Here is a 112,537-nt window from a genome sequence, read left to right on the forward strand (position 1 = left end):
TTATTTTGAAACAGGGCCTTGCTAAGTTGCTGAGCCTGGCTGTGAACTTGTGATCCTCCCATTTCAGCCTCCCATGTACTGGGACTACAAGCATGTGCCACCACACCTGGCTCAATTTTTTATTTTTATTTTTAATTTTTACATTTTATTTATTTATTTATTTATTTATTTATTTATTTTTGTGGTACTGTGGGTGGAACCCAGAGGCTTTCTACTTCCGGGCTATACTCCCAGACCCATTTTATATTTTATTTGGAAACAGGGTCTCACTAAATTGCTAAAAGCCTCACTAAGTAGCTGAAGCTGGCTTCGAACCTGCGCGATCCTCCTGTCTCAGCCTCCCAAGCACGGGGATTACAAGCGTGCGCCACCATGCCCGGCTCATCTATCTATCTATCTATCTATCTATCTATCTATCTATCTATCTATCTATGTATCTATCTACTTACTTACCTCCTTACTCGCTTATTTTTGAGGTACTGGAGATAGATCCCAGGGGCATTCTACCTCCGAGCTACACCCCTAGCCCTATTTTTAGTCTTTTTTTTGCGGCTCTGGAGATGGAACCCAGTGGCATTTGACCTCCAAGCTACACCCCACTGCCCAATTTTTAATTATTTTGAAACAGGTCTTACTGAGTTGCGGAGGGCCTAAGTAGCTGAGGCAGTCTGTGAACCAAGCAAGCGCCACCACGCCCGGCTATTTTTATATTTTTTTGCTACTGGGCTACACTTCAAATCCTATTTTATTTTGAAACAGGATCTTGCTAGGTTGCTGAGAGCCTTGCTAGGTTGCTGAGGCTGACCATAAACTTGAGATCTTTCTGTCTCATCCTCCCCCAAACTGGAATTACAGGTGTGCACCACCACACCTGGCAGCTTTCAATTTTTTTGAATATATACCCAGAAGTAGAATATTTGGATCATATGACAATTGTATTTTTTTTTTCCGTATTGGGGATGGAACCCAGGGGCATTCTACCTCTGAGCGACACCCTCAACCCTAGTTTTATTCTTTCTTTCTTTCTTTCTTTCTTTCTTTCTTTCTTTCTTTCTTTCTTTCTTTCTTTCTTTTGCGGGTCTGGGGATGGAACCCAGAGGCATTTGACCTTCGAACTACATCCCTTGTCCTATTTTTTATTCTTTATTTTGAAACAGGGTCTCACTAAGTTGCAGAGAGCCTTATTAAGTAGCTGAATCTGTTCGCGAACCGCGATCCTTCAGTCTCAGCCTCCCGAATGCTGGGATTACAAGCATGAGCCACCATGCCTGGTTTATTCTTTATTTTGAAACAGGGTCTCACTGAGATGCAAAGAGCCTCACTAAGTAGCTGAGGCTGTCTGTGAACTGCCATCCTCCCGTCTAAGCCTCTCAGTTGCTGGGATTACAAGTGTGCGCCACCACGCCCAGCTGTGTTTTAAAAATTTTGAGGAACGCCTTTTCTTTTTTATTTTTGTGGTACTGGGTATTGAACCCCAGGGACTTCTACCTCTGAACTATACCCTCCAACACTATTTATCATGTGCTGTTGGCCTCAAATGTGTGATCCTCCTGTCTCAGCCTCCCAAGGACTGGGATTATAGGTGTATGCTACCCTACCATTTTCCTTCTTGTGTGTGTGTGTGTGTGTGTGTGTGTGTGTGTGTGTGTGTGTGGTAGGTTCGTGTGTGTGTGTGTGTGTGTGTGTGTGTGTGTGTGTGTGTGTGTGGTACTGGGGATACAACCCGGGGACATTCTACCTCTGAGCTACATCCTCAGCCCTATTTATTTATTTATTTATTTATTTATTTATTTATATAGTGGGTCGGGTGGAACCCAGAGGCATTTGACCTCCGAGCTACAGCCCCTGCCCAATTTTTTATTCTTTATTTTGAAACAGGGTCTCACTGAGTTGCGGAGGGCCTAAGTAGCTGAGGCTGTCCACAAACTGCGATCCTCCATTCTCAGCCTCCCAAATGCTGGGATTACAAGCGTGTGCCACCACGCCTGACAACCCTATTTTATTTTTAAAATTTAAACAGAATCTTGCTAAGTTGTGGAGGGCCTGGCTAAGTTGCTTTGGCTAGCCACAAACTGTGATCCTCCTGGGATTAGGGGCATGTGCCTTCACACCCAGCTCCAACGGTAATCTTTTTTTTTTTTTTTTTTTTTTTGTGGGTCTGGGATGGAGCCCAGGGGCATTCGACCTCCCAGCTACAACCCCTGCCCTATTTTTTTTACTCTTTATTTTGAAACAGTCTCACGAAGTTGCTCAGGGACTCACTAAGTAGCCGAGGCTGTCCACAAACTACAATCCTCCAGTCTCAGCCTCCCAAATGCTGGGATTACGAGCGTGCGCACCACGCCTGGCGAAGTATCCTTTTCAATACTTTTTTGGCAGCTGTGTGTCTTTATTCCTCTGTGGTTGTCTTGGTCGATTCTTTGCCAGTGGCCATTTTCAGTCCTTCCTTTACTGGACCCTCTAGTGGCCACTGCTACTGGTGCCAGTTATAGAATTTTTCACTTGAAATGATTTCCGTTGGAATTCTGCAGATAATGTGTCTTTTAGAACCCCCGGTTGCTATTGAAAAGCCCGATGCTATGCTGACTGCTGATCCTTAGTATGTGACCTGTTCTCTTCTATCTGAAAGTGTTTCGGATCTTCTCTTAACCCCTAATGTTTTGAAATTTCATCATATGCTTTCCCTGGGTCTCTGCATTCATCCTACGAGGTACCTTTTAATCTAGGGACTTGAGTGTTTCAGTTGTGGGACATTTTCTGGGGTGTGTGTGTGTGTGTGTGCGTGTGTGTGTGAATATAATTGACTTTCTTCATTCTCCCTTTCTGAACTACTTTCATTTGATATCTAGATGTTCCAGATTGATCTTCCTAGTCTCTCTTCATTCTAGCTCTTTTACTTTTCTTGATTTCAGTTTATTACTCTTCTACTGGATTTTTACTTTCAGCGCTCATAGGTTTAACTTCCCAGGGCTTTCTCTCCTTTTTCTGATTGCTTTTTTGTGGTCTCCACAGAAGACTGCCAGGTGAGGAGGACCAGGGCCATCTAAGAGTGGCCCGGGCTCCTCACTGTACCCTTCCCCTCCCCTGAGGGCGGCCTCTGAGCTCCCTCATGGCTCCTTTAGTTTGGACTCTGGTGCTGCTGCTGGGGGCCGCCTGGGGCCAGGGCCGCGTGCCTGCTCCTGTCTGGTAAGCCGGGCTGGGGGCGGTGGTGGTGACCTGGGGTGGTGGTGGGTGGCTCTAGGAAAACAGGAGGGGACAGGACAAGAAGGAGGAGACTGGGAGCCTGATGAGATGGGAGGGGTTGACCCACAAACAGGGATGGGGAGGACCACATAGCCCCAGAGCCTGGAGTTGAGAAGAAACAGAGGAAGTGTGGTCTGAGGCTGAGAGAGAAGGATAGACAGGTGTACCGAAAATGGACAAAATCCAGGCGAGGTCCAGCTGATAGATGAGCCTTCAGGTAGGAGGCAGCAAGAAACAGGATGGCTTGGTGTCCTGGGCGTGAGCAAGTTGTACTTGAACAAAGAAAACAAAGGGCCCTTGTAGCCAGCCCAGACTGCCTAGGGAGGGGCAGTGGTTTTCGGTGAAATTTGTACAAAGAGCCGGGCGTGATGGCGCACGCTTGTAATCCCTGCGCTTGGATGCTGAAGACAGGAGGATCACACAGATTCGAAGCCAGCCTCGGCTACTTAGTGAGGCTCTCGGCAACTTAGTGAGAACCTGTTTCCAAATAAAGTAAAAAATAGGTATATAAATATAAATATAAAATAAATAGTATAAAAGAGGTAGAAAGCCTCTGGGTGGTTCCACCCCCAGTACCACAAAAAGAAGAAGAAGGAGGAGGAGGGGGGGGAGGAGGAGGAGGAGGAGGAGGAGGAGGAGGAGGAGGAGGAGGAGAGGAGAAAAAGAAAAGAAAAGAAATGAAATTTGTACAATGAAGAGGAATTTGTACAAGGAAGGTCTGAGATGACCATCTTTGTGTGTGTGTGTGTGTGTGTGTGTGTGTGTGTGTGTGTGTGTGTGTGTGTGGTACTGGGGATGAAACCCTGGGGATTCTACCTTCAAACTATATCCCCAGCCCTATTTTTTAAGACAGGGTCTCACTGAGTTGCAAAGGGCCTCACTAAGTTGTTGAGGCTGTCCTTGAACCGTGATCCTTGAGAAGACCATCTTCATTGCCTTGCATATGTCCAGTTGGGTGCAGCTGGGGAGATATCACCTAACTTCCCACCTGGCAACCTGGGTCATACAGTCCCTTCTCTATGGGCAAAAAACGTGGGCAACATTAGGAAAAAGAAGAAGAAAAAAAGAACTCAAGAGCCAGGTGTGGGACAGCACATCTGTAATTCCAGTACTTGGGAGGCTAAGACAGAAGGAACCCAGCTTTGAGGCCAACCTCAGCAACATAGTGAGACTCTGTTCCAAATAAAAAATAAAAAAGGGCTTGTGATGTAACTCGGTGCCATCCCCAGGACCAAAACAAAACATGACCCCCCTGAACCTGAAGGAAAGAGACCCAAAGGTAAGAATTCTCATACCCAGGGAACCAGGTGGCCTCGTATGAGACATCTGGGGTGGAGGGTACCAGTGGCAGTGGGAGAAGATGTACGATGACCCTTTTTAGGATATTGGCAAGAACTTTTGGTGAGGAGACTATGGGTGTCCTTTCCAAAATCATTTTTTTTTTTTTTTTTTGGTGGTACTGGGGATGGAACCCAGGGGCCTTCTACCTCCGGGTTACACTCCCAGACCAATTTTTAAATATTTTATTTGGAAAAAGGGTCTCTTAAACCAGCTGAGGCTGGCTTTGAACTTGCACGATCCTCCTGTCTCAGCCTCCCAAGCCCAGGGATTAAGAGTGTATGCCACCACACCCGGCTTCTTTCCAAAATCTTAAAGCAGACAATGTACATTTACTGCATAAACATTGACACAGTACAGGGAAAAAGAAAGGAAAAAATCATCCATCAATGACTACTCTCAGAGCTCACAATAATAGTCTTTTTTTTTTTTTTTTTTTTTTTTTTTGCGGTACTGGAGATGGAACCCAGGGGCATTCTACCTCCAAGCTATACCCCCAGCCCTATATTTTATTCTTTATTTTGAAACAGGATCTCACTGAGTTGCAAAGGGCCTCACTAAGTACCTGAGGCTGGCTGTGAACCGTGATCCTTCTGTCCCAGCCTCCCAAATGCTGGGATTACTAGCGTGCACCACCACACCCGGCCCCCAGATCTTTTTAATTCTTATTTTGAAGCAGGGTCCTCCTCAGTTGCTGAGGGCCTCACTAAATTGATGAAGTTGGCTATGAACCTGAGATCATTCTGTCTCGCTTCTCAAGTACTGGGATTACTGGTATGTGCCACCATGCCTGGTTGAACCTATTTATACGCATTCAACCTCTGAGGTATACCAACAGCTCTTTTCATTTTATTTATTTATTTATTTATTTATTTGTTTATTTATTTATTTTTGTGGTACTGGGGATGGAACCCAGGGGCATTTTGCCTCCGACCCATAACCTCAGCCCTATTTCTTATTCTCTTTATTTTAAAACAGGGTCTCATTGAGTTGCAGAGGGTCTCACTAAGTAGTAACTGAGGCTGTCCGCTCAAACGGGGATTCTCCTAGCTCAGCCTCCCAAATGCTGGGATTACAAGTGTGCACCACCACTCCCGGCTCTCTTCTAACTCTTTTTTTTTTCTTTTTTTTTTCTTTTCGGTACTAGGGAAGGAACCCAGGGGCATTCTATCTCCGAACTACACCCCTGGCCCTATTTTTTATCCTTTAATTTGAAACAGGGTCTCACTGAGTTGCAAAGGGCCTCCTCACTAAGTAGCTGAGGCTGTTCTTGAACCTCGATCCTTCCATCTCAGCCTCCCAAGTGTTGAGGTTACAAGTGTGCACCACCACTCCTGGCTCTCTTCTAATTCTTAATAATGACAAAAGTGACTTTTTTTTTTTTTCTTTCTCCAAACCAACCCCAAGGACACAGCAACCTCTGGACTGGAAACCGGTTGCTCGGAGCTCAAGGGACAACTGTGAGTTGGAAGCAGGATGCTCAGGCCTCCATTCTTGCCTCAGGACCCATGTTCTGGCACCAAACACCAGTCCCAAGCCCAGGGGTGGCCACCCCAGGTGTCCTCAGGGCAGGGAAACGCCCTCAACATGGAATGAATGTGCAAAGGGCAGCTTGAGGACAGGGAAGGCAGAGGGAACTGTGGAGAGCAGAGTCCAGGGCTGCCTGAGAGATTCCCCCTCGAATTGCAAACAACAGGACCCACGCTGCCCAGACAACCCTGTTTGTCCAGCCAAATCCCCCTCGCCGTCTCATGACCCTCGACCTTGTCCCTCCGCCCACACTACTCCTCAGCCCTAGATTTTTCCTACCAGATTCTGTCTCTTGAACCTCTGCCCTCAGTCTTGGTGGCCACCTTCTCTAAGTGCTGACCAGTGTCCCGGTGTGGCTGTGAGCCTGCCCTCTGCTGTCCCTGAGGTCTCACAGTAGCTCCTTACTTCCTAGCCATTCTCACTCAGTGTGATTTTGAGGATGACTCCAAGCCCCTCTGCGACTGGTCCCAAGTGTCTGCAGATGACGGGGACTGGATCCGAGCGAGTGGGCCTTCCCCGACTGGCACCACTGGGCCCCCTGGGGGCTACCCCAACGGAGGTGAGGGGCCCTTGACAAGCCTCAGGTTGGAGGGTGATAGAAGGTGGGCAGGGGTAGGTTTGAATGAAAGGAGAAAGAACTGCTGGAATGGCTGCTCGGGCTCTGAGCAGGGCTGGGCCGGGCAGCCCTTGGAGCGGGCTCAGCATCCTGGACTCTGCCTCTTCTAGAGGGCTACTACCTGCACATGGTGTCCAGGACCTTCCACCCGGGCGGAGTGGCCCGCCTGCGCAGCCCTGACCTCTGGGAGCAAGGGCCGTTCTGTGTGCACTTTGCTTACTACATGTTTGGGCTGTCCTGGGGTGCCCAGCTCAGACTGCTGCTGTACACGGGCACAGAAGACCACCACCCCACCGTGCTCTGGAAACACATGAACGCCCAAAGCCCTTCTTGGATGCCTACCACTATCACTGTGCCCGTGGAGCTCACTCTGCCCTCCTGGGTGAGGCCAAGGGCAGACCCAAGGGCTGCCCAAGGGGTTCCATGAGTGTCGGGAGGCTCAGGAGGGCTGTGGCAGGGAGGGGGCATAAAGATCAGGACATCTGAATTCAGGAGAGAAATTGGGAGCCAGAGACAGAGGGACAGGAGGCCTGGCCAAGGGGCTCAAAGTGTTGGGGGTTTCTTCGTTCTCCATCCCACAGCTGATGTTTGAGGGAGTGAGAGGCAGCACTGCCTACCTGGACATCTCTCTGGACAACCTTTCTATCTGTCGGGGCACCTGCAATCGGAGTGAGTCCTGTCCCTCTTCCTCTCACGCGCCTTCCATCTGCAGAACTGTGGAGTGGAGGAGGCAGCTCGGCACCCAGGCCCCTACCTTGGTTTCTCATGAGTTGAGGCTACTGGCTTCCTTCTGCCTCACCCCACACCTGTGACTTTTTTTTTTTTTTTTTTTTGTAGTCCTGGGGATGGAACCCAGGAGCCTCTACCTCTGGGCTACACCCCTGACCTATTTTATATTTTATTTGAAAACAGGGTCTCACTAAGTTGCTGAGAACCTCACTAAGTAGCCGAGGCTGGCTTCGAACCTGTGCGATCCTCCTGTCTCAGCCTCCCAGGTACTGGGATTACAAGTGTGCGCCACCACACCTGGCCACCTGTGACTCTTGAAGCATCCACAGCCCAAGAAAAGTCCTTTCTCAACACGGAGTTGTGCTGATCTTGGATTAGATTGGCCAACCCACCTGACTGCATCTAGGCTGTTCTCATCTTAGCACTGAAAGTCCCGTACCTCAGGAAGACCCCTTTTCCAGGAACACCTGACCAGGAGGTTATCCTCCCTGTTACCTTCCCACCCCCCACACCATGATACATCCAGAATTATTGCCCTGAGCTGACAAAGTTAGAGATTCCAGGGGAGAAAGTTTAAGGGAAAGTTCTAGAAGCTGAGTAAAAGGACTAGCTCATCACTGAGCTAGATGATTCACATACATAACCTAATATACAACTCCAGGAGGTGGGCGGGCACTGTTGTTTCCAGCTTATAGGTAAGGAAACAGCGTGGGCAGGTGGTTGGTGTCAGGCACATACCTGTAGGCAGCCTGGCCGTGCCTGGCTCACCACAGGACCGAGACTGGAACTTGGACTTCTGACTCCAGGCTGAGACATCCTTTTCTGAGCGGCAGCCACCTTTCAGAAAAACTCGAATCATCCCTTCATTTCTTTCCCTTCAGTCTGCATGATGCAAATGTGCAATTTTGACACTCCAAATGATCTCTGTGGCTGGAGCTGGATCCCGACTTCTTCTGGGGCCAAGTGGATCCAGAATAAGGGGTCTTCAGGGAAGCCTGGCGTGGGGCCTGAGGATGACTTCTCCAGCCCTGGGAGTGAGTACTGGCCGTGCCTCTCTCCTTTGACTTTCTAGGTTCTAGTGATCTCTGCATGTCCTATAATAGCTGCCTTGGGACAGTTGAACCCCAGAAGCCATGAGCCTCTATCAGCTCGGATTTCATGGCAGAAACTAGGCTCCAAGCACCCCTCAGGTTCCCCCACTGCTACCCATAAACTCTGCTTGGCAGACTTGACAAAGTTCTCTCCTCACCACCTTTCTCTGGCACCATTCATTCATTCATTCATTCATTCATTCAATACTCACAGAACACCTACAGTGTGCATCTAGTGAGTGGATGAGGCCCTTGAGAATCGTGTACAAAACATTCAAGGAAGCTGGGCCTGGTGGCACATGCCTGTCACCCTCAGTACTTGGGAGGCTGAGACAGGATGAACACAGGTTTGAGGACAGCCTTAGCAACTTACTGGGGCCCTGTTTCAAAAGGGTGTAGCTCAAAGATAGAATGCCCAGGGGTTCAGTCCTCAGGAAAGAAGGAAAGAAAGAAAGAAAGAAAGAAAGAAAGAAAGAAAGAAAGAAAGAAAGAAAGAAAGAAAGAAAGAAAGACTGGGATATAGCTTGGAGGAAGAATTGCCCCTGGGTTTAATTCCCAGTAATACACACACACACACACACCAAAAAACAGACAAGGAGTGATGATGAGGGGTTGGGGAGACAGTTACCAAAACAAAACAAAAACTCCCACAATTATGAGTTGAGCAGTGCTATGGGAAAATAAAAAGTCAAAAAAAGGAAGGGGATTGGATGTGCAGGAGTGGGAGGGTTCCAAATTGTATTTTATTTGGTTCTAGGGATTGTACTCAGGAGCATTCTACTTTCAAGATACACCCTCAGCCTATTTATTTGTTTACTGGTACTGAGGATTGAATGCAGGGTCATTCTATGAGTGATTTTTTAAAATTCTTTCTTTTTGGTACTGGGGGTGGAACCCAGAGGCTTTTCTAACTCTGGGCTATACTCCCAAACCTATTTTATACTTTATTTGGAAACAGAGTCTCACTAAGTTGCTGAGAGCCTAAGTAGTTGAGGCTGGCTTTGAACCTGTGCAACCCTCCTGTTTCAGCCTCCCAAGCGCTGGGATTACAAGTGTGCACCACCACTCCTGGCCAATTTTTTAATTTTTTAAATTTTGAAACAGAGCATTTTAGCTTTAAGATACAGATCCCCAGCCCTATTATTTATTTATTTATTTATTACTGGTACTGAGGTTTTTAACAATTTCTTGCTAAATTGTTAAAGCTGGCCTCAAACCCACAACCCTCCTGTCTCAGCCTCCCAAGTATAATAGGGATTACAGGCATGTGCCCCCACTTCTGGCTGGGTTGTGAATTTTAAATATGGTGGTCAGAATAGGTCTCATTCATATCACAGTAAAAAAAAAAAAAAAAAAAAAAAAAAAAAAAAAAAAACCATGAAAGAGGTGAGGGAAGGAGGCATGAAAATACTGGGAGTGAGAAAGAACATTCTGGGCAGAGAGGCTGGCCGTGCTAAGGCCTTATGGTTCGGGCCTGTGGAAGAGGGAGGGGTTTGCGGTACAGCCACATGGCTAGGAGAGAGAGGATGAACACAGATGTGTCATAGGAGAAACATATCACATGCGACCTTGAAGGTCATTGTTAGAACCGCTATGGCTTTTATTCTGTGTAAACAGGGAGCCTTTGCAGAATTTTAAGCAGAGAGGTGACTTGATCTGATTTATTTCTGTGGTGCTAGGGATGGAACCGAGGGCCTCAGGCATGCTAGGCAAGCGCTTTACCACTGAGCTACATCCTCAGTCTCCTGGCTTACACTAAAAGGACCACTTGGTTTTTATGCTGAGAAGCCACTGAAGGGACTGGGCAGAGGTACCAGAGGAGACCTTCGCAGTTATCCAGGCAATACTTACTGCTATCCCTCACTTTTTTCTCACCATCTCCCTGCCCTCTTGGCCGGACTGCTCCTTCCTCTTTCTGCCACCGACTCCTTGCTTTTCTCTCCCACACAGTGCTCACCTCCCCTCTCAGCCTTTTCCACACGGCCCACGCCTCCCGCCTTCTCTGAACGCAGCTCTGGAGCTCAAACAGAGAGACCGTGCTGCCCAGTTTCCTTTCCAAGTTTATACCTCTTCTTTCTTCTTGTCCCCTTTGTATTTCTCTATTCTCATCCCTTTTTCCTTCTTTCTACCTCATCATTTCCACATTTCCTTTTCTTCTCCATCTTTCCCTTGTCCTACTCCATGAGGGTCCACTCCAACTCCAGGCCCTCCTTGCTCTGATCTTTCTGCTGCCTTCTAGAAAGGCCTTGAGAACTCCTCACCCTCATCCCAAAGCCCCTGGAGGGTCCTCCAGCCATCCCATCTCTGTATCCCTCAGCATATCATGTCATGCTCCGTGCCCAACAGTTTTAGTACTATTTTGCTAGCTTTCTTGTATAATTTTCTTCTTCTTCCTCTGCCTCCTCCTCTTCCCCCTTTTCTTTCTCCTCTTTTCTTCTTCTCCTCCTCCTCCCTCCTCCTCTTCCTCTTCTTCTTTTATTGGAATATAACATTTGCATATCTTTATTAGGCATAGTATGATAATCTGAAACATGCCTACAATGTGTGATGATCAAATTATGGTAATAAGCACTTCTATCTCCTTAAATATTTTTATGGATTGGGAACTTTTGCAGGTTTGAAGCCAGCCTCAGCAATTTAGCAAAAGAATCTTTCAAAATTTAAAAAATTAAGCCTGGCGCAGTGGTGCATGCTTGTAATAGTATTTGAAAGGCTGAAACAGGATGCTCTCAGGTTCAAAGCTAGCCTTGGCAACTTAGAAAGACTGTTTCCAAATAAAATTGGGGTAGGGGTATAACTTAGAGGTAGAATGCCTGTGGGTTCAATCTCCAGTATAACACACACACACATAACATTTTTAATTAAAAATTTAAAAAATGGCTTGGGAGCCGGGCATGGTGGTGCATGCTTGTAATTCTAGTAGTTGAGAGTCTAAGACAGGAGGATTGCACAGGTTCGAAGCCAGCCTCAGCTACTAGTGAGGCTCTCAGCAACTTAGTGAGACCCTGTTTCCAAATAAAATATAAAATAGGTCGGGGTTGTACTCGAAGGTAGAGGCCCCTGTGTTCCATCCCCAGGGCCACACACACACACACACACACACACACACACACACACACACACACACAATGGCTTGGGGGTGTGGCTCAGAGGTAGAACGTCTCTGGAGTCAACCCTCAGTACCAGTAATAAATAAATAAATAAATAAATAAATAAATAAATAAATAAATAAATAATAGGGCTGGGGATCTGTATCTTAAAGCTAAAATGCTCCTACTTGGGAGGCTAAGACGGGAGGCTGCAGGTTTGAGGCTAGCCTCAGTAACTAAGCAAGACCCTGTTTCAAAATAAAAATGAGCTGGGTGTTGGAATATGCTTGTAATCCCAGCATTTGGGAGGCTGAGACTTGAGGATTGCGGTTCGTGGCCAGCCTTGGCTACTTAGTGAGGCCCTTTGCAACTCAGTGAGACCCTGTTTCAAAATAAAGAATAAAATATAGGGCCGGGGGTGTAGCTTGGAGGTAGAATGCCTCTGGGTTCCATCCCCAGTACTGAAAAAAGAAAGAAAAGAAAAAGAAAAAAGAAAAAAAATGGAGCTGGGTGTGGTGGCGCACATTTGTAATCCCAGTACTTGGGAGGCTGAGAAAGGAGGATCTCAGATTGGCAGCCAGTTTCAGCTACTTAATGAAGGCTTCTGCAACTTAGTGAGATCCTGTTTCAAAAATAAAAAAATAACACGGGAGTGGTGGTGCACGCTTGTAATCCCCGCACTTGGGAGGCAGAGACAGGAGGATTGTGCAGGTTCCAAGCCAGCCTCGCTGGCTTAAGAGACCCTGTTTCCAAATTAAAAAATATAAAAATGGGTCTGGGAGTGTAGCCCGGAGGTAGAAGGGTTTCCAGGAACCCCAGTACCACTAAATTAATTAATTAATTAATTAAATTGGGCTGAGGGTATAGCTCAGAGGTAGAATGCCCCTGAGTTCAATCCTCAATATTGAAAAAAAAAAAAAAGGAAGAAGAAAAGAAAAAGTGATGGGGGTATAGCCCAGAGGTAAAATCCCAGGGTTCAATCCCCAGCAAGACACACAAAGATTTTTTTTTCTTAATAAAAAAGGAGCTGGGCATGGTGACACACGATTGTAATTCCAGTACTTGAGAGGCTGAGACAAGGAGGATCTCGGTTCATGGATAGCCTCAGCTACTTAGTGAGGTCCTTTGCAATTCAATTGAGACCCTGTTTCAAAATAAAGAATAAAAAATAGGGCTGGGGGTGTAGCTCGGAGATAGAATGCCCCTGGGTTCCATCCACAATACTGCAAAAAAAAAAAAAAAAAGGACTGGGGGTGAAACTTGGAGGGTTATATCCCCAGTACCAAAAAAAAAAAGTAATAAATAAGAAAAAAGTAAGCACAAACTGGGTGTGGTGGAACACTCCTAGTACTTGTACTTGGGAGGCTGAGACAGGAGGATCCGGGTTCTTGGCCAGCCTCATCTACTTAGTGAGGCCCTCCGCAGGGAGGCCTCCCAAACTTAGTGAGACCCTGTTTCAAAATAAAGAATAAAATCAGGCTAGGGATGTAGCTCAGAGGTAATATGCCCCTACTGCAGATTGAATGCAGAGGTATTCTACCTCTGAGCTACACCCACAGTTCTATTTTCTTGTTTGTTTTTCTGGAAACAGAGTCTCACTAAACTGTGAGACTAAATTGTGAGGGGCCTCACTAAACTGTTGAAGCTGGCCGGGAACCTGTGGTTGGTTCTCCAAAAGTGTGCTTCACCCCTCTGCCCCCGCCCCCCTTCTTCTTTTTCTCTTCCATTTCTCATGTCTCTGCTTTCTCGAGTGTGTGTGTGTGTGTGTGTGTGTGTGTGTGTGTGTGTGTGTGTTTTACTGGGGATTGAACCCAGAAGCATTGTACCTCCAAGCTACGCCCCCAGCCCTTTTTATTTTCTATTTTGAAACAGGGTAGCTGCTGAGGGTCGCTCAGTAAATTGCTGCGGCTGGCTTTGATCCTGTGATCCTCCTGTCTCAGCCTCTGGGATTGCAGATTTAAACCACCAAGTCCAGCTTCTTCTTGCTTTTTCTTTCACCATTTTCTCATTTTCTTTCCTTGCCCCTCCTTCTTCCTTCCCAATTGTTTCTTTTCTCTGCTTTACCGCTGCAGCCGGTTCCCTCCACTTCAGTCCTCCTCTGCCTCTCCCAAGCCCACTGTCCAGGCTGTACCTGGTGTCTGTGCCCTCGCTGGTAGGGACCCAGTGTGAGTCCAGCACCAGCAAACACGCATGCGCGCTCCGCGTCTAGATTGCTTCCTTCTCCCCCTGGCTACTAGTTGCGTCACTGAAACAAGGTCCAGGCTGATTGGTTTCCTGAGTTGGCGGCAAAGGCGGTGTCAAGTGGGGAGCTGCTTGCTCTCCAGTGTCTGACTGGCTCTCTCTCACTAATTCTGTGAATCTTCAATGCTCAGTAGGTCAAGAAAAGAAAGAGGCTATGACTCTAAGGGACCTGCAGAGTAAGCATCCAAAGGACAGGATTTTGGCTGCTGCTTCTGCTTGGATGCCCGGGTTTTCTATGATGGCGCTTTCTTACAGTCCAGGCACTCCTGGGAGGGATGAAGGCCTCAACCAATTGAGACACAGGTGTAACCACATCGGCACTGCCGGTTCTAGGCAGCTGATGGGGCTCCCCAAGGCCAGGTCCTCATACTACGTAGGGGGCGCGGGGGAGGGGGCATTCCTGCAGTCTTCCCTCAATTCCAACCATCTTTACCCCTTACCTGCCTTTTCTTTTGCAGATGGCTTCTACATGCTCCTGGACCCCAAGAATGCAAAACCGGGACAGAAATCTGTCCTCCTGAGCCCCCTGAGCCAGTCCACCGGCTGTCTGACCCTATCCTTCCACTATACCCTACAGGGCCAATCTCCCGGCGCAGCCCTCCTGGTCTCCGCTACGGTCTTGGGTTAGATAAGACAATTCACCGGATTTGCACTAACCTGGGAGCATCTCCGAGGGTTGGGTTGTTGGGGAAATTTGGGATGTGCCTCAGGGTCAAGGGAAATCTGGGATATATATGAGCTTATTCCATGAAGTGGAAATGGGGAAGGCACTGGATACTAGAAAAATAAATGAAGGTGCCAGCAGAGGGAGAGGGGATTGCTTGCATATGGGGGGGGGTGTATGGGTTTGGAGCAATTTCCCGGACCCCTTAAGCTCACATCTCTCTCTCTCTCTCTCTCCCTCCCCATTTTTTGTTTTTCCATTTATAGGCAGCATCCGAAAACACACACTCTTTTCAGGACAATCTGGAGCCAAATGGCAGCCTGTTTCTGTCAATTACACAGGACAGGGACAGATACAGGTATAGAGGAGCAAGGGGTCAGGTCCTTGCACATGGTAGGTACTCCCAATGTTGGAATGGATGGAGGGTTTTGGGCACCAGGAGCGGGGTCCATGCTGAGGGTTGGAGGATTGTGGGTTCACTCTGTGTGCTCACTTCAGTCCCACTCTCCCTCCCTATTCAGTTCATGGTGGTGGGCGTGTTTGGAAAGATCCCAGAGCCAGCAGTAGCAGTGGACGCAATCAGCATCGCTCCCTGTGGGGGTGAGAGCAGAGCCCTGGGAAGGACCCCAGGAGAGGGGGTGCGATTTCCCATGGCATGGCCCAAGTTTCTCATACCTCCCTCTGGATCCACTCACTAGAGAGCTTTCCTCAGTGTGACTTTGAAGACAGTGCCTATCCCTTCTGTGACTGGATCCACGAATTGGGGGATGGTGGACGTTGGACCTGGGCGAGTAAAAGTATACCCATCCCCATCACAAGCTCCGCAGGAAATTCTCTTTATGGAGGTGAGGAGACTGGGACCCATCCCTTCAGCCAATGAATCACTAAATCTTCTCCCATCGAGGGGGCTGGCAGGTGTGATTGATGGAGGATATTGTTGGAGGTGGTGCAGATCAGCCAGTAGGTGTTTATTGGGAAAGCACCAGAGGCCAAAACTGAGATGACAGAGTATACTCAAACATGCTCACGGCTGTGAGATCACTGGCATCCCTGCCCTGAAAAATTGAGACCTCCCATTTCACTGAGCCCATGCTTCAAAATCTTTTTTTCAGCCAAGAGATTTAGGGGTGCTGCCAACTGTGGAATCTGCAGGTTTGTTTATCCCTTTCTTTCCTGCCTTCTTCAGTTAGAAGTCCAGAACAAGCAGAAAAAGATGCTACCTTGAAGGGCACTAGGTTGCTGGCCACTTGCCCAGATACCCTCTTGGAAAGCCAGACATGATTATAGCAGCAAGTAGCCATGGTCTGTGCGGGTGTCTTATCTTGCTGGTTCTCCTCTTTTGCCCAGGGGATCACTATATCTACTTTGAGGCAGACAAGTTCTCTCAGCCAGGACAGTCTGTCAGACTGATGAGCCGACCCTTCTGTGCCCCCGGAGACATCTGTGTGGAGTTTACTTACCACATGTATGGCCTTGGGAAAGGCGCTACGCTCAAGATCCTGCTGGGAAGTCCTGCAGGCAGTTCCCCCATTTCTCTGTGGAACCGTGTTGGGTCTCAGAGCACTGATTGGCTGAACACCTCCATCACAATCCCTTCGGGACATCAACAACCTATGCAGGTGAGGGATGGAGATTGGGCCCTGTATGTGTCAGTGTGGGGCGTGGGGAGAGGACCTATGGCTGGGTGTGAGGCTGAGAAGGTAGAAAGGGAATAGAAAAGAGGTGAACTTAGGGTTTCGGGCAAGGGTGGGCTGGAGTCTTGAGGTTCCAACAAGGTAATATTTTGGCAGATGACAAGCCTGGCAGGGTTGCTGAGTTGCCAGGGATTCATTTTCATCTGTCTCTTCCTTCTCTCTTCAGCTGATTCTTGAGGCCGTCCGGGGAAGTAACACTGCCTTTGTTATTGCTGTGGGTTTCATCTTGATCAGTCATGGCGCCTGTCGAAGTAAGACAAAACCCAAGGCCTCAAGAATGGTACTCACCACCTTGGGTCTCTCTCTCTCTCTCTCTCTCTCTCTCTCTCTCTCTCTCTCTCTCTCTCTCTCTCCCTCCCTCCCTCCCTCCCTCTCAGTTCTGGGGCTTGAACCCAGGGACATTCTACCTCCAAGCTACACCTCCAGCCCTTTTTGTTTCTTGTTTTGAAACAGGGTCTTGCTAGGTTGCTAGGAGTCTACCTAACTTGCTAAGACTGGCTGTGAACCCTAGATCCTTCTGTCTCAGCATCTCAAATACTAGGATTACAGGTATGCTCCACCGTGTGCCTGGCTTATCCTATTTATTTTTGTGAATGAATACCTGGCATTATATAGGACATATGCTGGAGCACTGTTGATTGAATGTTTGTTAATGAGGGAAGGTTGGGGGCTGGGAGTAGGAGACCTGGACTATCTACTGTAATGAGATGTGAATGACCAGGGTGGTTGATGGCGATGGTGTGATTTTGACTAAACTCCGGGGATTTGTTTTTCTTTGCAGCTCCAGTGCCAACAGTGCTTCCTATCAGATCTCCAGTTCCAACCACTGCTCCTTCTAAAACCAGTGTACTTCTCACAAAAAAACCCACTGTCCTCACTAAAGGAACCACAGTCCCCACAGGAAAACCCACTGTTTCCACAGAAAAACACACTGTTGCCACTGAAGAACCCATTGTTCCCACTAAAAAGACCACCGTTCCCAGGGAAAAACCCACTCTTGCCCCTAAAGGACCCACTGTCTCCACAGAAATACATGTTGGCCCTGAGGAACCCACTGTCTCCCCTAAAGAACCCACTGTCTCCATAGAAAAACCCACTCTTGCCCCTGAAAAATCCACAGTCCCCACAGAAAAACCCACTCTTGCTCCTGAAGAACCTACTGTCCCCACAGAAAAACCCCCTGTCCCCACAGAAAAACCCACTCTTGCTCCTGAAGAACCCACTGTCCCCACAGAAAAACCCACTGTCCCAACAGAAAAACCCATTGTTACACCTGAAGAACCCACTGTCCCCACAGAAAAACCCACTCTTGCCCCTGAAGAACCCACTGTCCCCACAGAAAAACCCACTGTCCCAACAAAAAAACCCATTGTTACACCTGAAGAACCCACTGTCCCCACAGAAAAACCCACTCTTGCCCCTGAAGAACCCACTGTCCCCACAGAAAAACCCATTGTTGTCCCCGAAGAACCCACTGTCCCCACAGAAAAACCCACTTTGGCTCCTGAAGAACCCACTGTCCCCACAGAAAAACCCACTCTTGCTCCTGAAGAGCCCACTGTCCCCACAGAAAAACCCACTCCTGCCCCCGAAGAACCCACTGTCCCCACAGAAAAACCCACTTTGGCTCCTGAAGAACCCACTGTCCCCACAGAAAAACCCACTCTTGCTCCTGAAGAACCCACTATCCCCACAGAAAAACCCACTCTTGCCCCTGAAGAACCCACTGTCCCCACAGAAAAACCCACTGTCCCCACAGAAAAACCCACTCTTGCTCCTGAAGAACCCACTGTCCCCACAGAAAAACCCACTCTTGCCCCTGAAGAACCCACTGTCCCCACAGAAAAACCCATTGTTGCCCCCGAAGAACCCACTGTCCCCACAGAAAAACCCACTCTTGCTCCTGAAGAGCCCACTGTCCCAACAGAAAAACCCACTCCTGCCCCCGAAGAACCCACTGTCCCCACAGAAAAACCCACTTTGGCTCCTGAAGAACCCACTGTCCCCACAGAAAAACCCACTCTTGCTCCTGAAGAACCCACTATCCCCACAGAAAAACCCACTCCTGCCCCCGAAGAACCCACTGTCCCTACAGAAAAACCCACTTTGGCTCCTGAAGAACCCACTGTCCCCACAGAAAAACCCACTCTTGCTCCTGAAGAACCTACTATCCCCACAGAAAAACCCACTGTCCCAACAGAAAAACCCATTGTTGCCCCTGAAGAACCCACTGTCCCCACAGAAAAACCCGCTGTCGCCACAGAAAAGCCCACTGTTGCCCCTGAAAAACTCACTGTCCCCACAGAAAAACCTACTGTCTCCACAGAAAAACCCACTGTTTCCACAGAAAAACCCACTATCTCCACAGAAAAACCCACTGTTTCCACAGAAAAACCCACTATCTCCACAGAAAAAAACACTGTCTCCACAGAAAAAACCACTATCTCCACAGAAAAACCCACTATCTCCACAGAAAAACCCATTGTTGCCCCTGAAGAACCCACTGTCCCCACAGAAAAACCCGCTGTCACCACAGAAAAGCCCACTGTTGCCCCTGAAAAACTCACTGTCCCCACAGAAAAACCTACTGTCTCCACAGAAAAACCCACTGTTTCCACAGAAAAACCCACTATCTCCACAGAAAAACCCACTGTTTCCACAGAAAAACACACTATCTCCACAGAAAAAAACACTGTCTCCACAGAAAAAACCACTATCTCCACAGAAAAACCCACTATCTCCACAGAAAAACCCATTGTTGCCCCTGAAGAACCCACTGTCACCACAGAAAAACCCACTGTCACCCCTAAAGAACCTGCCATCCCCACCACAGAGACCTCCATCCCCACAGGGAAACCCACTGTCCCCACAGAAAAGCCCATAGGCTGCACAACCACCTGCTCCAGGCCAACACACTCGCCCACGAAGATGACAGCCTCCATGCCCAGCCTCGCCACTACCACCACCACAACCCCTAAAACCACCGCAGGTACGGGGTGGCGGAGCACTGGCCAAAGAGCTGGCAGGAAGAGACACTGAGCAGGAAAGAGTAGGGACAAGGGATTATCCTGGTAGAAAAACTACAACCTAAGCCAGATGTGGTGGTGCACATCTGTAATCTGTAACTCCAGTACTTGGATGATGGAGACAGAATGATCATAGGTTTGAGGCCAGGCTCAAAGAAATGAAAGAGAGAGGAAGGAAGAGAGGAAGAAAGGCTGGTCAGCTTAGCAGAACGATGAGCCAATTTGTGGCAATTTTGGTAGAATGGTGAAGATTGCCCAGAGCTGGAAGGACAGATCAGGAGTGGGTGGAAGTAGTTGGGAACCAAAGACTAAGCTTCCTTCTTGGTCGTCTTATGTGTTATTGAGATAGATAGTTCATATATGTATACAGTTCACCCCATTCTGGGGGAGAGGGAATGCAGCCTCACACATACTAAGTTTACATTGTACCACTGAGAGATATCCCCAGCTTTTCATCCTTTTAAAATGTGTAATTTAGGCTAGTTATGGTGGTACACACCTGCAATTTCAGTACTTGGGAGCCTGAGACAGGAGGATTGCAAGTCCAACGGCAGCCCCAGCAACCTAATAAGACCCTGTTTCAAAATAAAAAACAAAATAGGGCTGAAGATGTAGCTCAGAGGTAGAATAGCCCTGGGTTCAATCCCCAGTAAAACACAAACACACACACACACACACACACACACACACACACACACACACACACACACGACACTTTAGTGGTTTTAAGTGTATTCATAAGCTTTAAAATCAGCACTTTTTTATGTGTGGTACTGGGGGTAGAACTCAGGGGCTTTTCTACCTCTGGGCTATACTCCAAGACCTAGTTTATATTTTATTTGGAAACAGGGTCTCACTAAGTTGCTGAGAGCCTTATTAAGTAGCTGAGGCTGGCTTTGAACCTGTGCAATCCTCTTGTCTCAGCCTCCCAAGCGCTGGGATTACAAGTGTGCACCACCACACCCAGCTAGCGCACTTTTTAATTAGAGATTTTCATCACCATACCCTTTAGCAGTCCCATTTCCCCTTCCACCCAGTCTCTGGTGGTGTTAATCCTTTTTTTTTCTGTATGTGTACTGGGGATTGAGCTCAGGGGCCTTCTACCTCCAAACTATACCCCAGATCTTTTTTTTTTTTTTTTTTTTTGTACTGGGAATTGAACTCAGGGGCATTCTACCTCTGAGCTTCACCCGCAGTCCTATTTTTTATTCTTTATTTTGAAACAAGTTCTCACTAAGTTACAGAGGACCTCACTAAGTAGCTGAGGCTGGCTGGAAACCTGCAGTCCTCCTGTCTCAGCCTCCCAAGTACTGAGATTACAAGCGTGCGCCCCTACACCTGGCTCCCAGATCTTTTTTTTTTTTTTTTTCGATACTGGGGATGGAACCCAGAAGAATTTTACCTCCAAGCTACACCCTCAGCCCTATTTTTTATTCTTTATTTGGAAACAGGGTCTCACTGAGTTGCAAAGGGCCTCACTAAGTAGCTGAGGTTGTCTACAAACCACAATCCTACTGTCTCAGCCTTCCAAATGCTGGGATTACAAGCGTGCACCACCACGCCTGGCCCCCAGATCTTTTAAATTCTTATTTTGAAGCAGGGTCCTCAGTTGCTGAGGGCCTCGCTAAACTGATGAGGATGATCACAAACCTGAGATCCTTCTGTCTCGCTTCTCAAATACAGGGATTACTGGCATGTGCCACCATGCCTGGCTGACACTAATCTTTTTATGTTTATAGATTTGTCTGTCTTGGATATTTCACACAACCAGAGCCATATAATATGTCGGCCTTTGTGCCTGGCTTTTCTCACTGAGCATGTCTTCAAGATTCATTGTATTGTAGCATCATGTGTCAGAGCTGCAACTGAAGGTTGAACCCATAGGCATTCAACCTCTGAGCTATGCCAGGAGCCCTTTTGATTTTATTTATTTATTTATGTATTTATGTATTTATTTATTGTGGTACTGGGGATGGAACTCAGGGGCATTGTTCCTGTGAGCTACACCCCCAGCCCTAGTCTTTTGAAAATATTTTTTGAAACAGGGTCTCAAGGAGTTGCGAAGGGCCTCACTAAGTAGCTGAGGCTGTCCTTGAACTGTAATCCTCTGTTCTCAGCCTCCCCAATGCTGGGATTACAGGCATGCGCCACCATGCCCAGCTAGCCCTTTTTATTTTGAAATAGGATCTTACTAAATTGCTGAGGCTGGCCTTGAACCTGCAATCTTCCTGTCTCAGCTTCCACAGTACTGAGATCACAGGCATTTGACACCACACCTGGCTCTGCATTCTTTTTTTATGTGAGCCTATTTCTTAGAGGAGAACTTGAGTTTGGGGGAGAGGGTAGAGGAGAGACAGAGAAGCTCCTGAGAATAGCTGCAGAGGGAAGGCTTGATGGAAGTTGTGTTTTCCCTTAGTGAGCTGTCCTCCAAATGCCCACTATGAATCCTGCGCCTGCCCTTCCTCCTGCGAGAGCCCCAAGCCCAGCTGTGGGCAGCTATGTCAGCCGGGCTGTGTCTGCAATCCTGGCTTTTTGTTCAGTAACAACCAGTGCATCAATGCCTCTTCCTGCAACTGCTTCTATAGCAACAGCTACTATAAGGTAAGACCACAGGGATGCCAGCTCCCCTGAGGGAGACTGGTGGCAGAATGCCTGGGTCCTGGCAGCATCTGTTCCCCAGGTGAGAGGAACTTGGATAGCTCAAGGGTCAAAGCAGTGGATACACAATGGTAGAATTATTCGTTCAGTAATTTTTTTGTTGTTATGGTTTTTTTGTTTGTTTTTTGCGGTGCTGAGAATGGAATTTGGGGTCTCATGCTAATCAAGTGCTTTACCACTGAGCTGCATCCTCACCCCCCTCAGAATGTGGCTTTATATATTTATTTATTTGTGTGTGCAGTACTGGGGATGGAACCCAGGGACACTCTACCTCCGAGCTATACCCCCAGTCCTGTTTTATTTTTTAGTTTTGAAACAGGAGCTCACTAAATTGTGGAGGGCTTCAGTAAGTTGCTGAGGCTGACTGAGAATCTGCAATCCTCCTGTCTCAGCCTTCCAAGTACTGGGGTTTTAGGCATGTGCCACCATGCCCAACTAGAATGTAGTTTTTGATGATCCTCTCTGTTCATACCATAAATCTCAGTTAAGAACACACATTGGTCCACTGTGATGGTTGACTTTACCGAAGAGCCCGTCATCCAGGGTCCTGTGCTAAGTGTTTCTTCCAGTCTCAGTATGTCCATAAGTCAGGGCTGCAGGTATAACACAGTGGTAGAGCGCTTGCTTAGCACGTTTTAAACCCTGGGCTTGATTCCCAGCACTAAAAAAAAAAAAAAAGAGTGTGAGGGATTTCTATAATCTCTCAAGTTTCTGTCAAAGAAACTTGCATATTCTGAAATCCTGATAGGTTCAAAAGAGGAGCTACTGCCGGGCGTGGTGGCGCACGCTTGTAATCCCCGTGCTTGGGAGGCGGAGACAGGAGGATCGTGCAGGTTCGAAGCCAGCCGTGCTGGCTTAAGAGACCCTGTTTCCAAATAAAAAAATATAAAAAATAGGTGTCTGGGAGTGTAGCCTGGAGGTAGAAGGGTTTCCAGGAACCCCAGTACCATTAAAAAAAAAAAAAAAAAGAGGAGCTACTGTTCTTCCCTCTCTGGATTGATGGTCTGCTGGGGAGACTGGACAGAGCAGAGGCTCTGGAGGGAACACGCTATGGACCCTCTTCTGATAGGAGTGACATGTGAGCCACACACTCATTTATGTTGCCTAATGGCCTTAGTAAAAAAGCACCAGGGAGCCAGGTGTGGTGGTGCAGGCCTGTAATCCCAGTACTAGGGAGGCTGAGACCGCAGGCTGAAGGTTCAAGAAGTTTCAGCAGCCGGGCGTGGTGGTGCATGCTTGTAATTGGGAGGCTGAGACAGGGGGATCGCGGTTCGCAGACAGCCTCGGCTACTTAGTGAGGCCCTCCACAACTTAGTGAGAACCTGTTTCAAAATAAAGAATAAAAAATAGGACTGAGGGTGTAGCTTGGAGGTCGAATGCCCCGGGGTTCCATTCCCAGATCTGCAAAAAAAAAAAAAAAAAAAAAGAACAGTTTCAGCAAGTAATGAGATTCTCAGCAACCTAGTGAGACCTTGTTTCCAAATAAAAATAAAATAGGGCTAGGCTAGGTGCGTAGCTTGGAGGTAGAATGCCCCTGGGTTCTATCCCCAGTACCCCCCCCCAATAACATAAAAGCACATGGGGCTGAGTTGGTGGTGTAGCTCAATGGCAGCACATACAAGGCCCTAAGTTCAAGCCCCAGTCACCAAGGGGAAAAGAGAGAGAGAGAGAGAGAGAGAGAGAGAGAGAGAGAGAGAGAGAGAGAGAGAGAGAGAGAGAGAGAAAATAAAAAGGAAAAAAAAGCACAAGAAAGCCAGAGGTAGTGGTGCATGCCTATAATCTCAGTATTTGAAAACAGATCACAGGTTTGAGGCCTGCTCAGCAATATAGCAAGATCCTGTCTCAAAATAAAAATTAAAAAGGGCTGGGGAGGCGGGTATGGTGGTGCACACTTGTAATCCCAGCATTTGGGAGGCAGAGACCAGAGGATCTTGGTTCGTGAACAGCCTCAGCTGCTACTTAGTGAGTTACTTTGCAACTTACTTAGCAGTTACTTTGCAACTCAGTGAGATCTTGTTTCAAAATAAAGAATAAAAAATCAGGCTGAGGGTGTAGCTCAGAGGTAGAATGCCCCTGGGTTCCATCCCCAGCACCACAAAACAAAACAAAAAAAAAAGGGTTGGGGGTGTCGATCAGATGTAGAACCCCTGGGTTTAATCCCCAGTAAAATACAGACACTACAAAGAAAAATTTTTCTTAAAAATTTTTAAAAAGGCCCAGCGTGGTGGCACACACTTGTAATCCCCGCGCTTGGGAGGTGGAGACAGGAGGATCGCACAGGTTCGAAGCCAGTCTCGCTGGTTTAAGAGACCTTGTTTCCAAATAAAAATATAAAAATGGGTTTGGGAGTGTAGCCCGGAGATAGAAGGGTTTTCAGGAACCCCAGTACTACCAAAACAAACAAACAAAAAACCAAAACCCCAAAAAACCAAAAAACAAAAACAAAAATAATTTAAAAAGGAAAAGGAAAAAAAAGCACAAAGAAATAGGTTAATTTATTTTAATAATCAAGCTGGGCATGGTGGCACACGCTTGTAATCCCAGTATTTGGGAGGCTGAAATGGGAGAATCCAGGTTCTTGGCCACCCTCAGCTACTTAGTGAGGCCCTCAGGAACTTAGTGAGATCCTGTTGCAAAATAAAGAATAAGAAATAGGACTGGGGGTATAGCTCGGAGGTAGAATGCCCCTGGGTTCCATCCCCAGCACCACAAGAAAAATTATTTCAATAATCTATTGTTGCCCTTTGGTGTCCACAGGAGATTGGTTCTAGGGTCACCTCCCCCCAATACAAAATTTGCCATTGCCAAGTTTCTTATATCAATGGCATCGCGCCAGGCATGGGGGTGCATGCTTGTAATCCCAGTATTTGGGAGGCTGAGATGGGAGGATCGCGGTTGGCGGCCAGCCTTGGCCACTTAGTGAGGCCCCTTGCAACTCTGTGAGACCCTGTTTCAAAATAAAGAAGAAAAAATAGGGCTGGGGGTGTAGCTCAGAGGTAGAGTGCCCCTGGGTTCGATCCCCAGTACTGTAAAAAAAAAATGGCATAGCATGGAATCTATGTACATCCTTCTGCATATTTTGAATCATCTCTGGGTTATTTATAATACCTAATACAATGTAAATATTATATAAATAATTATTGTATTATATTTTTAGGCAATAACAATAAGAAAAATGTCTGTAAATACAATACAGACGCAATGTGTGTGTGTGTGTGTGTGTGTGTGTGTGTGTGTGTGTAAGACTCAGGACTGAACCAAGGGACATTCAACATCTGAGCTACACCCTGGTCCTGTTTTATTTATTTATATATTTATTTTGGAAACAGGATCTTCTATTTCCAGAAACTAAATTGCTGTCAACCTCACTAAGTTGCTGAGGCTGGCTCAAATCTACAATCTTCTTGTTTCAGCCTCCCAAGTACTGGGAATAAAGGCATGCACCACCGTACCTGGCTCAGATGTAATTTTTAAAACTATATTTTTCAGCCTCTAGTAGTTTAATTTTCAGATGCAAAAACCTCTGGATATGGGGAGTGGACTGTACTCAATACTAAATATTTTTTTTTTATGGTACTAGGGATGGAATCCAGGGGCCTTCTACCTCTGGGCCATACCCCCAGACCTATTTTATAGTTTTTATTTGGAAACAGGGTCTCACTAAGTTGCTGAGAGCCTCGCCAAGTAGCTGAAGCTGGCTTGGAACCTGCGCGATCCTTCTGTCTCAGCCTCCCAAGTACTGGGATTACAGTACAAGCATGTGCCACCACGCCTGGCTTTAAATATTTTTGTTTCAATGTTTAGTCAATAAAGAAGTATACTGGGTGCAGTCCAGTGGTAGGGTTTGTACTTACATGCTCAAGGTCCTGTCTACAGAATAACAACACACCCCAGAACAGCTGAGCGTGGTGTCACACACTTGAAATCCCAGTATTTGAGAGACTGAGACAGAAGAATTGCGGGTTTGCAGCTAGCCTCAGAAACTTAGTTGAGTCCCTTTGTTTACTCAGTGAGACCCTATTTCAAAATAAAGAGTAAAATAGGGCTGGAGGTGTAGTTCAGAGGTAGAATGCCCCTGAGTTTAATCCCCAGCAGCAGCAACAACAAAAACCTAACATATATATTATTTATATATTTACATGAGATTGTTTACGTTAGTTTCTTTCCCATACTAAATCTTCAAAATCCACTGTGTAATTACACATACAGCACATGTCCATTCAGACTGGCCACATTTCCAGAGCTTAGTTGCCACTTTTGGCTGGTGGCCAGAGTCATGGACAGGTCTTGAGTCAGGTCCACCATAGCTTTAGCATTGGATGACCTTGGGCACTGGGTGACCTTGGGCAAGTTTGTTTGTTTGTTTGTTTATGCTACTGGGGATTGGACTCAGGGACATTCTACCTCCGAGCTAAACCCCCAGTTCTATTTTTTCCTTTTTATTTTGAAACAGGGACTCTCTAAGTTGCAGAGGGCCTCACAAGTTGCTCACAGACCTCCAATCCTCCTGTCTCAGCCTCACAAGCGTGTGCCACCAAGTCTGGCTAAGTTTAGCTATTTGTTTGTTTGTTTGTTTGTTTAGTGGTACTGGGGGTGGAACCCAGGGCTTTTCTACCTCCAGGCTATACTCCCAAACCTATTTTTATACTTTATTTGGAAACAGGGTCTCATTAAGTTGCTGAGAGCTAAGTAGCTGAGGCTGGCTTCGAACCTGTGAGATCCTCCTGTCTCAGCCTCCCAAGCGATAGGATTACAAGCGTGCGCCACCATGCTGGCTAGTTTAGCTCTTTAAATCTGTTTCTGGCCGGGCGTGGTGGCGCACGCTTGTAATACCCGCGCTTGGGAGGCTGAGACAGGAGGATCGCACAGGTTCGAAGCCAGCCTCAGCTACTTAGTGAGGCTCTCTGCAACTTAGTGAGACCCTGTTTCCAAATAAAATATAAAATAGGTCTGGGAGTATAGCCTGGAGATAGAAAGCCCCTGGGTTCCACCCCCAGTACCACCAAAAAAAAAAAAAAAATCTGTTTCTGTATCCATAAAAGGGTGCACAATGCAACTTTCTGCCTCATACAAGATTGTAGTAAGGATGAAGTTAGATCCTGACACATGGCCATTACTTAAGAAATGTTTATTATTATTATTATTGTTGTTGTTGTTGTTGTTATTGTTAATAACTTATGCAACCTATTAATAGAAGTGCCAAAACTCTTCACCAGTGCCTCCTCTCAGCTCCAGGTGTTCTTCCCACTGGTGTAAGAGCTCCTACTTGGCTCCTGAGACTCTGAGCCAGGGGTAGGATTAGCTTTAGCAGCAGCCCAGGCAGAAGGTTCCAGAACCATCAGTATCAAGGATTTCTTCCCTCTGCCCTGGGAATCATAGGTCACATGTTATATTTCACTGATGCAGTCAACTAAAATTCATTACTTAGTACTTTCTACTTTCTTGGAATCGAGATCACTGCAAATAGGGCATGCCCCTTGTCCTCGTTATTCTCTCAGATTCAGAGGGGCATGTGACTTTTACTCAGCAAGTATCTATTGAATTAGAGCTCTGTTGTGACATGTCAGGGCCTAGATGGTGAATAAAGATATAGTTCCTACCTGGGGCACTTAAAATTGCACAATCACAAAAAAATATATATAAAAGTAGTATACTGAGGCTGGTGCACATAACTGCAACCTCAACTACTCAGGAGGTTGAGGCAGGAGGGTTGCAAGTTGGAGGCCAGCCCAGGCAACTTACTGAGATCTGGTATCAAAATAAAAATAGCTGGGTGTGGTGGCGCACGCTTGTAATCCCAGTACTTTTGAGAGGCTGAGACAGGAAGATTGCAGGTTTAAGGCCAGCCTCAGCAATTATCAAGACTCTGTTTTTAAAAGAAATTTAGGGCTGCAGGTATAGCTCAGAGGTAGACTGCCTCTGGTTCAACCCCTGGTACCACAAAATATAAAAATAAGTAAGTAAATAAATAAAAATAAAAAGGCACATAGTGCAGTGGTACACACATGTCATCCCAGTACTTGAGAGACTGAGATAGGAGGATTGCAGGTTTAAGGCCAGCCTCAGCAACTTAGCAAGACCCTGTTTCAAAATAAAAATAAATAAATAAAGCTGAGCATGGTGGCACATGCCTGTAGTCCCAGTACTTGGAAGGCTAAGACAGGCATATCAAAGGTTCCAGGCTCAGTGAGACCCTCGCAACTTAGACCTTGTTTCAAAATAAAAAATGAAAAGGTCTGAGGGTGTAACTTGGAGGTAGAATGCTCCTAAGTTTAATACCAAGTACCAAAAAAAAAGTAAAGAAAATAATATTACAAGCCAGGCACGGTGGTGCATGTTTATAATTCTAGTACTTGGGAGGCTGGGACAGGAAGATCGCGGGTTCATAGCCAACTTCCACAGCTTAGCAAGGCTCATAGCAACTTAGTGAGACCTTGTTTCAAAATAAAAGATAAAATGGGGCTGGAGGTGTATCTCAGAGGTAGAATGCTCCTGGGTTCAATCTCCAGTAATAAATAAATAAATAAATAAATAAATAAATAAATAAATAAATAAATAAAATGGTGCTGGAGGTGTAGCTCAAAGATAGAATCCCCCTGGGTTTAATCCCTAGCACCACAAAAAAATTGAAAGTTCTAGAAAGAGAGAAAGAAAGAAAGAAAGAAAGAAAGAAAGAAAGAAAGAAAGAAAGAAAGTTTGAGGTGTAGTTTGGAGGTAGATGCCCCTGGGTTCAATCCCTGGTACCAAAAATAAACAAAGAAAATGAAAATAAAAAGGACCTGGAGTGTAGCTCAGGGGTAGAGCACCTCTGGGTATAGTCCTTGGTCTATTTCTATCTCTCTCTACCTAGGTAAGTCCTCAGAAGGATGGTCCCTGGAGCTCTGAGGACAACTTAATCAGTGAGGTCTTTGGGAAGTCTTGAGAGAGCTGCCTTTGAGCTGAACTCTGCTGGCTGTGGGGGAATGATTGAGGGAGCTGAGCATGGTGGCACACTCCTGTAATCCCAGCACTTGGGAGGCTGAGTCAGGAAGATTGCAGGTTTGAGACTAGCCTCAGCAATTTAGCAAGACCCTGTTTCAAAATAAAATATAAAGCCGGGCGTGGTGGCGCACGCTTGTAATCCCTGTGCTTGGGAGGCAGAGACAGGAGGATCGCGCAGGTTCGAAGCCTGCCGCGCTGGCTTAAGATAACCTGTTTCCAAATATATAAAATAGGTCTGGGAGTGTAGCCCGGAGGTAGAAGGGCTTCCAGGAACCCCAGTACCACCAAAAATGAATAAATAAATAAATTAATTAATTAATAAAATAAAATATAAAAAGGGCTGGGAGTGTAGCTCAGAGGGAGAATGCCCCTGACTTCAATCCCCAGTACAAAAAAAAAAAAAAAAAAATTTTAAAAGAAAAAAGACAGAGAGGGAAGAGCATTCTGGGATGAGAGAAGAACGGTTGCAGAAGTCCTGTAGCAGTGGGTGGGCACATCAGATCAGTGGTGGGAAGGGGGTGTGTGAGCAAGTTTAGTTAGGTCTGAGCCGGGCACGCTTGTAGTCCCCGCACTTGGGAGGCTGAGACAGGAGGATCGCACAGGTTCGAAGCCAGCCTCAGCTACTTAGTGAGGCTCTCAGCAACTTAGTGAGACCCTGTTTCCAAACAAAATATAAAATAGGTAGCCGGGTGTGGTGGTGCATGTTTGTAATCCCAGCATTCAGGAGGCTGAGACTGAAGGATCACGGTTCACAGACAGCCTCAGCTACTTAGTGAGGCCCTTTGCAACTCAGTGAGACCTTGTTTCAAAGTAAAGAATAAAAAAAATAGGGCTGGGGAATAGCTTGGAGGTAAAATGCCCCTGAGTTTCATCCCCAGTAAGGCAAAAAATAATAAATAAATAAATAAATAAATAAATAAATAAATAAATAGGTCTGGAGCCAGGCGTGATGGCACACGTTTGTAATCCCAGCATTTGGGAGGCTGAGACAGGAGGATCACAGTTCTTGGACAGCCTCAGCTATTTAGTGAGGCCCTTTGCAACTCAGTGAGACCTTGGTTTAAAATAAAGAATAAAAAACAGAACTGGCCGGGCGGGTGGCGCACGCTTGTAATCCCCGCGCTTGGGAGGCAGAGACAGGAGGATCGTGCAGGTTCGAAGCCAGCCTTGCTGGCTTAAGATAACCTGTTTCCAAATTAAAAGTATAAAATAGGTCTGGGAGTATAGCCCGGAGGTAGAAGGGTTTCCAGGAACTCCAGTACCACCAAAAAAAAAAAAAAAAAAAAAAAAAAAACCACGGAACAGAGGGCGGGTGTAGCTTGGATGTAGAAAGCCCCTGGGTTCCATCCTGGGTGCAGTGGAGGAGGAGCGAGAGGGCCTAGGAGCTATGGCTCGGTGACTCTGAATCTCTTGCTCCCAGCCTGGGGAAGAGTGGTTCAGCCCCAACTGCACAGAGCGCTGCCGATGCTGGCCTGGCAGCTGGATGGAGTGCCAGCTCTCTCAGTGCGGGACACACACGGTGTGCCAGCTGAAGAATGGCCATTACGAATGCCATCCCTATGGTGAGCTCCTCCCTGCATACTGTTGGAATGGGCATGAGAAGCTGTGGGGTGTCACCAGGCAGGAGAGCTGGGGCGTGGGGTCCAGCCTGGTGGGGCGGTGGAAGCAGCTTCTCCTCTTCCCCGGCAGGCACCGCTACCTGCTTAGCTTATGGAGGCCTTCACTATGTCACCTTTGATGAGAGGCACATTGCCTTTACGGGAAAGTGCACCTACATTTTGGTCCAAGCCTGCAACCACTCCACAGGTAGGGTCTGGAGACACCAGCATGGCCTGAGGTGGGGTCTGAGAACAGAGCTGTGGGGCATAGGGATACTGTGGCCGCCCAGACAGAGTCAGGAACAGATGAAGGAAAGAGGCCATACTGGAGGAAGGACCAGTAAGGTGTGAGTCGAGACGTCCACCCCAGAGGCGGGAGTCTTCAGCCCTGACCACTGGGACAAGGAAGCTTAAGATATCAGTTGTGAGTCAGGCTCAGTGGTACATGCCTGTAATCCCAGTACCTGGGAAGCTAAGACATGAGTGAGGATCGCAGGTTTGAAGCCAGCCTCGGCCACTTAGTGAGCTCCTCCCCAACTGAATGAAATCCTGTTTAAAATAAAAAATAATAAAATAAGGCCAGGGGTGTAGCTCAGGGGTCGAGCTCCCCTAGGTTCAACCCCCCAGTATACACACACACACACACACACACACACACACACACACACATCAGCTGTGTCCTTGGCCAGCTGTTATGTTATGTAGGGCCTGCCTAGCATTGTGGCAATCACTCTTTAAGGGACTAGAGAAGTCGGGAGTGGTGGTGCATGCCTGTAATCCCATTTTGGGAGGCTGAGGCAGAAGGACCATAGGTTCAAGGCCAGCTTCAGCAATTGAGCAAGATCCTCTTTCAAAATGAAAAGAACTAAAATAGGGTTGAGAGTGCAGGTCAGAGGTAGAATGCCCCTGGGTTCCATCTTCCATAAAGCACACTTCCTCTGGTGTGGGCCCTGCCTCCCCCACTGAACCGCAGGGCCTGTGCTGTTCCACAGTGCCAGGTTTGGGGCCTGCAATAAGCACTTAGAAATGCTTGCCAAATGGGCCCCTGGGCCCTCTTCCTCCCTCTCCCCACCCAGAGTCATTCTTCAGGGTGTCAGCAAAGAATGAGCAATGGGGACCTGGAGGCACGTCCTGCCTGAGCAAAGTCTTCGTGACCCTGCCTGAGCTCACCATCACCCTGCTCAAGGGTAGACGCACCCTGGTGAGCCCTGTGCCCTGCCCACCCCTGCTGGGGCCACTACCTGCCTGTGACCTGCTCCTGGGCAGCCTGGCCTGGGACAGGCTGAAATTAAACGGTGGTGGTGGAGCCCCCAACCACTCCAGCTGCAAGAGGTTGTCAGGATGCTGTGAAAGACGTCACGCCTTGCAGCCATGGGTGTAGGAGGCGTGGGGTCCTCTTTGCTCCCCCATCAGTGTTCTGTCTCCTTCCTCTTCCAGGTCGGGGGTCGGCGAGTCACCCTCCCAGTCATGTTTTCTCAAGGCGTCTCCCTGGGTCCGAGCGGGAGATTCATAGAGCTAAAGACAGGATTTGGTTTGCAAGTGAGATGGGATGGTGACCAGCAGCTATTTGTAACTATGTCCAGGTAAGGGGGTGACTTACTTTTTCTGCCAGGACCCTCCCATCTTCTCCCTCCTCCTTCTATCCCAGGCATGAATCTTTTCGTTTTCTTTCCCTTTTCCTCCTTCCCTCCCTCCTTTCTGCCTTCCTTTTCTTTTTTTGGCATGGGGATTGAACCCAGGAGCATTCTACTTTTGAGCTACACTCCCAGTCCTTTTCATTTTTTACTGAAACACGGTCTCACTAAATTGCTTCAGTCACTGAGTGACTGAAGCTAGCCTCAAAACTGCGATCCTCTTGTCTGTCTTCCAAGTACTGGGATTATAGGCATGTACCACCATGCTCGGCTACTAATGTTCAATTATTGTGTGTGTGTGTGTTTTACTGAGGATTGAACCCAGGGGCATTCTACCTACAAGATACACCCCTAGTCCTGTTCTATTTTTATTTTGAAACAGGGTCTCAATGGGTTGATGAGAGTCCCATTACTTGCTGAGGTCCTCAAACCTGCAGTCCTGTCTCAGCCCCCCAAGTACTGGGATTATGGATGTGCATCACCACACCCAGCTCTAATGCTTATTTGTATCTGTTTCCCCCGAGGGGTAGGATGCACCTAGCTCGAGCCTCTCTTTGGATGGGGAGACAGGAGGAAATGGGTTCAGGGCAGTGGGACAATGGCAGGATGTACACACAATGCCTTGGGAATGTGCTAGAAGGAGTTGCTTATGGGCTCTGGGGGCCTTAAAAGATCTGTCAGTGAATCCCATTCTCCAAGGAAGAGTGGTTCCCCATATGGACAGACAAGGGAAAGACAAATTTGCTAAAAATAGTGACCAGCTCATGTAAAAATAAGCTGGAATGAGCCAGGCATGGTGGTGCATGCCTGTAATCCCAGCACTTGGGAGGTTCAAGGTCAACCTCAACAATTTAGGGAGACTCTTAGCAATGAGCAAGGTCCTGTTTCCAAATAAAAATAGAATAAGGCTAGGGGCATAGATCAGAGGTAGAATGTCTCTATGTTTGATCCCCAAAATAAAATAAAATAAAATAAAATAAAGCTGGACTGGTACACAACCAGCGAGGGGTGTTTTCTGGCTGGAAAATGGGATGGTTGAGCAGAAGGGTGGAGGGGAAACTGCACAGTGGCTCTGGGTGCCTGGCATACAGCTCATACCAGGAATAGGCACCTCTTAATCCCCATGGAGCCTCCTGCCTCAGCACCCACAGCTCAGTGTCCCTTTGCCACGGTGCCTCGGATGCCTGAGTCTCCCATTTGTGCCGCCCCCTCTCCCGGACCCCCCAGCACCTACGCAGGCAAGGTCTGTGGCCTCTGTGGGAACTATGACGGGGACAGCAGCAATGACAACCTAAAAATGGACGGCAAGCCAGCACAAGATGAGGAGCTGGGAGACAGCTGGCAAACGGCCCAGGACGAGGACAAGGAGTGAGTGTGGAGCCCCTCTGGGGGCCAGGAGTATCTTGCTCACCCCCCCCCCACCTTTGGGCCCTGTTGTGAACAACTAGAGCCAGGAGTGGTGGTGCATTCCTCTAATCCCAGTATTTGGGAGGCTGAGATAGGAGAATTGCAGGTTCAAGGCCAGCCTCAGAAACTTAGTGAGGTCTTCAGCAACTTAGTGGGACCTGGTTTCAAGATAAAAAATGACGGAGACAGGAGGATTGAAGATTTAGGACAGCCTCAGCAAGTAGTGAGACCTTTATCAACCTAGCAAGACTCTGTTTTAAAAATAAAGAATAAAAGAGGGTTGGGGGTATAGCTCAGAGGTAGAATGCCCCTGGGTTCAATCCCCAGTACAAAAAACAAAAACAAAAATAAAAGACCAAATAGAGCCGGGCACGGTGGTACATGCCTGTAGTCCCAGCTACCTGGGAGGCTGCGGTGGGAGGCTAGTTTGGGCCCTGGAGTTCAAGGCCAGCCTTGGTAGCACCATGAGACCCTGTCTCAATCAATCAGTCAATCAATCAATGACTAGCACTTTCTTTTTTTTCTTTTTTTGCGGGTTTGGGGATGGAACCCAGGGGGGCATTTGACCTCCAAGCTACACCCCCTGCCCTATTTTTTATTCTTTATTTTGAAACCAGGTCTCACTGAGTTGCAGAGGGTCTCACTAAGTAGCTGAGGCTGTCTACGAACCACGATCCTCCGGTCTCAGCCTCCCGAATGCTGGGATTACAAGCATGCGCCAGCATGCCCGGCTAGCACTTTCCCTTTTCTCTTTTTCTGCCTGGATACTCCAGGCCTCCCCTTCCTTTGGGTTCTCTCTCAGCCTTGCTGACTGCTGGCTCAGGGTCCCAGCTGGAAAGATCCTTGGCCTTTAGCCTTGGGGCTGGGTCTCTTCTAGGTGCCAGAAGAAACAGACAAGACCAGCAACTTGTGACTCCACCTTACAGAGAATTCTGTCCGGGCCTTCACATTGTGGCCGGCTTTTGGACACCCGTGGACCATTTGAGTATGCAGCAGGACACCCCGGGATCTTCCCAGATGGGGGCAGGAGGCCCCACTCCTCCTTGCCTCTGACTTGCCTTTCTCCTCAGGGCATGCCTGCTTCACCTGAAGGCCTCTGCCTTCTTTGACAACTGCATGTTTGACATGTGCAACTTTGAGGGGTTCCAGCCGATGATGTGTGCCCATCTGTCAGCCATGACCACGGTCTGCCAGCTCGCTGGTTACCCTGTGAAGCCTTGGAGGGAATCCCAGTTCTGCCGTGAGTTGTGCCCAGAAGTGAGGGAGACTATGCAGGATCCCTTCTTTCGAGTGCAAGCCAGGGTATCCACCTCTCACTTCCTTCCACAAGTAGTCAGGGCAGTGGGCAGAGTCGGACACATCCCTGAGAGGTTTCGAGCCTTGCAAACTTGAAAAGCTTCTTAGCTACCTACTGCTGCACAGGGCACGCTTAGGTATGTGATGTGCATGGCCAGGTCCTCTGATTGATGCAGGCCAGAGGCAGGGGGACGGTAGGCTGCCTCGTAGCTCCTAGTATGGCCCGCTCTCTGGGAAGCTGCTTTAGGTCTGGCCCATCCCTGTGGACCAGGCTGCTTCCTGCTCGGCTGCCCCCACCCTGCTTGCTCACCTTGGGCATGTCTACAGGACAGCGCGGCTAAGGCTGTTCTTTTGTGACTCACACAGCTTCTGTGGAGGTTCTATGGTAGCTTTTAAGCAACAGCATCCTGGCATAGGCAGTTGGCTCAGCCTCCAGTAGCCAACCCTGCAGTCCCCAGGGGCCAGCCAGGCTCCCGGGTTCAGCTTTTTATTTTTATACTGAATGTGGGACCCAGGGACCTCTGAGCTACACCCTCAGTACTTTTTATTTTTTAAATTTAAAACAGTCACACTGGGCGTGGTGGCACGCTTGTAATCCCCGTGCTGGGAGGTGGAGACAGGAGGATCGCGCAGGTTCGAAGCCAGCAGCACTGGCTTAGGAAACCCTGTTTCCAAATAAAAATATAAAATAGGTCTGGGAGTGTAGCCCGGAGGTAGAAGCGTTTCCAGGAACCCCAGTACCACCTAAATAAATAAATAAATAAATAAATTTAAAACAGCCTCGCTAAGTTCTTGAGAGTCTCACTAAATTGCTAAGGCTGGCCTTGAACCTACGATCCTCTTGTCTCAGCCTCCCAAGTACTGGGATTACAGGCATGTGTCATCGGACGCAGAGGGTCCAGTTTGTGAAGCACCTGTAGCTGGGACCTTTCCTTTTCTCCCCCAGTCTCACCTGTCTTTTCACCTGGGCGCCTTCCTCCACAGCCCTGACCTGCCCCCGCAATAGCAGATATTCCATGTGTGCCAAGCTGTGCCCAGACACCTGCCATTCAAAATTGTCTGCCCGGGCCTGCCCAGACCAGTGTGTGGAGGGCTGTGAGTGCAACCCAGGCTTCGTCCTCAGTGGCCTCGAGTGCATCCCCCGATCCCAGTGTGGGTGCACTGACCCCTTTGGAAACTACTTCAAGGTGAGTGACTCGAGTGGGCCTCTGGGCCCTGTAGCCGGAAGGGACTTACTTCTGGACCAGGGTGAGAGGCGGGGTGGGGGCGGGGTTGCGGCTGGGATTAGAGAGTCTGGCCAGGATCTAACTTCCTTTCTTGTTGTTGTTGTTGTTGTTGTTGTTGTTGTTGTTGTTGTTGTTGTCGTCGTCGTCGTTGTTGAGGTGCTGGGATGGAACTCAGGGCCGTGGACTTGCCGGGCAAGGGCTCTGCCATTGAGCTGTCCCCACAGCTGATGTGCTGACCTTTTCCCTAGCCCCTCTCTTGTGCCCTCCTCTGCCTCCCAACCACCTCTGGTGAGGGATTCCACTCCCATCGGAATCCACCTCCCTGAGGTCCTTAGAAATGCTCCCTCCTCCTTGAAGCCTGCTGGTAAAGTTGGAGAGCGAGCAGGCATGACGGTGCATGCCTGTAATCTCAGTACTTGGAAGGCCGAGACAGGAGGATTGCAGGCTGGAGGACAGCCTCAACAATGTAGTGAGAGTCTCAGCACCCTAACTAGGCCCTGTTTCAAAGCAAAAAAACAAACAAAAGAAAGGAGGCTGAGGTGTAGGTAGAATGCCCCTGGGTTCAATCCCCAGTAGAAAGAAAAGGAAGGAAGAAAGAAAGAAAGAAAAAAAGAAAGAAAGAAAGAAAGAAAGAGAGGAAGAAAGAGAGAAGGAACGAGACCACCTCTTGAAGCTCTAGCAGCAGGTGCTCATCACTGGTGCCGTGGTGGGCAGCTGTCCCAGGCCCTGCTTAGCTGTTTGATTGGGTGTCCACCACCCTGAAGATGGATCCGTATTTATTAGGAGTTGACTTATTCTCCTTGCACCCCCAGCCCCTGCTTGTGAGTTCTGTTAGGATGGGGACGTCTTTCATCTAGTTCCTTATCAAATGCCTAACACCTTGCACCATACAGGCAGATAAATATCAGCCAGAGCTGGGCATGGTAGACACACCTGTAATCTCAATACTGGGGAGGCTGAGATAGGAGGATAGTAAGTTCAAAACTAGCCTCTGCAATTTTTTTTTTTTTTTTTTTTTTTTTTTGCAGTACTAGGGATGGAACCTAGGGGCATTCTACCTCTGAGCTACACCCCCGGCCCAGTCTTTTATTATTTATTTATTTTGTGGTCGGAGATGGAACCCAGAGGCTTTCTACCTTCAAGCGACACTCCCAGACCTATTTTCTATTTTTTACTTGGAAACAGGGTCTCACTAAGTTGCTGAGAGCCTCACTAAGTAGCTGAGGCTGGCTTTGAACCTGCGCACTCTTCCTGTCCCAGCCTCCCAAGTACTGGGATTACAAGCGTGCGCCACCACGCTCAGCTTTAGCCTCTGCAATTTTGCAAGGCCTTCAACAACTTACGTGAGATCCTGTTTTCCAATTAAAAAATAATAATAATTAAATCCAGGTGTGGTGGTGCACGCTTGTAATCTCAGCATTTGGGAGGCTGAGACAGGAGGACTGCGGTTCGTGGACAGCCTCAGCTACTTAGTGAGGCTCTTTGCAACTCAGTGAGACCTTGTTTCAAAATAAAGAATAAAAATAGGGCTAGGGCTGTATCTTGAAGTTAGAAAGCCCCTGGGTTCCATCCCCAAGACCACAAAAAACAACAACAAAAAAAATAGGGCTGGGGGTATAGCTTGGAGGTAGAATGTCCCTGGGTTAAATCCCAGCAACACACACACACACACACACACACACACCCCAGGTGGAATAATGAATGAACAAATAAATGACCAAGTGACTGAACTGGGTAGCCAGTGCCAGACTTCTGCAGTGAAGCCTGATGCTTTGAGAAGTTAGAATGCCCCCAAGAGCAGGCTGATGATTGGAACAGCAGTAGGCTCTGATTTCAGACCTGGAAAAACTGCTTTTCCTTCTTTACTCCAGATAAAGGAACAGTGGTACAAGCCAGGCTGCAAAGAACTTTGTATGTGTGAAGGCAACAACAAAATTTTCTGCGAGTCCTGGGAGTGTGGGGCTCTGGAGTCCTGTGGTCTGAAGGATGACATCTATGGCTGCCACTCCGTAGGTGAGCGGTCAGGGTGGAGGTAAGCAAGGAACCTCAAGCAAGAGGAAGGCTCTGCCCAAAGCAGCTTCCTCAGAGAGCTGGGGCTGCACCAGGGTCTGTGTATTAGTCAGCTTTCTGTTACTGCAACAAATACTGGAGATAAATTAACTTATCAAGAGAAAATGTTTATTTTGGCTCACAGGGAGATTTCAGTCCGTGGTTGGTTGGTACAGTTGCTTTGGACCTGTGGCAAGGCGGGGTATCACAGTGGGAGTGTGTGGCAGGACGAAAAACTGCTCACTTCCTGGCTGGGACATGAAAGGGAAAAAAAAGGAAGAGACCAGGGTCCCATAATCCTGTTTAAGGACGCATCTCCGATGATCTAAAACCTCCCAGCAGGCCCCACCTTTTAAAGTTTCATCATCTCCCCTTAGCACCAAACTGGGAACCGAGCCTCTAACACAGGGTCTTTGGGGGACACGCTGGACCCTAATTCTTGCAGGCTGTGAGGGAGTTGCACAGAGCACTTGCACCATCTTTGAGGGTTCAGAGAATAGAGTTGGGAGTGAAAGTCTCCTTCCATGACATCCCTGAGCCAAGCCAATCACACTTCCTAGAGAAACACCAAGGTCCAGGATGGGCTATAGGTACCCTCTTGACACAGGCCCACCAAGATGGCAGCCCTGGGCCAGTCCTTCCAGAGTGTGGGGCAATGAGTCTCGGAACCCTGTCCTCTCTTCCCCAGGTACTGCCACCTGCACTGCCTCAGGTGACCCCCACTACCTGACCTTCGATGGAGCCCTGCACCACTTCATGGGCACCTGCACCTACATCCTGAGCCGGCCTTGCTTTGCCAGGGCCCAAGATAGATTTCTCGTGAGCACCACCAACGAGATCCGCGGTGAGAACCTGGAGGTCTCCTACGTCAAAGCCGTTCACGTAAAGGTTTTTGACCTTAGAATCTCACTGATCAAAGGCCGCAAGGTCAAGGTGCGTCCCCCACCTCCCTGACCCCACAGCACCTGGTCCATGTGGCCCCTTTTCTGCAGGCCTTCTCATCCACACGCGCACCTATTGGTTTCTACAGCCCCGGGGGGTCTCCTTCATTCCTCTCTTCTTGGACTCCCTCCCCACACCGTGAAGCACCTGCCACCCCTTCCTGCTCCCAAGCTTTGACTCTCATTTTATCTTTGTCCCAAGTTCCCCCCTGACTCCTCCCCTGCATCTCCCCACCCCTGCAGCTGAACAGCCGTCGGGTGGTCCTGCCTGTGTGGCCTGCCCAAGGCCGGGTGACCATTAGGATTAGTGGCTCCTTTATCCTGCTCTACACGAACTTTGGACTTCAGGTTCGCTATGATGGGGACCACCTGGTGGAGGTGACGGTGCCCTCCTCCTATGCCAGACGGCTCTGCGGGCTTTGCGGTGAGCTCCCCAGACACCTGCAGGGAAAGCCCAGACCAGGGGCGAGGGCCACCTCTCACACAGCTCTGTTAGGGGCCCGAGTGTGTGTTAGTTGATGAATTAATTGAGAACACTGGGCACAAGGGCAGATGTTCAGCACAACTGGAGATGTAGAAGATAGAGTTCAAAGCCACGTGCGGTGGCATGCACTGCATCCCAATCCTTGAGAGGCTGAGACAGAAGGATTGAAGATTTGAGGCCAGCGCTTGCCAACTTAGGAATACCTTCTTTCAAAATAAAAAATAAAATAGGACTGAGGGGGGGTGTGAGAGAGAGAGAGAGAGAGAGAGAGAGAGAGAGAGAGAGAGAGAGAGAGAGAGAGAAAGGGAGAGAAATGGTTCTCAAGGCACAATAAAGTTCAGGCATCAACTGAAGGCCCCTTTCTGGTCAGGAAGGCGGTGGCCCCAGAGCTGGGTGTGCTGGTGCCTCTGTTAACTACCTGCTCCTTCAGGGAACTACAACAACAACAGCTTGGATGACAATCTGCGCCCAGATATGAAGCCTGCCAGCAGCTCCCTGGAGCTGGGGACGGCCTGGAGGGTGTCTGATGACTCTGATATTGGGTAAGCAGGACCCAGGAAGCTGGGCAGGAAGAGCTGGGCCTGAGGAAGAGCCTCAGGGAACATCCTGGTGGTCTCTGCCTCCTGTGTTGTCCCCACTCCCATCTCTGCTGCCCTCCCCACTGCCAGGAAGCCAGCAAAGTTTCTCCTCTTCAGTCTTTCTCAAGTTGAAGCTTTATTTAATTTTTTTTTTTCAATACTAGAGATGGAACCCAGGGGCACTCTACCTCTGAGCTACACCCCCAGCCCTATTTTTTCTATTCTTTAAAAACATTTTTTTGAAACAGGGTCTCACTGAGTTGCAAAGGGCCTAAGTACCTGAGGCTGGCCGTGAACCTTCGATCCTCTTGTCTCAGCCTCCCAAGTGCTGGGATCACAATGTATGCCACCACGCCTGGCATAGGTCAAAGCTTTAAAAAAGTTGTTCTGAATGCCGGGCGTGGTGGCGCACGCTTGTAATCCCCGCGCTTGGGAGGCAGAGACAGGAGGATCGCGCAGGTTCGAAGCCAGGCGCGTGCGCTGGCTTAAGAGACCCTGTTTCCAAATAAAAATACAAAAAATAGGTGTCTGGGAGTGGAGCCCGGAGGTAGAAGGGCTTCCAGGAACCCCAGTACCACCAAAAAAAAAAAAAAAAAGTTGTTCTGAGCTAGGCATGGTGCTGCACACCTGTAATCCCAGTAGTTGCAAGGCTGAGGCAGGAGGATCACAGGTTGGAGGCCAGCCTTAGCAACTTAGCAAGACCCTCAGAAACTTAGTGAGATCCTCTTTCAAAATAAAAAAATAAGCCGGGCGTGGTGGCGCACGCTTGTAATCCCCGCGCTTCGGAGACAGAGACAGGAGGATCACGCAGGTTCGAAGCCAGCCTTGCTGGCTTAAGAGACCCTGTTTCCAAATAAAAAGTATAAAAATAGGTGTCTGGGAGTGTAACCCAGAGGTAAAAGGGTTTCCAGGAACCCCAGTACCACCAAAATAAATAAATAAATAAATAAATAAATAAATAAATAAATAAAATAAGGTTAGTGGTGTAGCTCAGAAGTAGAATGCCCCTGGGTTCAATATCCCTAATATAAAAATAAAAAGTTGTTCTGACTTCCCATGCCATGCCAGCTGGTCTCTTCCATACTGAATGACCCCTTTGGGAGCCCACTCAGGCAATCTCTCTGACATCGAGCCTTATTCCTTCCTGCTGCATCCCCTGACTTTCCTACTTGAGGGTGCCATTCCAGTCTTTTCTCTACCCCTTCCTGTCTCCCTATTGACACTTGCTTCAGGTTGGGGGGCGCGTTTCCTCAGCCCTAAATTTCTATCCTTTCCTCCCCTCCTCACCCAGCTGTTTTCCGATGGGGGGTAAACCCTATAGCTGCCAAGAAAATGACATGACAGACACCTGGAATAAGAACTGTGAGATCCTGATGAGCCCTCGGGGTGAGGCACATCCCCTGTCGGTCGTTTGTCCTCCCCGGGAGAGAGGAAATCAAGGAGGGAGACTGTGCAGGGAGGGGGAGAGCAAGACTGGGAACAGACGGAGAGTCGGGGAGCCGAGGGAGCCAGGCAGCAGGCGGTGGGGGTCTCCTCCTCGGGAGCTGTGACTGGCTGGTCCTCTTTGGCATCCCGGGTTGATAAATTCAGGTTTTGCTGAAAGTGATGTCAAATTAGCCCACAGAAGCTGCAGCGTCCTGCTGGCTTCCCTGGGCTCAGCCTCCCCCTGCCTTGTCTCATCTTCCAGGGCCCTTCTCCCAGTGTCACAAGGTGGTGCCCCCAGAGGCCAGCTTCGCCAGTTGTGTGCATGGCCAGTGTGGGAGCAAGGGCGATGGCCTGGCCCTGTGCCACTCGCTGCAGGCCTACGCAGCCCTGTGTGCCCGGGCTGGCTGGGCCCCCGCCTGGCGCAACAGCACCTTCTGTCGTGAGTGACCGACCACCCGCTCCCGTGACCCCGACCTTGAGGAAGCCCCAGAACCCCCCCCCAAAAAAAAAACCCTGCTCTTCTGCCTGCTTAGCACACACCAGCACACAGGGGGCTTCCTCTGCTCTCATCTCCCTTCTTCTCTGCATATCTCCTGGCACCAAGAGTCTCCTCTGTCTGACGCTCATCTCATCAAAAATTTCTGAGCCGGGCATGGTGGCGCATGCTTGCAATCTCAGCATTTGGGAGGCTGAGACTGGAGGATCTTGGATTGCGGCCAGCCTCAGCAACTTAGTGAGGCCTTTTGCAACTCAGTGAGACCCTGCTTCAAAATAAAGAATAAAAAATAGGGCTGGGGATGTAGCTAGAAGGTAGAATGCCTCTGGGTTCCATTCTCAGCACCACAAAAACAACAAACAAACAAAAAACTTACCCTACCTAGCTGGGTTTGGCGGTGCACATCTGTGGTTCTAGTCCTTAGGAGGCTGAGACAGGAGGATTGCAGGTTTGAGGCCAGCTTCAGCAATGCAGCGAAATGCACAAAAACCCAGTGAGACTGTTTCAAACAAAAAAATAAAATAGGACTGGGGTTGTAGCAGAAAGATAGAATGTCTCTGGGTTCAATCTCCAGTTCTACAAAACAAACAAAAATTCTGCCCTAGCTGGACACCATAGTGCCTATCTGTAATTCCAGTACTTGGGAGGCTGAGACAGGAGTATTGCAGATTTGAAGCCGGCCTCAGCAATTTAGCAAGACCCTCAGCGACTTAGTGAGACTCTGCTTCAAAATAAAAGATAAAACGGGGCTGGGGGTGTAGAATGCCCCTGAGTAATCGATTTGCATGTGCATGCGCGTGCGCACACACACACGCGCGCACACACACACATGCACACACACTTTTATCTGGTGGTTACTAACTCTTTCCCCTATTATCTCTGTCCCTTTTTCCTCCCTCTTTTTTATTCTTTTTTTTTTTTTTTTCCAGTGCTGGGGGAATCCGGGGCCTTTCACACGCTGGGCAGGTGCTCTACAACTAAGCTCCATCCGCAGCCCTGGTTTAGCTGTTTTTTAAGTGTGAAGCTCAGTGGCATGAAGGGCATTCACGTCATTCTGAAGCCATCCCTACCACCCACCTGCAAACCTTTTTCTTCCCCAACTAAAACTCTGAGCCCACTAAACAACTCCTCATTCCTCCCTCACCCCTGGAAACCACCCTTCTACTTCCTGTCTCTAGGAATTTAGCCCCTTTTAGGAGCTTTGTACAGAAGGAATCACACAATATATGTACTTAGTGACGGGCTTGTTTTGCTCAGCATCATGTCCTCTGGGTTTATTCATGAGCACGACGCTGCAGCTTGTGTCAGGACAGCCTTTTTTTTTTTTAAGTAGTACTAGGGATTTGACCCCGGACCATTCCACCTCTGAACTACACCCCAGCCCTTTATATTCTTTAGTTTGAAACAGGGCCCCACTAAGCTGCAGAGTCTTGCTACGCTGCCGAGGCTGGCCTCCAACCTGCGATCCTCTTGTCTCAGCTTTCAAGTACTGGCATCACAGGCGTGCGCCGCGGTGCCCAGCTACATCCTCCCTTTTTTATTTTTATTTTTATTTTTTGGTGGTCCTGGGGTTCCTGGAAGCCTTTCTACCTCCGGGCTACACTCCCAGATCTATTTTATACTTTTTTATATTTGGAAACAGGGTCTCTTAAGCCAGCGTGGCTGGCTTCGAACCTGCACAATCCTCCTGTCTCCGCCTCCCAAGCGCGGGGATTACAAGTGTGCACCACCGCACCCAGTTTACATCCTCCCTTTTTTAAGCTGAATAGCATTCTACCGTACGGATGGGCCATAGTTGGGTTTGTCTGTTCATCCATCAGTGGACTCCCCATGCTCCAAGGTCAGGGTAGAAATGCCACTGCGTTCTTCCTAACATCCGTGTCCTCCATAGCTCTGAGGTGTCCTCCCGGTAGCAGATACAACCACTGTGCCAAGCCCTGCCCAGCCACCTGCTTCGACCTGGACATCGGGAAGGACTGCCCAGAGGAGCTGCCCTGCACCGAGGGCTGTGAGTGCCAGGAAGGCCATCTTCTGAGCGGAACCTCCTGTGTGCCCCTCAGCCAGTGTGGCTGCACCGACTCAGAGGGCTCCTACCACCCGGTGAGAGGCCAGACCTGCCTGTCCCCATTCTATAGGTCGGGATGGGGTGGGAAAGCTCAGGCCAGGCAGCAAGAGGGCTCCAAACCTGAGATGGGTTAGGACGGGCCAGGGCCAGTGGGGACAGCTCAGGCCAGATGCTGAGAGGCTGAGAAAGGTTAGCAGTGAAGGCATATGACCAAATGCCCCGGGGGCCTGCGGAGGGGGGGGGGCTCGGCCATCTCCAGCCTCCAAGTTCCTGTCGGCTCTGCTAATCCCCGTGGCCCACAGGTTGGGGAGAGCTGGTACACGGAGCACACCTGCAGCACCCAGTGTACCTGCTCCATCTACAACAACATCACCTGCCGCCAGGCCACCTGCAAGTCTAAGCAGATGTGCTTGGCACTGGACGGGCTGCTTCGCTGCCGGGCCTCAGGTAGGAGGGCCACTGTGCTGGGGGGCACAGCCACTAGGAGCAGCTCTCCAACTCCCCCCGTACCATCCCTGCCCATCCTCCAGGCTTTAGGTTGGGGTTCATGATCCAGCTGTTCTGAAGAGCTTTTGGCAGGATAGACCAGCCTCCCACTGCCTGGAAGGGCAACTCAGGGGTCTCACTGCCTTTGCCCGTTTTCTGTTGCTAGAGTAGAACCTGAGACTGAACCAGGCACCGTGGTGCACACCTGTAATCCCAGTACTTGTGAAGTAGAGACAAGATCACAGGTTTGAGCCAGGCGTGGCGGCACACGTTTGTAATCCCAGTTTTCAGGAGGCTGAGAACAGAGGATCGGGGTTCACAGCCAGCCTCAGCTACTTAGCGAGGCCCTTTGCAACTCAGTGAGACCCTGTTTTCAAAATTAAAAAGGACTAGCCAGGCGTGGTGGCTCTCGCTTGTAATCCCAGCACTTGGGAGGCTGAGACAGGAGGATTGCACAGGTTTGAAGCCAGCCTCAGCTACTTAGTGAGGCTCTCAGCAATTTAGTGAGACCCAGTTTCCAAATAATGTATAAAATAGGTCTGGGAGTATAGCCTGGAGGTAGAAAGGCCCCCGGGTTCCACCCCTAGTATCACAAAATAAATAAATACATAAATAGGACTAAAAAATAGAGCTGGGTGTGTAACTCCAGCTGAGGCTGGCTTCAAACCTCCCGTCTCAGCCTCCCAAGCACTGGGATTACAAGCGTGCTCCACCACGCCCGGCTGTATTCTTTATTTTGAAACAGGGTCTCTCATTAAGTTGCAGAGGGCTTCACTAAGTAGCTGAAGCTGTCTGCGAACCGCGATCCCCCAGTCTCAGCCTCCTGAATGCTGTGATTACAAGTGTGCACCACCACACCTGGAGCTGGGTGATTTGTAAAGAAAGGAAATCCTTCTTTCCTTCCTTCCTTCCCCCAGGGTCTCATGCATCCTAGGCAAGTGTTCTACCGCCTGGCTGCACCCCTAGCCCATAGAATCTATTTTAGTAGTTCTGGAGGCCGGGAAGTCCCAGGTTGAGTGGCCACATCGGGAGAGGGCCTCTTGTCTGGGGTGCCTCTACAGTGCCCCAAAGCAGGACGGGACACCATCACATGGCCAGGGGGCATCTCACAAGAGATGGCCAACCCATTAACCCATGAATAGATTTATCTAATAGTGAGGGCGGGACCCCATGACCAGTCACCCCTCAAAATACTGTTAACATATGACTTTGGGGGTTAAGTTTCCAACACACAAATTCCAGGAGGCAAACATTCTGATCCAGCAACCTATCTTTCTCCTACAGTAGCCATGAAGTTAAATGAGACATTATAAATCCTTTCTTGGCAGAATCACACCCCCTCTGCCCCCAAGCCTCACACCAGCCTAGCTCTTGGGCCTTCCTTCCTTCTTTCTTTCCTTCCTTCCTCCTTCCTTCCTTTCTTCTTTCGGTACTGGGGATTGAATCCCAGGACATCCTACCTCTGAGCTATACCACCCCCCACAACCCTTTTTATTTTCAACTTTGAAACAGGGTCTCACTAAGTTGCCAAGGCTGGCCTCAAACGTTCAATCCTCCTGTACTCCCAAGTACTGGGATTATAGGTGTGCGCCACCCGTGTCCAGCTCTTGACTTTTTTTTAAAAACATGATCCTCCTTTCCTGGGCTCCTGGCCTGATGGTTGCATGTGATCCTGCCTTGCCACTGTTCTTTCCAGAGGTGGCACGATCCCTCAGCTGCTTCTCTTTCCCCCCAGGCACGGGAGTGTGCAAGGTCTCAAGGGACTCCCAGTACCTGAGCTTCGATGATATTGGCCACCCCCTCCAGGACTCTTGCACTTACGTGTTAGTGAAAGTGTGCCACCCCACCTCGAACCTGCCTTTCTTCAAGATCAGTGCCGAGAATGAGAAGAGCAGCAAAGGTGGAACCAGCGCTTTCTACCTCCACCAGGTCTACATTGAAATCTTCGGTTCTCAGATCACCATGCAGAAGGGCCGGGGAGTGCTGGTGAGCCAGGAGGGAGGAGAGCGCGCGCTGGGGAGAGGACGCGGGTCCTTCCTGCAGCTCAAGAGCACCGCCCTCCTCTTCAGGTCAATGGCACACAGGTCACCCTTCCTACCTTACCTGAGATGCCCGGGGTCCGCTTTCATACCAGCCCTGCTTACGACATGGTCAGCTTTCCGACCGGAGTCAATATCAAATTCGACGGCAGTCACTACTTAGAGATCGAAGTCTCCTCGGCCTATTCTGGGAAGGCAAGGAGAATGCCTGGCGCTCTCGGTGGGTGAGGCAGCCCTGCGAGGGGGTGCAGAGCCGCATCCCCATCCCACCACACCAGAGAGGTCGCTCCCCAGAGCTATGGAGCTTGCCCCTCCGTGCAGGATGGATAAGGGAAACCCAACGAAAAATACCCTCCCCCAGCACTGAAAAGCCTTCTGCCCACCCAGGTGTGCGGCGTATGCGGGAACTTCAACAGCGAGGAGGAGGATGAGCTAATGATGCCTAATGACCAGCCAGCCCTCAATGACCAGGAATTCCTGAACAGTTGGAAAGACAGGGGCATCGAACCAAAGTAATTGTCCCCTACGATGCTGTCTTTTCATAACAGAACGAAGTAGGAAGCCAAACTGCAGGGCAAACCTGGGACAGGGAGACAAGACTGTTCCTTCCCGCGTGTAATTTGAGTGTGTGTGTGTGTGTGTGTGAGTGGTTCCTGGGTCTCAGGGCTGCTGAGACCTACTTGGAGAAATGTGAAAGTGTTCTGTTCTTAGAAACCTGGGGAGAGGAGAGCTGGGTGTGGTGATACACACCTGTAATCCCAGTACTTGGGAGACCGAGGCAGGAAGATGGCAGGCTCGAGGCGGGCGAGCAGTAACTTAGCGAGATCCTGTTTCAAAATAAAAAATTAAAAGAGCCGGGCGTGGTGGCGCACGCTTGTAATCTCAGCGCTTGGGAGGCTGAGACAGGAGGATCACGCAGGTTTGAAGCTAGCCTCAGCTACTTAGTGAGGCTTAGTGAGACCCCGTTTCCAAATAAAATATAAAATTGGTCTGGGAGTATAGCCCAGAGGTAGAAAACCCCTGGGTTCCATGACCAGTACCACCAAAAAAATAATAAATAAATAAATAAATAAATAAATAAATAAATAAATAAATAGGGCTGGGGATGTAGCTCAAAAGTAGAATGCCTCTGGGATCAACACCCAGTACCAAAACAAGAAGAAAAAATAAAGAAAAGGAAAAATGAAAACTTGGGAGGAAATTGAGGTTGGCCCCAGCTCAGACCAGCTTCCTCCTGAAGACAAGAGGGGTCAGGAGTCCCCAAGAGTTCTCTCAGGGCCATTTTGAGCGCCTCACATGATCACCCTACATGAGGCAGTGGCTGTTTCTAGCTGATCCCTCTCTTTTTCCTTCCCAGTTGCCAGATAAGAGATGAGATCATAAAAAGAAATTGCAGCTGGGGCGATGAGCAGAGAGCCGGGGAAAGCTGCAGGGCTGCCCTGCAGGCTCCTGCCTGGGCCCAGTGCGCCTCCCGCGTGAACTCCGAGCCCTTCCTGAGGGTCTGTATTAAAGACCTCTGTGAGTCTGGAGACATCAACACTTCCCTCTGCAAGGCTCTGGAGGCCTTTGGGGCTGCCTGCCAAAACCGGAATCTTGAGCCCCCATTCTGGAGAAAGGACATCCTCTGCCGTGAGTGTCCCCTCCAGTCACCCCACCCCCAGACTGCCCCCAAGCCCGAGTTTTCCCGTGTGTCCCTCAAAGCTCCCTTTTTTTCTTTCCAGTTGCTTCTGACTGATTTATCTATCTGTGGTACAGGGATTGAATCCAAGGGTGTTCTGCCACTGAGCTACACTCCCAGTCCTTTTTAGTTGTTTATTCTGAAACAGGATCTAAGTTGCCGCACACTGGCCTCCAATCTGTGGTCCTCCTGTCTCAGCCTCCCAAGTACTAGGACTACAGCCATGTGTCATGACACCCAGTTTATTATCCCTTCTTAACTGCTGTCCCCTTGGGGCAGGACAGCCCCTTGCTTCTTCTGATCTGCTTCTTCACAGATGCTGTTTTTTCCAAAGGAAATATAATTACTCTCCTGTGGCTCTTACCTGAAAGGTTAAGTCCAAGCTCAGCACAGTGATGTTCGAGACCCTGTAACCTGTCCTGGCATGGCCAGCCACGGCTCTCCTTTCTCCTTTGCACATCAGCTGCTATCAAATGACCCCATCCCCACACAGCTTTAGTTTTCACACACCATCCTGTGCCTGGGAAGTTCTGTGTTCTCCCATCCTGGAAGACCACTGGCCAGCTGCTGCTGCTGCTGCTGCTGCTCCTCCTCCTCCTCTTCCTCTTCCTCCTCTCCCTCCTCCCCCTCCTCCTCCTCTTTCTCCTTCTCTTCCTTTTTTCTTCTTCTTTGCACAGGGGATCAAACCTAGAGGCATTCTATCTCTGAGCTACATGCCCAGCCCATTTTTATTTCGTAACAGACACTTGCTAAGTTGCTGAGATTGGCCTCAAACTTGGGATTCTTATAGTATGGGAGCTTAGAGATAGGAAGTCCCTGGGTTTAATCTCCAATGCCATAAAAACAAACAAAAAAGATACCCAGTGAGAAGTCCTCCCCCCAGCCCTACCATCCTGCCCCCAGGGCAGGCCCAGTTTACATTTTAAAATATTTCCAAAGATCCTTTATTAATAACCCATAGTTATCAATAATGAATATGCAAACAAATTCAAGTTATAATAACATAAATGCAAACAAATTCAAGTTGGTATTCCTCATCAGCTCCTTTTTTCTCATAAATGTACCATGCTCAATGCAATATTTTGTACCTTGTTTTTCATTTGCTCATCTAGCTTTCCATGTCAGATATGTGAAGTTTCCTTATTTTCTTTTGCAGCTACATAATATTCCATTTTTATATCATTTTTTTTTTTTTTTTTTTTTTTTTTTTTTACTATTTGCAGTGCTGGGGATTGAAGCCGGCACCTCGCACTTGCTAGGCAAGCCCTCTACTGCCGAGTCACATTCCCAGCCCTGTGATAATTTGTTTATCACAACTTAGTTAACTGGTCTCCTTTGATGGATTTTCTGATTACTTCCGATTTCTTTGCTATTGCAGTTAATGGTGCATATATGAATAACTTATGTGTATATGATTATCTGTGTGTGTGACTGTAAGATAAACTAGAAATGAAGTTGTTGGCTGGGTGTGGTGTCCATGCCTGTAATCCCAGCATTAAGATGGTTGAGGACAGCTGAACATGGTGGTAAATGCCTGTGATCCCAGTACTTGGAGCCTGAGGTAGGAGGATTGAAAGTTAAAGACTGATCCAAGCAACTTAATGCGACTCTGTCTCAAAATAAAAAAATTCTGGGGAAATAGCTCAGTGGTAGTACCCCTGGGTTCAATCTCCAGTACTGTAAAAAATAATAATAATAATTGGATTAAAAATTGTGTGCCGCGCCGGGCGTGGTGGCGCATGCTTGTAATCCCTGCGCTTGGGAGGCAGAGACAGGAGGATCGCGTAGGTTCAAAGCCAGCCGCACTGGCGTAAGAGACCCTGTTTCCAAAAATAAAATAGGTCTGGGAGTGTAGCCCGGAGGTAGAAGGGCTTCCAGGAACCCCAGTACCACCAAAACAAACAAACAAACAAACAAACAACAGCAACAACAAAACTGTGTGCCCTTGTACTTTTGAGAGATGTTGTTAAATAACCTTCCAGAGAGGTTGGAGATTTTACATTCCCACTAGCAACCTATGAGAGTACCGATTCTCTCCCCACCCCACGCCTCCCCACTCAGTGCACTATCAAACTTTTGGATTTTTGCCAATCCAATAAGTGAAAAGTACTGTCTTAGCTTGCATTTTTCTTATTATTAGTGAGATTATACATTTATTTATATGTTTAAAAGCCAACTGAAGCCAAATGTGATGACTCAGCCCTATAATTCCAGTACTTGGGTGACTGAGACAGGAGGATTGAAGGTTCCAGGCCAGCCTCAGCAACTTAACAACTCTGTTTCAAAATAAAAAAAAGTAGGAGCCAAGCCGGGTGTGGTGGTGCATGCTTGTAATCCCAGCATTCGGGAGGCCAAGACGTGAGGATTACGGTTCGCGGACAGCCTCAGGTACTCATAGGGAGTAGGAAACTCAGTGAGACCCTGTTTAAAACAAAACAAAACAAAAAAACAAATAAAACAAAAAAAAAACACACAAAAAAAAAACAGGACTGGGGGTGTAGCTCAAAGGTAGAATACCCCTGGGTTCCATCCCCAGTAGCACAAATAAATAAATAAATAAATACAAATATAGGGTTGGGGTGTAGTTTGGAGGTAGAATGCCCCTAGGTTTAATCCCTAGTAACACACACACACACACACACACACACACAGCCAATTGAATTTCCCTTCCTGTGAACTATCTATCTGCTTGTGTGTATTTTCCATATTTTCCATTTTCTACTGGGTCATTGATCTTTATCAAACTATTTTATCAAACTTATGGTGATTTTTCACCTATTATGGAAAGTAGCTATTTTTTTATTTTTGTGGCACTGGAGATTGAACTCAGAAGGGTTCTACTCTGAGCTACGTCCCTAGATCTATTTTATTTTTCATTATGAAACAGGGTCTTTCTGAGTTGCTGAGAGCCTTGTTAAGTTGTTGCGGTTGGCTTTGCACCTGTGATCCTCCTATTTTGCCTCCCAATTGTAGATTATAGATTTGTGTCTGCTCCCAGCTCTCCTTTTTTTCTCCTTTTTTTCTCCTTTTTTTTTTTCTTTTTTTTTTTTCTTCGGGTCTGGGGAATAAACCCAGGGGCATTCAACCTCCGAGCTACACCCCTGCTCCATTTTTTAATTCTTTATTTTGAAATAGGGTCTCACTAAGTTGCGGAGGGCCTCACTAAGTAGCTGAGGCTGTTTGTAAACCGTGATCCTCTGGTCTCAGCCTCCCAAATACTGGGATTACAAGTGTGCGCCACCACACCCGTGTGTGTGTGTGTGTGTGTGTGTGTGTGTGTGTGTGTGTGAAACTGAGGATTGAATTCAGGAACATTCTACCTCCAAGCTACAGCCTCAGCCCTATTTTTTTTTTTTTTTTTTCCCAGTTCTGGGAATGGAACCCAGGGGCATTCTACCTCCAAGTTACACCCCCAGACCAAATTTTTATCCCTTACTTTGAAACAGGGTCTCACTGAGTTGCAAAGGGCCTCACTAATTAGCCGAGTCTGGCCACAAACCTCGATCCTTTTGTCTCAGCCTCCCGAATGCTGGGATTACAAGTGTGCGCCACCACACCCGTGTGTGTGTGTGTGTGTGTGTGTGTGTGTGTGTGTGTGTGTGTGTGTGTGAAACTGAGGATTGAATTCAGGAACATTCTACCTCCAAGCTACAGCCTCAGCCCTATTTTTTTTTTTTTTTTCCCAGTTCTGGGAATGGAACCCAGGGGCATTCTACCTCCAAGTTACACCCCCAGACCAAATTTTTATCCCTTACTTTGAAACAGGGTCTCACTGAGTTGCAAAGGGCCTCACTAATTAGCCGAGTCTGGCCACAAACCTCGATCCTTTTGTCTCAGCCTCCCGAATGCTGGGATTACAAGCATGTGCCACTACACCTGGATCCTCATCATATATTTTATTCTTTAAATTGAAACAGAGTCTAAGTTGTGAAGGGCCTCATTAAGTAGCTGAAGGTGGCTGTGAACCTTCAATCCTCTGGTCTCAGCCTCCCATGTACTGGGATTACAAGGGTGCGCCACCATGCTCAGCCCAGTTCTTTTTTTAATCTTAAAAAAATATTTTTCCATGTAGGAAAAAATATATTCTTACTGTGCTAAATATATTCATCTATCCATGCACAGTGATAGATGCCTGTAATCTCACTACTTGGGAGGTTGAGACAGGAGGATTACAGATTTGAGGCCAGCCTGGACAATTTAGCTAGAAACCTGTTTTTATTATTTATTTTATTTTATTTTGTGGGACTGGGGATGGAACCCAGGGACATTTGACCTCCGAGCTACACCCCCTGCCCTATTTTTATTCTTTATTTTGAAACCGGGTCTCACTGAGTTGCAAAGGGCCTCACTAAGTAGCTGAGGCTGTCGGCGAACCGCGATCCTCCAGGTCTCCGCCTCCCAAATGCTGGGATTACAAGCGTGTGCCACCACACCCGGCTAGAAACCTGTTCTTAAAAAAATAAAAAATAAGGCCGGGCGTGGTGACACATGCTTGTAATCCTTGTGCTTGGGAGGCGGAGACAGGAGGATAGCGTAGGTTTGAAGCCAGCCTCACTGGCTTTAAGAGAACCTGTTTCCAAAAAAAAAGTATAAAATAGGTCTGGGAGTGTAGCCCGAAGGTAGAGGGGCTTCCAGGAACCCCAGTACCACAAAAATAAATAAATATAAAAAATAAAAATACCAGGTGTGGTGGTGCATGCCTATTAATCCCAGTATTTGGAAGATTGAGACCAGAGGATTGCAGGTTCACAGTCAGCTTCAGCTACTTAATGAGGCCCTCCACAACTTAGTGAAACTCTGTTTCAAAATAAAGAATAAAAAATAAGACTAGGCGTGCAGCTCAGAGGTAGAATGCCTCTGGATTTAATTGCCAGTACCACCAAAAAAAAAAAAAAAAATCAAAAAGGACTGGGATTAAGCCAGCGTGGTGGCACATGCTTGTAATCCCAGCATTTGGGAGGCTGAGACAGACAGGATTGCTGTTCACTGACAGCCTCACTACTTAGTGAGGCCCTTTGCAACTCAGTGAGACCCTGTTTCAAAATAAAGAATAAAAAATAGGGCTGATGGCATGGCTCGGAGGTAAAATGCCCCTGGGTTCCATCCCCAGTTTCATCCCCAAAAGGCTGGGATGTAGCTCAGTGGTAGAATACCTCTGGCACTCGATTCCAAATACCACAAATATATATGTTTGAGAGGCTAAGACAGAGGATCCTATGATCTAAGCCAGCCTCAGCAACTTAAAGAGACCCTGTTTCAAAAATAAAATATAAAAAGGGCCTGAGATATAGCTTGAAGGTAAATGTCCCTGGAAACAATCCCTAGTACAAAAAAAAAAAATTTTTTTTTTTTTTGGTGGTACTGAGGTTCCTGAAAATCCTTCTACCTCTGGGCTACACTCCCAGGCCCATTTTATATTTTTATTTGAAAACAGGGTCTCATAAGCCCGCGAAGCTGGCTTTGAACCTGCACAATCCTCCTGTTTCCACCTCCCAAGCGTGGGGATTATAAGCCTGCGCCACCACGCCCAGCTCAAAAACAAATTTTTATTTTATTGTATTAAAACATATACATACACAAAACCCACACATACGCAAAAACCTGTTGATCTATTTTATTTGGGTCATATTAAATGTATAAATTACCTGAACATCAGCATGTTACTGACTCTTTGTTCATGAACATGGTATGCATTTCCATTTGTTCACAACTACTTTCTCTTAAAAGCCTTTCTTAGATACCCCCAACACCTTTGTGCTTTGTACCTCCATTATGCCTGATACACACCACCTGCCTGTAAATACTTACCATGTATATTAAGGTTATGCTATTATTGCTGCCTGACTTCAATTTCCCACATTGACTGGGGAGAGCTATTCTCTCTCTCTCTCTCTTTCTCTCTCTCTCTCTCTCTCTCTCTCTCTCTCTCTCTCTCTCTCTTCTTTTGTGGTGTTGGGCATAGAACTCAGGGCAGGCAATCTTACTGATCCCCACCCAGGAGAGCTATTTGTATCCTTTTCTTGGGAAAAATACAGCTCACACTCAGTAAACGTTTGCTGAATGAATAAGAAAAGTCCCTAAGCCTTGTTGGCCATTTCTCCCTAGCTGGTTTCTATAGTCCCTGCCCTCCTGGGCCCCTTCTGGTCCTCTCCATTTACTCCACTCTCCCTTCTACCCTCCCAGCTCAGGACTGCCAGGCCCACAGCAGCTACACCAACTGCCTTCCCACCTGCTTACCTTCCTGCTCAAACCTGGATGACCGCTGCCAGGGTGCCAAAGTCACTTCCACCTGCATTTCGGGCTGCATTTGTAAGCCTGGCTATGTGCTAAATGAGGACAAGTGTGTGCCCAGAAGTGAATGCACCTGCAAGGATGCCCGGGGTGGCACCATCCCTGTGAGTGGGCAGGGGAGTGGGATGAGGGACCGCACACTTTGAAGATGTCATTTCTCTTCTTTCCTCAGTCTATCTCAGCTGGCCCTGGGGTGTGAAGGCTGGTAGTACATAGTTTGGCTTGTGATAGGAGGAGTTCACACAACTGGGACGGGGCAGGGTGTAGTGGAAAGAGCAGGACCTTGGTGCAGAATGGCCTGCGCTTGAATCCAGACTGAACCATGAATGAATCAGTTGAACTCTGTTACCTCGGTTTTCCCATCTGTAAAATAAGTCCAATATCACCTCCTGAACAGCACAAGTAAGACACCAAACACAATGCCTTTGGGGGGGAGATACAGGGATTATATTGGTATCCATGAGGAAGATTGGGTCCGGGGCCCCCAAAGACAGCAAAACCTGAGGTTGCTTCAATCCCTTATAGAAAATGACACAGTATTTGCACAGAACCTACTCATATCTTCTTGTATTCTTTAATTCATCCCCATATGACTTGTAATAGCTAGTATAAATACTATGTAAATAGTTGTCATGCTATTGTTTAGGGGATAATGACAAGTTCAGTTCAGTTACAGATGCAATGTCTCCCCCCAACCCCCGCCAAACATTTCCATCTGAGGTTGGTTGAATCCGTGGATGTGGAACCTACAGATACAGAGGCTGAATATAAGCCCTTCAGATAGTGGGCTTCGGCTGAAGGGGTGAGACGCAGGAGAATCCACTCTTTCTTTCCCCCTCTCTTTCTCTTCCTCTGACTTCCACAGCTGGGCAAGACCTGGCTCTCCAGCGGCTGTACCCAGAGCTGCTCCTGCACAGAAGGACACATCCAGTGCCAGGACTTCCTCTGCCCCAGCAGGTCCCACTGCCAGCACGACGAGAAAGGCAGCAGCCACTGCGCCCCTGACAGTAGGGAGCTGGAGGGACAGTGGGGAGGGGCACACGTGGGGCTGGGAGGACTACCAGGCAAGTGGCTACTTAACGTGGAAGGGATTGAGTACTGGCAGGCACGAGGTAGGCGCCTGGGGTCAGGAGGCCTGGCTTCAAATTGGGTCTCTTCCCAACTCTGGCAGTGTGCAAGATACTGGTCCTCTCCAGGACCTCCTACCTTAAGAGCAAAAATAAGCCAGGCGTGGTGGCTCACTCTTGTAATCCCAGCATTCGGGAGGCTGAGACAGGAGGATCGCGGTTTGCGGACAGCCTCGGCTACTTAGTGAGGCGCTTCTCAACTCAGTGAGACCCTATTTCAAAGCAAAGAATAAAAAATAGAGGACTGGGGGTATAGCTTGGAGGTAGAATGCCCCTTGGATTCCATCCCCCCGACCCACAAACAACAAAAAGCAAAAATAGAGGGCAGGATGAGAAGATCCAGATTAAGGTTTTAATGGGGCCTAGAGAGGGAGAAAGTTAAAAAAATCAAGGATCTAGGGAGCCCAGGCCTTAGAGGAAATTTACAGAGGCACCACGGAGGGGAGGGATTCCAGCAACTCATATCTGGGCAGGCAGGGTCCCTTCTCAGTGTTTGCCCTTCTTGGCAGAGACGGCACAGTGCACCGTCCTGGGGGACCCCTATTATCGCACGTTCGACAACTTCCACTTCCGCTTCTCCGGCCGCATGACATACGTTCTGGTAAAGACTGTGGACACGCTCCCTGCTGGGGTGGAGCGCCTGGTTGTGGAGGGACGGAACAAGTTAACGAAGCCTGAGAGCTCAGTCTTGCATGAAGTGACCATCCTCATCTATGATTACAAAATCCAGCTTCAAGAGAATCTGGTCCTCCTGGTTAGTAAAAGGCAGGCTGGGGCCTGGGGGGTCTGGGGAGGCCAGCTGCGGCATGAGAGGTATCTGCAGGTTCCACTCCCACATCCGGGAGGACACTCGGAGCTGGCGAAGCCAGGGCATGCCGTGTTCCAGGAAGTACCCAGCGGGCACAGGCTAGTCATAGAAGTCCAGATCAGCATCACTTCATGGGGAAAGGTGGAAGGAAGGCAGTGGGACTAAGCAAAAGGCTGTGAGAGTGGGCACGATGACACAGGCCTAAATCCCAGTACGTGGGAGGCTGAGACAGGAGAAGTACAGGCTGAAGGTCAGCCTTGGTGACCTAGCGAAACTGTGTTTCAAAATGAAAAATAAATTGGGCTTGGTGGTGCACACCTGTAATCCTAGTACTTGGGAGGCTGAGACTGGATGATCGCAGGTTTGAGGCCAGACTTAGCAACCTGGTTTTTTTTTTTTTTTTTTTTTCCCAGTACTGAGGATGGAACCCAGGGGTATTCTACCTCTGAGCTACACCCCCAGCCCTATTTTTTATTCTTTATTTTGAAACAGGGGCTCACTAAGTTGCAGAGGGGCTCACTAAGTAGCTGAGGCTGGCTTTGAACCTTCATAATCCTTCTGTCTCAGCCTCCCAAATGCTGGGATTACAAGCATGCACCACCACTCCCAGCTGCAACCTGTTAAAAAAAAAAAAACAGCGGGGCTGGTGCCACACACTTATAATCCCAGCATTTGGGAGGCTGAGACTGGAAGATCACGGTTCGCAGATAGCCTCAGCTACTTAGTGAGGCCCTCTGCAACTCAGTGAGACCCTGTTTCAAAATAAAGAATAAAAAAAAAAATCAGGCAGGGGGTGTAGCTCGGAGGTCAAATGCCTCTGGGTTCCATCTCCAGAATGCAAAATAAATAAATAAATAAATATTTAAAACAGAGAGTTTGGGTGTATTCATTCGAGTCACCCCTCCATGCCAGTCTGGTATGGAGCTGTATTTCTATTTTCTGTATTTCTATCTTTCTAATAAACTTCTTTAAATCTTCAAAAAAAAAAAAAAAAAAGAGAGAGAGATTTTTTAAAAGGGACTTGAGGATATAGCTTGGAGGTTAAATGCCTCTGGGTTCAACCCCCAGTATCAAAAGAAAACAGAACAAAACAAAAATGGCTATCTGGGAAGAGAGAGAAGGACGGCATGTGTGTGAAGGTGGAGCCTGGGCAGAGGAAGGACCAGGGACAACCACTTTGCAAGGACAGGCCTGGGGCTGCAAAAGCAGTGGACCTCTGGGAGGCCTCTGCCGGGAGACATAGAGAAAGTCCCTGAGGCTTTCTCTGAATGATGGCTCAGAAGGGTAGAGAGAATGTGGGCAAACCCAGGCATGAGCAGGAGTCACAGAGGGTCAGGTTGATCAGCATGCCCCACGGCACCTGTCCTCCCTCCAGGTCAACAACCAGAAGATGGCCATCCCCTACAGCCCCAATGAGCACGTGACAATCTCCATGCAGTCGCAGCAGCTGAATCTGGTCACTGACTTTGAGATGGTCGTCAGCTTCGGTGGGAATAACTATGGAGGTACCCAAGAAAAGGAGGCAGAGAGCAGAAGGCACATTTCTAGGCTGGGGGAAGGAGGTTCACAGCTCAGACAGGCAGATGGTGGGGAGAAGAGCCCTGCCTGGGAATGGAGGAGCGGGTGAGGGGGCGCAAACAGGCACGGCTCACTCCAGGTGCCTCTTCCTCCCGCAGCGATCACCCTGCCCAGCATGTACCAGGAGCTGGTGCTCGGCCTCTGTGGGAATTACGACAATAACAAGAGGAACGATTTAATACTGCCGGATGGCATGCCCACCACGAGCCTCCTCGTCTTTGTCAATAGTTGGGAGGTGAACAGGGAGGACTCCCTGTTCCGCTCCCGGAGGTGGGTGCTGAGGCTCAGGGACACAGGAGTGGTATCTGAACCCAGCTGCTACCCATCGGTATCTGCGTCGTATCTGAACCTGCTGAGGATGCCTGGTTTCCTCACCTTTTGTAACCTCTCCCCCTCTGTCATTTCCTCTCATCCAGACCAGGACCATGGAGCACCTGCTGGATGGAAATCCCAGTTGGTGCCCTTCCCCTTCTCTCTCTCCCCAAGTTCACCATCCTCCAGGGCTTCACCCGGCCTTTGGCATCTTTGTTCCAGGGCCCTACCAGAGAAGGAAGAGAGGAAAGAGGAGGCGTCAGGCTCCTTTGAGCCACAGTGCAGCCCCGAGAGGTTGGCGCAGATCAATAGCACTCAGGCCTGTAGTGTGCTGCTAGACCCCCAGGGTCCCTTCGCCTCCTGCCACCAGACTATGGCTCCAGAGCCCTTCCAGGAGTGAGTTAAGGGCCCAGGACTGGTGGGACGGGCCCGGGTACCCGCTCCGGCCTTTCCCTGTGTCCTTCTCCTGACCCCACTGAGCTCTGCTCTCTCTTCCTGTCTGATGTCTGGCATTCAGGGTTCCAGGCCTTCTTTTGCAGGGCTGGGTCTCCTTGCCTTCTCCTCTCTGACATTGTCCTCTCCCCCAACACCCTCCCACCCCAGATACTGTCTGTCAGATCTGTGCATTGGGGACCCTGAAGAAGAGGAGGAACTGCGCTGCCGAGTCCTCAGCGGGTACGCCACCATTTGTCAGGAGGCGGGTGCCAGCCTGGCCAACTGGAGGGACCACGCCGGCTGTGGTGAGGCACTGTCCCAGCTCAGCAGCTGGCCCTGACCCCGCCTCCATTCTATCCCCTGCACAGCTTCTTTCCCACCACTATCCTCCCCTTCGCCTTCCTGTTTCGGTTCTGCTATCCCTCAGTGCTCTCCAAGATGGATGTAGCACATCTGCCCAGCCTGACAGCTTCTCTGCCCCCTCCTGAGCACCTCCTCCCCATCACCCCATCTCGCCCCTCCCCTCTAACCCCGTCTTTGTTCATCCGGCTCCTTCACACACCATCATGTCCCAGATAAAAGCCCTCAGATGAAGCTTGGCTTGGTGGTATACACCTGTAATCCCAGTGCTTGGGAGGCTGAGACAGGAGGATGGCAGGTTGGAGGCCAGCCTCAGCAAAGTAGTGAGGCCTTCAGTGACTTAGCAAGACCCTGCTTAAAAAAAAAATAGGTCTGAGGTATTGCTCAGAGGTAGAATCCCCCTGGGTTCAATCCCCAATATCTCCCCCCCACCACATACCCCTCAGACAAAGCTGGTCCAGTCTACCTGGCTTCCCCACCTACAGGCAGTTCTGCTCTGTGTTGAGGGGCCTTGCACCCCCCTCTTCCGCCTTTGGCCTCATTTTCCCACAGTCCCTATATACCTGTCTGGCTGGCCTCAGCTCCCAACTCTCTCTCGGTTCCTTCAGCCATGGTGTGTCCACCCAATACCGTGTATCAGAGCTGCATGACGCGCTGCCCTGCATCCTGTGCCAACCCAACGGCCCCCGAGGAGTGCAAGGGCCCCTGCGTGGAAGGCTGCGCCAGCCTCCCAGGCTACATCTACAGTGATACCCAGAGCCTCCCTCTGGCTGAATGCGGCTGCACCGCACATGGTGTCTACTACCAGGTCGGGGGACGGGGGCTGGCGGCGGGAGGCCTCGGGAAGCCAGGCGCACACAGAGCCAGACCCGGGATGGCACCAGAAGTTCTCGGCCCCCGCCCCACTTCGGCCTTTTGCTTTCCAGCTGGGTGACAGCTTTGTGACTGAGGAGTGCTCACAGCGCTGCACCTGTTCCCATTCGGGGATCCTGCTGTGTGAGCCCTTCGGCTGTAAGGCTGGGGAGACCTGCACCCTGGGCAACTTCACCCGAGGCTGCTTCCGAGGTGGGCCTGGCCTCCCTCAGCTCCAGGCTGTCCCGTCCCCGGGGGTGAGGGGTGTGTCTGGATCGAGGCTCCCTCTCCATCCTCTGCATGGAACCTTTGCATTAAAGTCAGGAAGTCTGTAGCTCTCTTTTTAGGAAGGGCCCTTACCTATGGCACATACTGTCAAATGCAGTACCAACCCCTTTTTATGGGCAACAGAAACAGAGTTCAGAGAGTTTACACAATATCTCCAGATTGGTGTCCTGAGCTCATCTGGGCTCTGGTAGCCACTGTTTTCCTCCCTGGGGCCCAGCCTCCAGCCAGGTGCCATGTATGTCCTCCCAGGAGCCCCTGACAACTCCTGTATCCTTGCAGAAAGCCCGTGTCTCCAGAACCCCTGTCAGAATGATGGTCGCTGCCACGAGCAGGGGACCAGCTTCACCTGCGACTGTGACTTTGGATACGGGGGAGACATCTGCACAGAGCCTCTGGATGTCTCGCCCCCTAAAAAGCCAGGTGAGCACCACATCCCAGGCCTGTACCCCACTGACAACTGCCACAGACTCATTCTACATGTATAAACTTATTATGGTATCTCTTATGTAGCCAGGCATGGTGGCGCATGCTTATAATCTCAGTACTTGGGAGGCTGAGACAAGAGGATTGCTGGTTTGAGGGCATTCTGGGAGGTAGAATGCCATTGGGTTCAATTTCCAGAACCACAATAAATAAATAAAATAAATAAAATAAATAAAATTTCTATTGTATATTATATATACTATAGATGTGATAGCTATTACACACACACACACACACACACACACACACACACACACACACACATACGCAGTAAACTAGGTGTGGTGGTACACACCTGTAATCCCAGTACTTAGGAGGTTAAGATAGCAGGATTGTAAGTTCAAGACCTTCCTCAGCAATTTAGTGAGACCTTATTTCAAGTTGAAAAATAAAATAGGGATGGAGAGTCTAGCTTAGAGGTAGAATGCCCCAGGTTTAATTTTTAGTGCCACACATACAAGAAAGAAACAGCCAGGTGTCATGATACGCATTTGTAATCCCAGTACTTGGGAGGCTGAGACAGGAGGAACACAGGTTCAAGGACAGCCTCAGCAAGTAGTGAGACCCTCATCAATGTAGGAAGACCCTGTTTCAAAATCAAAATAAAAAGAGGTAGAATGCCTTCAGCTTCAATCTCCAGTACCACAAAACAAAAAGATACAATAGAAATTATATTAAAATATTATTCTAGTGAGAGCAACAAAGCACCAATAAAAGCATATAAAAATAAGATAAAATAAATAAAACAAAAATATTATCCTATAGCCGGGCATGGTGGTGCACATTTGTAATTCGTCCCTAGAAATTCCAGTACTAGGGAGGCTGGAGCGGGAGGACCGCGGATCCGAAACCAGCCTTAGCAATTTAGAAAGGATCTCAGCAACTTAGCGAGAACCTGTTTCCAAATAAAAAATAAAATAGGTCTGGGGGTGTAGCTCAGAGGTAGAATGCCCCTGCATTCAATCCCCAGCACCACAGATATATATTATTCTAATACATAATATGTAGGTACAATAGGTATGGATCATAATCTGGTTCCCTAGAGATTAGCAGAGTAAGGATCCTCAGTCTGTCCCTGTGTCTCGCTCCTATTCACATATTCTGGAAGCTTCTCTCTGAACCCTAGCTCTCCACTTCCCACCCCTCACCCCTATATGCCTCACCTGTCATTATCCCCCACACCCACACCTATCTGTGCATTTCTAGAACCTTTTACTATTTTTTTTTCTATCCCAAACTTGAATTTCGTTGTGCCTCTGGGTTAGAGGTTTTCCAAGTTTATCCTGCCTAAAACTGGGGAGGGAGGGAAGTAGCTTATTTAACAAGTACATTCCAAGGCTCACCCCCAGAGATCTGGGTTCAGTAAATCTAAAGTGGGTCCAGAAATCTGCTTTTCTGATCAGTACCCAGGTGCTGACTGGTAGAAGTGGTTCTGAGACTAGTGTTTGAGAAAAGCTGGCCCGAAGCTTTGGAGGTCAGCTGGATGAACATTCCGTCTAAAGGCAGTGACACATACCTGTAATCCCAGTACCTGGGAGGCTGAGACAGGAGGATTGCAGGTTCGAGGACAACCTCAGCAAGTACTGAAACTCTCATCAACCTAGTGAGACCGTGTTGCAAAATAAAGAATTAAAAATAGGGCTTGGAAGCCAGACATGGTGGCACACGCTTGTAATCCTAGTACTTGGGAGGCAGAGACAGGAGGATCGCGCAGGGTCAAAGCCAGCCTCAGCTACTTAGTGAGGCTCTCAGCAACTTAGAGAGACCCTGTTTCCAAATAAAATATAAAATAATTCTGGGAGTATAGCCCAGAGGTAGAAGGCCCCTGGGTTCCATCCCCAGGACCACCAAAAAAAAAAAAAAAAAGAGGACTGGAAGCATAGCTTGGAGGTAGATGGCCTTGGATTCAATCCCCAGCACCACAAATACAAACAAAACAAACAAGCAAAAAAAAAAAACACAACCAAACAATAAAAGAAAAGTCCAAGTTTATGGGGGTTGTGTCTGGAAACAAAGGACTGCTGGGGGATGGGACACTAAAGCCCAGGAGACCTGGGTGACAGCCTTCTGGAGCAAAGAACAGCCACACCCAGAGATTTAGGGGAATGAGGTCCTTGAGAGAGGCGGCTGAGGATCAGCAGGGGCTGCCTCCTCCTCATCCTTACCTTTCTTACTCTTCCTTACCTTTCCCTATCCCACAATCCCTATTTCTCTTCCTGCTCCCAAAGCATCCTATGTTGCGGCCAGCCTGCTAGGGATGCTGGTGGCCCTGGTGGTCCTTCTGCCGGCGGTGACCAGAGAGTGTTTTTACTGGCTGAGGTGGAACAGGAAGAGGTGAGTCCTGAGCACAGGTGAGGGGTGAGTGGGGCGTGGCCGCGTCTCTTGGCGCCCACTGAGTCTGCTCCCCACTGCCCCCTAGGCAGAGAGTGCAGCGCCAGAGCCAGGACCCGCAGGAGACCCAGGTGAGAGTCAGCCTGGGGCCAGGACCACCCTGGCAGCGGGAGCGGAGTCCGCCTCTGATGCAGGTATTCTCCATTTCTCCTCAGACATAGTTCCTGAACCTGCCTTCAAAGCCACTCAGTTCTGTGTTCCTCAAACAAGGAGATAAAATAATTTATTTTTTGAGATGTGAATTTCTCTGTGATTATAGCGGAGACAGTGCGACTGTGATGCAGGTCCTGGGGGGAGAAAAAGGAGGGCGAAAGGTGGGCACCAGCCGAGGCCTGGGTGTGGTGTTGGGCTGGGTATGTGGCTTAGCAGTAAAGGGCTTCTCGGGACTCTGGGTGCCATCCACAGAATTGGCGGGGGGGTTGACTTGTCCTTAGAGAAAGACACTGGGTACCTTTCAGCCCTGGGAGAGACCATGGACAGGAGAGGCAGAGGTGGGTGCTGGGAGGGAGGTGGGATGAAGGGTGGGACAAAGCCCCAGTCTTCTGGGGTACAGAAGACAGGCTTCTGTGTCTGTGTTTACCCCAGGAATGCTGGTTCTAAGGGGACATTGCCTCTGAGCTCCCTACCAAGGGGTCTGAAGGGTCATTCTGAGAAGCTTCACTAATGACAAGAAGTTTCTAATGATTAGACTAATTGCTGGGTAGAGGCTAAGGACGGGGATTGTGGCTTTTTGTTTATTTTATTTTATTTTATTTTGCGGGTTTGGGGATGGAACCCAGGGGCATTTGACCTCCAAGCTACACCCCCTGCCCTATTTTTTAATTCTTTTTTTTTTTTATTTTGAAACAGGGTCTCACTAAGTTGCCAAGGGCCTCACTAAGCACTAAGCTGAGGCTGTCCGTGAACCGCGATCCTCCCGTGTCAGTCTCCCAAATGCTGGGATTACAAGCGTGCGCCACCACGCCCGGTTTGTGGCTTTTTCCAAAGAGTGGCCCTCTAGAGAGGCCCCTACCCTCCCTGTTTCTCCATTTCCCCAAAGGGTCTGGAGGTTCTATGGGAACTGAGGGTGGGGTTGGCATAGGCTTTTGGAGTTCTGACCACCATCCCAACAACCCGCTAGAGACCCACTCAAAGGAGACTGACACCAGGGGCTCCTTCCTCCCACCAGGTAGCTTGGGGAAGAGGCTGGCCGCCCTTCCTGGACACTAAGAAAGAATCCTTCCCTGTAGGAAGTGAAACCTGCGGGAGGGACTAGGAAAGGAGGCGTGCCCTTTCCTGCCTGGCCTGAGGGAGACCCTCACCCTGGGAGCCTCTGGAACTGGGCTGCCCTCATGGCTCCGCTTGCCGCCGGCCCCCGACCCCAGCCCAGCTCCCGCACCTGGTCTTCATCTTTGTCTCTCCGTGTCTGCCCTGTTCCCTCAGCCTTTATTCCGCCCTGCGCAGGCTCTGGAAGGTCACCTTATCTAGCCCGGATGTCTGCTTGGTGAGAAAGGCGGTTGGCTGGGCCGGTCGGCTCCGCATCGACCCCTCCCTCATCAGGACTCAGTTCCTCCCGCCCTTTCTCAGGGGTACAAAACATGGGTGTCCTGTCACCAAGGGAGATGCGGGACAGAGGATTCCAGAAGAGGGGTATGGAGGTAGGAAACCCGGGAGCTGTTCACTGCCCAGGGCTCCCTGCGTCGGAAGGTCCTGCACGACCCCAAGATGACAACAGGGGGCAACCGAGAGGCAGAGAGGGAAAGCGGCTCGGCGAGGCCAGGCGGGCCTGCCCCGGCAGGTGTCTAGTGGGGCATTAGACCTGAGAGCAAAGGAAACTCAGAAGATGGCAAGAGGAGGAAAATGGGGCGGTGTGGTGGGGATGTTGACCCCAGCCTCTCCTCTTTCTGCCTGGGGCAGGGGTGGAGGGCAGACACACTTGGGTGCTTCCTCCTCTGCTTCCCAGGAGGAGGCCTAGGCCGGGAGAACCTGCCCGGGCGGCATATTGAATGGGGGAATTGTCCTGCGCTGAGCCCGCCGCCATAAGCACCCAGGAGGGCCCCCTTCAGCCACTCCCACCCCTCCCCTCCCCCACTGCAGCTAAACCAGCCCCAGCTGTCAACATCTGGCCCACATCTGTCTGGCCCCAGCGTCTGCCCCTCCTCCCTTTCAGGGGGCTGCAAGCAGGACTAGGCTAGGCGCTCAAGACCTCCCCCCCTCGCACCGCCCCCTGCCAGGGCTAAAGCAACCAGGGGAGGGCCAGGAGGGCGCAGCCCCACCCCGGAGATGCCCCAGGCTCTTGGCAGAGCCAGCCCGAGCAGTTAGAAGCAGCTGCCAATGACTCATCTCCCACGGCCCCAACCCCAACCCTGCCACCTCAAACACACCCAGGGGCTGGGAACCAGGCACCCAGCACCCGGCAGCGCCCCAACCCACCCAGACCCCACTCTCAGTGGAACTTAGGTCCATCGTGTCTCACAATCACCCCTAGAACTGGGACACGTCCCATTTTCTTTTATTTATACAAAAAAGTTTCTTTTTAAATATAATTTAAGAACCCCTCCAAGCACCGGTGTCTGTCTCTGATTTCCGCCATCTCACCCCCCTCCCTCGCACTCCCTCATGGACACAGCTTGGGGGTACTTGGTGGGGGCAGGGAACCATCCCGGTTTGTGCTGTGACCAAGGTGCTGTCCTGGAAACAGATACTTTGATGGATCCCCTGCTTCGACTTGGGCAAAGGAGGAGATGGCAAAAACCGGTGCCCTTCAACACACAAAAAAATTAGGAAGAGGGTGGTAGAAAAAAAATAACAAAAATAAGGGGGGAGGGGGGAGAAATAAGACCAAAAACAAAAATAAAACTCAAGAACCTTCAATATGAAGGCAGCAGATGGGGGAGGGGCATTTACAAGGGTGATTGAGTTGGGGGGTGAGAGCAGCAAGTCAGAACACCAAGATCCAGTGATCGTGTCACCGGGCCATGACACCCCTTCCTGCCTCCCGGGCCAGCGCTCCACTCTGGAGCTGGCACGCCGGTCACCCCCTCTTTGGTCTGCAGGGACATGCCCGTCGATGTGGGGGGGAGCACCTGGCGGCTCCCTGGGGAGGCTAGGAGATTTCGGGTGCTTCCTTTTCAAACTCTGTTCACGCCCAGTCCTGGGGGGAGGCGCCCTCAGCCTGGGCTTGGGGTTTCCCTCCTGGAGGGGACAGATGTGATGATATGACACAACCTCCAAAATCAGTCTCTCCAAATTGCCAGCTCCCCACCCCCACGGGTTCAAAGTGCAATCCAGTGGGGCGCAGGGATGGGGACTCTGTGAACCCCCACCCAACTCTGTGAACCCCCACCAACCCAGGAAGAAGGGGAAGCCGTGTCCCTGGGGTAGGGAATTCCTGGAGGTCAGTACTGCGGGGCTGGTCCTCCTGTTCCGCCAGGGGCTGCTGGCTTGGCCTGGGACTTCATATGCTGGACACTGGCCAAGATTTTCTTCTGGTGTCCCGCTAGAGTAACTCCAATTCGGAGCAGGTCCCTGTGGAAGAACAGGCACTCAGTAAACCACAGGGCTCCCAGGGCTGCTCCAGACACTGGCCCTGGCTTCAAGACTGCCACAGCCAGGAAGGCCAACGGGCAGGAAGCCGCTGTGTGTGAAGATTGCTGTGTCAGTAGTTGTGGGGCAGTTTCTAAAGGATTTAGGCGTAGGGGCCTTTCTGGGGTGGGACTTCGAGAGCAGGAAGGAAGGAGTGGAGAAAGAAAAGAGAGAAGCTGGGGGAAAGAGGCTGCACAGATTGCTTTAGAGGTGAGAGGCCAGAAGGAAGCTGGGTGTGGTGCACGCACGCACGCCTGAAACCCCAGTACCTGGGAGACTGCGACAGGAGGATCACAGGTTCAAGACCAGCCCCCGCAATAACAAGACTCTCAGCAGCCTATTGAGACCCTGTTTCAAAACAAACAACACGGAGGCGTGGCGGCGCACGCTCGTAATCCCCACGCTTGGGAGGCAGAGACAGGAGGATCGCGCAGGTTCGAAGCCAGCTGCGCTGGCTTACGAGACCCTGTTTCCAAATAAAAAAGTATAAAAATAGGTCTGGGAGTGTAGCCTGGAGGTAGAAGGGCTTCCAGGAACCCCAGTACCACCAAAAAAAAAAAAAACCCCACAAAAAAAGGGGGGGTAGGGGTGTGGCTCAGAGGTAGGATGCTCCTGGGTTTGACCCTTCAGACTACAAGGGGTAAAAAATGTGAGAAGGAAAAGGCCAGAGAGAGAAACAGAGGAAGAACTGGGTGGGGAGGAAGGGGAGGTTCCTGGTTCCTGGAGACTGAGATAAGGGAAAGAAGAAGAGGTGCAAATGCAGAGGCAGAATCTGGCGTGAGAGAGCCCGGGAGCCAGGCATGGTGGTATAGGCTTGTAATCCCAGTACTCGGGATCCCAGGTTTGAAGCCAGCCTCTGTGACTTGGCAAGGCTTTGAACAACTTAGTTAGACCCTGTTTCCAAATAATAAAATAGGACCGGGCGCGGTGGCACACACTTGTAAATCCAGCATTTCCTGAATGCTGAGATCCTCCTGGCTGAGAGGAGGATCACAGTTCGTGGACAGCCTCAGCTACTTAGTGAGGCCCTTTGCAACTCAGTGAGACCCTGTTTCAAAATAAAAACTAGGGCAAGGAGTACAGCTCAGAGATAGAATGCCCCTGGGTTCCATCCTCAGTACTGCAATAAGCAAGTAAGTAAGTAAATAAGTAAATAAATAAATAAATGGGACACGGGTTGTAGCTCAGAGATAGAATGCCCCTGGGTTCGGTCCTGAGTACCACACACACATACACAAAAAGGTTGGGACAAGATAGGGAGGAGAGCCCCGGGCCCAGTAGGGCAGATGGGCTAAGGACCTGCCTTGCCAAGGACCCTCTGGTTCCAGATTTCTTTTTCTTCTTTTGATGTTGTTCAGACCTGTGGTAAGTTGAGGCCTTGGGAGACAAATGGAAGGCAGGAAGGAGGAGTCCCAGAGAATGGCCAACCCAGGGAGAATAGTTACTTGAGAGGCAATGGAATCTTAAAGCCATTTAATATTAAAGCTTGGAAGTATCTCCAAAACCTAGTCCAGTCTTCTCCTTTTATGGGTGGGAAAGAGAGCCAGAGTTGACACGTTAATGTGAGAGCCGGGTCTGGAATGTAGATAGATGCACAAAGATAGATCCAGACTGAGAGTAGAAAAGGAGATGACCCAGGGCAGAGAAGGCTCCAGGAGCCGAGGCGGGGACCGCTGGCCCAGAAGGATCTCTGCTTCTAGGCCCCAGAAGCTACTGCTGCTTGTGGGGGCTGCTCTGTGCAGGGCTTCAAGCAACCTCCTTGGTGCTGAGCCACTGAGAAGTTAGCCCTGGAGGTTGACCGCAAAGACCCCTGCTGAGCCTGAGGGCCCAATTCTAGTCTGCGCTTACTGTCCCCGCCATCGCCCCTTCCACTTACTCGGCAGAGATCTGGCTGACCAGCTCAAAGGAACCAAACCCAGCTGCTGCAAAACTCTCTTCGTATCTTCCCATCTTGATGGCTCGAAGCCACTCGCCCACGGAGCCAAAAGCTGAGTAGTGGGGTTGCCGCTGGTCCAGGAGTGGATGTGAGGCCCTGGGGTCAAGGATGGGGGTGGATTGCTGAATCTCGGACCTGGGCAGGAGGAAGCTGAGCCCAGTCTTGGAGAGGCCAACAGACCATTCCACATCCCACCAAAGGGACGGAACTTCTGGGCCAGAAGGGAGGGGCTCTCGGATGGTGACAAAGTGAGGGGAAGAGGGCTTTTCCTCTGGGGTCCTCACCCGCCGTTCTCCCTGGTCACGATTTTGAGGCTGGCAGGGTTCCGGATCATCTTGTCCAGGGCGCTCACCACCTGGGGGAAGCGGGGCCGGGCGTTCCGGTCCTTCTGCCAGCAGTCCAGCATGAGCTGGTGGAGGGAGGTGGGGCAGTGTGGGGGCGGGGGCAGCCGATAGTCCTGTTCAATGGCGTTGATCACCTGAAATGATGGTTAGAAGCTCAGGTGAGGCTGTCCTGGGAGAATGAAGGTGCTAAAGGGCCCCGAGAAAGTGGCAACTTAGCCAATACCAGGAAGGGAGGTACAGCCCCCAGAATGGCAGATTGGAGTCCTTCTGGCTGGGCTGTGGCTGGGTCTCCCAGAAGCTCTTGGGCTATGATCTGGACATATAACCTCCCAATCCTGCCCTGCGTCCTTCTGTGACCCAAATATGTTGTATCAGACTCTTTGATGCAAAGACCACCTCTTCTTTGTGCCACCCCTAGCATCCCCATAAGCGGGCAATGATGAGTCTGGGAGCCCTACCCGCTCCCCATACTCCAGGTGCAAGAACACCCAGGAAAGCCTGGTACGATCCCGGGACACTTACATCCTGATTACTCATGTCCCAGTATGGGCGCTCTCCAAAGGACATCACCTCCCACATCACAATTCCGTAGCTCCAGGCATCGCTGGCAGATGTAAACTTGCGGAAGGCAATGGCCTCAGGTGCTGTCCATCGGATGGGAATCTTTCCTCCCTGTTGAAGGAGGAAAAGATGGACCCCAGGATCCAGGCATGCTGCTCCCCTCCCTCGGCTTTGCTTCCTTCTCCCTAGCTCTGGCCACCTTTCTTTCTTGACCCAAGCCCCCACCTCCCCAACTGTGTTCTTTTCCTAAGCACTGGGAAGTTGGTTCCCCTTTAGCCTGCGCCTGTATCTTCTCCTTAGACCAGAGCTGTCAATCCCTCAGTCTCCCACTGTTCCCACCCGCCCTCTCCTCGTGGCCCTGAGAACCGGGCTCATCCCCTGATCCCCCGTCTCACCAGAGAGCTTGTATAGGTGGGGTCAGAAGAGTTCTCCTCCAGGAACCGGGAAAGGCCAAAGTCCGAGACCTTGCAGACGAGGTTGCTGTTAACCAGGATGTTGCGGGCAGCCAGGTCTCGGTGGACGTAGCTCATCTCAGCGAGGTACCGCATGCCCGAGGCGATGCCCCGCAACATGCCCACCAGCTGGATGACGGTGAACTGCCCGTCGTTCAGCTGGAGAACAGACGAGAGAGGAACTTGGTCAGGGCAGCTCACCACGGTTCCCTCCCTTCCACTTCCTAACCCATATCCGCCGTACGATGGAGTCCTCTCAACTCACCTGTAGGGAAGCCCATGAACTTCCCCAGGTGAGCTGTGAACCTCCTTTCTCTTACCCCAAGTTCTCCCAGCTCTTATACTGTAACACCATAACACAATGCTTAGCACTGTTCCTGTTTCAAAGACCTGCAGTCTCTCTCAATTAAACTATAAAGAGATGATTTGATTCTTTTCTTTCATTTACCTAATATAGAGCTTTAAGTTAAAACATACTCAACCACTGTGTGTGTGTGTGTGTGTGTGTGTGTGTGTGTGTGTGTGTGTTATACTGAGGACTGAACCTAGGGCCATTTTACCTCTAAATTACACCCTCCACTGTGTTTTATTTTTTATTTTGAAACAGGGTCTTGCTAAGTTGCCTAGGCTGACCTCAAATCTCTGATCCTCCTGCTTCAAAACCTACCAAGTACTGGGTACCACTATATCCAGCTCAACTAGCCAGAGTCTGGTTGGTATGGGTGTGCTCTGAGCTACCTGTCTACAGGTGAAAATATCTTTGTATTGATCCAAAGCCCTCTTGACTATGTGTGGTTTTGCCAAAGGACAGTGGGAAACGGGGCGGGAAGTACCAAAGCCAAGGTCTATAGCCCAACCTTGACTTTTTCAGGGAGTTTTCTCTCACTAGGGAAATCAACCAGGCACGCAGAGTTAACTGATCGTATCTTCGAGGTTCGGCTGAGGTACAGGGGACCCTCTGCAGCCCACAGGGTCAGAGACACAGTCCAAAAACCAAACTCAGAATCTATCCTCCAAACTCGCACCTGCCTTGGCCTCCCATCTCAGTTCGCGAGAACCCTACTTGGCAGAGGTCAGGTGGGGACCTCCGCATCTCCTGTGACTCCTCCCCATCGCCTGCCATTTGCAATCCACCATCAGCTCTGCTGGCTCTGCTTCCCAATGCGTCCCAGATCCAACCACTTCTCCCCACCCTGTGGCTTGAGTGACTGCAGCAGCCACTTTGTTGGTTCCCAGTAATTACACTGGCTCCTTAGCACCCAGCCAAAGGGGCCTCCCTCCACCGTCCACACGCCAGCCGACATCACTCCAAGGGCTCCCCACCCCCCCAACAACTGCCCCACGCTCTCCTGGCCTGTTCCTTTTTTTTGGTCTTTTTTGTTTTGTTGGGAATTGAAGGGGGGAGGATGTCCTACCCCTAGGCTACATCCCCAGCCCTATCTAATTTTTATTTTAGAAACAGGGTCTTCCTAAATTGCTGAGACTGGTCTCAAACCTGAAATCTTGCTGTGTCAACCTCCCAAATACTGGGATTACAGGTGTGTGCCATCATGCCTGGCTGCCTAATCGGTTTTGTTGTTGTTGTTGTTGTTGTTTGTTTGTTTGTTTGTTTTTTGCCGTACTGGGGATGGAACCCAGGTGCATTCTACCTCTGAGCTACACCCCCAGCCCTATTTCTTATTCTTTATTCTGAAACCGCATCTCACTGAGTTGCAAAGGGCCTCACGAAGTAGCTGAGGCTGTCCTTGAACAGTGATCCTCCGGTCTCAGCCTCCCAAATGCTGGGATTACAAGCGTGCGCCACATGCCTGGCTCTGCCTATCAGTTTCTTAAACTTGCTGAAGTCCTGCTGACTCTGGGTCTCTACTCGTGGCCCCAGACCACCTCTGTTCCCTTTCCCTCCTCATCTTCTGACTGGTTTATTCATCTCTCCTCCTATCTATCTCCTCTGCCTCCTGCAATAGGGGCTCTGTGTGGTCTCAACATTATAACATAGATTTCCAAGGCCACAGGGGAAGGGTCAGGCTGTCCTCGCCACACTCCAATGTCTAGCTCAGTACCACTTATGGCAGGATACAGAATGGATGTATCCTGATAGGACCCATGTGAAGGACACAGTGCCCTCATGTAGCCCAGACACAATTAATTTCCAACCTAGAGCATCAGAAAAAGCCTGGCTTAGCCAGGCGTGGTGACGCACACTTGTAATCCCCGCACTTGGGAGGCCAAGACAGGAGGATCGCACAGGTTCAAAGCCAGCCTCAGCTACTGAGTGAGGCTCTCAGCAACTTAGTGAGACGCTGTTTCCAAATAAAATAGAAAATAGGTCTGGGAGTATAGACCGAAGGTAGAAAGCCCCTGGGTTCCATCCCCTGCACCACAAAAAAAAAAAAAAAAAAAAAGAAAAGAAAAGAAAAAGAAAAAAAGAAAAAGCCTGGCTTATAGGAAAGAAAGAAACAAGCCAAATGATCCCTCAAGGAAGAAGTCATAAATCCAGAATGTGGAGACATCCAGGGGACAAGGGGCCCAGCTCTTCAGCTTATTTTTTATTTTGAAACAGGATCTCACAAAATTGCTGAGAGCCTAGCTAAATTGCGGAGGCTGGCCTGAAACCTGTGATCCTCCTGTCTCGGCCTCCCAAGCGCGGGGATTCCAGGAGTGTGCCACCACGCCCAGGTCTGTTGAGTTAGAGAAGCTCGAGTGCCAGGGCAACGTGTGGTCCCAAACCGGATCCTGGTTTGGATAAACCAGCAGTAGAGGACACTTTGGGAACAACTGGGGAGATGCGAATGTACTAGGAATTAAACCCTGGGGCATTCGACCCCCTGCCCTGTTTTTTATTCTTTATTTTGAAACAGGGTCTCACTAAGTTGCGGAGGGCCTCCCTAAGTAGCTGAGGCTGGCCGCAGACCTGCGAATCCTCCTGTCTCAGCCTCCCAAGTACTGAGATTACAAGCGTATGCCACCATGCTCGGCCGCAGGAAAAATGTTTTGATTCCTTTAAAATAGATGCCTAGTGAACTTTAGAAGTTCAGTAAAACCTGTTAAAATGACAAAAGTAAAATAAGCACCTCTCACTTCATCTCCAGCCACTGTTCCACAATCCCATTTGATTTTTTTCCTCACACATGCAATGGTTTGTTTACTTTTTTTTAAAGCCTCTTGTTTGTTTACTTGTTAATTGCCATGAGACTGTTTGCTCCCAAGAGGAGAAAACCCATCTGCTGTGTTCATGGCATTGTTCCCAGAGCCTGTGAGAGAGGCTGGTGCTCAGTAGGTGCATGGTAAATATTCATCAAAAGGAGTGACCAAGCTGGGTGTGGTGGCGCACGCTTATAATCCCAGTACTTGGGAGGCTGAGATGGGAGGATACGAGTTCTTAGCCAGCCTCAGCTACTCTGCACTTAGTGAGACCCTGTTTCAAAATAGAGATTTAAAAAGTGGGCTGGGGGTATAGCTTTGAAGTAAAGGCCCCTGGGTTCAATCCCCAGCACCACAAAAAAAAATTTTTAAAAGGAGTGACCACTCCTCAGCTGGACAGGTCCGCTGGCCTCACAGAGGCGGAAAGAAAGGCTAGTCTCAGGAATCAGACCTTTTTCAAAGAGACAACCAAGGGCAGAGGGACAAAGGGCAGCCCCAGGGGAAAAGCCCGGCAGCAGATCCTGGGTCCTGAGGCCAGCCTGCCCTGCTTCTTGGCTGCCTGGGGGACAGGAGGTGGGTGGTGACACACAGGGCGGCTCACCCGCAAGAAGGAGTCCAGCGCGCCGTTCTCCATGAACTCGGTGAGGATCATGACAGGCACGCTGTTGGTGACCACGCCCTCCAAGCGGATGATGTTGGGGTGCTCGAACTGGCCCATGATGGACGCCTCGCTGAGGAACTCACGCCGCTGCCGCTCCGTGTAGCCACCCTTCAGGGTCTTGATGGCCACGCAGCTCTCCTTCTTCCCTGGGGCCTTTAGTCGTCCCCGGCACACCTCCCCGAACTCGCCTTCAACCAGGATGCCAAGGGTCAGCTCTCCTCACTCCCTGGCACGGCCCTACCTTCCCCCCTGCCCCACCTGTCTCACTCCCAGGTGCCCAATTATTTCCTCTTACCTGCACCAATCACCTCTTCAATCTTCACATAGGAGACATCGATCTCTTTGGCAAATTCTCTCACAGCCTCATTGGGGTCTTCGTAAGTGAAGGGGTCAATGTAGACCTTCGTACCTGAGGCATCCCACGGGCCCATTAGCTAAGAAGTGACTTCCACCGGACTCAGATGCCCCGAGTCTTGGTTCATAGCTTTCCTAGGCCCCAATATTTCTTTCTCTGTCTCTCTCTCTGTTTTTGTTTTTTGTAGTACTGGTGATTGAACCCAGGGGCACCCAGTCTGACTTTTTATTTTTATTTATTTATTTATTTTGCAGTACTGGGGATGGAACCCAGGGGCATTATTCTACCTCTGAGCTACACACCCAGCCCTATTTTTTTTTATTCTTTATTTTGAAACAGGGTCTCACTGAGTTGCAAAGGGCCTAAGTAGCTGAGGCTGTCCTGAAACCTGTGATCCTCCTGTAATCCTCCAAATGCTGGGATTACAAGTATGTGCCACTACACTTGGCTATTTATTTTTATTTTGAAACAGGGGCTCGGTAGGTTGATGAGAATCTCAGTACTTGCTGAGGCTGTCCTCGAACCTGTGATCCACCTGTCTCAGCCTCCCAAGTTCTGGGATTACAAGTGTGCACCACCAACCCGGTCGCAGCCCCCCATTTCTTTTGAGATAGGTCCACCTACCATGCCCAATGAGATACTGTCCGTGTTTGTCCGAGTATTCTGCATCCCTCCCGTTGTTCTGCTTCCTGTAGCCAATCAGAAAGAAGCAAAAGGTAAACTGAGTCACGCATCTCTATGTCTCCATAGAAGAACATACAGAAGGAAGAAGCAAGATCAGAGAAGGTGCCAAATGTTAACAGGCCGGAGGGGCAGACAGAATGTTGGCCCTGGCCCCGGGGACAAGTGGCCTCCACAGGGGGTTTTCGGGGATCTTCAGGTGCCCAGAGCCCTTACCTGAGGCAGAGGACAGCAATGACCACAACCACCAGGACCAGCACCACGCCTACGACGGCAGTGCCTGCAATCAGGGCCAGCTGCTCCCTCCAGCTGTCACTCTCTGGGGGAGGAGAGGCCGCAGATTAGAACCCAGGGCCCCGCAGCCCCAGCTCCACCAGTGAGCTGGAGTCTTCTAAGGGCAGGCTCCAGCCGCACACGACAGGTCTAAGCGCTCCTGGAAGTCCCTCAGGACCAGAACATTTCCCAATTTTGTTACTGCCAGGGCAATTTTGATTTTATGATAAGAATTGGTGTCCTCGAAAGTCTCATTTGAATGAAGGATTCTAAAGGTGAGAAATCAAAAGATTTCTAATCCAAAAGTGGAAACATAGAACCTCCAGACCCTTTGGGGAAATGGAGAAACAGGGAGGGTAGGGGCCTCTCCAGAGGGCCACTCTTTGGAAAAAGCCACAAGCCGGGTGTGGTGGCGCACACTTGTAATCCCAGCATTCGGGAGGCTAAGACTGGAGGATCCTGGTTTGCAGACATCCTCAGCTACTTAATGAGGCCCTCTGCAACTTAGTGAGACACTGTTTCAAAGTAAAGAATAAAAAAGAGGGTGTAGCTTGGAGGTAGAATGCTCCTGGGTTCAATCCCTAGTACTACAAAAAAAAAAAAAAAAAAAAAAAAAAGATAATGAAACATCTGGGTGTGATGGTGGTGCAGGTCTGTCATCCAGCTGTCATCCACTGGAAGGCTGTGGCAAGAGGATCCCAAGTTCCAGACCAGCCTGGGCAATGGAGTCAGACCCTGTTCCAAAATAAAAATATAAAGGGCTGGGGGTGTAGCTAAGAGGTAGAGATGTTTAAAAAATAAAACTGAAACACTACAACATGGATGAAGCTTGCAGACATTATTTCAGGGAAAAACGAGACCTGTCACAAAAGGCTACACAATGGTACGAAATATCCAGAAGAGGCAAATCAAATCCATAAGGACATAAAGTAGATTAGTATTTGCCAAGGTCTAGTGGCTATGGGAGGATTTGGGGGTGATGGCTAAGGAGTATAGGGTCTCTTTTTGGTTTGGTGTCTTAAGATGAATTTTGGGAATGGTTGCATAAACTGTGAGTATATTATAAGCCACTGAATTATACATTTTTAGTGGATAGATTATATGGCATGAGAATTAGATATCTCAATAATGCCATTAAAAATTACAAAGTTTAGCCGGGTGTGGTGGCACATACTTCTAATCCCAGCATTTGGGAGGCTGAGACAGAAGGATCTCGGCTCGAGGACAGCCTCAGCTACTTAGTGAGGCTCTTTGCATCTCATTGAGACCCTGTTTCAAAATAAAGAATAAAAAATAGGGCTGGGGTTGTAGCTCGGAGGTAGAATGCCCTTGAGTTCCATCCCTAGTACCGAAAAAAAAAATTATAAAGTTTAGAAAAACCCTAGTCCAGCCGGGCGTGGTGGCGCACGCTTGTAATCCCCGCGCTTGGGAGGCAGAGACAGGAGGATCGCGCAGGTTCGAAGCTAGCCGCGCGCGCTGGCTTAGGAGACCCTGTTTCCAAATAAAAATGTAAAAAGAGGTCTGGGAGTGTAGCCCGGAGATAGAAGGGCTTCCAGGAACCCCAGTACCACCCAAAAAAAAAAAAAAAAAAAAAAAAAGAAAAACCCTAGTCCAGCACATTAAAACCAGTATGTAGAGCCAGGCACGGTGGTGCGTGCTTGTAATCCCATCTTTCAGGAGGCTGAGACAAGAGGATTGCGGTTGGCAGACAGCCTCATCCAGTTAGTGAGGCCTTTTGCAACTCAGTGAGACCCTGTTTCAAAATAAAGAATAAAAAACAGGGCTAGGGGTGCAGAGGTAGAATGCCCCTGGGGTTCCATCACAAGTACCACAAAAAAAAAAAAAACAGTATGTATTTGGGTATGGTGATGCCCGTCTGTAATCTCAATACTTCAGAAGCTGAGATAGGAGAATGCAGGTTCAAGGGTAGCCTCAGCAAATTAGCAAGACCTTGTTTCAAAACAAAAAAATTCGGGGGCTTCAGCCCCCGAAGCTCTTCTCGGTTTTCTGGCATCTTGAGGAACTGTATGCTGCTGGGGCCCTCTGCGCCCTGTCAGGTGTGATGGTGCATGCTTGTAATCCTAATACTTGGGAGGCTGAGAGAGGAGGACAGAAGGTTCATAGCCAGCCTTGACAACTTAGCAAGGCCCTCAGTAACTTAGTGAGATACTATCTCAAAATTAAAAAAAAAAAAAAAAAATAGGGCTGGGGATGCAGCTCAGAGGTAGAATGCCCTGGGTTCAATCTCCAGCACCAAGAAAAAAGCCAACAAACAAACAAAAATGTGTTATGTCATTTAATCCTGAAAGCCCATATAATAAAGGCTTCATGATTTGGCCATTTTACTAGATGAGGAAACAAGGGGGGTGAGGCTCAAGGGTCAGGCTGCAGCCAGAGACCACTCATAAGCCACTAAACTGACTTCGTGCTCAGTTGTTGGTTTTGGTTTCTACTCCCTACACTAGGCCATGTCTCCTGATTAGAAGAGGAAAACCCCAATGTGACTTTGGGGCTCCTTGTGGGGCAGAGGCAAAGCCTCCCGCCTAGAGGTGGCAGCACCCTCACCCCCGCCTGGCTCCCCAGGCTCACCATCCAGCTGGGTCTGACTGTGATGCTCCTGGCCGAAGGGCCCATAGCCGGCTTCAGAGCGCGCCCGCACCTGGACCAGGTAGCTGGCTCCCCGCTTCAGCCCCCGAAGCTCTGCTCGGTTTTCTGGCGTCTTGAGGAACTGTACGCTGCTGGGGCCCTCTGCGCCCTGTCAGGAGGAGGAAAGAATGGGTCAGAAGATAGAACCCCCATTGCTACTTCTCTTCCTGTCTCCGGCCCCTCTGCCCCCCAGCCACACCCGTCACTTAGTCCTATGGTGTGGCAGGCAAGGCCTCTGAGCTCCCTTAGGCTGGCCCTGGCCGTATGTTCTGCTCTCATTACAACCTTTCATCCTTGCAGCAATTCCAAGTGATTGGTACTGTGGTAACTACGATGTGGATACTGAGGCTCAGGGGGACCAAGGTGCAGATCACACAGCTAATACGAGGCAGCCCTGGAATTCAAATGCCCAGTAGATGCCTGCAGTTCAGGTGTCCCCAGCCCTGGATGCCAGACCACAACCCATCGCATCTCCAGGGTCTAGCCCGGCCTTACCTTCTCATGGTACTTGACCTCGTAGTCCAACACAGCCCCACTGGGAGCTCGGGGAACGGCCCAGGCCAGGCTCAAGCTGCTGGGTGACGACCGTGTCACACGGATGTCGGACACTGCAGGGGGCACTGTGAGAGACAGAAACCCACGGGGCACTGCTGTGAAGCAGATCTACCTCTTATTTTTTTCAACTCTCAGCTCTGCTGGCTACACCTGGTTCTATCCTCTAGCTGTTTCAAGAATTCATTTTGACTTTTTTTTTGCCATACCAGGGATGGAACCCAGGGTTATTCTACCTCTGAACTACACCCCAGGCCTATTTTTTTTATCCTTTACTTTGAAACAGGGTCTCATTAAATTGCGGAGGGCCTCACTAAGTAGCTGAGGCTGGCTGCAAATCTGCAATCCTCCTGTCTCAGCCTCCCAAGTACTGTGATTACCAGGGTGCGCCACCACGCCCAGCCTTCGTTTTGACTCTGGCTGTCTAGAGCCCAATGCATCAACTCTCTAGCCTGCCTCATTTTCACTCTCCTCCTGTCCCATATGCCTTGACTCTACATACTGCCTAGACACTCTACTCCCCAGCTCCTGCCTCTCGCCCCCCCCAAGTCTCACCCTCACGGTCGGTGGTGACATTGACAGGTTCGAATGGGACGGGCCCGGTGGCTAAGGAAGACACGCCGTTCAGGGCGGTGACCTCAAAGGTATAGGTGAAGTCAGGACGCAGCCCTCGAATTTTCACCCAGGGCTCAACCAGGTCCCGAGGGCCGGGGTCGAAGGTCAGGTCTCCCCCACAGGGCGTGCAGGAGCCCCCAGGGCGGCACTCTTTGCAGCGGACCGCGTAAGTGAGGTCATCCCGGCCGCCAGACTCGAGGGGTGCGCTCCATTCCAAGCGCAGGGTGGAGCCGTTCAGATGGGACACTACGCTTCGTGGAGCAGAGGGAGGTGCTGCGGAAGATCAGGGAGTCAGGCGGAGGCTGGGTAGCAAGGGGCAGCTGGGGGACACGCTGACCGCTTGCCTTGGAGACCGCGCGGGTGAAGAGGCGGAAGCAGGGAGGGCTGGGAGCTACGGCAGGCATCCGCCTGAGGCGTCTACACTCCCGCCCTGTGAACTGACCCCAGCTGCTGGTCACTTACTGGTGCAGGGCGCACCCCGGGGGTCTGTGCGGGCCCGGTAGTACCCAATGCGGCACTGGCAGACAGACGATCCGATGGTGTTGGAGTGGCTGTTGGCTGGGCATGGCTGGCAAGACCCCTCCCCTGACTGGGGCTTGAAGGTGCCCTGGCCACAGGCTGGGGGAGAGAGAGAGAGTGTCCATCAAAGCATGTCCCCCCCTAAATATCCACCTGCTTCTAAGGCTGCATACAGGGCTAAGGTGGAGTGGAAGAAGGATGTCAGAAACCTCACCTCTAAGAGAAGAAAAGGGGCCCTCCTTTCAGAGGAGGGGTCTTGGCTTTTTTTCACCCTGACCTTGGCAGTCTAGTGAAGCCCTCAGACCCCTGCTCAGAATAATGATTTTAAATGCATATCACAAAATACTTAGGATTAGAATGCAGTAATAGAAATAATGCTATGAATGTTTACAAAACTGCCAATTCCAATCTCAAAGACTTGCAGGGTGAGGGTGGGGGTTCCTGGTGGGGAGGCAACAAGAATGTGTGCATGTATTTTTCTAACACTCTGTACCCCAAAATGATGTGAAATTACAATGTACCCAATTAAAAGAAAGAAAAAAAACCCCAAAACATAGGATTACCAAGGAAATCAAGTAGGCTGAAGCACTATGACCAGAGCATTAAAAAGACAAGTTTGTGATGTAGCACTATGTAAGCTTCTTTGTTAACAAGTCCCAGCATTCGGGAGGCTGAGACCAGAGGATCGCAGTTCGCGGCCAGCCTCAGCTACTTAGTGAGGCCTTCTGCAACTCAGTGAGACCCGGTTTCAAAATAAAGAATAAAAAATAGGGAAAGGGTGTAGCTCAGAGGTCGAATGCCCCTGGGTTCCACCCTCAGACCCACACACACACACACAAAATAGTAACAATGGCAAATCTCATAACCTCTGCAATACCAAGTTTTTTTTTTTTTTTTTTTTTGTGGTACTTGGGGTAGAACCCAGGGGCTTACAACCTCGAGGCTACACTCCCAGACATATTTTATACTTTATTTGGAAACAAGGTCTCACTAAGTTGCTGAGAGCCTCACTAAGTAGCTGAGGCTGGCTTCAAACCTGTGCAATCTTCCTGTCTCAGCCTCCCAAGCGCGGGGATTACAAGCGTGCGCCACCACACCCAACAGCAATACCAAGTCTTTATGAGCAAAAACATATTTTCAAGATTTTTGCAGCACCTGGAATAGGCTGTAAATACCAATGGTGTAGAGGGCGTGTCGGCCTCAGGTCCTGCTACAAATGCTGGGCTCCTGCTGACATTCCATAAGGAATGTGTGGCCAATTTTAAGTAAAGAATCATGAAAATAAAGTAATTTTTCCCCCTTCCACCACAGTTAACAGATGTCCTACGTTCTATCTACAAAGCCCAGGTTAAGAAGTCCTGCTCAGCCAGGCATGGTGGTGCACACTTGTAATCCCAGTACTTGGAAGACCGAGACAGGAGTTCGCAGGTTTAAGACCAGCCTCGGCAACTTAGTGAGATCCTGTTTCAAAGTAAAAAGAATAAAATAGGGCTGGCAGTGCAGCTCAGAGGCAGAATGCCCTTGAGTTCAATCCCTAGCCCCCAAACTAAATAAATCAATTAATTAATAATTAATTAATAAAATAAATAGCTGGGGGTGCAGCTCAGAGGTAGAAAGTCCCTGGGTTTAATTTCCAGTACCACAAGAAAAAAGCAAAGAAAAGAAATAAGAAAGAGAAAAGGAAGTCCTGCTCTAGCTGGGCACAGTGGCATGTGCCTGTAGACCCAGCAAACGTAGGAGGTTGAGGCAGGAGGTTTGCTTATACCCAGGAATTTAGGGCCAGCCTGGGCAACACATGAGACCCCATCTCTGAAAAACAAAAAGAAGCCCTGCTCTAGCAAGTGAGAACTTGGTATCAGTCAATCAAAGGAAACCTACAATGAACTAGAGTGGAGACCGTAAATAAGGTCCTTTACCCAACAAAGTGCCCCCACCCCAGGGATAGTCCTGCCTCCCAGGCCAGCCTCCAGAAAGTACCCAGAAAGAAGAAGAGTTGGAAGGCCTGGGGGAAGAGTCATGAGGTGAGGGTGAGATCAAGAACTCAGCAGGGGGCTGCGAAAACTGAGTAGCCAGAGAGTAAAGACTGTTCAAAGTGGAAAAACTTAAGCGGGGCATGGCGGCGCATGTTTGTAATCCCAGCACTCGGAAGGCTGAGACAGGAGGATCGCGGTTCACAGACAGCCTCAGCTACTACTTAGTGAGGCCCTTTGCAACCTAGTGAGACCCTGTTCCAAAATAAAGAATAAAATGTATGGCTTGGGGGTATACTTAGAGGTAGAATGCCCCTGGGTTCCATCCCCAGTACGACACACACACACACAAAAAAAAAAAACGTGGAAAAAGTTAGTTCAAGCCAGGCGCGGTGTTGCACACCTGTAACCTCAGCACTTGGGAGGCTGAAACAGAAGGATCACAGGTTCAAAGACAGCCTCAGTAATTTCAGTGAGATTCTCAGCAACCTAGTGAGACTGTGTTTCAAAACAAAAAAATAAGATGGGCTGGGGGTATAGCTAGGAGGTTCAAACCTAGTACCATTAAAAAAAAAAAAAGTGAGCCCAAGAGCAGGGTACAGGCCTCGACCCCCACCCCCAAGGACAGTCAAGCTTCCTGGAGAGGTTCCGGTTCTTACCTTGGCACTGTTTGTTCCCGTCGGTGGCTTCAAACCCTGGGGCACAGCTACAGCCGGTGACTGGCTGCTCGGCCCACTGGCCATCCTCCCGGCAGTAGAGGCTGGGGCTGGGGCCGGGGGCCGGGACAGCATTGGCCACGCAGCTTCCAGCCACGGGCACCACAAGCTCCCGGGGGACGGTCTCTGGGAAGTTGGTCAGGTTCACGGTGTGCTGGGAACACTTCTTGTAGAAGAGGTGCAGGGACAGGAGGGCCATGCAGGCGCCCTGGTCCTGGAAGGCCAGGTAGAAGCCGGCCTTGCTGAGCGGGCCCAGACGCAGCGTCTTCACGTTCACTTTCCCGGTGGCCTCTGCTCCGGGGCGCTTCCTTGTCAGATGTTCTGCGGCCACCGTGTCCACCTGCGGGAAGGAGGAAGACTCATTGCCACTGTGCCTATTCCTGAGGATCTGGGGGCCGGTCTTCTTCAAAGCTCCCCTTCTCTGTGACCTCCTTGGCTCCTGTTCTGGAACCTTTCTTCCACTTTCCCCAATGTATACTTTCCTGCAGGTACCAAAGCTGTCCATTAATTCTTTGTTGTTAAACAAAAAGGCATTTTAAACCTAGGAGCATTTCACCTCTGAGCCCCTTTTATTTATTTGTTTTGGAACAGGGTCTCACTAAGCTACTGAGGGTCCCAGCTAAGTTGCTGAGGCTGGCCAACAAGCTGCGATCCTCCTGTCTCAGTCTCCCAAGTACTAGGATTACAAGCATGTACCACCATGTCCAGCTAGGTTGTCCATTAATTCTTTTCCTTTTTTTTTTTTTTTTTTGTGGTACTGGGGATGGAACCCAGGGCATTCTACCTCTGAGCTACATCCCCTGCCCTATTTTTTATTCTTTTATTTTTTGAAACAGGGTCTCACTGAGTAGCAAAGGGCCTCACAAAGTAGCTGTGGCTGTCCGCGAACCACGATCCTCCTGTCTCAGCCTCCCAAATGCTGGGATTACAAGCGTGCGCCACCATGCCCAGCTTCATCCATTAATTCTTGCTGAGCTCCTACTATGTGTCCAGCCTCTGTCCTGCACCCCTTTCCCAGTCATTCATTTGCTCTATAAACATTTACCAACAATTCTCCACACCAGGCCCTGACCTCACAGCCAAAGAGCCAGAAATGAATGAATCACAGAAAAGCAACAGGCATATGAGCGTAGCAGTACTGGACCCAGGGCAAGGAGAATCAGGCGGCCATTGAGGCACTGGCGAAACCCGGGGATTGGAGCTCAGAAGACAAATAGGAGCTCGGTGGAAGAGCCAGAGAGGAGGCACCCAGGGCAAAGCACGAGCTGAAGGGACAGCCCCAGGGCTACAGGGGAGCCTGGGGTAGTCAGAGAACTGGAGAAGAGCGGTATGGCTAGGGTACAGTGGGGCAGTGGTCGAGACGAGGAGAAGCAGCTAGAGGCCTGGGCCTTTCTGCCTGGAAGCAGCACCCAGCCACCACTATCCTGCTGCTCCATCCACTCAAAATACACCCTCTGCCCTCCCCAAACCTATGCTTGTTGCTTCCAGCCCCGAGTGCCCCTGCCCAAGGCCTTGGGGGCCCATCCACCGCCCTCTGGGCCACAGGCCTCCCCTGCACCCCCACAGAAGCCTTGGCACCCCGGGCACCTGTGTGTGTGTGTGTGTGTGTGTGTGTGTGTGTGTGTGTGTGTGTGTGCTAGGGATTTAATCCAGGGGCATTCTACATCAGAGCTACATCTCTGGCCTTATTTTTATATTCTTAAATTTGGAAACAGGGTCTCGCTTAGTTGCTGAGCCTGACTTTGAACCTGCAACTCTCTCATCTCAGCCTCCCAAGTACTGGGATTACAGGTGTGTTTCAGCACACCCAGAGCGCCTGGGTACCTTGATGTAGGGGTTCTCCATCCAAGCTGGTGTGAGAGCAGTGGCTGTGTCAGCATCGCTCTCGTAGTAGAAGACGGTGAAAGTCTCCTTGCAGGAGCGGCCAGCCCGCGGAAGGGAAAGGCACTCCAGCATGGTGAAGCGCAGAGTCGCGTAGACGTGCACGGCGCCGCGCCGCTGGACCCAGCCGGTGCGCAGCCAGTGTGCCAGGCCCGGGGTGCGCTGCAGATCGCACACCTCGTAGGTGCGCACACTGTGCTGCTCTTCGTCCAGGCCGCTCAGCTCCTCCCACTGTGCAGAGAAGGGTTGTGAGCGAGGAGGGACTGCAGAGGAACACCTGTCTGTTTGGCCTGCCTCTACCTGGGGGCGGAGGCGGCACAGGAAGCAGGTGGCTCAGGCCTTCCCTCCTCCCTCAGTTTCCTGGGTCCCAACTCTTGGCACAGCCCTTACCTGGCCCTCCACCTGAGGGAACGTCACCCACTTCAGATCGGCAGTTTCCAATTTTGTGTTCAGTAGGGTCTCTAAGACAGAGATGACAAAGTCAGCACTTGGAGGGGTTGGAGGGGGGACCTGGAAGACCTGGTCAGGGAGACAGGTGACCCTCTTAGCTGCAAGCTGGAGGGGGCAAGCCCTGCCCTCTGCAACCCCCTCTGATTTCACCCCCTTGTTGTGAGTGGCAATGCCACCCCCAACAGCTGGCCCTCAGCTAGGCCTCCCAGCGAGGGGAACCAATGCTGGAAGAGAAGGGCCCATGGCTCCAAGTGTTAGCAGAACCCTGCCCTGGCCCTGGCCTTTCACGGGGCAGAGGAGGGCTGGCACTGATCACTCTCCTCCCTCCAGGCCTGTCTCAGGCTCCGCATTCACATTCCCTACCCCCAAGTCCCAGGACTGGCCTCCCTACCCCCACCACTGGACTCCTTCTCCAAGCCCCACCCCCTTTCACACCAAACACCCCAGTCTTGCACAGCCCCCCCACTTGCTGCCATGGGAGGGGGAAGTGCTGGAGGCCAGGACACTTGGGTTCCCACCCTGGCTGCTGCAGAGGCCTCACATCTGGATTTGGTTATGGAAAGGAAAAGGGGAGGAGAGTTTTAGGAAAGTGTGCCTGGGGGTGGGGAGAACACACCTGGCTGGGCTCTGGCATCATGGGAGGGTAGGGTGCTGGCGGAAGGGGGGATTAGGAGAAACTCCGCAGCCCCCAGCTGTAGAGGGTGGAGGGAGGGTAGGGGAATCCCTTTGGAGGCCAGGGCACCGTGGGGGGCAGGAGGCCAGGGAACTGGGGGAGCAGAGAGTGGCCCCGGGAGGGAACCAGAAGCATACCTGGGACCAGGACCTCCCTCCCCTGTGAGGGCTGCAGGGGAGAAGGGAAGGTGGGGTGGTGCAACAGCCTGATCCCCGGGACCAAGAGATGTTCACTGGGCGGGGGGCGGGAGGGAACTCAGCCAGCTGGAGGGGAGACCCAGGGCCCCCACGGTGGCAGGAGACAGCCCAGCACATTGGGGACAGGATGCCCGGGTTCTGGGAAGGGGGTGGATAGAGGCTGCCGTCTCCACCCTCCATTGTTCCAGCCTGGATAGTGTTTTCCTGTCTCCAATTTACACACTGTCTCTGCTTCAGGGCTGTTCTCAACCCTCTAGGATCTGTGAGCTGGCTCACTTTCTCTCCTGTCTCCGACCTGCTTGTCGCCAACTGGCTTTGATCTGTCCGTTCACCGCCCCTCTCACCCCCACCCCAACCTCCATCCACCTCCATTTCTCTCTTCTTCGCTGTCTTCCACCTTACAGCTTCCTTGGGGCACAAAGCATTGGGCAAATCACTTTCCTAAGCCTCAGTCTCTTCATCTGTACAACAGGGACAATCAGAGCTCGCCCCTACACAACCCATACCCAGGGTTGCCAGGGGTAAAAAATAACATGCGTCAAGCAAATGCACTGTGCACCGTCCTAGGGCTCAGGAAGTAGCCAGGTAACAGGTATGAGAATAGGCATTTTCTCTATGCACCTATCTTTCCTTCTTACAGCACTCCGTCCAGATAGATTTTTGGCCCCCTTTGGTTTCTTCTTCCCCTGGCCCACAGTTCTCCCCTTCCTAACTATCAGGGCAAGCCTCCCCTCCCCTCCCACCCTTTCCCAAGACTCAGCCTTTGATCCCTAGCCCAGAGCAGTACTGCCCAGCCTGGGGGAGAAGGGTTTTCCAACTGCCTTTGATTCTTCCCCTCAGCAGCTCCCCCATGGCCGGCTCCCCAGAGACCCCTTTGATTCCAAGTAGTGGGGGGGGGCGCCTCACTGAAAGGAGATTAGGGACGCAAAGGGAGGGTTTGCAGGGCTCTTGGCTGCCCCTCCAGGGGACCAGGAGGGGAGACAGACTCAGATCTTGAAGAAACATTTGGGAGAGGAATATAGAAAAAGTAGAAGTGTGAAGAGACTAGAAGGTGGTACCTGGGCTCAGGGTGCCATGAAGCCATTCAGGACACTTTCTGCTGGCTGAGAGAGCTGGAGGGAAGTCAGGGGCTTAGCAGGGCTGGGGTCTAGTCAGCATTTAAAGGGATGGGGTACAGCCTGGGTACCATGAGAGGCTGCCTGTAAGAGGGTGGTGGTCTGGAGTCGGTGGAAAAGGAGACCATCCTGACAAGGGTGAGAAGTTGTAGGATCCAGGTGTGAATGCTGAGGAATTGCCGGCGGGGGTCGTTTTATGGCCTAGCACAAAGTTCTGCCTGGTCTGCAGTTGTTTCTCCAGAAATGTTTCCTCATGTTTGGCCAGTGGTGGGAAGCAGGCTAGAAACTTTGGGGATAGTTTTGAAAGACTGGAGTGAGGAGAAAAGAAATGGAAAGGCTGCCAAAGGCATCTGGCGTCACGAGTTAAGAGTTTGGGGAGCCGGGGGTAGGGGAATGTCCCGGGTCGGAGCTCGACTCCATCTCTTTCCCAAACAAAAGAAAACTCCACTCCCCGCCCGGCCGCCTCCTCCCCGCCCCCTCCTCGCTCCTGCACTATTGGTCCGAAGTGCTGGGGTGCCAGAATAGGTATAGAGAGAGCTCAGCCCCTCCACGCCGAGGCCCAACTCTGGGGGCCCCAGGAATGCTGGGGTGCCCCTAAGGAGACCCACCTTCTAAAGCGGCGGCGACGGAAGCCCAGCAGAGCAGCGCCCGGAGCTTCATGGCGCCGCCTCACTCCGGCTGGACCCGGTCCGAGTTTGGGGGGCCCTAGCCCCCCCAGGTCTGGCCCTCCCCTGGGCGGCTGGACGCCGACTCCCCGCGCGGGGCTCGGGGTCCGGGCCCTCAGCGCTGGCCCATGCGGGCGCGCCGGGCACCGGGCGGCGGCGCCCAGGTGTGGCCCCGTGTCCCCGCCGCGCGCGCGGGAGGCCGGCCGGGGGGCGTCCTGGCAGCGGCGTGGCTGGAGTCGGGGTCCCTCGGGGGCCTCGGGGTCCGGCTCGGGCTGGCTGGGGGTCGGCGGGCCGCTCGCGGTCTCCCCCCCTCCCTGGACTGGCGCTGCTCGGGCCCCGGGGCCGAGTGCGCTCCGCGCGGGCGGGGAGGTGCGAGCCGGAGCCGACCGAGCGGGAGGGAGGGAGCCGGCGGCGCGGGGCCGGGCGGGCCGGCCGGGGCTGCGACTGGGCCGGGCGGCGCCTGCCCCGGAGGGAGGGGCGCGGGGCGGGGCGGCCCCCCCAGCCCGGGCTCGGCCCGGGGCCCGGGGCGCGCTGATTGGCGCCCGCGCTGCTGAATAATTCATGAGGGAAGGGAGCGGGGTGCCCAATGGAGCCGGTCGGGAAGTTGGGAGAAAGTTTGGAGAAGGGGGAGGGGCAGCGGGCAAGGATCCCGGGGACCGCCCAGCCGTGCACGGGGGCCCGGTGCCCTGCCCCGGACCGCGCGTGTTGAGGCCGGGTCCCCGGGACCCTCGGGACAGGCCCGAACCCAACAGACACCAAGGAGCCGAGCAACACGTCCAGCCTCGCGAGCAGCCACACTAGCAGGGCGCGCGAAGGCGCACTACGCGCACAAAGCCGCTCTGGCCTCGCGGTGCACTTGAGATTCCATTCCTAGATGGGCCCACTACCACCTAGTTGGCGCAAGGGAATGCCTGGGGTGGGGGGAGAAAAGGGCAGAAACTTGGGAGAAAAGGGAGGGATCCCGACTCGAGAATCCAGCAAACGTCATTCCATACACATCAAGTATTGAGAACCTACTGTGCGCACAGCCAAGCGCTGAATAAATAGGCAGAGTGCAGGAACGGAGCTGGGATAAAGAGAAATACCAAAAAAAAAAAAAAAAAAAAAGTGGAAGCCAGGGTAAATAAAGTGGGCGTGTCCAAGAGAGTGAGGAGCCGGGGGAGCTCTGCAAACCACCCACCTCGCTCTCACTCGCGTTCGGGGGCTCCCCAGCAGAGCCCGCAACCATGACCCCGAGGGCTGGGGCTCGGGCTGCTGCTGCTGTCTTTCCTGAGACTGCTTCCTGTCCGGCTCCTGGGGGCCCTCAGGATGGCTGGGAGGGGCCCTTCCTCTGGTTGCCAACTCCCCCCACCATCCATCAGTTAAAGGGGAGGGTCTAGGAAAGCCGGACTCCTCCCACCAATACCTACCTCTTCTACTTAAGGGCACCTATGGGGGTCCCAGGGTGGATCGGAGGGGGTGCTGCAGCTCCAATTGGCCCCGTGGGGCTGTAAGGAAAGGGCTTAGACTCCAAAGGTGATTAAGAAAGACAATGTCTGGAGGAGTCCAGGACACCTGGGGGCCTGCCAAAAGCCCTAACCCCCCAGAGAGGACAGCGTGGCCGCAATGACCTCTTGTCCCTGCTCACTTATCTTCCTGCAACAAGTGGTGCTCCCCACACCCCTGCTCTTCCTCGCTGCCCTGCCTGGGTCCTGCTCCGGGGTGGGGGGTCAAAGAGGGCAGGAAACAGCCGGCTTTGCTGGAGCCAGGCAGACCGGCTGGGACTGGGAATCCCCTCCTCCCTCCCCATGCAGGCTCTGTGTCCCCTTCTCTGATTCAGCTTCTCCAGTTTACGCACACACCTCTGCACCTAGATCCTCTATCCAATTTCTCAAAAGTCTGTCTTCTGTCTTCCCCAGGGCTCTGCCTCCACTCCTCTCAGACGCTTGATTGCTTGAATGTTCTCACTTTGATGCAGTTCATCGCTATCAGAGAGAAGGAGTCACAAGACTGACCGGTGGAGAGACAGCCAGCCAGGGAGCACACAGAAAAGGGGCAGGGTCGAGTGAGGGGCTGGTGAGACCGAAGGCTGAAGAATGAGGCAGAGCTGGGCATTTGTGTATGTAATCCCAGTACTTGGGAGGCTGAGACCCGCAGATTGCCAGTTCGCAGACAGCCTCAGCTACTTAATGAGACTCTGTTTCAAAATAAAGAGTAAAAAATAGGGCTGGGGGTATAGCTCAGAGATAGAATGTCCCTGGGTTCCATCCCCAGCACCACAATCAATCAATCAATCAATCAACAAATAAATGGAGTTAAAAATAGGGCTGGGGGTGTGGCTCAGAGGTAGAATGTCCCTGGGTTCAATCCCTGGTATAAAAATAAAAAATAAAAAATAAGGCTAGGTAATTAGCTTGGAGGTAGAATGGCCCTGTGTTCCATCCCCAGTAACACACACACACACACACACACACACACACACACACACACACGATTGTAAAACATGGCTCCTGGCCATTTAAAACAAATCTGGTGAAAATGAATGATGTGGTATATGATCCAGCTACAGTCCCATGATTTCCCCTTCCCATGGAGATGGTGCCCGAGATTCTTACTCTATCCCTTGGGAGTCACCCTCCTCTATCCTGTGAGTATGAGATCATTTCCTCCACCCGCAGACCCCCAGAACCACTTGGCAGGTACCCTAAGTGTCCACTGAATTACATGACACAGATAGCACTCATGTCAGTGCTTGAATGGATGCTTGTCCCCAGGCCCAGCCAGCCTCAAGCCCTCCTCTCCTCATTACCAGGGCAATCAGCACACTTTCCTATCCCCAGAGGACAAATGTTAGGCTGTCATACACGTTCCTGCCCAGAGCAAGAGGCTATTATTGCACATTGCCATGCCAGTAGGTGCATGGAGCACCCCTGAATAGAGTTAGGATTCCCTTTTATATTTATTTATTTATTTATTTATTTATTTATTTATTTACTTTTTTGGTGGTACTGGGGGTGGAACCCAGGGGCATTTTACCTTTGGCCTATACTCCCAGACCTATTTTATATTTTTATTGGAAACAGGGTCTCACTAAGTTGCTGAGCGCCTCACTAAGTAGCTGAGGCTGGTTTTGAACCTGCGCGATCCTCCTGTCTCAGCATCCCAAGTGCAGGGATTACAAGCGTGCGCCACCACGCCCAGCTAGGGTTCCCTTTTGTTACCCACATTGTGACAGTGTGTGTGTGTGTGTGTGTGTGTGTGTGTGTGTGTGTGTTGTTGCTGGGGATGGAACCCAGGGGCATTCTATCTCTGAGCTACACCCTCAGCCCTGTTGTATTTTTTTATTTAGTTTTTATTTCTTTATTTTTATTTTTATTTTATTTTTTTGTGGGTCTAGGGATGGAACCCAGGGGCATTTGACCTCCAAGCTACACCCCCTGCCCTATTTTTTTATTCTTTATTTTGAAACAGGGTCTCACTGAGTTGTGGAGGGCCTCACTAAGTAGCTGAGGCTGTCCGCAAACTGTGATCCTCCGGGTCTCAGCTTCCCGAATGCTGGGATCACAAGCGTGTGCCACCAGCCTGGCTTTTTATTTTGAAGCAAAGTCTCATTAAGTCACTGTGCGCTAGCCTTTAACTTGTGATACTCCTGTCTCAGCCTCTCAAGTCCTAGGAATAAAGGCCTGCACCACAATTTTCTTGAGCAATCTTGGAGTTGGGACTTTTCCTACACATAATAAATAAATAGCAAACAACTAATCATCTCTTTTCACCATAAATTTTGAAATTGTCACTGCTCATAACCTAGCCTTTCCCCTTCTGCTCTAATAACCTTGCCAAGTCCAAAGTTCAAGTTTACCTCAAAGCTCATGAAATTTAAATTTCAGCACCCTTCACCTGCCTGGCTCCTGCTGGCCCTGGTTAATGAATGCCATCAATTTAAACAGTTCTTAAATTGAGCCACGGCAGAGAACACTTGAAATGGCCTGAAACCTTACTGCTCTTATATAAAAGAAATTCGAAGCTAGGTGTGGTGGTGCACGCTTGTAATCCCAGCATTTGGGAGGCTGAGACAGGAGGATCACGGTTCTTGGAAAGAACCACTTAGTGAGGCCCTTTGCAACTCAGTAAGACTCTGTTTCAAAATAAAGAATAAAAAATAGGACTGGGGATGTAGCTCAGAGGTAGAATGCCCCTGGGTTCCGTCCCCAGTACTCCTCTCCCCCCCCAAAAAAAAGAAATTTGATAAAAGTACTGATGTTACCAGAACTGAGTTATAAAGCTCAAAGTAATTTTCATAAACTATCAATAATTAAAGAAAAATGTAATTCAGCCATACTAAAGGAAAGATTGAAAGAGAGAGAATAGAAAATAATATTACAAGCCAGGTGAGATGGCACATGCCTGTAATCCCAGTACTTGGAAGGCTGAGACCAGAAGATCAAAGGTTCCAGGCCAGCTGGAGTAACTCAGTGACACTCTCTGCAACTTAGACCCTGTTTCAAAATTAAGAATAAAAAGGTCTGGGGGTGTAGCTTGGAGGTAGAATTCTCCTGGGTTTAATCCCCAGGACCAAAATAAAAGTAAGGAAAATAATATTATAAGCCAGGTGTAGTGGTGCACACTCATAATCCCAGTACTTGGGAGGCTGAGACAGGAGGATTACAGGTTCAAAGCCAGCCTCAGCAACTAAGTGAAGCTCTCAGCAACCTAGTGAGACCCTGTCTCCAAATAAGAAATAAAATCGGGCTGTAGCTTGAAGGTAGAATGACCCTGGGTTCAATCCGCAGTACAAAATAAAATAATATAATATTACAAAATCATTATCATATGAAGAGGTGATAAAACAGCACACACAGGCATGTTTACTTTAAGAAAAAAAGTAGACAAAGTATTACAGAGGTCTGGGTATATAACTCTGTGGTAGAATGTTTTTCTAGCATATACAAGGCCCTGGGTTCAATCCTTAGCACAGAATGAAAAAGGAAGGAAGGAAGGGTGCATGGATGGATAAAAAGGAAGGAAGGAAGGAAGGAAGGAAGGAAGGAAGGGTGCATAGATGGATAACAGCGGCATATCAGTTTTATTTAGTACAAATATGATTTTTCTAGATTTTGCAGTAATTTTAATTTTGGGGGGTGGGGGCCTGGAACCCAGGGGCATTCTATCTCTGAGCTACACTCCCAGTCCTATTTTTTATTCTTTATTTTGAAACAAGATCTTACTGAGTTGCAAAGGGCCTAAGTAGCTGAGGCTGACTGTGAACTGTGATTTTCCTGTCTCAGCTTCCCAAATGGTGGGATTACAAGCCTGTGCCACCAAGCCCAGCTTAATATGTATTTTGAAATAGGATCTCACTAGGTTGATGAAAATATCACTACTTGCTAAGGATGACCTTGGACCTTCAATCATCCTGTCTCAGCATCCCAAGTACTTGGATTGTGGGCACGTGTCACCAGGCCCAGCTTGTTTTCACTTTCTTAGGGAGGGTCCCCCAAGTGAAGAGGACTCACAAAATGTGGGCCCACCCTAGTCTAACCATCACTAACCTTCCTGAAGTCATCATATAAAGTGTTTAAATAAAGCCCGATGTGGTGGCGCACACTTGTAATCCCAGCATACCTGAGGTGGAGACATAAGGATCGTGGTTCTTGGACAGCCTCAGCTACTTAGTCAAGGCCCTTCACAACTCAGTGAGTGAGACCCTGTTTCAAATAAGGAATAGCTGGGGGTGGTGGCACATGCTTGTAATCCCAGCATTCGGGAGACTGAGACAGGAGGATCGCGGTTTGCGGACAGCCTCAGCTACTTTGAGGCCCTCTGTAACTGAGTGAGACCCAGTTCAATCAAATTAAAGAATAAAAACTAGGGCAGGGGGTGTGGCTCGGAGGTCGAATGCCCCCGGGTTCCATCCCTAGATCCGAAAAAAAAAAAAAAAAAGAATAAAAAATAGGGCTGGCAGTGTAACTCGGAGGTACAATGCTCCTGGGTTCCATCCCCAGTACCTCAAAATAAATAAATAAATAAATAAATAAATAAATAGTTTTAATAGACATATGTTTATAAGGCTTTGTTTTTTTGTTTTTTGTTTTGGTGCTGGGGGTTGAACCCAGCGACATTCTATCTCTGAGCTACTCTTCCAGTCCTATTTTTTTAAATTTCTTTTTCTGGTTGTTTTTTTTTTTTTTTTTTTTTTTTTTGCAGTAGTAGGGATGGAACCCAGGGGCATTGTACATCCAGGCTACACCCCCAACCCTATTTTTTGTCTTTTTATTTTTTATTTATAGTGGTACTGAGGATGAAACCCTCCTACCTCCGGGCTATACTCCCAGACTTATTTTTTATATTTTAAAACAGGGTCTCTTAAGCTGGCTTTGAACCTGCACGATGCTCCTGTCTCCGCCTCCCAAGCAATGGGGGGGGAGGGATTACAAGCTTGCGCCACCACGCCCAGCTAGTCTTTTTATTTTTGAAACAGGATCTCACTGAGTTGCAAAGGGGCTCGTTAAGTAGCTGAGGCTGTCCAAGAACCACAATCCTCCGGTCTCAGCCTCCCAAATGCTGAAATTAGAAGCGTGCACCACCACACCCAGCCTCCTGTTTTTATTCTTTATTTTGTAACAGGGTCTCACTAAGTTGCAGAAGGACCCAGTAAATAGCTGAGACTGGCAGCGAACCTGCAATCCTTCTGTCTCAGCCTCCCAAGTACTGGGATTACAAGTGTGAGCCACTGTGCTCAGCAGCTTTGTTCATTTCTTAGTGATCCTCGCCACTTCTTTTTGGTGATGTTGATGACAAAACCCAGGGCCTCACACATGCTAGGCAATCGCCTACCTCTCAGCTAGCTAGACCCTGGTTGTATATTTACTTGTAGGTGAGTCTGTGTTTCAGGGAAGCAATAACTGTGCTTTCCACCATCAGCCCAGTGAAGGCTTAGCCCATGGTATGTGCTCAGTGAGTGTTAACTACTTATTCTTTTACCAACGAGCCATTCTTTCATTTAGTCAGTGTTTATTGAACATTTACTGGGGTCCAGGATGGAGACCATGAAGCCATTCCATGCCTTCCAGAACTAGACAGCCCATAGGTAGGATCAACCATGATATTTCATCAGAAGTTAAGTGCTGGGCATAAAGGGTTGAGGGAAAGAGAGGGTTTTAAGAATATGAAGGGCCTGAGGGGATCCCAGAGGAAGCACAGCTAATCCAGCCTGGACCTTCCAGGTGAACTTTCTGGGGAAGGTGCTGCTACGAGAGATGACTAGAAAAGGGTTTAAAAGCAGAAGAAACAGCAAATACAAGGATAGAGGTGATGCCTTATATCCCCACAGCTACCATAGAGCAGGACGATGCCAGGGCCAAGTGCAAGGACAGCGGCAGTGGGTGAGCTGGGCCAGCATCCGCCGTTGCAGGACTTCACAGGAGTGAAGGCTTGTCCTGAACACCTCAGGGGAACTAAGAAGTGACAAGATGGGATCTGTAGAGAAGGATCCCACATGTACAACTCTGGAGAGTGGATTGAAGATGATCAAGAGATCAAAGGCAGGAAAATCAGTGCTGTACCAAAATGACAGTGTGGACTTGAATCAAAATAGAAGAGAGAGAGAGAGAGAGACGGACAGACAGACAGACAGAAAGGTGTGTATACACCTGGGGGAAGACTGAAGAGCTGGCAAGGGGCTTAAGTAGGAAAAGCTTAACACTTGGCTGTGGGGGTGAAGGAGATTGAAATCAAGGATGACTCAAGTTCAAGTTCAGACTTAGGCATCAAGGTAAGAGCTGGGGACAGAGCGGCTCTCATGGACACACAGAACTTTAGATCTCTGTGCCAGCGGGTCCAGAAACCAACAAGATGTGAGTTCCAAGGTTCTGGAGCTCAAGGACAGCTTTCTGGCTGGAGAGACAGGCTGGGGAGTGACAGGCATACGATGGTAAAGGAAGCCGTGGGGCATGGGAATGGGGTTGTGGACGCCACAGCACAGGAGGGCGCCACTGGGGAAAGCTTCACTTTTTCTTTAGGTTACATTAACATATTTAAATCATCAGAAGAACCTTGTTAGAGGTAGGACGGGGCTTGCTGGGCCACCCATTTGAATGACTGAAAGACCAAGGCACAGGATCAGAAAGTTCAGTAACTAGCCAAAGGCAGAGGCCAGCCTGACTCTCAGCATAGAGAAGTGGCTCCCAGCCCACCTCCAAGGGCTGGGAGACCCCTCCTCTCCCCCTCCTTCCTCTCTCTCTCTCTCTCTTTCTGTCTGTCTGTCTGTCTCTCTCTCTGCCTGGGCAAGGCAGGGGACATGCCTCGGAGCCACTCTCTTGGTGAGCCAATACTTTCCACTGGTTATTAAAGGGGGGTTATTTACCCCCTAACATTCTAGACTTTCCCACCCTGCCCCCAACCTTGGCACTGAGGATAGAGGAAGGGCCCCTGATTGCTGTGGCAGAGCAGGGGGGCTGAGAGAAGCAGTCAGGAATGGGAGTGAGCATCAGTGGAATGATATAGGAAGGGCAGAGGAAGGGCAGAGCGCGTGCAGAGCCAGGGAGCCGGAGGGCAGGTGGAGAGGAGGGAGGCTCAGGCTCGCTCCCCACCAAGCTAAGGTGGGAGGGGGGCAGGAGGGCGGGAGCCGAGGTAGTGGGAGGCTCATTGTCCCAGTAGGGGGAAGTCTTTTGTTTCTTCTCTTCCCCTGGCAGCCTGACAGGATATGAGGCCAAGCCCCCCCACTCCATGCCAGCATCCCCCCCACCCACTGAACCGTGGCCCTTCCCTTACCATTGTGTCCTTGATGAGAATGGGGGCAGGGGCAGGCAGGAGACTAGATCTAGGAGGGACTATAAGGAGGACTACTTGTGGCTGGGGACTAGGCTCCCGGGGTACTGAAGGGACAAGAAAGCCCTGGCTGGTTAGTAGAGCTTGGCAGGGTGAGAGATCTGTGCCTGGGGAGGAGCAGGAAGCCGGGCCTGGGTGGGGCCAGCACCGAGGGTAGCAGGTCCCCAGAAAGGGGAGGTAGGCTGGGCCCCAGAGGAGATGACGCAGGGCTTCAGGCCTCTCCCAGCCCCCACTATTCCCGCCTGGGGGCCAAAGAGCTCACCTGAATCCCAGTGCCCCCTCACCCCCTCCATTCCCTAAAGCTGACATCACTCCACTGGGGCAGCAGGGATGTGGTGAGAGTCCAGCAAACACAGGTGGGGCCTTAGCACTTCAGCATCCAGTTCTCTGGAAACCTGCCCTCCCCAGGGTCCAGCAATCTGGCCTCTCACGGCCCTGGAGAAACCCTGGAATTTCATCCCTCCTCTCTGCTCCCTCCTGGGCCGTTTTGCTCCATCAGCTGTTCCTGCAGGAAGGGCGCCCTGCTCAGCCTCGCCTCTCTTCCGAGCCTGAGCCTTTTGTTTGCTGGGTCTGCAGGAAATTGTAGGGGCGGTGGCCAAGGGCTCATCTGCCCCAGGGACCTGGATGAGGGACGGAGGGAGGGGGGAATAGGGGTTAAGGTGAGAGAAACCTCCAGGAAATTGTTTTTCCAATACTTAATTTGAAACCCCCAGGCCGACTGGACGTCCTGGTTGACCGCGGGGCAAATCGGTTGTATGTGTGTTCAAAGATTCCCTAGAACTGGAGGCTGGGCAGGCACCTTGAGGTCATCTAATAGGTAAGGGGTTTTTACCAGACAAGATAAATCCAGATACTGAATCTTACAACCTTATCCCAATGCTTTGGATCCTGGGGTTCCTAAGAGGTAAGGAGACCGCAGACAGGTCAGTCTCTGAGGCTTAGCTGCTTTGTTCTTTTTTTTTTTCTTTCTTTCTTTCCCTTAAAAAATGGTGTGGAGGAGGACCAGCACGTAGCCCCAGAATTCGCGCCTTCCCAGGACGCAATCGCAGAAAAGGCGGCGGCGTGGACGCTCTGGCGAGCCAGCGTCCTCTCTTTGGTTGCCCTTTCTCTGAAGCCACCTAGGGTACCGCCATCTTCCCTTACCAGCAGGCAGGGGCGGAGCCGCCCCAATCACGTGATCCGCAAGCCCTGGGCTGGCACCTCCGCTGTCTGGCGCACCGGGACAGGTCCTATGGCCACAGTCAAACTGAAAGGTCGTTGCTAGGCCCGGAGGCGCACGCCTGTAATCCCACTACGTGGGAGAGACAGGAGCATCGTAGGTTTGCGACCAACTACAGCAATTTAGCAAGGCTCTCTGCAATTCAGTGAGACCCTGTTTCAAAAATAAAAAGACCAAAAAATAGGGCCGGGGGTGTAGTTCAGAGGTACAATTCCCCTGGGTTCCATCTCCAGTGCCGCAAAATAAATGAATGAATGAATGAACGAACGAATGAATAAATAAATATACAAAATAAATAAAGGGCTGGGCGTATAGCTCAGAGGTAGAACCTCCCTGGGTTCAATCTCCAGTCAGGACTGTTTCGAGAAGCTGAGCTATAGCAACAAGGAATATAGAAGCTCCTGTTTCACGTAGGTTTTTTTTTTTTTTTTTTTTTTTTTTAGAAATGGGGATTGAACCCAAGGGCGCTCTATTTCTTAGTCACCCCCAGCCCTATTTTATTTTTTTACTTTGAAATAGGGTCTTGCTAAATTGATGAGGTTCTCACTGAATTGCTGAGGCTGTCCTTAAACCTGTGAGCCCCCTGTCTCAGTCTCCCAAATACTGGGATTACAGGCCTTTGTCACCACACCTGGCTTCCTGTACCTTAACTTTCTATTGGAAGTAGGCAATGAACAAGGTAAATAAGTAAACCATATATATTGGATGGTGGGATGGAGTTAAGTGCCCTGGAGGGATCTCCTGGGGAGGAGGGTGTGATTCCATTTTAAAAGGGATTGGTGCAGCCTGGGTGGTGGTGTGCATTTGTAATCCCAGAATTTGGGAGGCTGAGACCTGAGGATTTGGTTTGCAGACAGCCTCAGCTACTTAGTGAGGCCCTTTGCAACCCAGTGAGACCCTGTTTCAAAATAATAAAAAATAGGGTTGGGGGTGTAGCTCGGGTAGAATGCCCCTGGGTTCCACCCCCATACCACCAAAAAAAAAAAAAAAAAAGGGATTAGTGAGTAGGGCCTGGGGGTACACACCTGTAATCCTAGTACTTAGAAGGCTGAAACTGGAGGATCCCAAATTTTCAGTCAGACTCAGCAACATAATGAGGCCCTCTACAACTTAAGTGAGACCCTGTTTCAAAAAATAAAGCAGGGCATGGTGGCGCATGCTTGTAATCCCCACGTGTAATCCCCGTGCTTGGGAGGCGAGGTGGAGACAGGAGGATGTCGCAAGTTTGAAGCTAGCCTTAGCTGGCTTAAAAGACCCAGTTTCCAAATAAAATATAAAATAGGTCTGAGAGTGTAGCGGAGGTAGAAGGCCCCTGGGTTCCAACCCCAGTACCACCACCAAAAAAAAAAAAAAAAAAAGCCAATAATAAATAAATAAGTAAATAAATAAATAAATAAAATAGGGCTGGGGGTAAAGCTCGAAGGAATAATGCCCCCTGGGTAATTACAAAATAAAATAAAATAAAATAAAATAAAAATGGATTGGCAGAGCCAGTCATTATAGAGTATGCCTGTATTCTCATTACCTGTGAGGGTGAGACAGAAGGATTGCAGGTTCAAGGACAGCCTCGGCAACAGAGACTTTCAGAAACCTAGCAAGACCCTGTTTTCAAACAAAGATAAAAATAAAAAAGGAGCCGGGCATGGTGGCACTTTCTTGTAATCCCAGTACTTGGGAGGCTGAGACAGGAGGATCACACAGGTTCAAAACAGACCTCAGCTAATTAGTGAGACTCTCAGTAACTTAGTGAGTCCCTGTTTCCAAATAAAGTGTAAAAATAGGTCTGGGAGTATAGCCTAGAGGTAGAAAAGCCCCTAGGTTCCACCCTCAGTACCACAAAAAACAACAAATAAAATTGGGTTGTGTGTGTAGCTTGAAGATAGAATACCTTTGGGTTCCATCCCCAGCACCACACACACACACACACACAAATTCATCTCTTTTATAATTTACTGCATTTTAGTTTCCATTGCCAATAATTTGAGCTTATTTGGAAAAGTTAGGAGAGCACACACTTGTAATACCAGCATTTAGGAGGCTGAGACAGGAGGATTGCGCCTCACGGACAGCTCAGTTACTTAGTAAGGCCCTCCTCAACTTAGTGAGACCCCGTTTCAAAAATAAAAAATAAAAAAAAATAGGGCTGTGGGTATAACTTGAAGGTAGAAAACCCCTGAGTTCCCTTCCCAGTACCGCAAAAATAAATAAATGAGAAATTAAAAAAAAAAAAAAAAGCTGGGCATGGTGGTGCATGCCGACACCCTCAGCTACTTAGTGAGTAAAGCCCTTTGCAACTGGTAAGACCCTGTTTCCAAATAAAAAATAAAAAATAGGACTGGGGGTGTAGCTTGGAAGTAGAATGCCTCTGGGTTCTATCTCCAGTACAAATAAATAAATAAATAAATAAATAAATAAATAAATAAATAAAGTTAGGAGTCCAATAATTAAGCTAATTAAAGTATGTGTTGATTTCTAAGAATAATTATTGAGAGCCCATGAATTGATTTTTTTTTTTTTTTTTTTGTGGTTCTGGGGATGAAACCCAGGGGCATTAAACCTCCGAACTACACCCCCTGCCCTATTTTTTTATTCTTTATTTTGAAACAGGGTCTCCCTAAGTTGCGGAGGGCCTAAGTAGCTGAGGCTGTCCCTGAACAGCGGATCCTCCTGTCTCAGCCTCCCAAATGCTGGGATTGCAAGCGTGTGCCACCACGCCCGGCTTGAGAGCCCATGAATTTAAAAGCAGTTTTTAGCTGGGCGTGGTGGTACACGCTTGTAATCCCCGGGTTTGGGAGGCAGAGACAGGAGGATCTTGCTGGTTCGAAGCCAGCCCCGCTGGCTTAAGAGACCCTGATTCCAAAAATAAAAAAGTATAAAATAGGTCTGGGAGTGTAGCCCAGAGGTAGAAGGGCTTCCAGGAACCCCAGTACCACCAAAAATAATAATAAAAAATAAAAATAAATAAAAGCAGCTTTTTTTTTTTTTTTTTTTTTTTTGCAGGTCTGGGGATGGAACCCAGGGACATTTGACCTCCGAGCTACACCCCCTGCCCTATTTTTTATTCTTTATTTTGAAACCGGGTCTCACTGAGTTGCAGAGGGCCTCACTAAGTAGCTGAGGCTGTCCACAAACCGTGATCCTCTGATCTCAGCCTCCCAAATGCTGGGATTACAAGCGTGGGCCACCACACCCAGCCCTATTTTTTATTCTTTATTTTGAAACTGGGTCTCACTGAGTTGCAAAGGGCCGGCCTTACTAGGTAGCTGAGGCTGTTTTTGAAACACGATCCTCCAGTCTCAGCCTCCCAAATGCTGGGATTACAAGCGTGTGCCACCACGCCCGGCTCCATAAAAGCAGCTTTTAAGCCAGGTGTGATGGTGCACAGCACTTGGGAGGCTGAGACTGGAGGATTGCACAGGTTCGAAGCCAGCCTCAGCCACTTAGTGAGGCTCTCAGCAACTTAGTGAGACCCTGTTTCCAAGTAAAGTATAAAATAATTTTGGGAGTATAGCCCAGAGATAGAAAAGCCCCTGGGTTCCACCCTCAGTACCATTAAATAAATAAAGGCACTTTTATAATGTAATTGTTTTTAAATTATATATAGTCTAGTCTAGCCTGTATTTATTATAGTTAAGTTATGGAACTATCAGAATATAGGTTAGTTATCTTTTTGTGTGTCTCATTATATAGCAAAGAAGTAAACATAAGCATTGAATACATGTATTTTCACTTTATTTATTTTTTTATTTTTTTGGTGGTACTGGGGGTGGAACCCAGAGGCTTTCTACCTCCGGGCTATACTCCCAGACCTATTTTCTATTTTATTTGGAAACAGGGTCTCACTAAGTTGCTGAGAGCCTCACTAAGTAGCTGAGGCTGGCTTCAAACCTGCGTGATCCTCCTGTCTCAGCTCCCAAGCGCAGGGATTACAAGTGTGCGCCACCATGCCCGGCTTTTACTTTATTTTTTTTTAATTTTAATTTTTATTTTTTTTGGTGGTACTGGGTGTGGAACCCAGAGGCTTTCTACCTCCAGGCTATACTCCCAGTCCTATTTTCTATTTTATTTGGAAACAGGGTCTCACTAAGTTGCTGAGATCCTCACTAAGTAGCTGAGGCTGGCTTCGAACCTGTGCGATCCTCCTGTCTCAGCCTCCCAAGCGCAGGGATTACAAGCATGCGCCGCCACGCCCGGCTATTTTTTTTTTAATTTTTTAATTTTTTTGGTGGTACTGGGGATGGAACCCTTCTACCTCCGGGCTACACTCATATACCTATTTTTTAAATATTTTTTATTTGGAAACAGGGTGTCTTAAACCAGTGAGGCTGGCTTCAAACCTGCGTCATCCTCCCACGCCTGGCATAGTATTTTCACTTTAAACTAAGGTCTTTTTTTTTTTTTTTTTTTTTTGCGGTATTAGGGATGAAACATCTTATTGGATGCTCCAGGGTGGTACAGGGGCATTCTACCTCCAAGCTATACCCCCATACACTCCCAGTCCTTTTTTTTTTTTTTTTTTTTTTTTTTTTTTTTTGCAGTACTGGGGATGAAACCCAGGGGCATTTGACTTTTGAGCTGTATCCCCAGCCTATTTTATTTTATTTATTTATTTATTTTGCAGGTCTGGGGATGGAACCCAGGAGCATTTGACCTCCGAGCTACACCCCCTGCCCTGTTTTCTATTCTTTATTTTGAACCAGGTTCTCACTAAGTTGCGGAGAGCCTCACTAAGTAGCTGAGGCTGTCCGCAAACCGTGATCCTCTGGTCTCAGCCTCCCAAATGCTGGGATTACAAGCGTACGCCACCACAACCAGCCCTGCCACCACAACCAGCCCTATTTTTTATTCTTTATTTTGAAACTGGGTCTCACTGAGTTGCAAAGGGCCAGCCTTACTAGGTAGCTGAGGCTGTTTTTGAAACACGATCCTCCAGTCTTAGCCTCCCAAAAGCTGGGATTACAGCTTTTGCCACCACCCATGTGCCACCACGCCCAGTTTATTCTTTATTTTGAAATGGTCTCACTGAGTTTCAAAGGGCCTCATTAAGTAGTAGCTTGGGCTATCTTCGAACCATAATCCTCCTGTCTCAGCCTCCCAAATGCTGGAATTACAAGCCTGTGCCACCACACCTAGATCCCAAACTTATTTTTTATTCTTTTTTTGAAATCCGGTCTCACTGAGTTTGCAAAGGGCCTCACTACATAGCTGAAGCTGTCTGTGAACAGTGATTCTCCTGTCTCAGCCTCCTGAATGCTGGGATTACAAGGGTTTGCTACCACACCCAGCTAACCTGAAGTGTTTTTTTTTTTTTTTTTTGACATTGCTGATTTTTAGCACTTCCGTGGTCCTGTGAGGGTATTATTCAATCCATCTATTCCAGTTTAAAGAACTAGCTTCTGTAATGAAAAGTGTCAATCAATTAGACACAAAAACGTTCTTTTTTTTGTGTGTGGTACTACGGATGGAATCCAATGGCATTCTACTTCTGAGCTATACCTCCAGCCCTACTTTTTATTCTTTATTTTGAAACAGGGTCTCAGTAAGTTGCATAGGGCCTCCCTAAGTAGCTGAGGCTGTCTGCGAACCACGATCTTCTTGTCTCAGCCTCCCAAGTACTGAGATTACAGGTGTGGGCCATCACACCCGACTCAAAACATTTTTTTTTTTTTTTGCGGGTTTGGGGATGGAACCCATGGGCATTCTACCTCCGGGCTACCACCACTTCCCTATTTTTTGTTCTTTATTTTGAAACAGGGTCTCATTAAGTTGAGGAGGGCCTCACTAAGTAACTGAGGCTGTCCACAAAGTAGGATCCTCTTGTCTCAGCCTCCCAAATGCTGGAATTACAAGGGTGTGCCACCACGCCTGGCTAGTTTATTTTTCTTGTTTTTTGATTGATCACCAGCCGGAGGCTGAGACCAGAGGATGGCGGTTTGTGGACAGTGTCAGCTACTTAGTAAGGCCCTCTGAAACTTAGTGAGACCCTGTCAGAGGTCAAATGCCCCTGGGTTCCATTCCCAGACCTGCAAAAAAAAAAAAAAAAAAAAAAAAAAAAACTGATAACCTAGTACATTATTTATAACCCCTAAAACAGAGCTTTACAGACAGTATTTATTTCATTGTTATTTGGTTAAAAATAAGCCCCACTAGCTGGGCGTGGTGGTGCACGCTTGTAATCCCAGTACTTGGGAGGCTGAAACAGGAGGATTGCATAGGTTCGAAGCCAGCCTCAGCTACTTAGTAAGGCTCTCAGCAACTTAGTGAGACCCTGTTTCCAAATAAAATAGAAAATATGTCTGGGAGTGTAGCCCAAAGGTAGAAAGCCTTGTGTTCTATCCCCAGCACCATACACACACAAACAAAAAGTCCTACTTTTTGCATTTATTAGAAAGTTCAAATATTTCAGAAACATCATTACATCATAAACTTTATTTATTCAGGAAAAATAAAAAATGAAATAGGGCTCAAGGTGTAGCTCTATGGTAGGATATACCAGATTCAATTCCCAGTACCACTAAATAAATAAATAAAAATAAATAAGAAAATAGGGCTTGAGATGTAGCTTGGAGGTAGAATACTCCTGGGTTTGATATCCAGTACGAAAAAGAAAAAGAAAAGGAAAGTAAAGGAAAAAAAAAAGAAAGAAAAAGTAAAGGGAGCCAGGCATGGTGGTGCATGCCTATCCTAATCCTAGTACTTGGGAGGCTGAGGTAGGCTTTCCTCAGCCAGCCTCAGCAACTTAGGCTCTCAGTAACTTAGTGAGACTGTTTTCAAATAAAATAGAAGCTAGGCGTGGTGCCCCACACTTGTAAATACAGTACTTGGGAGGCTGAGACAGGAGGAATGCAGGTTCGTGGCCAGCCTCAGCAATGTAGTGAAACACTCCACAATTTAATGAAACCCTGTTTCAAAATAAAGAATAAAAAAATAGGGCTGGGGTGTAACTCGGAGGTAGAATGTCCCTGGGTTCAACTCCCCAGTTCTGCAAAAAAACCAAAAATCAAAATCACATAAAATAGGGCTGGAGAGTAGCCTGGAAATAGACAGGCCCTGAGGCCCATCCCCAGTAACACAAACACACCAAAAAATAAAAAAATTTAAAAAAAGACTGAGAGATAGAGAGAGAGAAGTAATGAGATAAGAAGATAATAAAATAAATATTTGAGTCCAAAAGGCTTAAAGGAAGCTTGTCTTGTGCTGTGAGCCACAGAGCGCTATTGGGTTGTCTGATGCACTGCCAAAGGCCATTGTGGGTGGCGGGCACAGGCGATGAGAAGAGAAAGGTTGAAGGTGGGGCGCAGATCAGGTAGGATTCTATGAGTGAGGTGGCCACATAATATATAAAGCACTCTGGGCAACAGGCATGAACCAGGACTGTAGTTGGTGAATCAGCCACCTTACTGATAGGGTATTTGGCTTTTACTTTGAGGAAAAGGGAAGGCCTTGGAGAGTTTTGGAAAGAGAAGCGGCATGAGCTGATATCCCTCTGACAGCACCACTCTAGCTGCTCTTGTGAGGACCAACTGTAGGGTCCAGGGTAGAAAACCAGGCAGGAAAACCAGGGAGGGGGCTACTGCAGTAATTCAGGGAAGAGTTAGTTGCTGGTGGCTTGGACCAGGATGGTCAGATGTGGGTGGATACTGGTTATGTCTTGAAAGTGGAGGCAAAATATTTGCTGATGAGTTGGACATGGGGTTTGAGAGAGCAAAGTGTGTGTGTGTGTGTGTGTGTGTGTGTGTGTGTGTGTTACCGGGGATGGAACCATGGGGCATTCTACATCTGAGCGATACTCCCAACCCTATTTTCATTCTTTATTTTGAAACGGAGTCTCACTAAGTTGTGTGTGTGTGGGCTCACTAAGTAGCTGAGGCTGTCCTGGAACATGGGATCCTCCTGTCTCAGTCTCCCAAATACTGGGATTACAAGCCTGTATCACCACGCCTGGCTACTATTCTATTCAAGTGTTTATTTAAAGTGTGTTTGAGCCGGGCACGATGTCCCATGCCTGTAATTCCAGTATGTGGGAGGCTGAGACAGGAGGATTGCAGATTTGAGGACAGTCCTCATCAAGTAGTGAGATTCATCAGGGCTGGGGTTGTAGCTCAGAGGCAGAAAGTCCCCTGGGTTCAATCCCCAGTGCTCTGCTCTTCTCTTCTCTTCTCTTCTCTTCTCTTCTCTTCTCTTCTCTTCTCTTCTCTCCCCCGCCCTCTCTCCCTCTCTCTCTCTCTCTCTCTCTCTCTCTCTCTCTCTCTCTCTCTCTCTCTCTCTCTATATATATATATATATATATATATATATATATTTTGTGGTACTGGAGGTAGAACTTAGGGGCTTTTCTACATTCCCAGACCTCTTTTTATATTTTATTTGGAAACAGGGTCTCACTACATTGCTGAGAGCCTCACTAAGTAGCTGAGGCTGGCTTCAAACCTTCCATCCTCCGATCTCAGCCTCCCAAGTACTGGGATTACAAGTGTGCTCCACCATGCCTGATTTAGGCTATTTTATTTTTATTTTTTGTAGTGTGGGAGAGGGAACCCAGAGCCTCACACATGCTGAGAAAGTGCTCTGCCACTGAGCTATATCCCTAGCACTATAGATGGTATGTATGTATGTATGTATGTATGTATGTATGTATGTATTTATTGTGGTACTGGGGTTCCTGGAAGCCCTTCTACTTCTGGGCTACACTCCCAGACCTATTTTATACTTTTTTAAAAAAATTTTTTTAAAACAGGGTCTCTTAAGCCAGCGGGGCTGGCTTCGAACCTGCGTGATCCTCCTGTCTCTGCAACCCAAGCGCGGGGATTACAAGCGTGCGCCACCACGCCCGGCTTGTAGATGGTATTTAAAACTATGAGGTTGAGCTGAGCGTGGTGGTGCACGCTTGTAATCCCAGTATTTGGGAGGCTGAGACAGGAGGATCTTTAGTGAGGCTCTCAGCAACTTAGTGAGACCCTGTTTCCAAGTAAAATATAAAAAATAGGTCTGGGAGTATAGCCCAGAGGTAGAAAGCCCCTGAGTTCCACCCCCAGTACCACACACACACACAGAAAAAAGAATTAAAAATAGGGCTAGGGAGCCAGTTGTGGTGGCGCATGCTTGTTTTTTGTTTTTGTTTTATTTGTGGGTCTGGGGATAGAACCAAGGGGCATTCGACCTCCGAGCTACACCCCCAGCCCTAATATATATATATAATTTTTTTTTTCCAAGATCTGGGGATGGAACCCAGGGGCATTTGACCTCCGAGCTATACACCCCCTGCCCTATTTTTTATTCTTTATTTTGAAACCCGGTCTCATTGAGTTGCAGAGGACCTCACTAAGTAGCTGAGGCTGTCCGCAAACCACAATCCTCCGGTGTCAGCCTCCTGAATGCTGGGATTACAAGCGTGTGCCACCACACCGCCCTATTTTATATTTTCATTTTGAAACAGGGTCTCACTAAGTTGCAGAGGGCCTCACTAAGTAGCTGAGGCTGTCCACAAACTGCTATCCTCTGGTCTCAGCCTCTCGAATGCTGGGATTACAAACGTGCGCCACCACTCCTGGCTAAAAGCACTATTATTATTATTATTTTTGTTTTGTTTTGTTTTGTTTTTGGTGGTATTGGGTGTGGAACCCCGGGGCTTTTCTACCCCTGGGCTATACTCCCAGACCTATTTTATACTTTATTTGAAAACGGTCTAAGTTGCTGAGAGCCTCACTAAGTAACTGAGGCTGGCTTTGAACCTGTGCAATTTTTTATTTGTATCATATATTATATGATACATATATATTATATGATACATATATGATACAAATAAAAAAGAATTAAAAACAGGTCTGGGAGTCTGGCATGGTGGTGCATGCATGTAATCCCAGCATTTGGGAGGCTGAGACAGGAGGATGGTGGTTCACAGACAGCCTCAGCTACTTAGTGAGGCCCTTTTCAACTCAGTGAGGAGACCCTGTTTTTTTTTTTTTTTTTTTTTTTTTTGTGGCCTGAGGATGAAACCCAGGGGCATTCTACCTCTGAGCTACAGCCCCAGCCCTATTTTGTATTCTTTTATTTTGAAACAGGGTCTCACTGAGTTGCAAAGGATCTCAATAAGTAGCTGAGGCTATCCAATAACCATGATCCTCCTGTTTTAGCCTCTCAAAAGCTGGGATTACAGGAGTATGCCACCATGCCCACTTCTAAAGATCCTATTTGTAAATAAATAAATAAATAGATAGGATTGGGGGTATAGCTCAGAGATAGAATGCCCCTGGGTTCAATCCCCAGTAAACCCCTCAAAAAAAAAAAAAAAAAAAAAAAAAAAAAGAGGGAAACCAGGATATGGAGGAGAGGGAGGGAGAAGAACAATAGAAAGAGGTCAGGATCGATGGAATGGGGGTCCCATGAGGTGCAGGATTGTTGGGGGTCAGACATGACAAAGCTTTCTCCTTGATAAAGTTTATTTATTTATTTATTTAATTTATTATTTTGTGGTACTAGGGATTGAACCCAGGGGCATTCTACCTTTGAGCTACACCCCCAGCCCTATTTTTTATTCTTTATTTTGAAACAGGATCTCACTAAGTTGGGGAGGGCTTCACTAATTAGCTGAGGATGTCCTTGAACCTGCGATCCTCCTGTATCAGCCTCCTTAGTGCTGGGATTACAAGCGTGCGTTACCATGCCTGGCCTGTCAGTTTCTTTGAGCCTGCTTCTTGACTAGCCTCAAAGTTGCCCAGCCCCTATGCTTTGCCAGGCCTGAATTTCCTCACCTTTGATACTTGATCATCTTGGGCTGCCTTCAGCAAGAATCCTGTTAAGTGTGTGTTTGTGTGTGTGTGTGTGTGGGGGGGGGGTTGTGGATATCCCAGGGGCTTTCTACCTCCGGCTATACTCCCAGACCTATTTTATATTTTATTTGGAAACAGGGTCTCATTAAGTTGCTGAGGCTGGCTTTGAAACTACATGAGCCTCCTGTCTCAGGCTCCCAAGTACTGGGATTACAAGCGTGCGCCACCACGTCCGGCTTTGTTAAGTGGGTTTAACAAGAATTTCCTTTGCTTTTTTTTTTTTTTTTCCCCTGGTGGTACTGGGGTTCCTGGAAACCCTTCTACCTCTGGGCTACACTCCCAGACACCTATTTTTTTTTTATTTTCATTTGGAAACAGGGTCTCTTAAGCCAGCAAGGCTGGCTTTGAACCAGCGCGATCCTCCTGTCTCCGCCCCCCAAGCGCCTCCTTTGCTTTTAACAATATTTTATTTATTTTTTATTTTTGTGGTACTGAGGGTGGAACCCAAGGGCTTTTCTACCTCCGGGCTACACTCCCAGACCTATTTTATACTTTATTTGGAAACAGGGTCTCACTAAGTTGCTGAGAGCCTCACTAAGTAGCTGAGGCTGGCTGGCTTTGAACCTTTGTAAACCTCCTGTCTCATTCTCCCAAGCGCAGGGATTGCAAGCGTGCGCCACCATGCCTGCCTTGACAATGTTTTAAATTTTAGAACATTTAGAACATCAAATTTTACTCTGATCTTAATTTTTTTTTTTTTTTTTTTTTTTGGTACTAGAGGTAGAACCCAGAGGCTTTCTACCTCCGGGCTATACTCCTAGACCTATTTTATACTTTATTTGGAAACAGGGTCTCACTAAGTTGCTGAGAGCCTCACTAAGTAGCTGAGGCTGGCTTTGAACCTGCGCGATCCTCCTGTCTCAGCCTCTCAAGAGCGGGGATTACAAGCGTGCGCCACCACACCTGGCCTGATCTTAATTTTTATCAAGATGTCAAGCTGGGTGTAGTGGCACACACTTGTAATCCCAGCATTCAGGAGGCTGAGACAGGAGGATTGCGGTTTGTGGACAGCCTCAGCTACTTAGTGAGGCTCTCTGCAACTTAGTGAGACCCTGTTTCAAAATAAAGAATAAAAAATAGGGCAGGGGTTGTAGCTGGAAGGTTAAATGCCTCTGGGTTCCATCCCCAGACCCGCAAAAAAAAAAAAAAAAAAAAAGATGTCAAGCTTTTGTTTTTTGAAATTAATTTGCCCTAACATTGTGTATAATCACAGTATTTATTCTGTAGGACTATTGTGAATGCATAGACTTATGTTTACTGCTAATGGAAGAATTATTTATAAAATAATATCAAATCCAGTATTAGCTGCCTATTTCAGACACAGTACTTGCAGAGATCCTTGCTACATTTACCACACTGAATTTTTCCCCCCCTCTACTGGGCACTGAACCCAGAGGCATTCTACATCCAAGCAACCCCCTAGCCCTATTTTTTTTTTATTCTTTATTTTGAAACAAGGTCTCACTGAGTTGCAAAGGGCCTCAGTAAGTAGCTGAGGCTGTGAACCAGGATCCTCCGATCTCAGCCTCCCAAATGCTAGGATTACAAGCGTTTGTCACCACACTCTGATTTTTGTTTTAAACAATCACCTTCATTGTTGAAAGTAAATGTACTTGTAGGGTGTGAATATTAGTGTTCCAATAAGCATTAAGGTGGTAGTATGGGGTGATAATCTTGATTCCATTGGGAATCTTAGGTTTTCCTGTACTGCTGAAGTTTCTTTTTGGTAAACAGTATCTTTCTAAGAGAAAAAAGTATGAAGGAGAAATTGAGGCAGGTATACATTTCCTCAAACGACCAGCAATGTATTCGTGAATACTGTGTATCTTGCGATGAACAGTACGGAAGGTGTTCATTTTTCAATCTGAAGTAAAATACTTTCAAGAACTTAAAAAAAAATCTCCTTTGCTTGATGTCTCCTCTTATTAATTTTCCATCCACTGACCCCTTTATTGTGTGTCTGGGTTATAAATCCCCAATTGTCTGTACTTCATTTAGAATTGAGCCTGATCTCTTCCATATTGCAATGATCTTGAAGACAAGTGCAATAGTGCTGAATAAAGTCTTCTTTACCATTTTATTTATTTAATTTTATTTTTTTGGTGGTACTGGGGGTGGAACCCAGAGGCTTTCTACCTCCGGGCTATACTTCCAGACCTATTTTATACTTTATTTGGAAACAGGGTCTCACAAAGTTGCTGAGAGCCTCACTAAGTAGCTGAGGCTGGCTTTGAACCTGCGCGATCCTCCTGTCTCAGCCTCCCAAGCGCAGGGATTACAAGCGTGCACCACCACGCCCAGCTTTCTTTACCATTTTAACCAGGATCAGATTAGAATGTTCTCTTATAGGTGTATTGGAAGAGGTAAACTGAAAGAAGAGGGGCTGCAGACATCCACAAAGGCAAGGTCTAGGGCACGACCTTTGGAGAATTCCCTAAGGTGAAGGATGAGACCGTTGAAGCAGAGTCAAGTGACTGACAGGTCAGGTTATTGGAAGTCTGAACAATGCGGACCGCGAAACCATCAAAACTGCAGCAGAGCCGGGCGTGGTGGCGCACGCTTGTAATCCCCGCGCTTGGGAGGCAGAGACAGGAGGATCGCGCAGGTTCGAAGCCAGCCGCGCGCGCTGGCTTAGGAGACCCTGTTTCCAAATAAAAATGTAAAAAAAATAGGTCTGGGAGTGTAGCCCGGAGGTACAAGGGCTTCCAGGAACCCCAGTACCACCAAAAAAAAAAAAAAAAAAAAAAAAAAAAAAAAACTGCAGCAGAGATGACCACTGAAAATCTCAGAGTTGAGAAAGAGCCACATTTGGGCTGATCGGAGCCTCTTCCTCTCCTGGGGGAATGTTGTAGATACTCTGCAGCCAAGGAATGATGATGGGAAAAGACACGTTCATTTAGAGTCTCAAATGACCAGAAGGGCCTGTATAAAAGTTAGGAATTCCGGGCGTGGTTGCGCACCCAGCACTTGGGAAGCTGAGACAGGAGGTTCGTGGTTCGTTGACAGCCTCAGCTACTTAGTGAAGCCCTTTGCAACTCAGTGTGACCCTGTTTCAGAATTTAAAAAAAAATATAGGGCTGGGGTAGAGCTCGGAGGTAGAATGCCCCCGGGTTCCATCCCCAGTACCGCAAAAATAAAAATAAAAAGTAAAAAGAGAGAGAGAAGAAACTCCAATTTGACAGTTGGGGCCACAAGTTCCATGATCTCTGCTGCAAGGAGGAACCTCAAGCCGGGAGGCACCAACGCGGGCAGCGGACGAGCGAATCCGGCGCCTCGGGGCTCATCCGCGGCCCACGGCTCCCTCCCGTGGCCGCAGCCGAGAGCACGGCGGCGGGCTCGGCTCGGCGCGAGCGCTCCAGGCGAGGGGCGCGGCTGGGACCCGGTGGGCCTTCTCAGGCTGGGACCGGCCGCGGAACGGCGACTCCGGAAGGCGCCGAGCGACGTCGCCGGGAGGACTCCGGGCGCACCTGGGCCAGGTGTCGCCGCCCCGCCCACCCCGGCGGCCTTTCGCCGACCCACGCGCCCCTCTCGCGGGGTGGCTCCTCCCGGGGGGCTGGGAGGGCTCGGGGCCGCAGGGCCGCGCCCGTGTGCGCCGGGCAGCGGGCCGTAGGCTGGCGGGGAGCCGGGCTCCGCCGTGCGCGCACGTGGGGCGGGCGGCGGGCGGGGGCGGGGCCTCCAGGACACGCCCACAGGGCGGGGCCTGCGCGGGGACCAATGGGGCGGGCGGCGGGGGGGGCAGGCTCGGGGCCTGGCCTCCCGGTAGCCAGCTGTCTTTTCCGGCTCCCGCGCCCCCTCCGCGCGTAGCGGCCCCTCCCCCGGCGCGCGGGGATCGCCCCGGAGCCGCTGCGTCCCGCGGCGGTGAGTGAGCGCCCCGGGCGCGGGTCGCTGGGTGCGCCTGGGCGGCGAGAGGGAGGTCTTGCCCTCCCCCCCCCGCACCCCGCTGCGGGAGCCCCGGGCAGGGGCCGGTGGGTGGGGTAGCAGGCCCTCCAGGACCTTGTGGGATGGGATGCCAGCCAGCCTGGATTTCTGTTTTTGTAATCGAGTGGTGTGAGTAGAGAGTTTAGGGGGCGCCTCGTGTGGATGGAAGGAATCTGGCGAAGCTCAGGAGAAGAGGGGGCTTGAGATGGGTTGATGGAGGGCGCTGATGGACGGTGCGGCTTTGGAAGTTTCTTTTTGCCCCTGGGCGAGGTGATTGTGTGGGGTAACTTGAGAGGGGCGGCTCGGGACTCTGGAGGACAGGGTGAAGAGGGCTGCCTGCCCGTAACTTACTTCCCTTTTGGGGGATTGGCTTCCTCTTGTGCCTCTGGTTAAGGAGGGAGAGACTGGAGACTCCTGGGTTGCCAAGGCTGTGTCCCTTTTCAAGGTCTCTGCTATCCCTAGTTTCAGGGACTTGGAAGAAGAGGCAGCCCCCAGGAAGTGAGAGGGACCCTGATACCCAAGGGAAGGGTGTGGAGGTCCACAGTTGTGGGTGGTAGCTGAGACTGTCTGCA

At 49.5% G+C, this 112,537-nt stretch overlaps 2 protein-coding genes across 2 annotated transcripts; one reads left to right on the forward strand and one right to left on the reverse strand.

Annotated features, from left to right (window-relative positions):
* Nucleotides 1-3,109: 3,109 nt before the first annotated feature.
* Nucleotides 3,110-65,396, forward strand: ZAN (zonadhesin; the record flags this gene model as incomplete). The annotated part of the gene is made up of 50 exons (XM_080703867.1): nt 3,110-3,186; nt 5,989-6,041; nt 6,524-6,670; nt 6,838-7,109; nt 7,309-7,396; nt 8,338-8,490; nt 14,336-14,500; nt 14,808-14,899; nt 15,063-15,141; nt 15,240-15,386; nt 15,889-16,160; nt 16,402-16,486; nt 17,017-17,079; nt 17,263-19,224; nt 21,678-21,862; nt 30,321-30,462; nt 30,590-30,706; nt 31,575-31,699; nt 31,936-32,081; nt 33,360-33,500; nt 34,610-34,779; nt 35,820-36,022; nt 37,933-38,074; nt 38,799-39,043; nt 39,295-39,475; nt 39,966-40,077; nt 41,405-41,499; nt 41,801-41,977; nt 43,926-44,134; nt 44,402-44,546; nt 46,321-46,571; nt 46,655-46,819; nt 47,012-47,136; nt 47,982-48,253; nt 54,486-54,697; nt 55,459-55,600; nt 56,230-56,474; nt 57,904-58,033; nt 58,205-58,376; nt 58,641-58,814; nt 59,022-59,158; nt 59,822-60,021; nt 60,140-60,278; nt 60,633-60,773; nt 63,065-63,170; nt 63,256-63,361; nt 63,512-63,563; nt 64,592-64,710; nt 64,914-64,976; nt 65,304-65,396. 50 exons carry the CDS (start codon nt 3,110-3,112, stop codon nt 65,394-65,396), a joined length of 9,234 nt encoding a protein of 3,077 aa, XP_080559993.1.
* A 1,208-nt stretch (nt 65,397-66,604) lies between these two features.
* EPHB4 (EPH receptor B4) lies at nt 66,605-87,189 on the reverse strand (the record flags this gene model as incomplete). Its single annotated transcript, XM_080702242.1, has 17 exons — nt 66,605-66,734; nt 68,668-68,823; nt 69,012-69,205; nt 69,594-69,743; nt 70,028-70,243; nt 73,827-74,074; nt 74,182-74,295; nt 74,866-74,930; nt 75,139-75,241; nt 77,785-77,950; nt 78,337-78,461; nt 78,949-79,281; nt 79,471-79,626; nt 82,157-82,553; nt 84,038-84,325; nt 84,485-84,555; nt 87,138-87,189. 17 exons carry the CDS (start codon nt 87,187-87,189, stop codon nt 66,605-66,607), a joined length of 2,964 nt encoding a protein of 987 aa, XP_080558368.1.
* Nucleotides 87,190-112,537: the final 25,348 nt, after the last annotated feature.

Source organism: Muscardinus avellanarius, assembly GCF_963383645.1.
Source record: "Muscardinus avellanarius genome assembly, chromosome: 10".
Lineage (NCBI taxonomy): Eukaryota > Metazoa > Chordata > Mammalia > Rodentia > Gliridae > Muscardinus > Muscardinus avellanarius.